The 144,179-nt window shown below is 40.7% G+C and overlaps 2 protein-coding genes and 1 long non-coding RNA gene across 5 annotated transcripts; 2 read left to right on the plus strand and 1 right to left on the minus strand.

Moving 5' to 3' along the window:
• Positions 1–26,534: 26,534 nt before the first annotated feature.
• ABCB5 (ATP binding cassette subfamily B member 5) lies at positions 26,535–61,653 on the plus strand. 3 transcript variants are annotated; one of them, XM_017823897.1, is made up of 29 exons: positions 26,535–26,628; positions 27,298–27,393; positions 28,374–28,461; positions 28,624–28,672; positions 29,687–29,831; positions 30,275–30,341; positions 30,575–30,766; positions 31,805–31,976; positions 32,923–33,047; positions 35,387–35,561; positions 36,445–36,558; positions 37,412–37,522; positions 39,858–39,983; positions 41,329–41,532; positions 42,379–42,549; positions 45,103–45,264; positions 45,730–45,951; positions 47,952–48,098; positions 48,577–48,681; positions 49,464–49,541; positions 50,590–50,673; positions 52,641–52,844; positions 53,672–53,772; positions 54,974–55,114; positions 55,604–55,760; positions 57,832–58,029; positions 58,970–59,176; positions 60,142–60,288; positions 60,783–61,653. In XM_017823897.1, exons 2-29 carry the CDS (start codon positions 27,345–27,347, stop codon positions 60,978–60,980), a joined length of 3,939 nt encoding a protein of 1,312 aa, XP_017679386.1. In that variant the 5' UTR covers positions 26,535–26,628; positions 27,298–27,344; the 3' UTR covers positions 60,981–61,653. The 3 variants fall into 3 exon arrangements, with proteins under 3 accessions (XP_017679386.1, XP_017679388.1, XP_017679387.1); XM_017823899.1 differs by lacking the exon at positions 26,535–26,628 and having other exon boundaries at positions 27,392–27,408; XM_017823898.1 differs by lacking the exons at positions 26,535–26,628; positions 27,298–27,393 and adding an exon at positions 27,623–27,640.
• A 16,894-nt stretch (positions 61,654–78,547) lies between these two features.
• On the plus strand, positions 78,548–94,176 carry LOC108501694. The gene is made up of 3 exons (XR_001876259.1): positions 78,548–78,609; positions 86,220–86,344; positions 93,562–94,176. It is a non-coding gene; the product is annotated as an uncharacterized LOC108501694 (long non-coding RNA).
• Positions 94,177–129,263: 35,087 nt separating this feature from the next.
• Positions 129,264–131,977, minus strand: SP8 (Sp8 transcription factor). The gene is made up of 2 exons (XM_017823843.1): positions 131,779–131,977; positions 129,264–130,742 (listed from the first exon to the last, which is right to left on the minus strand). Exons 1-2 carry the CDS (start codon positions 131,797–131,799, stop codon positions 129,264–129,266), a joined length of 1,500 nt encoding a protein of 499 aa, XP_017679332.1. The 5' UTR covers positions 131,800–131,977.
• Positions 131,978–144,179: the final 12,202 nt, after the last annotated feature.

Below are 144,179 nucleotides of genomic sequence, written 5' to 3' on the forward strand. Positions count from 1 at the left end.
GTCTCCTCATTTCCAAACCAAAGTCTACTGTGATCACTTCTAAGGAAGAAGGACCTCCCTGATTGCAACATTTTGTTGGTGATCCAAAAGCCTGTTTTGGGGGAAAGCCTCATTGTGCAAATTAATTTACCGTCATCTGTGCGAAGCTTGTTGTTTGGACAAATGCAACACTTGGGTGTGGAGGACCAGGCATAAGCACGTAAGCATGTTTTGTCTCAAACATTGTGACTGCTATGACAGGAAAACTGTGATTGGAAGAGAGGGTCCCACGGAGGTGTGGCAGCACTGCTCTGAGCCAGCTTCCTTTTTGGCCTTGAGGTTCATGCTCGATGTTCCTGCATCAACTCCCGCTCTCCCCCAGTTCACTTCCTGGAGGACTCCGAAGGCCTGAGTGCACATGTGTGAACAATGTGGCTGCCCACGTGCAATGAAATGGCACAAAAAATCTATTTTACATAAGATGCATGCACCAGGAAACTATAAAAGGAAGTGTATCAGTCCCGCTCATGCTTTCTCTTTTTCCTCTCTTTCTCTTACTCTCTACCCTAGATCCAGATCATCCACGTGGCAGGACTGATGCAGGGCCTAGAACTGATCTTCTTGCTTCTCTTTCTTTTCCACCTTTATTTCTCTCCTCTCTCACTTTTCCTTGTCAAAGTATGGTTATCGTATTCTACCCCACACTTAATAATGAAGTTTGTTGTGGGAGTTGGGAGCTTATTGAAGTGTGTTGTAAAAGTTAAGGGCTTGTTAGCCAACACTTTTGAGACTAAATAGTGGGCTAGTTGCTGGAGCTAATACGATTACACAATAAAGCAGAAAGGAGTCCCCTGATAAGTGGATGGATGTGTTTGTTCAGCCTGACAAGAATTTATAATGAACATCGTGCTCCCTACTCATGGGTTGTGACAGTGGGAAAGAAAAAAGTAGGCAGAAAGTGCTCAGTGGAGGCAAAAGGCAAGGAAGAGGCTCTGACAGGTATAGTGCTACACAGGTACTACAGTGTAGAAGGGAAACATCCTTATGGACTGCTCTGACACCTTTTCCTGCTCAAGTGGTTTGCCATCACCCTAAAACACTAACCTTGAACAGAGGAGTTGCACATCCCAAAGGCTGTCACTAGGAGAAAAAGTGCATCATTAAAATAGAGTGAAGGCCTCATGCTGTGGGTATGGCTCAAAAAGGGACATCTCACAGTCCCAGCATACAGGGACAGCTTCCTTCTCATACAAGAGCCCTGCACTCTCCTGACCCTGGCAGCATACTCTTTTAACAAATAGACTGTCCATTTCTTTTCACTTGAGTTTAATTGCAGGTTTCCAGCTTTCTGGGCTCTGCACGCAGTCCAGCTATGGAGTCCTTCTGGGAGCAGCATAAAACCACGCTGTAATCCCATGCAAAGCTCTCTACTTCAGGCACAGCAGCCAATCCATCCCCCATTCTGGTGTGTCCTCCCCATCTCCCTTCTCCTCTACAGTGCCAACACAGATGTGAATCCCTATAACTCAGTGTGATCCCCTGAGGATTATGTATTTCCCAACATATTTTCTTGAACACAAGCAGCAATTGCCCTATGCTAAGGAGTTCCAGGGAAATTGCCCTGCCTTTCAGGGACATGAATCACCACACACCAGTGCCATATGTACTCCACCATGCTGTGGTATCAGAGACTAGTGAAGATGCTGATAATCCTGTTGCTGCGGAGACACAGGAAGGCTCTCCCACAAGGAAAACCTTTGATCTAAGCAAAGTTGTATCTTGACCTGAAGTTTAGAAGGTGGCTACAGATTTAGAGAGTGTCTTGACTTCTAGAGGGCCAATCTAAGAGGGACTTAACTGGCAAGAATCCAGCATTTTAAGGCTTCTTAAACATGAAGCAGCAAAATCACTGGTCACTTTTGAAAATGTTGCTTGAGATGCTTTGTTCCTGATGCATATAGCTCAGGTTTACACAACAGCATTCATTCACACTGTGTCCACACACCTGGAAAGAAGATTCATACTGGTTTTTTTATTCTAGATATCACTAGCTCTTCAGAAATGAGATTATATATAATATAATATAATATTTATGCTATGCTTTACAATATAAATTCTATTGTATTTTATTATTTATAATACATACAAATCTATTCTCAGAAAAGACAGGAATAACAGCTAAATGCAGACCTTCTCTGCCAGTTGTTTGTTGTTTTTTTTTTCCTTTTCTAAAATGTTATAAAAAGCTAATGTTTAAAAAACAAACAAACTAAAAACCAACAACAAAGTCCATCATCAAGATGTCAGGAGGAATGAAGAACTAAGAGCTTCTCAAGCCACATTTTTCTTAGCTCCTCAGCTGCAAAACTCTAAGGAGGCCAAATGACAATTTTGAATCTTTGTGGTGGGGAAAAAAAAAGCCTCCTCAAGGGCAAGATCCAGCCTCCCAAGTCAGACAAATAATTCACTGCTCTGGGGCCCTTTGAAGAAGGAAATTGCTGACAGTTGTCACTATTTAACTCCCACTGCATGTATGTCTGCTGGGCAGACCTCTGCCACCCCTCCTGCATGAATTCTATTGATCCAATCCAGCTGAAATTAGGGCCAGGTGTGGGTACAGATTTGTGTAGGAGATCGGCATTGCTTCAATGACTGTGGTTCAGACAGAAGGAGAAAAAAAAACCCTCAGTTTGAGCCATCCTGAAGGAACACTATTGAATTTCTAGCAAAGAATTTTAACTGGGTGGAGGACCTAAGGTTGTGTGTAGACTGTAATCCTCATATTTGGCACCAAGAGGAAAAAACAATATTAGTGCTTTAACGTGGCTAATAGCCTGTCCATGTAGTTAATAATGAGCCAAATGAAGGGAAGTTATGGTAGGGATATTTTTTCCATTCTCACCACATGTCTAGAAGTTTTGGCACAGCTTTTTGAGTCATATCTCAGTAGCAAGGAGATAAGGCTGTGATTGTTAGCTCTCTGACTCCTAACCCCGCCCTGCTGATGCAAAGTTAGAGCAGGGCTGGACCTGCAAACAAGGAGGCAGTCACTGATCTGAACTTTCACTCCACTGGTTTATGTGTGGCTTGAATTATCTCACTGTATTCAGATTCCTGTGTGCTTGATTTTCATGATTCTCTAATTAAATCACTACACCCTTTTCCCATTCATTTTTGCCTCCCTAAGCCTGGCTGCCTATGTCAGTTCTTCTCAAGGAGCTCTTGGCTTTGCAGGCATGAACTCATGTTACGTTAAAGCTAATCTCTGATAGTTTTGATATGCCTGGGCCACCTTCCAGAGCCTGCTTTGTTAATGGACAAAAACAATGCTGAGTTTGGCTCGTCCTCTTTGGGACAGTGTATTTGCCTCATTTATGGCCTATCTATTACAGAATATAACAGCCATGCCTCTGTGACCTCTTATGAGGACACTTTTATTGGCACAGTATTGGTCATTACCACTAATCATAGAAAGCAATTTCCATGTTATCAAGTTTGTAAGGAAACTTTGTCAAAGGCAATCATCAGGCATGATTCTCTGTCTTCTTCCAGCTATGAGTTCTTCTGCAGCAGTAGTATTTCTGAGCTACTCTGACACAAATTGCTCTCGATAATTAATTTCTCTCATAGTGATCACCACCGGGGGGAGGATGCAAAACCTCTTTTTGTCCCATCTCATTAATCACAAGTAATGAGCATGTGTGCAAATTGCAACTCTGATTTCTAAAGCTTCAGGCTAGGAGTCAGCATCAGAAACAAACTACCAGAAAGCAGCAACAAGTTTACTTTTGGCTGTGCTGTTTTGTGTTCACATCCAGATATACAGCTACTTGGTAATCTGTGTTTACTCAGCTCTGGTTCAGATGTGTGCTAGCACATGGTGCTGTGTGGCACATGCAGCTGTGTGAGCTAGATTGCCAGCAGGGAGGAGAGACCCCACGCCCCACAAACTGTGTCACAACACATACAGAAAGTTAAGGCTGTGTCAGGGCAGTGGCAGAGCAACGTGAAAACTAGGCCTTTTTCTGGGTATGCTTTAAGACATTAAAGTGCTTTAATTTGGGTTAGCAAAAAACACTGAGTGCACCAGCGCTGAGAATATTCATCATCATGAATGATACAATGTGAAAATGAAGGGCAAAAAGATGAAGGTTTTCTGAGATGAGGTCAACAGAGTAGAAAGAGAAGCCGTGCACAAAGGAGCAAGGTTAGTACTAATTTTAGCTTACCTTACTGTAGGAATTCCTAAGTCAATTAGTTTTTACCAAGAATCAAGCGAATTAAGATAAATGTAATTAAGCATTGAATGAAAAGCAGACATCTTCTGTCATCACACAGATATGCAGTCTTCTCTCTTGCGATTCCCTTGCAAATCATTGGGAGCTTCTATGCCCGGATAGAGATTTCACCCTCATCCTGTAAATTGTAATTGGTCTCAGTACATTTGCTAGACCTGATCATCACACCAGTAGTGAGATGGCAGAGTAAAGCTTAAGAGCAGAGTAGCATTAAGGACTCAGTTTGTCCATGATCTCTTGGACCTGCTGTCATGTCACTAGCACAAATTATATGTGCAGGAACAGGCTGAACAAAATTTTGCTCCATGCAAATTTTGACTGCAAGTTCTGGGAGAGTTTTTAATTCAAAACTCCTTTTGTAAAATAAAATTTGCACAGAACCACTGCCAGATTTTTCTGAGATAAAATCACTGACTTAGGAACTTGCGGTGACTTAATTGGTTATTCATTTACTTTTTTATTATATTTTAACATGCTCTGTTAATTTCTTTTTAAAAACTAGAACAAAAGCTTTTGCTGAGTGTTATCTGGCGAACTGGTGACACCAGATCAAACTCTGCTCCTTAGCAGTCCAGTTGTCTTTTGCTGGAACAATGGAATTGTGTTACTAAATTGTCTTTACTTCTGTTAAAGTGGCACAAAAATGCTCTAACCGACATCCAGACTTTTCATGTCAGATGCAAAGCACAGAGCTGTATAACTAAATAAATCTGTTAACACAGGGCAGAAAAAGAAAGTGCTTAATTTTAAGGAGAGAAAATAAGGAAATTAGGGCAAGACAGCAATGGAGTTTTGAGAGGCAAGATCCAAGAGGAAACACTTGTCTAAGATCAGCTGTAGGCACATAGCTTTGCTGGCAGTGAGTAGATATGTTCCTGCCTGCCTCAGCGTGGATTAAATGCTGAGAGCAAGCAGATGTGGAGTTTATTCTCACATCGTTGCTGCTTCTTATTGCAGATATTTCTACGGTTGAAGGAGTTTTGCTTTGCAGATTTGGAAGACCTGCTGTGCAAGAAGCCTTCCTCTCCTTCCCTGATGACACTGAATTTATGAGCCTAAAAGAAAAATCCAACCATTCATACCAGACAGTACAGTCTGCTGTGCCTGTCAAAATGCACTTGCAGGTACCAGTGGCAGTGTTGAAAATGTGTCTGCTCCCAAGCATAAGGTGACATTTTCAAATGTGCATCACCCAGAAGCCATTAGTCAATGGGCACTTAAAAAAAAACAAACAAACAAACAAAAAACCCCCACCTGTTTTCATGAAAAGCTCTTCTTACTCACCAAGTGCCTTATTCAACAATCAATTGACTCTCAGCCTTGCTCTCCACAATGATTGGAAAGGTTTTTGCTAAGTTATTATGGAATGAATGCCAGCAATGGAATTCCTCTCCTTCTTTCCATTTTTGGCCAGAAGTAGATGTAGAATTTGCTAAAACCTTACAAACTGGTTTGTCCATCAAGAAGCTGCATTTTTCCATGTAAGTGGAGGGTTGCTTTCAATCTGGATCCACTCTCAGTTGTGGGAGTGGCCCCAGCCATCCCTGCCAGTAAGGGGAGCATGTGAACTGCACCTCAGTGCTCCTCTCCAGCACTGGTATCTCCAGCTGTGCCCACAGGCTACCAGTGCAGGAAGGCAGAGTCCGAAGGGCTATCCTTTGCTTCCAGCTTCTGCATTTGTATTTTAAGTTCAATCAGCAGATGAGGAGTCCAGAGCAGTGATGGAACTCCAAGACTTCAGTGCCACACAGCAAGAGTCCAAACCTGAGAGAGACAGCACAAGGCTTGGTCCTCTCGCTGCTCAGATGCACAGTTTGCTTTCTAACAAGCTTCATCAAAGAGAACAAGTCCTGTCATGGTTTTTCATGGTTTCCCAAAGCTGGAAGGCTTTGGGAAAACTCCAGGCTTCAAATGCCACAAATACTTCTTCAAGAGAAAAGTACAAAACATCGGTGTGGGTGAAAAGTTTAACTTTTGTAATCCCATTTGTATTTTCAAGTCACAGTCTCTGTTTATTGCAGTGGGCTTATTCATACAGCACTAGAAATTCTGATGGAAAATGTGTTTGTTTTCTATACTTTCCCCAATACTTGGGCTACACAATTTTCCCCTTTTAGAGTTTCCACTTTTTTTCCATGTTACTTATCCAAAAAAAGCTTGGCTATTTCGGCATATACTCTTTCAGTGAATTACTTTATCAATTTTTACAGCCCAAAATCCAATCAACATAAAAAACTAATTACTTCTGAGTTTTACACAATACTTTATCTGCCTATCTGGAGATCTTAACTCAACATGAAAAAATAAGTTTTCTATTATAGCAAACCTTCTTTTTCCCCTTTTACCTCTGGGGATCCCTTGGAGGCCTTCCAGTTAGTACTAGTCAAACTAATTTGACCAAATGATAGATTCTTTCTTTAAATATTTCCATACCGTAATGTCTAATTAAAAGCATTCTGTACTTTTTTTTCCTCATTAAGTGCTGATAAGATCAGATAACATGGAGTAAATATTATCTCAAGCTAAGCAAGGTATGAAAGCCATCAGATTACAGTATTTTCTTTTTTTTCTGTCATTTTAATAAACTTTAAAAAATGTAAAAAAAAAATCTATGATGTGTGTATTTGGAATAGCTCAAGCCACATAAAACTGATGCTAAAGCATCCTTACACAAAAAGCATCCTAAGCATACTTTGCCTGCAGTGGGAAAGGCATAACCTGACAAAACTACTCATATGAAAAGGCAGCTGGCACAGTGACCAGCTGCCACTACCCCTGAAGCTACTCGGCTCTTCTCTCTGCACACCAACAGTGCTCCATTCCTCTTTCCTTCAGCTGTAATGCCCACCTTTTCCTGGTATTAGCTCTCTACAGGATTATTGGATTACGTGGTCTGCCTTTTGAAAAAGAGCCAAAAAAATCATTTACAGAAGCATCAGTCCAAATATTACAAAGTATTTAAAAAATGTTCAGGTATGCTAATAGAATATTTTCCACCATATTAATAACCTCAGCCTCTTTTGTTAACCACATAGAGAACAGTATCCTCTAATACCTCGACTGCTATCAGCTGGACCACTCTACAGATATAAGTTCAACAATTTTTTCTCCAGTACTGTAGGAGACATTAGTATGTGGCCAAAATGTACTATGCTATGGACTTTAAGGTCTTGGACCATTTAAATTATGAAGGAAGACTTTCTTTTTTTTAAAGAATATTTTTTATTTTTCTGATCCACTACAATTAATGTCACCATAGGGATAAATCCCTCCTAAATAATATAATTACGGAATTTTACCATGAGCTGTGGTGGAAGCTGGAAAGCACTTGTAATGGGACATCATCAGGTTCCAAATGGAGGCAACACTTTTCCAAGTCAATCTTCCTTTACAGAGTTAACTGCACTCAGTGATTCAGAAACACTATAAGCATAATTTCTTCTGACAGTATTTTGGCTTTTCTACTTGCAGTCCCAGCTGGGTCCTTCAATTTTTAGATAAGCAGATACAAAAAATAAACTTTGCTAAGAACAGAGCCAACTTGAGCAAACCTCCAAAACTGCTGGATACTGAGTTTGGAATAAACCCAAATAAATTCTTTTATGTTATCCAGTTCCATTATCTAATATTTGAATAGTACATCACAAGGAAACCAGCATTTCAGTGAAGGTAACAGCAGTAAATAGTTTACTTTCAGGAAAAGTACTATTTGCTTTAATGTTTCCTGGCCATTGGTTTTGATTTGTTTGGGGTTGGGGTTTTTTTTCTCCTTTGGATATCAATGTTTTTAATTAGTTTCCTGAAAGTGTGCATTCGTCTTCAAGTTCTCTGAATTGGCCATCTCTTCTTAACATGAATTATACAGTGGAGTCTGTTTTCCATGTTTTTTATCTTCTTTCAGGTATTGAATACATAATAAATACAAAGTTAGAAAGCCTTATGATTTTTGCAGTGCCAGTGCAGTCTCACGTGATTAACCTGCCGAGTAGGGCATGAAATAGTAAGAAACAAATGTTCCACGAGACAGGAACTTCACAGAGTAAATGGAGTAAACCATGTTTTAATGGCTTTATATGAATGGTTGGTTCTGCTTTGTTTCCCTGGGGGTAAATTAATATTTTATTTCTGGTTGATATCCTGAAACTGCCGAATACACTAATGCCGATTAGTGATAGCAGCTTATGAACAAAAACTAAGTAAACTACATATTTGGGAGAGAAAAAGGCATACATTCCTGCTCTACTTGAAGTCAAATACATGCGTTTCAAGTTTAGCTAAAAAGGTAGACCTTTTTATTTCATTTACATATCAAGACCACCTCCATTAATGAAGTAAACTGCATCAGGAGGTGATTGAATCTCTGAGTAGCACTGATGTTCATACCTGTCACAGAGCATTCAATAACTACATTACAAATTATAGCTGAAGTCATAGTCTTTCACAGGAAGTTTGGAGCATAAAGATTCACCTGGAAAAGGATCTTGAAGCATGAAAAAGTTTCTGACCAGCAGGGAAGTATTCACCCAAAGTCTGCATGATGGAAAGTCAACCTTATATGAAGTCAATTTGTAATCCTGCCCTATTTAGGACAGAATTACAGTTTTGGGGAACAGCCTCCTCCACAAAGCAAAACAGATCTGAGAGAAAATGTTCACTTCCCATTAGATTTTTTTTCCTTCAGACAAAGCTTCATACTGATCCCCTTTGCTTGCCCAGTGTTTGCTTCACAATGTTTGTACAAATCTGCACTTGCTTCAGTTTGACTTGCATTTCTCCATGTATTATGCAAATAAAACAAGGAATGGCAGGTACACTGGAATGAACATATCTTCCTCCTGTAAGATATCAGTGGTCTAATCAAGAAAAGTAATTAATTTTAGAAAGATCTGTATTTTTTCCTGCTTTCCCTTTGCCAAAGTATTTACTGTATTCAAAATTCATGTAACCCTGGAGTAAAAACTGGTTCTAACTGCCTGTGAGACCTGTGCAAACCCTCTCACAACCTTCAGTTGTCTTCCTCTTCTTTAGGCCATTCATTATTACATGTTCTGTAAAAAACAAATAGTAAAGGATGTGCTCTTGAATGCCTCTGAAGAGAGATCTGAAATGAAAGTAATAGAATAATTGAAAAAAATATATATATATTTGAAATTGAATAAAGGAGATCTCAGTGGCTCATAGAAGCTTTTTGAAAACATCTAAATTCTATCAGGTAAAAATAATAAATTTACCTCTGTTGATATTTTATTTTTCAGGAAGCAGCATGCATTTCAGAAATCCTCTGTCTAGAAGCCCTGTAATTTTAAAACTGTTTTGACACAAAAGGAAACCTTACTGCCTTGGAGGTAAGATCCTGCCAACTCAGACATTGGAAATAACAAGGAAATTAGCCATGGGGATAATTGGAGAAAGGAATTAAAAGAATGTAAATGTCTTTTGGAAAACTCCAGCTGGAATGCCATCCTGATAGGAAAAATGTTTTGATTGTTATACAGCAGATGTCAAATTTGGCTGGAATCTGGTTCAGAGAAGATAGGTCACAGGGACAACTGGGAACTAATCTTTTTTTTTTTAAGGAATAGAAGATGTCATTGTGGTTCTCTTCTAAGGAAACATGAAAAAATTTCAATTTTCCTGGACATGGTTTTCTCAGGTCAGAATATGTTGAAGATATGATCATAAAGAAGTAAACAATAATCCTTATCTTTAGAGATAGTAAATTATATGACAACAACTTAACTTCCATGGCAGGTGATTTTATCAGAAATTAATTTACAATTTTCATTACATTTCTACCCAAAAAACATTCATACTCTATCACTAAGGCTGGAAATGTTCCATATTGTATGGAAATTTTTTTTTTTTTATGAAATGGGTGTCAACTTGCCAATATAATGTTTGACCTCCCTGAAAAAAAAACATTACTTTGGCAAGGAAAAAAAATGATTTTTCACTGGTAGCTTTGGAGGTTTTGTTTTATTTTGAGAAAACATACCAATTTCCAAAATTTAAAACCAAAATCTTGATCTCCCCACCTTGCAAAGCATGCTGCTTTTCCTGTTGCTGGACAAGACCATACCTATGACAGCTAAAACTGTGGTCTCCGGTGGACACAAATTTAGAAAAGTGTCTAAAAATTCTTCTTGGAAAGGAAACACTTGAGTTACAGACAAACACGTGTAAGTTTTTTATATCCCTTTGTCACCTTTTGCATCCTTTTATCACCTTGTTGTGATGTTAAAGACTCTGTTCTGCTCAGAGTGCTGTATATGTACTTCCCCTGGGCTGACTTACAATAAAGAAAACCCAATACAATGCCAAGACTGTTCTTTACTCTCTCTGTCTTCTGGTATACATCAACCTGGTACTATACAAGATCTACCGAGCTGTATCCAGCAAGGATTGTCTTCTAAATATTGTCTTGTGCACAAAGGCAACCTTCCTTCTGCATAGCAAAGCATCTGTGCAGCTTGCCCTGCCCCTCTGCCAGTGATGTTTGTTTGGATTAGTAAATTAACAGTAGAAAGAGATGTGTCCTACTCATTACAGTGTCTTGCTTTGAGTGCTCATGTGCATGGCAAAAAGCAGCTTTTCTACGCAGAAAGGTAACCTGAAATGAACCTCACTCCCTCTTTCTGTCACCTTGTATGACTGTCAGGGCCAGGTTCCTGGTTCATAACCTTTTATCACTTTGAAAATATTAAACATAAACCGCCCTCTGATAAGCAGTGATAGTGCATTTTGTAAGGCAGTTGTAAAACAGATCAGGCAGTTAAGAAAATTGACTTAAAGTTTCCCCTCTGGTTCAAGGGAATTTCCTGCTCCAAGCATACAAAATCAATCTACAGTGGAGAGAAAAACTAACCAACTGGAGGTGTGAGGTACTATGGCTCTTGAATAATTGCAAACCTAAGTGATGAGAAGTAACAGGAACTGTGTTTTTATTTCAGCATTTTCTGACTCCTCCAACAAACCAGTAGTGCTTCCCCTGTCTATTTATGGTCCCTTTGGTGGACGAAGGCATTTTATCTCTTTCTGATAGTGGTTATAACTAGTTATCTGCCTCCCACTGCATAAACTTGCGGTCTATTGCTAGTAACTTTTTACTAGGAATTTTAAGTGTAATTTTATTCTGATAACCATCACATTAAATGGAGATCAGATTTAGTAGCAAAGTTCAGACTGAAAATTGGTCAAACCGGTCACCAGTTATAGCTCATCTATAATACCCTGAAGGGCCTTGTGATGAGAAGGACACCATATCCCAGCATTTCACTTGTCTGTTTCAAATTATGTTTTTTACCACAGTCTTGTGGATATTAATGCCTGTTTTTGTAGCAGGAGCTCAGTGCTAGCGCTCCACATGTCTTGGCTAGGTTTACTTTACTATGACTAACTTAACTGATCATCTACTTGGACACTGCTTCCCATTTGTTCGATAAAAAATAAGGGAGACAGAAGGTTTTTTTTACTTCAGTAGTTTAAATCCAGTCAATATTGTAAAGCTTGCAAAACCTCTTTAGTCTCAGATGAGAGTCATTACCAAACTCAAAATATTACTAATTTAGGGATGTTAAGTAATATCAGCTCCAAGAATAAAATTGTTCACACTCTGAGGGGGTCACAGGGGTCACTAAGCATGATTAGAGATGGGACAGAAATATCTGGATTTTCCTTTGATGCCCAGGGATTTTTTGGTTTGTTCTGCAAGTTCCTATAGAGCCAAGACTGGGAGTCTGACTGCCTTTACTCACTGGTGGCACACAGTGCAGCAGCAGGGCACGTGTTCTTGGTGACCTTTCAGAGGCACGTGGCAGGGATGAGCACAGCTGAGCCTTGCCAGTAGTGCCTAAGAGGGCTGGTGAGGTCAGTGGTGGAAAAAAGGAGGAGTTATTTGAGGTCAAGGACAGAAGGGAGAAAAAACAGCCCTGGGAATTAGAGGAGGAGGTACCCTGTTTGCCACAGTACCTTTCTATAGGGTTGTTTATTACTGTACAGCACAAAACCGAGGGCATGTCTTTTATAGTGGGAGATAAACAGGAATGGCCTTAGTGCAGCAAATCAAGTTTTTAATTAGATTGCCCTTCACATTTTTATCACGTGTTTCAGCTAGAGCCCAGCCTGCAAATGCTGGCTGCTGCAGTCAGGCTGAGTGCTCTCATACGTGTGCGTGACCCTGCATACTGATAATTCACCAACTTCTTCAGCTTTTTCTCACAATGTTCCCAGCAGTGTATTCTCAAAGCTTGGGTTGTTACCAAGCTAAGAAACAGCTGCTGGGATATTTTCCTTCCTTTTAAGTAAATTATTCAACATGTGGGAGAGCAAATGAAGGATGGAAGGTGACTTTTTCCTAAAATGCAGTAGTAGCCCCTCCACAGTCTACAGCATACATGATGCTTTACAGAATGTCTGAGCTTTAAAGAAAAGGTGTGTTCTGCCGTAGCCTTCCAGATTTGCCAAGGTTTCTTGACCTGCCAGGTACAGTTCTGGGCTTCCTTAAGAAAGGTCAGCAGTTTCTTTCATGCATCATAACATTCAGCAAAATCTGAACAAGTATGACTCACAGTAATAAGTTCTCCTGCAAAATGGGAAAGTTAACCTTGACTTTAACATGTTTGCTAATACAAAAGAAATGCTAGATCCTCTCTTGTGGGTAACTGCTATTCCCACTTAAAAATTTCTATTTCTGAGCTTTAACTCACATAGTTCATCCTCTCTGAAGAAAATAAAATTTTATTAGATTTTTTTTTCCTTTGCTGCCTGATGTCTAGTATCAGGTACATATCTGACTTTTCTGTCTGTAGAACCTGGGCATTTCACCCTTTCTTTGTATTCTCACAGCACTTGTGTGGATCGGGAAAGGTTTATTTCATAAATTCCATTGCATAAATAGACAAATATTTAATAACTGCAGTAAAATCCAATTTTTTTTTAATAAATGGGAGGAGAAAATTTTCTGTCCAAGATCACACAAGTTAAAGGTAGAAGAATTAAAATATCAAACAAATCACAACTTTCTAGACCACCTCATGTCTAACAATAATTTTCTAAAAGATTGAGAGCAAAGTTCCCATAGTTATAAGCCCAGGGCAGTGATATACTTACAGGAATTAGGGATATAACATAAAGAAAGTTTTGTGTGGAGTTTCAGTTTAGTTCCCCAATTAGCTTTCTTGAATCAAGGTTGAATCAACCACATCAGTGTCTGATTTGCCTCTCTTGTGAACCCTCTGGATTCTGGTGAAAGGACTTCTATTTAGTTTAATTCAGCATATGCACATAAAAGCAAATGTTGGTAATAAAATAACACTCCTTAATTTCCATGTTCATGTCTCCTCTGTACCCAAAGTTTAAAATACTATCTTAAAGAAGGTACTTCGAACCTTTATTATGCAATATTTTTGGGAAAGCTTTTGGGGAATAGTATTTTGAAGACTATAAAAATAATCTAGCCATTTGGAAAATATTATTTTTTTAAAAAACATATATGTAAAACCACTGCCTTTTTGTAGCCATTTAAAAATTAATTTGCCCACCAAATAATTGTAAATACATTTTGAAAATTTCCCTGCATGCTGCATTTTCCTGCTGAAGTCCAAAGGAAGAGATTCCTTCTTCACAAGGTGACAACCATCAGGAAATAACCTGAACTCTATTCAATGCCATAGAAATACTGAGGCTGTAATCAGCAGCATTTTAGAAATCCTTCATGGTTTCTCCTTCCTACCATTCACCCGTGCAGAATTATAAAGTTACATCATGCTTTATACTGTCACTGTGATACTTAGAAATAAAGAAAAACATGATATACCTCTCTCCTTTGCTCTCTACTCAATTAGTAACTTTTTTTGCAGTTCCAGTGGTTAATATTATGGTATTTTGGTATAGATAAATTTAATTTTCTACTTTTCTTGTATTAAGTTCATCTTAATGGGTACAATAAGTCTTGCCTGTGATACTGCAGTCTTTTCTCCTCAACAAGGACATTTTATTGAAGACTTCAGTGGCAGCAAATTTTATCCAACACAGTAATATTCCTGGCTTTTTATAAAACAGACCATCAAAGCAAGAGAATTTAAATTTTTTTTAATTGTGTATTTTAGGTACTCTCTTTTCATATCTCTGACCATTGACACAACAAATCACATGACTTTTCTGCACGTAAATACTCAAATCACTAAGTGCAAGTCCATATTACTTACCAAAGTCACAAGTTTTTTCTTCAATGCTGTTGGTTACCTTAAACTAATATTATTATCAAAACACTTGTTGGCACGTGAAATAAAAATCATCAGAAGGAAACGCCCACAAGCACAGCTTTTTATAACGCCAAGTTTAACCAAGTCAGATGTTCTATTTTTGAAAGAGTGAGCCTTATGTACTGAGTCTCAGACAGCAAGAGGAACACTTATCTGAAGCTCAACCTAATATTTTAGTCTCCATGGGAATTTTAGTCTCCATTAGTCTTAGTAGAACTAAGACTACTGTGATTCCTCCAGTGCAACATTTCACGAGGATGCTAGACCCAAATGGATTATAGATTTGGTTTATTTAAACAAAGAGCATGCGAACTGAAATTTTTGATCATCCTTAACCATTTTCTTTACAGACTGTCCTCTAGGGAAAGATGGAATGACAAAGGAAATGCTGTGATGTATGCTTATATTCAAAGTGGGACACAGTTCTCACATTCAGATACATCATTTTAGGTGTCTACTTGTAAGATATCCAAGTCCCGTGACTGTCAATGAAGATCTAGTCTATAGAATGAGATAGAAAACTGGTCAGCTCACCATAATGTAGTTGTCTACATTACTGACTAGACCCTTGTTGGCTATAATGGGAATTTGGACATGCAGTTCATATGCAGACATCAACATGTTGTCACATAAATGTAGGTGTCTGAGGCTATCCGCTGGATCCCATTTCCAGTGTAGGTTGTAGAAGAGCCAAATGCAGACCTGTAATTTTCCCAAGATGATTTCAATCGTACCTCATTAGCAAGGAGAATTTGCTAATCATTGGGTGTCTAATCTTGCCTGTAAAACTGCTCCATGCTGTTTACCTAACTAGACAGCATTCACTGGACCAAAAGCAGGACTCAAAGTGCCCCACCAGATAACTGGATATTCCACCAGCATGATTGCATCTCCTCTCTCCTGTGACAGCAGGGCTTGTCTCCTGGCACTGGAACACCTTTTTCCTCTGGGAGACTCAGAGCCGCACCCATGACCTACATCCAGCAAAGCAGCAATTTAAATGTTGTGCATCCCACTGTATGCTGAGCTGCTGGTGGAGAAGAGCTTTTTACCCTCACTCTTGATTGTTTTTAGCCCTTCAGTAAATCTTGTTTTTGTTTTGTTCCATGGCTGAACTTTCACGTGCTTTTGGCGAGGGAGGGATTGTTCCCTGCTGGAGTCTGGTTAAGGCTGGATACATTCATGCCAGGGTCTGGGGCTGGAAAAGGGACAATAATAGCTTTCTTGATTAAATCATACATAAATCTCTGAGTTCTCAAGAAAAAATAACTGACTGAGCTTAGATTCATTTTTATCAGGTTTATAGGTAGGGCAACATTACAGAATGTTGTCTTTCATGGTATTACAAGACAAATGGCTTGGAGGTGTAAAAGTGAATGATAAATGTTCAGATTGTCTTTTTATTGGTATTGATAGCATACAATGTAAACAGAGAAAAATAATCCAATGCATTCACAGTGATACTATCTGAAAGTTCCTCCTGATTGCTTTCTTGGACATATGGTAAGAATTTACTTGCAATTCATTAAAAGCTTTTCTGAATGACATCAAAAAGGGAAACACACAGTGCATATTGACTTCAAGGATATTTAGTAATGGGTAGTGCAGCTGGGATCTTCTAATTATTTCCATAAGTATCAGATCATCAGATTGGTACAACTGGGACTTAGTGAATGACATAGACTGCTATGAGGAGGAACAGGAGGAAAAAGTCTTTTTATCCTTTTTCATTGACCTAAAAAAATTTGTATTGATTAATAAATCAAAGCAATATTTGAGTAGCAACTATTTTAAAACTGAATTTCTTCTTTTTCTTTGAATTTACTTTTGGTGAAACTGATCTCAAATAGTTACTTTTCAGAATGTCTATTTTACTATCATTCTACAATGCAGCCACAGATCTCTTAAAATGAAGTATGGCTTCTCTGCATGTAAGTTATTTTATGAGCCAGTTAATCAACTGATGCACTACCTGAATTTATTCCTGTACTAAGTTACTCATTAGGCAATTACGAGACCATTCAGGAGCTTCAAATAACTTTTGGTAGTATTGTAGAGATAATCTGACATCCTTTTGAAAAGAATAAAGAAGAATTACAAATACATGGCAGCAGTTACAATTATTTTTCAATGTTCCTACTCCTTCTCTTCTAATCACAGGCACATTAAGGAATATATTTCAAAACCTAGTCTCTGGTGGTCTAATCTTTTTTGGCAGGCTGTTGCTACCTTGAAAAGCCTAATAATTTCCTGAATCTTTAAGAGCTATCAACACATGTTCTTGTGCATACCTTGGAAGAACCAAATCCTCTTCAAAAGGAAATATCCTTCATCAGATCTTTTTGTTAGCCATGTTTATTTAGATCCAACCAGAAATTCATGTCCTTGTAATACGTTTAGAAAGAAATACAACAGAAGGAAAGTTTGGTGAAAGACTGTGCAGTGATGCATACAGAAATGTACACTTACATAACTAATTTAATATTGCAAACACAGAGCTAAAAGTTCAGCACTGCATGAAAACAGTACAGAGAGTCCTGTTCTAGAGTTTACACCAACATGACAAACCCCAGGATCTGTATTTCACTAGCCCCTTTACTTAACTAAGCACTCCCCAGTCCACATGAAGGCCTTCCTTCACCTTTGGGAGTGTACATTCTTAGATTCTTAAACATTACACTGGACAAAACTTGCTCCTAAACTCTGCTCACCTCTCAGCTGAAGGACTGGATGAGGGACTTACAGGGAAAGGATGTAGTTTTAGCTCCCAGTATGCAGAGTATGCAGATAACTAAGGTCAGTGAATACTATCACTTCTCAAAGTGGAAGGAGAAAAAAGTAGAAAAAGGAGATTGTAGTGATGACTGAGAGCCTATCTTCTCAAAAGGGAAGGAAATTTAGAAGATGCCAGTATCTTCCTCTTAAGCACTGGAGATTGACTAAATCAGCTTTGAGACATGGAGTTCTCACCCTGCCTCTCATCACAAGTTATCTATGTGACAGATGGGTGTAGTACTGTGTTCCTCACCCCAGCCCTTTCAGTCTTGTTCCCTCTGAACCAGAACTCAGTGCCATGGTAGCCATCATCAGAACTAGCCACCAGACACTGCAGTCTGAAATGCAGGAGTCACCAGTTGGCAGAAATCCTACTGCTTTTGACTGAAGTGCCAAAATATTTTCCTCAATAGAGAATACAGCCAAGTACATGTGAATGGTCTGTCATGGAAAAAAACAAACTACTCCAAGGCAAAACAATATCGTGACCACATAATGCAACTTTATGAGCTGAAGCAACATCTTCTCCAACCCAAGAGATTTGAGCCAGGTTTATAATCAGGGTAATTTATTCTGGTAATCAGTTGTTTGCACATAAGCAGTACAAGGCAGTTGCCTTCAAAAATTTCCCCCATGTCCTCTGTTCCAAGACAATTTCTCATTAACTCTAGGATACTTTTTACCATTTGTGCACTCAGGGACCATATAACTTGGAGGTGACTATGAAATGTAATGGTAGGAGACAGCTAGGATTTTCAACACTCAAGGCATGGAAAAGGTTTTGGAACTTCTAAACAAAGGAAAAATATGGGTTTGGAGTGAGGGAAGAGGTGATACCAGCTGCACAGGCAAGTGCCGCATCTCTCAGAGGAGAGGACAACCATGGTGTGGAGCTGGATGGGGGAGCAGGTGATTTAGGAGAAACTGCTCCAAACTGCATGGCATCAGCACCAGCCCAGTCCTGATATACCTATCCTCTCCATCAGGGAGGAAGTGTCCATATATTTTATTTAAATAGAAAGCCCATTTTTATTTGTCTTAAGTGTTTTATTTCAGTTAGGGTTAAATGCCCTATATATATATTTTCAAACACTGTTCTTCCGCCTCTGCTTTTCAACTTTCCTTTTTCTAGATTAAATAGGATCAGTGAAAGGTCACTGTTTGCACATACCTTTGGGAAGAAAAAAACAAACCAAATCTCCATTTTAACCATGCCTTGCTCCGGCAAGAGAAACACTCAACAATGTACTCATTAGAGTCATGAAGTGCATGCTCAGAGAGCAGAGATGTTTATGCTGGTTCCTTTAGATGAAAATGATTGCATTCCCTGACCCTTGAGAGCATATAAACAATTGATCAGAACATTGTTCAGTATTCATACTACCTGTATGAATAACACCTATTTGAATCAGTCATGTTATTTACATTATATATATGTACAAAATGTTATAGTATTTGAGGGGGGCAGGCTAGAGCAAAAAAAGAAAGAGGTCCTTCCCCTCAAGATTTGGCATTGTGTTGAGGTATACAAATATTTAAAATCATAGAATCATAGAATCATAATATCAGCTGGGTTGGAAGGGACCCCCAAGATCATCAAGTCCAACCCTTGATCCAACACCGCCATGGTTACTAGACCACGGCACTAAGTGCTACATCCAGTCTCATCTTAAAAACCTCCAGGGACAGAGAATCCACCACTTCCCAGGGCAGCCCATTCCAATGCCTGATTACCCTTTCTGTAAAGAATTTCTTCCTGATATCCAACCTAAACCTCCCCTGGCACAGCTTAAGACTGTGCCCTCTTGTCTTACTGATAGTTGCCTGGGAGAAGAGACCAACCCTCATCTGGCTACAACCTCCTTTCAGGTATTTGTAGAGAATGATGAGGTCTCCCCTGAGCCTCCTCTTCTCCAGGCTGAACAACCCCAGTTCCCTCAGCCTCTCCTCACAGGACTTGTGTTCAAGTCCCTTCACCAGCTTTTTGCTCTTCTCTGGACCTGCTCCAGCACATCAATTTCCTCAATAAAGTAGTTGTCATGTGATAATTCCTTCTGAAAGTCTGAGATTAAAAAATAAGTGAAATTAAATTCTCTGTGCTGCTCACACCCTGTCCAGCACTGTGCATCACATTCAAAATGTTATTCGGATCAAAGAAAGGAGCTTGGCTAGTGCTACCCCGATAATCAAAACATCTGATATTTTCTTCACATTTTTGTATGTGAACTGTTGGTAATTCACCATCACCTAATTTTTTGATGTGAGATAGGACTGAGTCTTTGTTCATTCCAGGGTTATGTTTGTAAAACAATATGAAATCCTACCAGTGAACAAACCATATCAGTAGCTATGTCTACACTGCTAAAAATATCTAACTCCAGAAGAGGTCCATGACCTTCATGGTTTCAAGAGCTTTTATCCCTTTTGCTTAGAGATAACCCCTCTGGATGGCCACATTTCTATGGACTACACTTCATCTGAGTTTCCTTGGCATCTCAAGGAGTTACACCCAAAACCCTAAAACATACCGTTTACTTCTTGTCTTTTAACCATCCGTAGTGCTGTGTATGAGTGCAGAGCTGTATCTTAGTGAAGTATTATGAAAAGCAAAACCACAGAGAAATATTTCTATAGACTAAAGTTCAGGATAAGTATCGCATGCTCCAGGATATGTAATGACAGTGCAGAAATGAAGGCACGAGGAAAACGTTCCAGGACAGAAGAAGGTGGAAAGAATCAAAACTGTTCTATAAAAATTGGTTCTTGGAAGAAAACTCAGAAATAAATTATTATCAAAACTAAATCCCATTTTCATCTGAAAGTGAACTCCAAAAAGAAGCCTGGAAATTAATATATATTCCATGTCAATGACTCATGCCAGGATACAGAGTAGTTTGTATAGTCATTCTGTCATTTGTCTATTTTCCCATCTTTCACCAGAAGAAACCTTCACCAAAACTGTTGCCAGCTTTTCCACAGACTCAGTTCATACCTAACCTCACGTCTTTAATCACAATACAAGACATACCACTTTTATTCCATTTTACACTTCATTATCTTTTTCACCACAACAGAGAAAATAGAGTTGATGAAGATCTCAGATGACAATTTCATCTTTCCCCAGTCTTCAAGGCAAAATCATCTACACTAAATTTTACCTTGTAGGCAATTGCTTGACTTGAAAATAAAAAAAATTAAAAAATTCAACAATTTAGATGCCAACAGTTTCATCAGTAATTTGGTGTAGTGTTTAACTATCCATAGAGTTAATGCCATTTTCCTAATATCTGGGGGTTTTGTCTTTCTTAATGTAATTCAGTACCAGAGGAGATAAGGAAGACACTGGATTATATCGGTTTTGCAGCAGTCTCTCAGACTTTACTTAAATGATTTGAACATTTTCCACTACACCAAACCCAATTCCATCTGTCTTTCCTCAGAGGTCATGTCTTTTATAGGCCTTCAATTTTGCTTTCTTCTCTAATTCCTATCACCCACATCTTTCTTGAAACAACCAAAATTAGACACAGCACTTCAGCTGAGGACTTAACAGTGCTACATAGAGAAAACGCTACTCCATGTGTTCTACATATGACTCTTCTGTCCTTTTGTGAAATATTCTTTTTTTCACTGCAGTTTGACACTGTTGGCTTCTGTTCAATTTTCCTTTCAGTATATTTCCTAGATGCTATTCTGAAGAAAAACTGCCTACGAAGTCTTTCTCAACTTTTACTTATTGAAAGATTATTCCCACACAGGGATCTTGTGCTTCTGCATGAAAGAATGATGTCTTATTTGTGTTTCAAGTCCACAACAAATTTGTATTAATTGTCAGCACTTTTTATCCCCTTTGCCCTTAGACTGCCTTTCCATGACTAACAACAATCCTATACTTTTCTCTATTCAGTTATTGATCCTCTCTTTTTTCTAAAGAATCATGAACTTCATAATGTCACTGACATTTTCATGTAGATCTTCTTCCTTGATCTCTCTGTACTTCTTAGGCTGAAATGTAGAAAAGCCCATCTCAAGTTACTTCTCTCACCTCTTGAAAGAAAATTCTTTTTCTGGCACTCTCCAAGAATTTAAGAGGCATTTTTTACCTCTTGTCCGTGTTGACCACCTAATACTCCTGGTCTGATGGACCAAAACTGCTTGGCTGTCTTTCTCCTGATACAGAGGAAAGGCCCTAGAGTTAAGAACTGGCTTACATAAGGCAGTTCCTCCACCCTTTTCCCTTCTTTCTCAATGTCTCTCTGAAACAGGTGTATAATGGCATCCAGTCCTCTAAATTATCCCTATAGGGCTTTATCAATTTTCCTGCTTAGGGTACACAAAGTGTTCAGCAGAATGACTGCCTTCTGTGCTTACTATGATCTTACTACTTCTACCACTCTATTACTTAGAAGAGGGGAAAAAAAAATGGTATTAGCTCTCTTTCATAAAAAAAATGAGCCTCATTGACTTGATCTTTTTTTTAAAGGCAAGAAGGATTATAGTAATTCTGCCAAATTCTTCACACTTATCACTTAAGTGTCTCCTAAAACAGACCCACAAACTTCATAGGACAGAATAAGATGCATTTCTTTGTTTTTGTACTTTGAGCAAATGTGTACTACAGAGACCTTGCAAAAATTTTTTGAGGCTAAAATAGTTTTACGTGTTGTTCTGGTTAGAAACTGTTATAATTAAATAGCTATCTTTGATGTCACAGTTTAGTTAAAAGAATCATATGTGTTCCTGCTCCCTAATTTCTTGGAAACCACAAATAAGGATTTTGCAACAGCATTAGGACTTCTGGACAACATAGCTCAGTCTTTCTCAGAAAGTTCAAGTATTGGGACATATTTCTTTACCTTATTTTTAATTCTTCCAGCACTTACTTCTACCCAGACCTTCTTCATTCACTTCACCAAATTCCCAATAGCTCTGCAGTTGCCAATGTCATAGTAGCATACCTAAAACATTGGTTTGGTTTTGAGAATTACAACATTTTAGTTAGCTGCCCCCTTTAATGAGCTGTTCGTTTTGTGTCCACCAAAATATGACCCAATCTACTAACTTCAAGTACTGTGCCATGACTACAGCTACTACTAGTGATTATTAATAACAGTACTGTTGAGCTTGAGTACAATGTGTATGTCCTTGAACTGTTATAGGTGTATGGGATTTGGTAACAGCTAATGGTGAGTAGCCTCCCAAACCTAAAATACCAGTTTTCCATTTTTGGGCTGATTTCTGACAAATAAATAAGAAAATGGGGCTTTCTTATATTAATGTGATTGTGCCAAGTCTTTTCAGGTTGAGTCACATATGCAGGTAGAACACATATGCAAAAATCACAAAGCAGCTAAGACTAAAGTGCAATACAGAAAGAAAAAGGTCTTTTATAGCAGCTCCACCCTGTGAATTACAACCCAGCTGCATAAAACATGTAGGTGATCAGCTGTAATTAAGGTAACTGGTCAAATACTAGCCCTGACTCCCCACGTGTGGCTTCCAGGTGCAGGCTAGGTGTCTTTCTGATGCTCTTCTGGTCTGTTGCAGAAGTCAAAAAACAGTAAGGAGCTATAACACCTGTGAAATACACACTACACCTGCTTTGTATTTGACTCTTATTCTGAGGAAACATTCCAGTAAAGTTGGGTGTCTACTGGTTTTGCATACCATGTATTGCATTCTTTTTAGGGTTAATGCTTTTCTTGGGAAATGAGTTCTCATTTCTAGCTTGCATTACGGGATTTTTATGGTAGGGTGTTTTATTTGATTTTTTTTTAATAATGTTGTGCTTATGGTTAATACGTCTTTAAAGCAGATGTGTTTTTTAATACCGTCAGTTATGGCTGGTGTTAATTAATGATACATGACTGTGTTTAATTTTGCTCTTCCTGTCCGTGACCACTTTTGGACACAGGAACCAAACACATGGAGGCATGGGGGTACATTGGTTGTTTGGAATAGGATACTTTTCAGATGCAGCTAGTATTTTCCAAAGATACAGAAATATTTTTGATAAAAGGAGAAATAGTGTTTTCTCTCCAAATTGCATTATGATATTTTATTATAAGGTGTTCCTCCCAAAATTACAAGGGCATTATTGTAAACTACAATTTTTTATGTTGTTTCTCCAACTTCTTTTATTGATGGAAGTCTTCTCTGTTTAGCACATGTGTTTTAATCCAGAATTTTTGCTTCTGCAAAAATGTCAAAATATGCTAATTTATTTTGTACTGAAGCACAGAATAGTTAGCCGTAATTAGACTACAAGACCACATTCCTCAGTAGTTTTGATGAGGAATCTTTTTCCAGGAGACAGTTTCTTACTCCTCCTTTTGTTTGTTTTCTATTTTAGTCTGTTCGTTTATAGTTTGGGTGGGATTTTTTCCCCTTTGAAGATACTCATTAACTTGTATGGAGTAGAGCATCACTTCCAAAGGAAGAAATGGAGAGAGGAGAGAAAGAAAAGACAACAAATTTCTTCTCAACACCTCACGATTCTCTTTTCTGTATGATCACAGCTCTGCTCATCTCACAAACCTTTTTTGGACAGACTTTTCTATGCAGGGGAACCCTGAGGCTCTTTCCTATCAGGCCTGTGGTGTGCAGAGCAATGGATCTGAATTGTAATTGACACTTCATAGTTACTGTGTGTGAATAACTGACAATGAAGCTTTGAAAACTGAAAGTATCTGTTTTGAAGGTACAAATCACTCCCTAAGTGCCAGTGATGCTGAGATGTGCATCTAGCAGTTCTGAAAAGTGGTCTAAGTGACTTTTTTGGTTCATGCTACCTATATTCCTCTACTTCGCTATCTGTGTGCTCTCAGTCCCACAACAGGCATTTGCTTTCTTGGTGAGATGTCCCTATGTCTTATATATTTTAAATGCAAAGATAGTTTATTTTGAAAATAACAGTTTATTGCCTTTTTTAACAAAAAACAGATGTTGTGAGGAGATATTCTCACTCTTCTTGAGATGAACAAGAAATAAAACTGTTGCCTTTGGGGAAAGAAATACTGCATACAGTTCTGAAATTTGGGGCTGGGACAATGAACTACTTTAGCTGTTCTGTCTCTTTTAAAAATCTGTAAATTCATATTCTTCTCAGCAGCAGAAGTCAAAGCCTTTCAGTAATTTTTTGGAACAGAGAACACAGATGTGTATGTGCATAATGCAGGCTTAACACTGAGTCATAGAATCATAGAACCATTTAAGTGTGAAAAAATCTAAGATCGAGTTCAACCCAGCACTCTCAAGTCCACCACTAAACCACATCCCTAAGTGCCACAGCTTAATGCCTTTTAAATGTCTTCAGGGATGGTGACATAACAACTTCCCTGGGCAGCCCGTTCCGATGCTTGGCAATGCCTGTGGTGAAGAAATTTTTCATAACATCCAGACTAAACCTCTTCTACAGCAACTTGAGGCCACTTCCTTTCATGCTATCACTTGTTACTCAGGAGAAGAGACTGACCCTCACCTGGCTACAACCTCCTTTCACATAGTTGTAAAGAGCAGTAAGAGCTCCCTTAAGCATCCTTTTCTCCAGACCAATAAAAATTACATATATATATATATATATATATATATGTAATATAAGTCAGTAATATAACCTCTGGTAATGCTAATGAGATAAGAAAGCGCTAAAAAAGTCATAGGTCTGACATGTAGGAGTTTGACTCTAAGTGAACACGTAGGGTCCCGATGGGCAGGAGACAATGATATCTAATAATGCCTTTTCTTCTGAGGTTCTTCCAGGGCATCATAACCAATGTATAAAACATATTCTCAATCCTGTGCAGAAGGCAGAAAAGGGAAGTTTAAGTTAGGCTGAGTCCTGAACTTGTTACTTGAACTAGTTACTTCAACTGAGTAACTAGTTAAATTATTTGGGACTCGGCTCTGGGATAATGTGAGTGGATGGAAAAACAACTAGGAGTTTATTTTTCATAAACATTAAAGGCATTACTGGAAGCAAATTATATACTGGAAGCAAGTTATATAGACTATAACATGTGCCAGTGGGGAAGATGAAGAACTGTTATTTTTAGGATTGTGCAGAAAATCTAGTTTGGTTACCTGATTTCTTCAGAAGAAAGAAAAAAAAAGCCAATCACCTTCTGAGCTAAACCTAAACAAGAAACAGTCTTACTTTTGATAAAATAAACCCCCACACAAATCGTGGGGAAGAGGTGGGAACTAAATGAGCAAAATATGTTGCTTAGCTTCTCTGAAAACAATAATGAATTTAGCTGGCTTTGCTCTTCATGCCATTAAGATGTAGAAAAATGAAAACACTGCTTTTAATAACTTTTCTCAGTTCAAATTCACCAGCATATCTTTATTCTTAGTTGAAATTCACCAGACGTAGTGATGCAATTCTGCAAATGAGGAATGACCTTGCAGATGGCTTTTGCAAGCCTGAATGTTTCCTTGGACAAGAGACTCATTCAAATAATCCCTCACCTCTGCTTAGCGGCAGAGTTTTCTAAACTAAAATTCTTTCAGTTCAAGTAATGATGAGACTCTGTCTCTGGTTCTGTGCTTCTAAGTACAAGAGAGACATGGAGCTCCTGGAGTGGGTCCAGCATAAGGCTATGAAGATGATGAGGGTATTGGAGCATCTCACTTACAAGGAAGGGCTAAGGAAGTTGAGCATGTTTAACCTGGAGAAGAGATGACCAAGAGTGGATCTTATCAATGTCTCTAAGTATCTGACAAGAGGGTGCAAGAGGATGGAGCCAGGCTCTTCTCAGTGGTGCCAAGCAACAGGACATGAAGAAATGGGCAGAAACTGATGCACAGGAAATTCCACTTGAACATGAGGAAGAACTTCTTTACTGTGTGGGTAATCAAGCACTGGAACAGGTTGCCCAGAGAGGTTGTGGAGTCTCCTTCCGTGGAGATATTCAAAATCCATCTGGATGGATCAAAACTGAGTAACGTGCTCTAGGAGACTGCTTGAGCAGGGAGGTTGGACTGGCTGAATTCCAGTGGTCTCTTCTAACATTAACCATTCTGCGGGACTCAGGGTGGAAGCGATGCCCCAGTAAGGGGGCCAAGCTGCTCGCCGTGCGCGGTGTGCGGGGCTGGAGGCGGCGGCCGCTTTCCGAGGGACCTGCGGAGGGCGGGAGCCGCCGGGCGGCATCTTCTTAGGGGCTCAGCCCTGCTGCGGCGCCGACCTTCACCTGAAACCCGAGTCGGAGGAGGGAGGGCGGTGCCGCCGCTATAACACCCGCCCTCCAGGGACCGGAGCAGCCGTCGGTGGCCGCAGCCACCAGCCCACCCGTGTGTGCGCAGCGTGGGCTGTGAAGGTAAGCTGAAATAACGTGAGAGAGAAAGCACAGTCAGCAGTCGAACAAAAAGGGTGTATTTATTTATTTATTTATTTTTAAAATCCGAAGTCGATTAGGCATTTTGTTATCGTTGTTACTTTAGCCTTCATCAAATTCATGTGTGGCTTTTCATTTGGGGTTTTGGAGGTTTTTGTTGTTGTTTGGTGTTTTTTAACCAGCATATTTGATAGATGAAGAAGAAAAGTCTAGAGAGACTTGCAGCACCAGTCATTTGCTGCCTCTAAATCTCTCCTAGTACCATATGGCATAATGAGTGCATGTCTTTATCATTGTAATAATGATCATATTATGACTGCTCAGTTAGTTCTAATCAAACATAAAGTAATGAAGGAAATCCTCGATTCTGTAATAGATCATCCACAATAATTTCTGTATGACCTCAGGATTTAGCAAAAAAGACTACTAAAGCAGGCTACCGAGCTAGGTCCCCTTGTAAAAGTGTGCACTGTTCCTAATATCTCATTAATAGTAGTTATTTTGTCATGCTGTTACATATTTTATTTTCTTTTTAGTTGTTGTATTTAAATAGAATAAAGTTGAGACCAAGATGTAATGAGTCATGGAAAAATCCACAGATGTGAACTCTTTAAATATTTACTAATTCTAAATGTTGATTTTTAAATGCAGGTTTTGATTAATGCAACTTCCTCGTAAGGATACAACAAAGAAGAACAATGAAGGACCATTTTGTAAATTCCACAGAAAAGGACATCTCTGATGCTGGTAGGCATGAACACTGTAAGCGTGTTTGAGGAATATAATCCACAGCTTTGAATCCAAAGGTGCACTATAAAGCTTTCCTTAATGTTATAGTGGTTTTGTAGGAGATAACGCAATGAGTTTCCACTGAACTAAAGCCACACCTGTAAAGTGTTTCTGCATGAATCATTCCATCAAGTTCAACAGAAGTCATTTATGTGATTAAAACTATTTAGGAGGGTCCTAGCCTTGTCATGAAAATGCTACTGAGGTAAGCTAAGATGGAAGCACATTGTTGTTTTTAAATGGTTGTCTAAACCAGTCATTATAGACTGACTGACATTAAAAACACTGTGTAGAAAATTCTATTCATAGTGAATCAGCACTTAAAGTTAAGGTAAATGTAAATTAAATAGGGAGTTGCTGCTGTGAGGAGCCCGTTTTTTCCCCACATTTTACAGCTGGTTCCCTACTGTGGTTGCTCATCAGTTTCTTTAGATACTTATTACATCTCATTTTATATGAATTTATAATTATAAGATTCCCAGGGTAGGACTCGTCTTTTGTGTTGGTTTCTGAAGCCTCTAGCACAAAGAAAGTTGAACATGTGGCAACTACTGCAATAGAAAGAAAAAATGATGATTATTACAGGCAAAGACATGTTTCTTCAGTTAACTTCCATCTCTTCTGTGCGGTTATAACCTTCACTCTAAGCAAATCTACTCATTTCATCAGGGCTTCTTCTCATTTGCATTCACTTCTGTAAGCATTTGAAGAATTAATTAACTCTTTCTTTTGTTTCGCCCTTGGAAATGGAAGTGGAAGCTTTTTTCTGGAGTAAAGAAGAACTGAATGGAAAGGAAGTTTCAAGAAAAATTCACCAGGCTCTTTCAAGGACATGAGGAAAACTCTTTAAATGCAAAAGTCTCAGCAGTGAAAGATGCAGGAAATCGGTGCAATAGTTAGATTATTAAGTTAAAAAAAGTCTGCTTTTTATTTAACAGAATCTGCAAGCAAGGGATATGACAATCCCTCTTTCCAACATGAAGAACATCTTGAACAAAGTGACAAATTAAAGCTCAAGAAAAAAAAGTAGGTATTATTTGAACTCAAGACGTTGGCTACTGGTAAACTTGTTTTATAGGGGCAGGGGAAGGAAAAGAAGAGTTTAGTACATCTTTACAAAACAAAACAAAAACAACAAAAAAAAACCCCAAACCCTTACCTTAATTAGTCTTTTGTCTTTTCCTCTAGGAAAGAAAATGAGAAGTCAGAAAAACGAATGGTTGGCATTTTTGAATTGGTTAGTGTCCAGTTTAATGGCCTGTTTTATTCTTTCTTTTGTTTTCTTTATTTGTCATTGTGAGTTGCTTATGAAGTGCAATTAATAGGCAATGAAAAACCTGAGAAAAAGCCTGAGACCTACTGATTCTAAATCTCTTTAAGTTTTGCACTGTTATGTCAGATTGCCCTCTTGGTGGATTGGTGGCACTGACAGCAGTTCAACCTTAGTGCTGTTGGAAGATGAAGCTCACCCCTACTGAGGCTGTTCTAGGACTGCACAGGCCCTTGCCTTACCTCTAGTTACAAATGGTTTATCCTGTGTCTGACATCTGAGGGATCTGCTCTCTGAAAACCAGTAATATAGTTTTGTGCCAGTTTTCTATACAGCAGCTATTCCCAAATAGCTCTTATATGTGGACTTGCTTATTCTGGAACAGAGAAGTTTTATTCTTTTCTGGTTTATTCCATGTCCATTTACACCTTGTTAAGAGGGTTAGGACAGTCAGGAATAAAATGCTCTGATTTCAGATTAACCACATCCTAGGATAGCTACGGCAGTTTAAATTCACATCCTTCTTTAAACCAAACAAATATTCAAGGATAGATGAACCTGAAGATACAACCTATCTCTGCTAAAATAATTTTCTACTGGTAGATGTAAGTCAAGTTCTGGTCAATAACTCACTCTTGTTTACATTGTAAAGGCATTATCTTAGTAAATATGTAACTTAATGGAACACAAAATGGTATTGTACAAAGGTCATCATCACCTACAAACATGTAGTTTTTTCTAAATGGAGAATCCATGTTCTGCCAATGTTCTCTTAGCAGTCTTACTCAGTACTGGTTTAAAGATGTGTTCAACTACTACAAGATTCTTATATTCTGAGTTTACTTTCAGTTGGAATGTTGTTACTTTAGAACATGTTGGTAGAAACAAAGCTGTTCTGTAGATGTGCTGTACTGTAGCAAATACAGTCAGGTGCAAGGTCACTCCTTTTTTTTTTTTCTCTTTTTTTTAATGCTCACGTAGTTTTGCTATGCTGACTGGATGGATGTCCTTTTGATGATAGTTGGTTTGATCGCAGCTGCTGCAAATGGTACTGGAATGCCGCTTATGATCATTATCTTTGGAGAGATGACGAACAGCTTTGTGCTAAGTGGTGTGGAATCAAACGGTAAAAAGTTAAAATTTGAATTCTCTACATATTGGTTATGTTTTGCTACAGGGGCTAAGATGCTTTTTTTCCCCCGGACTATGCACTTGTACATATCTAACAAATATATAATGAGAAACATTCATCCTGCTGGAAATAATCCAGTCATTTTAATCAATCTTTAATGACAAGGCCAGGACAGAACCAAAGCATTGGATGTGCTCTTTATTAATGAACTTCAACTTTGGTGAGATAGTAAGGACCATGACCAACTTCTGTATCATCAGTTATCAGACATTAATTGTTTAAAAGTAAATGTGTATTTGCCAAATCATTTTGTATTTTGCAAGACCCCACTTGCAAAATACAAAACATTCCCAAACTGATGACCCCATATTGCCATGAATTATCTTCTACATACAGCACTTTCACAAACATTACTAATTTTTATTTCCCCTTAACAGATACTTCAGTAAACAGTTCCAGCTGCCCATCAGTTCCAGGTGTGGATATAGAAGGTGACATGACAAAGTAAGAGTCTTTGTAGTTTTCCTGTTAGTAGAGTATCGGAGAATTTTCTTTTACTGTGTTATCTCTTTGAGCAGAAGCCAAATGTTTGCCTTCTCAAAAAGATTTCCCAATAATGCATCACAGGCTTCAGTATTTAATTTACTATGATAAATCAAGACTAGTTGTTGCTTTGTGTTCTAACTTGTCTCGCAAGATACGGTGGGGTCACATGGGCTTTTGTTCCCTTATTCCAGGTTTGCTTACTATTACGTGGGAATTGGCTTTGCTGTGTTGATCCTGAGCACCATCCAAGTATGGACGTTTTTGGTTGCTGCTACAAGGCAAACAGCAAGGATCCGGCAGAAGTTCTTTTTTGCGGTGCTCCATCAGGAGATGGCTTGGTTTGATACTACCCAGATAGGAATGCTGAACACCAGACTGACAGAGTGAGGGCTCTGCTCTTTTTTTACACATATACACACACCCCCAAGTATGACATTTAAAACAAAACTGCCATTTATCTCTGTGGAATAGCCTGCAGAGAATTAAGAAAAAAAAATAAATATCCTTTTCAGCTTCATTTGTGAAGTATCTGTGATACATGCATTGAAAGAGTTTTTGCTGTGAAATGCCTGACACTGGCTTTCTGATGTCCATGAAGTATGTGGCAGTCAGTGCTAGATAAACACCTCTGCTGCCTCCACCTAGTTTACAAACACTGAAAGCTCTGACATTTTACTGAATGAAAATGAGCTTGTACTTGCATCCAGTCAGATCTCAGGCTGAACTCTGTCCAAGCAGTTAGTCTTTGGAGCTTTTCCATAAACTTAAATAGACTTAGGGATAAGTACTGTAAGCCTCAAGATGCTATGGGACTGTATGCGTGAGCAGAATTTTTTTAATTTTTTTTTTTCTGGATTTTAAAGTAGCTTTGGACAGAGCTGTGCCCTGAAAGGTGTAAGAGAAGCATAAATGAAACCACTCTCAACTCTAGTATTTCTATGTTCTGGAAAGAGAAAATGGAAATTATGAAAAATGGAGGTTATTCCAAATAATTTTCTGATGGAATGGACGTAACCCTTCATCTGAGTCTGCAGCTAAAACTCAGAACATGAAATGCATCAGAGCTGAACAGAAGAAATCGTTTGGAGATGGTCATGTTGGATGAGGAGGCTCCTTGACTGTTTACTTGTACTGTTCCACGAATGACCTGGTGACAGGGCATAGAAACAGCAGAGAATGATGAAAAGTACAGTAAATGAAAATACAGTAAATGAGCCCTTTAAAATAGGAGGTTTCTGCTGTGTTTTGGCTACAGAAGAGCCTGATGGTACAATCCAGTAGCTGTGGTTAGAAATTTGACTGTGCCAGTTAGGAAATGGCAAAGCTTCTGACATTAGGCCACACAGCATGAAAAGGAGGGGGAGGGAGTCACAATGAAAGGCATTCCAAGCTAACAAATCTTTTTTTATTATTATTTAAAGGGACATCAACACCATCCACGAAGGCATCGGAGACAAGATCAGTATATTTTTACAGTTTTTTAGCACATTTCTGGCAGGGATTATTATAGGATTCATCTATGGGTGGAAGCTCACACTGGTGATTTTGGCAGTCAGCCCTCTTCTTGCTGCATCAGCAGGAATTTGGTCAACTGTAAGTGTGTGTGGATTAATAAACAAATACTAGAAAAACATTACAACTCTTATGCACAGGAAAGGGGGAGAGAATGGAAGAAAAGTAGTATGGTTTCTAAGTTGTGAGGTTGGCCCCACATTTACTTTATGATTTCTGTTCTTTTCGTAGCCTTTCTCTGCGTTCCCAAGCACATACTTGTAAGTTGTGTTCCTTCTGCCTGCATATTCTGTCCTTATGCCATGTTACAGGAGGGTAATGTGCATCAGAGAATCTTCCTTGCACAGGGATTTCCTCATGCAGAGCATTTGGGAAGCCCAAGCACGTGCCTGTGACCCTCACTTTTCCCTCCCAACACATACTTTTCAAGTTCTTTCAATCTGCACTTACATGTACCATGTCTCTTGCAAATGATTTACCAAGTTGCATGCTGCGTACAGAGTAGATCCTAGGACATATGTAGAGCTGCTGTAAACTGTAGTGATATAAATCAGCAAAATATCTGGAGAGGGTTCCCTTCCAGATAGGAAAACATTTTCTCATTTTGTGCTGTTGTAGCCACATTAATGGGTATGGCTCATATTCTTAAGTGGCTTATATATGATTCTGTGGGGTTTTATTTTCCTCATTAAAGCATTTCAAATAAACTAGGAAGAAGAATGTTAGAGGCTGTAAAGCGATTGACTTGCTTACTTCAATGTCTGCTGGCATGCTCCAGAGCAGCTATGGCACACCTCTCTGCTCCTACACACATCCTAGTGGAGCTCATAGGCTGGCTGTCCTCAGCTTGGGAGAAAAGTGGATCAGTCATGAAGCTCATCTGATGCTTGTGTAGCATGTGACTGTAATGAGGATACGATGATACATTGAGCTGGATTTGGGGGGAACTCAGAGGAGTTGACCTCCACTTTCCTAAAATCTCATCCTTTCAGTAGGCTGCAATAACATCTGGTTTTCAACTTTCCAGCTCCTGGCGTCCCTTACTGCTAAAGAGCTGTCTGCTTACGCCAAAGCAGGAGCTGTGGCAGAAGAAATTTTGACAGCAATCAGGACTGTTGTGGCTTTCAATGGACAGCAGAAGGCATTAGAAAAGTAAGATTTTAACTAATAAGTATATTTAAAATATGGAAAAGAAATTTGGGTTGTGAGGATTTGGTTTATTTGGGTGGATTTTTTTTATTTTTTTGGGAGAGGCAAAGGGATAACATTCTCCTTAGAATAATTTTATCTTTCTGTCAATGGACAAATGACCTGAAAACAAAGATGTGTAAGTAGACCTAGTCAGTGAATACAGGCTACTTTGTGCTATCATTGCAGCATAGATTAAAATTTCTCCTCTGATTGAGATCTGGAGTTGAACTTAATGTGAAAGTGGTGGAAGGGCTGTCTTCACCTAGTAGTCTGACATAGCAGAGCGATGATCACTTCCTTATCTTATAGAGCACGGGTGCTCTGTTCTGATATTTGAACTTATATTTAAACTACACTGGATAACAACCTTAAGTAAAATCACATTTTTGATTTTTACTGCTTTCAGGATTTGCAAATACCACTTGTAGTTGATCAGTGTTGGCCCTAGTCGTATGTAAAAGGTGAGGTGGTTGTGGCTGGCCATGAACTTATTCACATATATCTCAGACAACTCAACAAGTGTAAACAGTAACATTCAGTATACAAGTAAAGGGCATCATTGATTCCATGCAGCTGGGAAAGGCAACCCAGAAGACCTGATCCATGAAACTCTTGTGTCTTTTTCAACTCTTATGTTTGCCTTGGTCACGTGCAAAATTTCTAAAGTGATGTCAGCCCTAGCTCAGTGTCCTACAGCCTTTATTTGTCTGCTTCTAAGGACTGAGGTCTGTATCCTGCTTACTGGACATTGTCCTTAAGATGCAACACTTCCTGCTTACACAGTAAAGGCAAAAAAACCCCTTAAGATGATCTAGATTAGTTGTCCCCCCTCCTCTCCATCTTCTGCAATTACCAGTGTCTGAAAATCTAATGGTAGGAGCTGCTCCAGACTACTTTGTCTAAAGACAAAATAGCTGATACCTGAGTAACTGCATGACAGTAAGGCCTTTCCTTTATGTGGTTGACTGGTCAGCCTCTTCCAAAGCTCTACCTCCATTTAATGTAAAAACAAACAAACAAAAAAGCAAACAGAATACCCCCACCAAATCGAAAAACCCCATGGTGGCTCTACTAGGAACAGACAAACTCCTATCAGGGACTGACTAGGGCATTTTGCAGATATGGGTTTGTGACTCCTATGCTACTCTTGAATGCTGGTCTCAGAGATAGAAAAGCATCCTTTTGCTGCACAGTGCCTCTACTGACCACAAATGCTTACTCTTGCAAGGGACCTTCAGTCATCTTCTCTTTGTGGCAGTGGCTTGGCTTTTCCTCTGTAGCTGAGTGATCACATATATTTGTCACACTGCTTAAACCCAGTACCCACTTCCCTGGAAGACCTATGATGCTGCTGACTCAAAGGCAGGGCTTGGTTTGAAGAGCACAACCAAGTCAGAACATTTAAATGTATTTGGCTAAAAAATGCAGCATTGATGACATGTGAGAAACTTACATGAACAAAATTAATGCAGTTTTTAAAGATTGCTTCTCAGCTGACTGAATTGCATGTCTTCCTCGTACGGGAATATGTTGTATAGAAAATACATATTGGGGGGAAAAGTGCAAGCTGCTGAGCATGTCACTGGAAGTAAAAAAATACACAATTCCTAGGTTACACTTTCTATAATGAGCTTGAGTAAATGAAAACTACTAGCTGTAAACTATAGATTAACGAATTTGAAGTATCCTTAGAAGAAATCATTTTCACACTGAACTTGTCAGTCTTTATGTGATCTTCTGTGTCCGCTTGTTTCCTGTTTTGCCATATTAATCAGTAAACTAACCTAAGGGAAAGATGCTTGGCTTCCCAGAATGGCTAGTAAGAGAACAACTCTGGTATCAGAGGGAGCTCTCTCTCATTTACCTCCTTCCCCAGTGCCTGGGGTTGTTGGGGGGGTTTATTTTTATTTTGCCTTTTTAAAACATGGAAGACTAAACCTTTACCTCTGGTAGATAACACTGATAAAACCTTCCCAAGGTCTTCTTTCAGGATTAATGGAAACAAGTGGTTCAAGACAGGTATTGTGTCTTCCATCATGATAACAAAGTCATGATGCTCAGTTGTTTTCTTAATCTGTCTTCCATAACACATAAGTATGCCAATGTTGTCAGCATACATCAGAGTAGATTTATTCAGATGAATTATATCCCTAATAGTCCTCTGTCAAAAAAAATAATCTGTATTCTCTTTCAGATTTTAGTTTTATTATATAAATCTTTTTAATTAAGAAAAGGGCACTGGGATATAGCAATCAGAATGGCATGTAGTACCTGTCAAATTTTTCCTTATCCTCTTTCAGATACAATGCTAACTTAGAGACGGCTAAACGTGTTGGAGTGAAAAAATCCATTACCACCAACACATGTCTAGGTGTTTCACAATTTGTTATCTTCGGGTCCTATGCACTTGCATTTTGGTATGGAACCAAGCTCATTGCTGAGGATGAAAATTATGACATTGGCCGTCTCTTAATTGTAAGTACATCAATGCAGCTTTGAAAAATGTTCTGTAACTTCAGGAAAATAGTTATACAAGTGGTGTATCTATTTGCTGCCTCGTGCTTGCTAAATTAACTGTTACAGACTCACTTGGTATAAAAGAACTGGAAGCTATTCATCTTGCCTAGCTTTTGATATAACAAGCTTGAACAGGACACCTTGTATTCCCACTCTAATCAATGCAGAGGCAAAAGTATCTGCACTTTTCTCACTTGTCTTGGACTCTATTTGTAGAGTAGGATGAACAACCAAGAGCTGGTGGTTAAGAAGTGAAGAAAAGTAATCTGGATTGCCAACAAATTTCTACCTAAACAGAGATGAAATGGATCTCACTGGTGTGCTAAATGCATACGGAGAAGTTCTCAAGATCTCATTTAGCCACAATGTCTTCTGTGCATTTTGTTGTTGTTTTTAACAGTACCTTACTAATATGTCTTATGTCGGTAATGGTTTGGGGATATTTAGCTATCTTATTATCATCACAAGTTTGGCTACATGCTTAACTTTCACACTCTCCTCACAGCATGTTAAGTGAATTGTGTGTTAAGAAAATCTGGATTAAATTTTGTGAACCTCTTAACTTTGGGAACATCTGAAAAACAACAGAGAAAGATATTTGTACATAATAGAAAATGCAAGAACATCAAAAAGAAAAGTAATTCATGCCGCAAAGGCATGTGTCAGTAGTTATAATTTACTCCAGGAGAATGGAGTGTACATACAAGCAACTGTGAAATACACCTTTCACTTTTGTATTTAATTTTCCTGAAAAGGGTTAAATGCCAAAGTCTTTTGAGTGCACATGTGGGCACTGGTGACTTTGTAAACATTAAGTGTGATGCTCACTCCATCTCCACAGGTGTTCTTCTCTGTGCTTGTTGGAGCTTTCTCCCTGGGCCAGGCAGCTCCCAACCTGGAGAGTGTGGCTAAGGCACGTGGAGCTGCCTATGAAGTATATAAGATTATCAATAAGGTAAATATCTAAGTAAGTAGAATACAAGGCTTTCAACCACACTTAATTTCCCCTTCCTCTCTTTTTTTTTTCCTCTTGAGATATAACGAAAGCACTCTAAAGCCCCCAAACCATAAACTTGATAGATACCTACCACAGAAACCCATATGAAGGACACAACCTCTTTATTTGTTGTAATGAATGCTGGGAAACCTAACATGTTTATCTGAGATATATGGTTGAGGTCTTTCTCTAGTGTTAGACTTTCAGATCCAGAGGGAAAATGGTAAGGCACTGTACTAATTTTTAAAAAATGCATATGTGCAGAATTGCAGCTGAGCTGTGGTTTATTGTGGAAGGAGTTGGTGAGGAGGGGATTAGTATTGCTATTGAAAGTTACAATATTAATAATCTGTGATGCTGATGTTGGTATGAAAAAGTTTTCCACATTATCTTGGTCTTGCTGTGCTATGCAGCAATTGCATGTCTGTATATGTAAAATATTTTAAGCAAGTAGGACTAAAAAGTTCATGGAGAAATGGCTACACCATTCTTCTTGATGTGAGTATAAAATCTTCCTGTACAGATTACTGAGGGCCATTTTTTGGCTGCAAGATAATGCAGTTAAGTTCTGCAATTACAGATTTTCTGCTGTGGACTTCGTTGCATTTGAAAATCTTCTATATTTGTCAAAGTAGAATTCACAGTTACATGTTCCCCTGTAATCAGCGTCTACCGAGTAAAATGCAGCAACTCTGCAATGGTATACTGCAGTGTAAACCAGCAGCTGAGAGAGTAAACAACAATGTAGCTAGCAGAAATAAAAGTTCCAAAAGTGACATAACAGTAATAGATTTTAAAAACCTCTTTCCAGAAACGGCTCATAGACAGCAGTTCTAAGGAAGGCTACAAACCAGACAAGCTCATAGGAGAAATTGAATTCAGAAACATCCATTTCAGTTACCCAGCGAGACCTGATGTTAAAGTAAGTGTTTGGTTTAGATTGCTGTACTGAAATTCTTCAGCCTGTGTCCATATTTTTGTCTAATCTTGTTGTTCTAGAATGCCAAATGCGTTCCTGTTTGGGGGGTGGACATTATTTTTCCCTCAATAGTGCACAAAGCTCTAGATCTACTGTCACTGTCTATCTGTTCACAATTCTCTTCTGCAGGAAAATTTAAGAATATGTATTGCTCCTAGTCTGAATTTCTGTGAACAAGCACTCTGATAAATCAAAAAAGATTTTTCAGAATTAAAACTTCCAGACTTTAAACAGTTAAGTCAGGAAGTGGCTTTTTCCAGTTCCTTGGTCATTCAGAGTTGCTATGATATCCCATGTGAAAAATTATCTGTGAGGTAGGCTTTACAACAATATGTTATCAAATGGATTGAAACGTATCATCCTAAATATACATTTGGAAGTCAAAAGTTATATTGGGCAGATGTTAAAATTGCTGTTCGATAAACTGTTGTCCCTGTTCTTTGCTAGTTCAATTTCCTTTAGTGACCTATGTACATCATCTCATGGTGATTAATTACTTTTTTGGTGACACAATTATTATGACCTCTTTGCCATATTCAACAGTTTATAATCTTTTGAACACCTTGATAAAGATAAAAGAAAAAGGAATTTGCTGCTGTTATTGCTTACTTGATGAAGAAAGAGATTGGAATAGAGCTTTCAAATGCCAACAATTAAAAGCTCGATGTGCTGATTTAGTGGTGAGAATGGGGAGCTTCATATCACTGTGGCTATTTCTTTAGATGGCTCTTCCTACCTCAGTCATCTGAGGTCTGTCCCATTGGGTATCAAGTGTGTTTCCAGGACACTGGGGTAGCTGAAGGGCAGACTCAGAGCTGGCCTTCCTTCCCTAACTGTGAGTTGGTGCAATGCATCTTCTGTCCCTCTTAGGTTTGGGAAGAATTCTTACTTCCCTCTCATTTGGCATGCAGACCCATAACATAGCTTATCAGCCTGAACAGCACTTTTAGGAAGAATATGAGGACTCTGCTCTGTCACTTCATATTTCTGATCTAAGTCAGCAGCTCTCCATACTAAGAGCATCAATGTTATTTAATATATCCAAAAGGAATCAGCAAAGGTGTGTAGAAGTTATCCACAATCTCTCAAGCAATTGATGCAATACAGTATAATCTCCCCTGTCCACATTAAACTAAATCAAAGAGATCTAAGGAGTCTAGATGTTGCTAGTTTTAATCTTGGCAGCACCTTGTCTGATGAGTTAGAAATAGCCTATTATGTGGTTGTGACTATTTGCATCTGGAGATACTATGGTATCCAGAATATGGTTCTTTCTTGATAATGCAGGCACCAGGATATCAGCTTCTTGGAGATACAAACCCTGCCGGATGTAAGACAGGGAAAGGAGAGGAGTATTGCAACTGTTTTAATCTCTCATTGCAAAAACATTTGTAGGCAAAATTATAAATCAACCTGGTATAAACAAGAGGAGTTCCCATAGCAGCCAAATATTTTGGCAGCTACAGAGCATTATTTGTATATGACATGGACATCTTTTGAGGTAAAATGTTCCTTAATGTGAAAATAGCAACAAAGATACCATTAATCTGTAACTACTCCCCAGGTTGCTGAGTCTGTTAACAACAAGGAATGAGATTTACTAAGGGCTTTCCAGCAGTTATCTGGTCAAAACAGCCATTTATATTCTAAAAATAGAAGAAGTCAAGTTTGTTTCTCAGCCATCATGTTTAGCACCTGAAAAATATTTTTCTGTGATATTCGTAATTGAGTGTCATGCCATTGGCTAAGCACTGGAAAATGAAGGACAGCAGGAAAATGGAAGATCCCAAGCCTGCTATCAGATCACACAAACTGGAGAAAATGAGCTATCAAGTTTAGAGTATTGTGGCTAACTCTGTATTTGTTGATTTGAGTGTGCTGGGGAATTTTCCCAGGAACTGGAATGCAATGGTCTATGCAAGGCAACTCTTAAAATGTTTCTTGGCATGAACTTGACCTGTTCCAGTTATCAATCTTCTCAAATAATTCACAGGCTTGGTTTGGTAGCCAGAAGGATGCAGGGTTCCCAAAAGACAGATTGCATTTATCCATCCTGTTTCAAAGGCTAATATGCTTCACAAGCATAGATGCAGCCTTTTTCCTATCAGTGCTTCAAAATATTCTCAGGTACAATTAACTTATTAATATTGCCATACCTTTAGACTGTGGCCCTTACTACTGCCTTGATTATTACTGAAGTTATCTTGACAAACTGTTCTCTAACCAAACTTGTCAAACTAAGATGTGTGTGTTTGTTTGTTTGTTTGTTTATTCCCAGATCCTCAAAGGTCTAAACTTGAAAGTTCAAACTGGGAAGACCATTGCTTTAGTTGGCTCCAGTGGCTGTGGAAAAAGCACTACTGTTCAGTTGCTGCAGAGATTCTATGATCCTGACCAGGGAGAAGTGAGTGTCTGTATGTGAACTGTGAAAACTGAGAGCTATTAGGACAAGCATGAGTTTCCCGTATTGACTGAACCTCGTTTTCTATTTGTGCTGAATTAGAGCATATGTCTGCATCATCTGTATTTCCACAATTTAAATTTCAAATGAAATATCTTCTCCTGCTGACTTAACTTTGTTATTCTGCTCATTCTTACAGTACTATGCCACAAAACAGCAAATACCACAAGTCTTTTAATATATGCAAGATCTGAATTTAAAATAATTTTTATCAACAGTTGACTTCTAAAATTCTGTACGCTTTTTTAAGCAAAGCATAATCTAACAATGTCCTGCTGTATTTTGCTTCCTTTTCATTGCATGTTAACTAAAACCTGGAGAGAATTTTCCTATTTTAAATGGTTGTTTGCTTGGCTAGTTTTTTTTCCTCTATCTGCTAACCCACAGCAAAAGTTTCCATCGTTACGCTTTGTATGTATGTTTTATCACTAAACACTAAATCCAGTCAGTAAATGGTAAATACTTGTCATAAGAAATTTCCAAAGAAAAAGAAAAGGGGGAAAATAAACCATATATTTTTAAGGAAAATGTAGTTTTTATTCTAGATATTTGAGGAATGCTACTTAGTTGCTACTGCTAGTTAAAAGTAGGTAAACATTTTAAATATTAAACATTGAACTATCAGTGCATAATGTACCGGGGTGACTGTTATCGACATGTTTTTTAGTGTTTCTGTGGCTGTTGATTCCTGCCCCCATGCCTGATTTTGCTGTGCCAATGTTCATATGACCACGTTGCAAATTATCTAGGATAAAAATAACTTTCCCTTTCTTTTTAGTCAGCTTGGATTATTTCTTTGGTCTGATGTAAAGCACAGCCACAGAGGCGATTTTGTAGCCACAACTGTGAGGACAACAAACTGACACAGGGGCATGAGAACCGGGTAAAAAGCACGCAAAGAAGCTGGAAAAGTCTTAAGCCAGCTCAGATAGGGTGGTTATTGGGGGAAAACAAACAGACCAAAAAACAAACTAAAAAAAAAACCAAAAACGAAAACAAACAGACAAACAAACAAACAAAAACAAACACACCACAACAACCAAAAAAACCCCACCAAAAACCCCAATATCTTCTCTGTTTATGGTGCTACTCACCATTTCCCGGCTTGTACAGTGGATAGAAAAACTGCAGTTGTAGCTTCTCCCCCAACATAGTTTTCTACTAAAGAAAACATTTTTTTCTTTCTTGACCTTGTAGCTGATACTCAAGTCAAGTAATGGTAATTAGTTGCTTAATTACGAACACAATGCATTTCCTCAACTTCTTTGACATACTCTTTTCCTCTTAGATTACCTTAGATGGTCGGGATATTCGGACACTTAATGTAAAGTGGCTACGGGAAAATATTGGAATTGTGAGTCAGGAGCCTGTTTTGTTTGCAACCACAATAGCTGAGAACATTCGCTATGGCAGAGAAGACATTTCTGATGCTGAAATTGAGCGAGCAGCCAAGGAAGCCAATGCTTTTGACTTTATATCTAGGCTGCCTGATGTAAGTTCCTTAACTTATTTTGAGTGTAAGAATGGAAGGTCCATTTAGGCTGGTGTCCTGTTTCTGAGAAGGACAGCATGGAAATTTGTGATACACTACAGCTTCTCAAAATACTCTTATAACCTCCAGCAGCTTTCAGTTTAGGGAGTTTTTCAACTAGATATTGTACCTTTGGTTGCTCTCAAAGGACTTCTGCTGAAGTCTGGGAAAAAATGTCGATGCCTTAACTGAGGAGAAAGAGAGCTTCTCAGCTATATTGCCATCCTTAATCATCTCATGCGGCATGGGAAGAGTTGGGCTTTTAAAGAGAAGATCCAGAAATCCAAAATCCTTTGTCAGAAGCTGTCTGTACGTTCAATAGCAAATTAGTGGAGTGACTGGACTTTGAGACTTACCACTTTAGAGTAAGTGACACAGTCAGTAAGAACCAAGCAATGGCTCCAAGTGGGATGTCTCAGGTTCAGGAGGCAACTTTATAGGTCCTGGTTTGTCCCTATCATTCCAACCCTTTTGGAAAGGTAGGCAGTTCTCAGTAAATACAGAGATGTCTTTTACAGGCTCACCCGGAGAAAGCCCAGGGTTTGGAGCACTCTCTGAGTGAGCAAGAAAGATCGTGTTTTTAAAGAACCATAAGTTTAAAATTAGGCACCTAAGTGTGCAGTGGGGGTAGGAGGGTTTGGCTAAGGGCTAGCTGGATGGATATAGTTCCGTGTTTGCTCTGCCGATGCTCAAGTCACATGGATCAAGCTGCCTCCTGTCTAGAAGCTGAGTATTTACATTGCACAGAGGAGTGAGGATTTCATTTGAGATGTCCCACAACTTCTGTTTTGTTCTCTCCTTTCTCAGAAATTTAACACCATGGTAGGGGAAAGAGGGGCTCAGCTGAGTGGAGGACAGAAGCAGCGAATAGCTATTGCTCGTGCCCTAGCCAGAAATCCCAAGATTCTTCTTCTGGATGAAGCTACGTCTGCGTTAGATACTCAGAGTGAATCCATAGTACAAGCAGCTCTTGATAAGGTAGGACTCGTTACTGAAACTACCAGCTACCATGAAAAGGTGCAAGAGCACTTAAGAAAAATCAATGTTTGATTTTCAGTGCAGGTTTCCACTGGAACTGAGGACACTGGAAAATAAAATTTGGATGGACAATCAATTTCAGTGTTTTAACAGGGAGTTTGAACTATCAAAAATTTACATGGAAATCATGTTTGCTTTTTAGGATTTTTGGCTTTGCATTATTACTAATTACAAAGACACTTAGACATGTGGAACTGACTGTGGACCTCCCCTCTCTTTCTCAAATAATAGTTGTTCATTTGCTGCTCAAATATTGATGGCATCTTATCAAGGCAAGGTATGAGCACTGAACAGCCTTTTTCAGGTAGATATATAGGAATTTATATATGATATTCCTAGTATTTGTTCTTCATTGAATAGTTACTTCATAATTCTCACACAGCACTTGGGATTTAGCCATTTTCTTTCTTTTCAGAGACAGTGCAAACCACAGGACAAAAGCAGAGCCAGTTACAAATACTTGAGTCTCTGCCCCACACCTCTTTTATAAGCCCCACAGCTCTAGGGTGGGTGCTGCTGAGAGACAGAGAGAGCTGTCAGAGCTTGTACCCATGTCTCTGATAAGCACACAATACCTTCCTCACAGCCCTCTTTCATCAGCAGTTTCCAACAACATGTAGTGCAACCTAAAGGGTTTGACTGAAAAAGAACTTCACAATTGGGCTCTAGTGTTTTTTCTTTTGTTAATATTTATTTTAATGTACTTTTAAAAACTAAGTGAAAAATCCTGCTTTTCATTACAATAGTTATGCAGACAGATACAAATTACTAGTATGGCTCAAGGGAAATACAGAATTTGCCATCTTCATTGCCAGTCAATTTAAATCTGAAGTAAAATGCAGCTGTTTGTTATATTCATATGATTCTACTGATATTAATATTGAGGTAACATATAGATGCAAAAATTATATATAATTTTTATATTTGTGATATAATTGCTGCAGAATTTAACACTAAAATGATTGATGCTTCAGACATAATTTAGCTTTCTTCTGCATGCTTTTTAATTTCATGATCAAATACTTACTTTTTTTAGAAGCTCATTGCTTCATTTAATGCATAACAAAGAGGGAGGTCATTTAATTAAGTGGACTGTTCTGTATAGAATTCCTCATCCTTCAGCATGTTCCCAGAATACACCAAAATGAACCGTGCTTTATAACTTAATTATCTTTTCACAGCTTTTTGATATCCATCAGTGTAGTCCCCAAATGGAATTTCCAGATTTCAACATCCCCAAGTGGAAAAAATGATGCTAATATTGTTCATTATTTTTACAGCTGAAGAGCAGAGATATTAACCTCATGAGTGCTCACTCTTTCTGGGCGGTCATGTACACCTGTTTGTAGTCTGCTCTTTTTCAGATAACTCTGAATCTTTTAAAGCATTTTGCTTGTTCTGATCACAGCTCCCGGCTGCAGTGGTGAAGGCTCTAGGCATTAGGGCACAGGCATGAAAACTGCACTGCAGACCTCTTGTGACAGGCTTTCAGTGACTTGCATCAAATCCATGACAACTTGATGGCAGGCATAGGGGAAGAATTCAAATATCTGTGGAAGCATTCATCCACTACAGCTGCCTTCATCTTCTTCATGCCTCTGTTCCTGTGCCCATATGATGTAGCAAGTAACTTCCAGCAGGCCCCTGGACCACAGAGCATGCTTGTTGCATGAGGTCCCCTTGGATTTCTCCTCCTGCCTCCATGCCACCATCTGCTCCAGGCATCAGGGATGAGGGAAGCTGACCTCTACAGCAGTTGCAACCTGGCACGTGCTACTTTGCTGCATGAGGACTGTGTGTGCCACTGGTCTGCAGGAGGGAGCTGGAGAGGGGTGGAACATGTAACCTCCTGACTGGGACTTCAGCAGCTCTTTCTGCCAAATCCCAACAGGGTTATTGTCAAATTAGCTTATTTCAAAAGACTGGGAAAGTGCTTTATGGAGTAGCTCAAACCCATTTCTGACCCCAGTTGTGCTCCACTCCTCTGCACTTTGCTGCTAAGCCTTGTCAGAAATCATGCTGTTGTTGTACTTCCAAAAATATGCATGGGCAGTATATAAAGAAAATATCCATTCCTTATATACTTGCTATCTTAGCTTTATTTTCAGAAAGATCTAACTATTCTTACAGAATTTTCCCCCTCATCCTTACATACACATGGAAACACTTTATGAGCACTTTAACTCAAACAGTTCAAGTTTCATAAAAAGTCAAATAACCTTATAGTCTTTAATACCTGTATTGCCTGTCTAAAAAGATTAATGTGGCTTTCTCTACCTAAATTAGTCAAATGAAGGTGTCCTTAGACTGTTAAACAAGGGACATGAAACCAGGAAGAAAAATTCTTCACTTTTAGAAAAGAAAATTATTATTGAAACTTTGATTTTTATTTTATATTACAAATCACGAAAATAACTTTGTTTTAGTTCTGTGCTGTTTTCTTGCGCATTTGTACATTGATTTTTTTTATTTTTTTTTTTGTATTTCTGTAAGGCTCGGGCTGGACGTACCACCATTGTGATTGCTCACAGACTGTCTACCATCAGGACTGCTGACACTATTGCTGGTTTTGAGAAAGGCGTCGTGGTTGAACAAGGAACACACAGTGAACTCATGTTGCAGAAGGGAGTCTACTATTCTCTTGTGATGCAGCAGGTAAGGGCAAATTTATTTATTTTCTTTCTCCATTTCACAAAGCTGTCAAATGATGGTAGGTGGAGCCATTACCTCTCTCTACTTCCTGCACGTTGTCCAGCTGGCGGCTGCTCAGTCGCTCCAGTCTGGGCCCAGGCAGAGAATTGCAATTCTTGGGGGTTTTACCAATAAGTGTTTCACACTTACATAACCCAATATGTCAAAAACATAAGTGAGTTGAAGGCACAGACTACATAATTATGTACTTAACCACAGAGGTGTTAGATTCCAGATGGATTCCATAGACTGTTAAAGGAAAAGAGGAACAAAAAAATCAGGATCGAATAGTCTACTCTTGCAGACTGAAATAATGTATCCTATAGGCAACACACAATTAAAACAGCAGTATTCATGAGCAAAAAAAATTTACTTTTCCTTTTTTCTGCTCAAAATGCCTTATAATTGCACATCCTGAATTCTCACTAGGGTTGTAGCTATGATGTTCAAGATGATGGCACATCAGAAGATAGTGAAGGAGAGGCTGAAGAATATGAGGAAAATATAAATCTTATGGAAGACCTGACTCTTCAAGATCACTTTGAAGAATCTGTGATCTCTGGCAGAGGCAGCATTCGAAGAAGATCCAGCAGATATAAGAGCACATCTAAGAAGTCCTTTGGAAAAAGGAAGGAAAAAAAGGAGCTGGAGGTTGGTATTAGAATTTCAGTTTAGAATTTTAATGATAACATAAACAAAAAACTAAAAACCAACAAAACCAAAAAGCACATAACTTTGACTACTTTTAAATAGCTGGCTGCCATGTAACCTTCACTCTGGTGCTATTACAGTCAGTACACACCAGACTGAGTATTTGTCCTAGGAATCTGGGGACAAGCACTTGTGTCTTACCAAAAATCTTCCTTTTAACACTGCTGAGTTGGTGTGGAACTGGAAAAAACTTGTGCTATTGATTTGTCACGCTTCATACAATTAACTGTGTTATTTCACTATTATTGATGTTTCAGTTCTATCTAATTAAAACTAGTTGTGAGATTTCATTTGCAGGATTCTTTGCTTCCTGGTACACACAGTTGCAAATATTGGTGAATAATGCTATCCCTGGGGTGTACATACCAAAATTCAAGGCGCTTTGGAGTATCATAGTACATTTATGTCAAACTTTAAAAAAGAATCAAAACTCTAATATTTTGAACAACATTTTAAATAAAAGATCCGTTATTCTCTCTGTCTTAGTATATGCTCCAGTTCTAGAGGGTTTTTTCCAGATAAGCAGTTTAGTTGACAAATGTCATATATAAATAAAAGACATACAGGAAATTCAGGTTTTAGAAACAGAACTTTGTTTTGTCAAAGTTGAGTAAAAGATGCTCATGGCATCAATAAGAGCTGATTTCTAATAGATTCTGGATCAGACTTACGGTAAGCAGCTCAATAAACTTGATTTTGATTTTTTTCTATTTTGTGTTACTCAAACTATAGCTATTTTTTTTTTTTCATGAAATGCATTGGAAGAGTTGTTTGCTGTATTTTGGTGGGTTTGGAGGTTTTTTTAGTTTTTTGACCTGATTTCAGGACTCTTGAAGTGAAGAAATAAAATCTAAATTCCAAAGTAAAACCATGAATTCTTTTAAACCTATGGAAGTTAAGATCTCATCTGTAATACATCATCTGATTATTTAAAATATTTATGGAAGCTTTAGTATGATCTTTATCTATACATATTCCTTGTCACTAAAATATAGCTTCCAGCTAATACATATTTCAAGTAGAACGAAGGAGCTGGATACATTCCTATTATCATATAAAAAGTTATGCAACCTCAAAAGATACTTTTTGGCTCTGTATTAATACTGCTTAAGACCTCAGAGGAAGTAGTGGGTGTGTATGCTCAAGACTTCAATATTTATCACATTCAGATAAAATTAAGAAGTCAAGCATCCAGCAGTTGTAATTATTTCAAAAAGATCAGCCCACTTTTATAGTTGAGGGTTAGCCACCCTCATTCAGCATCTGAAATACGAGATAAAATAACCAGGAAGCAAGAGCAACTTGCTTGTAATCCTGACTAATATTTTGTCTCCTTTCTGATGTTTTCGCTTTTTGCTTTTCCAGAATTCCCCCTGTGGAGGCATAGGCACTTGAATAAATTTGTAAAGCAGGACAGGACATTTTTTGTACTTTCAAAGCAAATACAGGCTGACTCTTACATATGCCTCTTTCATGCTTTTGGTAATGATGCATAGGCTATAGTTTGCAAAAAAGAAAAATGACCTCTCTACCCAATTGTACCACTGCCAGCCCACTGAACTGGAGGGATCTCTGTGCTCTGAACAGTGAAACTTTTAGTTCTTTATAATGATTGCAGTGCTAGTTGCCATTCATGATGACCAGTCCTATTTGACTTTCAATTAACTATCCTGACCCTTCTCCCCTCACGACTTAGCCTTCTGTTAAGTTTTTTGCCTCCAAATTTTTACAGTGCAATTGACATTCTAGGATATGAAACAGCAAAGCAGCAGATCTCCAGCATGTTTGCTTGGTCTGAGTGCACAAAGAGGGCTTTCAGCTGCTTCCCAAGACAGTTCACTGCTCAAAACCTAATGAGCACCCACTTTCTGGGGAATTTTATGTTCTGCAACTTTCCAAGGAAAACCTGAAGTTTTTTACTGATTCTTTTCTTCTTTTAGGAAGAAAATCTCCCTGATGTGCCTTACTTAAAAATCCTGGCTCTGAACAAACCTGAGTGGCTCTATGTACTGCTGGGAGTGATTGCTGCTGCTGTCATAGGTGGGGTCCATCCTGCATTTGCTGTTATATTTGGAAAAATCATTGGGGTAAGTTTTTTGGCTGTTGTTTTTTCAGGTTTTGGGGGGGGGTTTAGGGTGTTTCAGATTTGGGGTTTGTTTGGTTTTTTTTTGTTTTTTTGGCAAATGGATGTTGCAATCCTGAGCTTCCCTGATGCTCAACCACTCAGCCAGTTCTTCCTCTGTAAGTCTCTGGATGGGCTTAACTTGTATAAATGAATCCATTGCAAAATGTTAAAGGGTTCCTCTAGAGGCACAGCGTGGTGGAACTGCATCTGACTAGCACAGGAGAGGAGGAACATTGATGGAGTGTGATGTAGGTTAAATGGAAATCTGGACTTTGTCCTGGTCCTTAAACAGAAAGTTGACTGCAAACTTATTTCGAGATCCAGAATACTTGCTAAGAGAAATGAAAGTAGACAAGCTTCTTGAGATGAAGGCTGGTTTATGTAACTGACACTCGTCTATGTACTCATTTTTGTGGTTTGTTTTTATTTTTCTTGCATAGGCTTTTCAAGAAAGAGATCCAATAAAGAGGAGTAAAAATACTTTGGTCCTTTCTTTGATGTTTCTTTTACTTGGAGTGATTATCTTAGCAGCATACATAATCCAAGTAAGTGTCACTACACCGAAATGTTAAAAGTTCTTAATCCCCCATGAGGCTGCAGATATAACTCATGTCAATGCAGTCTGAGAAGCAAAAAGCCAATCAGAGCTTAAAAAATATACAGAAGTGCCAGTTCTCTCTGAGATATGTGGGGTTTATGGTTATGTTTACTTAAAGGTATATGTCTGTATTTGCTGTTGGTTTAAATAAGCCACTGAAGGCAATGTGAACTCAGCATGATTGAAATCAAAGTTGAGGATCTGCCCTTAAAAGTCAAAGTTAATACTGACATTTCTCACTGACAGTCTATAGGTTCTTGCCAAAGTAAGTATAAAATAGACTCCTTCCATACCAGGCAGTGCTTTCCATACCATCAAGTAAACTCCATTTGCTGTCCTCTTACGACTCCTTTACAGATTTCAGGAAATACTTTGTGCCCATTGATGTCCGTATCATAAAATCCATGGTATGACTTCTGTGAGAGAATGTCTCTGGTCGTAGTCAAGAGTAGGGAGGCCAATGACTGGATTAGGTTGATTTATCTTGTAGTGCTGTTGGGGCATAGGAATAAGGTATTACAATGAAGCTCCTGCCTTCCTTGACATGTTGCTCTCTTTCTGTGGGAAAACAGAGTTTTATGTTCCAGGAACGTGAAGGATGCTTTTCCTAGATGAATGTATATTCACAGGGGGTTGTAGGATGCTTTTTGGTGTAATTGCTTTTGTTGTGCAGATTTATTAACAGAGTTACTGCACCAGATGAGAAAATATTACTCTTTGCTCCCCCAGGGATTCATGTTTGGGAAGTCTGGAGAAATGCTAACAATGAGACTGCGCTCTTTGTCCTTCAAAGCATTACTTCAGCAGGTATGAATTACGCAGCTAGGGTATAAAGAGGTGTCCTTTGAAGACTGTTATAAGGTCCACGTGTAGTCTGGAGAAAAGAAAACAAAAGCATGTCTCTTCTACCACTAGCTTGGGAAAAAGTACGACTCTCCTGGAAATGTCCTAATCCATGTGCAATTCGGCTGAATGCTGCTACTGCAAGTAGTTTAATTTTGAAGGAGTGTCATTGCAAACATGCATATTTCTGGCATGTTAATATGCACACAGTATGCAGCTGTCTGTGTGTGCAAGGATGACCAAAAAGGTTTAACTTCCCTTTGCTTGGGTGGTCATCATACAAGTATATAATATATAGATGTAAGTCTAATCCATTTAATTATTTGTATTTAGATCTACATAATGCAATCTATAGCAAATAAAAAAACCTGTTAATTTTTAATGGAAAAAAAAACAAATTTCCCTATTACCCATGAGAAGAATGAAGTTATTTATGTTAAACCCTTCCTGTTAAATTGTGCGACTTTGTTATTTGAGAATCACAGAATTCTCATTCTGTAATAATCATGTGAATATGTAACTTGGCACTCCACACACCCACTGGGGACAAGAACCTGTGTGTTCGTAAAAAAATCTGAAAGGGACTAGAAGACAATAAATTGGTGAGGAAAAAGCCACCTGCTGTAGCCTTTGGAGGTAAAAGGGTCTCATTTTCTTTCAGTATGTACAAATCCTTTTGGGTCCCTTCCAACTCAGGATATTCTATGATTCTATAGTTGATGGAATAGATAATTCATAAGAAGAAGAGTAGTTAACGTCTTCAGGCCCAAGGAATGTCTGAGTAAAAGGGATTTATAATAAAAGTTTCTAAATGGGCACACTGGAAAAAAACATCACAGCCAATAACACTTCGATTGTGAACAATTAGATGTTCTCAAAAGAGTAGTGCTTTTTAAGCTTTTTCTTTTAGTTCACTTGGAAATGCTGACTACAGAGAAAGAATATTCAGTTAGTCATCATGACTTGTACTTTCATGTAATTTTGAAACAAAACTAAGTGTCTTTTCTTACAGGATATTGGATGGTATGATGATCAGAAAAATGCTGTTGGTGTTCTGCTAACTCGTCTTGCTACAGATGCTTCCCAAGTCAAAGGGGTATGTTGATTCTTTTTTAAGGTATTTTTTTCCTTAGAAATATTAATTGTTATTGGCAAGGGACACAGGATTATTTCGGAACACAGGGTAGTAAATCTACCCTACAGACTGGCAGATGGATTTACACTGTGTGCTGCAAACATACTGGAAGGGATTTCCCAGCTGATAATTTATGAGAACTATCAAAAATCCAGCAGATGTTCATGTACCTTTCATGTCCCCCCCCCACCAGTCTTTAAGCTAAGTATGTAATAACTGTAGACCATTTCCCCATGCAAAGTGAAATCTGCATATGTGCTTGGGCCACAGTCATTGGACCCCAGGTTTTTACACTTTATGATGGGTGTCACCTGAGTGCCATAAAGAGGTTTGCACCTGCAGACGATGCAAACCCTTACTGACCTCAATGAAGAGAATTCTTTTTCCCATCCCCACAAAATGTGCTTCACAAAAACCAGACCAAACAGTAAGAAATACCCTGGCATGAATAAAGAACACCAGGGAAGGGCAGTGGTCAAGGAAGCGAATGATTAAAGGCACTGATATGGGAGAGCTGGACACTGGTAGGAGAATATGGCAAATTCTGTACAATTCCTCCAACTGCTCACCTCATCAGCAGAGCCTGACAATCTGCCAGACATCCCCGTGTATTCCCTTCTCTTTTGGGGGTGGGGACAGGATAGTGGAAATCACTGCAGGACTTGAGGGGTAAAGTTTACTAGTTTATTTTAAGATGTCTTTTTTTATTTTTTTTTCCCTTAAAATTTGTACCATAAAAAATCCTTTAATCCCTACATTTTTCAGTCTCCAGAGACTTTTGTTTCTCTCTTGTCATCCTTCATTATGGGCTTGAAGTGAGAAAAGAGCCTTTGACAAAATTTAGTAATTTTCATCTTTTAAAAGTTTGGTTTTTTCAATGGCACTGAACTACATCACCCTGTCAGGGCAGTTGAAAGGAGGGATGCACATGGTCCCCTACTACAGAAAGCACCAAAGGGCATGTACAGCTGTTGTTTTCTCTGAAGTGCTACAGAGTGTCAGTAAGTCAGTACCATGCCTCATGCTGCACTGGCTGAAGTTTCCAAATCCATCTTTATGTGCAACTCCTAGAACATATGGCAACAATTCACACTGGCATTAGTTTAGTTATTACTATTTTACATTTTATTGAACAAGAAAAGCCTTTTCAGGGCAGGAAAGTCTTTGGCAAAAGCAAGGATTCCTTTTTCTTCCCACCCAAGAATTTTTGGGTTTTTTTCCGTCATGCCAAATTTTGGAAGATGAACTATTTCCACAGGGCTGTTTGCAGAACTTTTTTCTGCAAATCAGAGCCCACCCAGATGCTGGATGCTAATCATCTCTCATCTTAAAAAGTTTTTGATGAAAAGGTTACATGGGCTGGGAGGAGATGGGAGTTCTTCAGTAGTAGTTAATCTTTCCTACTCATTATCCCACAGAGATAAAGCATTTCTGCAGTGGCCAAATTCAGATTTATTTCTTTTTCTCTGAGAACCCAACCTAAAGTGCAGCAGTTGAGAACTTGAGGATGAGTATTTTCCACCACCATTAGTGTGGTGGGTCAATGGATGGCTGTTGTTAGAATCAAACCCCCGTTGCCTAATGCTGGAGACCCAGCCACCAACTTGCCTTACTGTGACAGTGGTCACAGTGTCCCGTGCCTTGCGTAGTACATGAAGTCTCAGATACATAATTCATTAAACTACTGTTATGACCAACTCTCTAGACTACTTTAACATCCCTGGAAGGCCTGAATGCTGGCAGGTATGAAGAATGTCTAGGAATGCTTACATAAGTAGGTACATAATGTCCATGCACGCTACCACACACAGTTTTGTTTTCCAGTGGAACCTTTGGCCTTGGCTAAAAACCAATTTGAAGTGGTGATATAAGTAACAAAAGGAAAAATCTAATGACAAATACTTGGGGGGTTTCTGGGGTTTTCTTAGGCGACCGGAAGCCGACTTGCACTGATGACTATGGCTGTTTTTACCCTTGTGACTGCCATCACTATTGCATTTGTTTATGGCTGGCAGCTAACTTTGCTTATCCTGGCCTGCATTCCTTACATTATTGTTGCAAATGCTGTGAGTGCTAAGTCCATGTCTGGTCATGCCGCAAAAGATCAAAAAGCTTTGGAAGAGGCCGGAAGAGTAAGTTCTTCAATTTTAACTACAGGGTTATGGTGTGAGATCACTTTTAAGGACAATACTGTAGTTATATTATAGCTGACTCAATTGTCCAAGATAAATGAAGGGGAAAGAGGGGACAGGGGAGGGTGGGGGTCGAGGGGAATGTTTGTACATCCTCAAGAAAAGCAAAACATAGATAACACTAACCATCTGTAAATTAGGCAATAGAAATGCATTTTAAAGCCTCCACAGTGGATTTCTGAGTAGTGACAGCTGTAGCAGTAGAATCCCCAGCACTGGTGTGCCTTGTGCCTGGGGTGAGCAGTGTAGCTCTGCACTGCTCTGCTGCAACCAGAAGCATTGCAAATTTGGTACCTTTTTATTCTATCATAGAGGCAAACCATTAATGCACTCAAGAGTTTCAGAGTACTGTCTTCATTCACCTGATAGAGCTTTTCCAGAAGACAGAAGTAGTCCATGCAAAAGAGCAAGCTGTAGCCAGATGACTGATGTTGGTTCTTATTTTATTAAATTGGGTTTAATTCATCAAGGCTACAACCCATGAGTTAGAGCAGATGCTGCTGAATGCTTCCTGCATGCTGGTCCAAGGTTCTGAACTCAAATATATTGTTGGCTTCAGCCCCCACAATGTCTCACAGCTATGGAGGGAATAATTTCGTTGCTTGGGGCTTTCCTTCACCTGGGAATAGATATCAACCTCCTCCCCTAAGCAAGCACATTCTGATCTAAAATAATAAATGCTAGAGAAGAGATCAAGTGTTTAGGAGATATGTTGTAAATTGCAGTTGTAAGGGATTACGTCATATTTGTTTTATCTCCCCATTTAGATTTCAACAGAATCAGTTGAAAACATAAGAACTGTAGCTTCACTGACCAGGGAAGAAGCATTTTATGAAAAATATGTTACTAATTTGAATGGTCCATATAGGTGAGGCTCTTTTTTGTTTAATGATTCTTTCTTAGTACACTTTACACTGAATATATGTTACAGAATATTGTGTTTGCATGTGTATGCCTACAATATAGGACATGTGGTCACTCCATTTCAGTATATTGAAATGGATACATTGATACTACTTAAGTCAGGAACTGACATTTCCACCACACACTTTATAATATAAATCAGTTTTATTCCCCTCATATGACTTTGAAACCTTGAAATGAACTTCATATGTTTCCCTAGTTCGACCTGCTACATCCCACTGACTTATCTTCACTGAAATTAATTGAATCACCAGGGATGTAAGATTTTTCTAGCTCCATTTTGCTTAAACAAAATAGCCCAAAATCCACTTGTTTCTTTACTCCTCCAAATAACTAATGTAAAGAAAGGTATTGAAAAAAATGTATTTCAATCTGTTCTGAGCCAAAATGGTGTTAAAATTCAATGTCTGGTGAACTGGTAATAGCCCAGATTTGGCCAGGATGCTAGGCTGAACTGTCACAGGTCTCTGATTTACAGCTCAGACTAGAAAGATTTCCTCTTCCTCAGAGAGCGTCCTAAACAATGAGGACAGAGAGTGCTCCAGACTCTGATTCAATGCGTGTTCAACTAGTTACACAAAATGAATCTTCTCCAGAGGGATGGATTGAAAAATAGTGGCTTAGTCTGAATCCCTGTGGGGACACCCAGCAATATGGCCCCTCTCTGAATCAGGATGAGAGGTCTTTCTGCTCAGATGGGATGACCTGGCAGAAGTCTGCAGGTGGCTCTTAGGCTGAGCTGGAGCCTGCTTGTTTCCTTAATAAAATGGGTCATATGGGGTAGTTATTAATTTATTTTATTTTAACTGTTTTAGTGACCTGCCCTGCTATGAAAACAAAGGGAGGGGATTCAAATTAACAAAGCTGAGGATCAAGGATCTCATTGCTTTCTGTCCTAAGGGCAGTTCTGTGTCATGAAGAGGGGGGCACTTAGGGTCTGGCAGAGGTTGTTGTGTCTGAACACAAAGCTAAAATGTTTGAACACATACGCGTGTGAACACGCATATGTGTTATGGACTGATTTGTTGTGTTTTCAGGGGGTGAGCTGTATTGCTTGAAAACTTTAATCCAGAAGTCTGGGTATCCCCCAGTGTCTGCTGTTTCTCTTTTATGAGTTATTTATGGAAAGTGTCTTTCTTTATCAGAGATTCGCTGAAAAAAGCCCCTTTCTATGGATTTAGCTATGGAGTAGCTCAAAGCGCAGAGTACTTTATTAATGCTGCAGTCTTCAGATTTGGAGCATGGCTCATTGCTAATTGTCTGACCAACTTTGAAAATGTATTTATGTGAGTATACTTTATAAAATGTAAAAAATCCAAAATCAGTACATGGGATAGTGATTTCAATGCATGCAAATTATTTTATCAAATTACAGAGGTAAGAGGGCACAGAGATTCAGAAATTCAGTCTGGTTGAGAGTGTTCTTTGTGCATAAAGGCTGTTTTGGGGAAAGGTGAATATTTGGGCAGTGAAACAGCAAGAGTGAGCAGCAAGCTCAGCATACCTACTCTGGTGAAGCCTTTGGCCTTCGATGTTCCTTTGAGGCAGAGGGCATTACATAGAGAAGTGACGTGATACCACTGTTCATCTATAAAGTAGCTGTGGGAACAAATAGAACTACCTAATACTGGATGACATTCTGGGGGGTGAGGAACTCCAGAAATGTCATAACCTAAAGATGCTAAAAACTTTATCCTGAACATTTGTTTTACACGTGAGGAAATGAATACATTGTTCTCCCTGAAATTAATTGCGCTTTTTCTTTTGCCTTTTAGAGTCTTTTCTTCTGTCCTATTTGCAGCTATGAATGTTGGTCAATCTGCTTCTCTGGCACCAGACTATGGCAAAGCTAAAATGTCAGCCAAAAAAATCTTTCAACTTTTGGACAGAAAACCTGTAATTGACAGTTACAGTGAAGAAGGTGAAAAATTGGTAAGCACTGGGGGTATTTTGGCTTGGGGTTTTGGGGGATTTGGGGATTTTTTTGGATTTGGTGGGGGAGGTGTTTTGGGGGAGTCTTTTTTTCAGAAAAGATGTTGTAACAAACTAAATTAATGTTTTATTTTCTACAACTGTATTCATAGCTTCATAGTTTTTAGGGTGTCACAAAGGGTGACAAAGTTAGGGTGACCTAATAGTGGCCTTCTAGTACCTGAAAGGAGCCTACAAGAAAGATGGGAAGAGATTTTTTACAAGAATGAAAGGACAAGGGATAATGGCTTCAAAATGAGAGAGAGGAGATTTAAATTAGATACTAGGAAAAAATTCTTGCTGTGAGGATGGTGAGGCACTGGAACAGGTTGCCCAGAGAAATTGTAGATGCCCTGTCTCTGGAGATGTTCAAGGCCAGGCTGAGCAAGCTGTTCATGTGAAAGGTGTCCATGTCCATGGCAGGGGGATTGGAAGTAGGTGATTTTTAAGGTCCCTTCCAACCCAATCTGTTCTGTGATTCTATGAAAAGACAGATGTTATATAAGATAGTGGTATTTACTCATTATTTCTGAGCTTCAGTAAAAAAGTGTGTAGCCTATAAGGTAGTTTTTCTCTAAATAAGCAAAAAAAATACTTTTCATTCTACCAACCGACATCTTAAATGGTTTCGGGAAAACACTGATAAATGTCAATTCCAATAAAAGTTGTGTTGTCTTTGTAAGAGTTTATAGGAGAAATAAAATACAAATGCATTATTCTACTTTGTAAATGAGAGACTAGTTCCTTTAGAGACAGAAGAGTTTTGCCAGAATCCATCCTATTCAAATGGTGAAAACTCTTACAAGTAAAAATGTGCTCTTGTGAAGTCAAAGTGAACTTAATGAATAATTTGTTTTGCTATAAAGTTGTGTAGGGAATGACACAACAAGGAAAAACCAACAATAATGACAAGTAAAAAAACCAAAGCATACTCAAAAAATCCCCAAAAAGCCTCACCTTCAAACCAAAATTGTCATTAGGGAGGCTGACCTCAGCACTTGTCAAATTTCTGCATGAAATGCTTTCAATTTACATGTTCTGGAAGATTTATATTCGCACATCCAGGTTCATCTAAGTTTAAAATTAACTTCCCAGGTAGGTTTTAGATGGTAGCCTCTACTTAGGAAGCCATAATCCAGTTTCTATAACTTTAAGCTTATATACAGGATTTTCAGCCTTTAAAATTCTCAGCACACTCACATACCTTCTTGAAACAAGGTTCTCTGACAAAAACATTGAAAGACTTGGCAGAAGGTCTCCAATAAAATAAAACTTAAGTGAAAGCATTTCTAGTATAGACCAGACTCGAATAGCAGTGATGCCTGTGACGTCAGCAAAGCAAAGCTTTGAGCCTGTTAAATTAGGTCATCGCTTGCTGTGAGAGCACTGTACCAGTGATGCTGCAAGTATGTACATAGGACTGGCTCATACCTCAAAGAATAGGAGAAACAATAGCCTTAGCTTGTGCCCCCTTTCTTTCACTTGTCCTTAAATATCAGCCTGGCTAGAATGGATAGTTAACAACTATCACATCTTTTTAAAGCACAACTTGTCCTCCATGCCCATGAAATACCTACCAAAGAATTTAGCTCTGCTGTCTTAATCTCTGATTTTGACCTTGTGTTACATTCACTCAAATTGTGCTACCTCTGCAGTGTGATATCAGAAAAGCAAATGATATAGTTTATATAACAAATGGAAGAGCCTCAACTAAATGTATTAGAAATGAAAAATACAAATGTTGTTTATTTATCTATCGATATTCTTTTCAAAGGTGAAATGAAAAATAGGTACAAGACAAGCAGAAAACTCTTTCTTCATAAGGATCTAGTGACTTACATCTGCAGATCATCGTATAACTAGTACTATGTTCAGTTCAATACGCAATTTTAAAAGAACTTCAAAAGCTCTTTTGAAAAAACCCTCCCAAACTTTCTCAATTCTCTCACTTTAATAATCAAGTCTTACCAAGTGTTATAGTTAAAGCTAGTAAACACTAATATGAGCATGTGAACTCTCTCCTGCTTTTCAGAGCCATTTTGAAGGCAACATTGAATTCAGAAACATCCACTTTGTATATCCAACAAGGCCAGAAGTTCAAGTTTTGCAAGGACTCAGTGTGAAGGTTAACAAAGGACAGACTCTTGCATTAGTAGGAAGCAGCGGCTGTGGAAAAAGCACATCCATTCAGCTCTTGGAGAGATTTTATGACCCTGTGGAAGGACAAGTGGTAAAAATAGACTTGTGTGGCTATTAATAGCAATTAAATCTACAGGACTCTTTTATCTTCCAAGGTTTCCTAGGCATTCAACAATCCTGGCAGTATCTCTGTTAGGATGCCTTTTTTAGAGGTGTACATTACTGAGTCTGTGGCTCCAGTGCAGCTGTAGACAAACCCAGAACCCCTGTCATTGCCCGCCTTGTGCATTTGCCCACATGTAGCAGCTCCAGCACCCATGTTGGCACAGTGTGCAGGCTCAGGGCACAGATCTGAGACTGTATTACCTCCCCATGGTAATACAGTATTACCATTACCATGGTAGACTGCATTACCTCCCCAAAGCTGCTCACACCCTGGTGACACAGAGGCATAACATTTATGTCTCTTGCTTGTCAGTGTGTGAATTTTCTTTCTGATAGGAATTCACAAATTAGGGGCATAGATACATGCTTCAGATAACACAAATGTCATCTCATATAGATGTTACTATGTCACCATCAGAAAGTGACAATGGGCATTTTGATGCAATCCCTGTTAATGGGCATAGAAAGTCTAAAGAAGCCTCCTTGGAGGTTGTAAGATTAAGGTAAAGGCCTTCAGCTGAGAATATTATTGTTGTATTCAGCTTCTTAAGGGGCAGGCTTTCCTGTGAGCTTCCTGGTGGTCAGTAGGGCTGGAAGGACTGCAATAACAGCCTGTGATCTGCATGTTGTTTCCGTCTGCTGGGAAATGGAAGAAAAACCACACAAAATTAAAAACTAATGAAAGGAAATATTTCATTATTCTGCTGGTTCTTTTCCTCTTTGCATGCAAAAAACTGACTTGATTTCATCTGGGAATTTAACATGTAATGGGCTTCCTCTTACCATTCATGTTTCCTGTTTACAGTGTGTATCTGTGGATGAGCTCTGTAGCCAGCTTGGCATAATGTTTCTGTTGCTTTTTCTAGCTAGCAGATGGATTTGATACCAGATCACTGCATTTACAATGGCTGAGGTCCAGACTGGGTCTGGTGTCACAGGAGCCCGTTTTGTTTGACTGCAGCATTGCCGAAAACATTAGTTATGGAGACAACAGTAGGGTGGTTAGTCAGGAGGAAATTGAAGAAGCAGCTAAGGCAGCAAATATTCATACCTTCATTGAAAAACTGCCAGAGGTAAGAGACAGTGATCTTCTCTTCACAGTGTGATAACCAGATTTTTGGAATGATATGGAGAAATATATGTAGTGCCCACTTACACAGATAAATTAACAATGCACACTTTTGTTTCCCTTAATAAGAAAAAGTATAGAATTTATGTTTTAAAATGTCAGTATCTTTCAAGCTTAAAACCCTTTTTAGTTTGTTCAAAAAAAAAAAAAAAAAACCTATATTTCCAGAATGTAGTGGTAGACAAAGCAGAATATTTGGGGGGGACACCATAATTTTTTTTATATATTTTTCCTTTGACAGCAGAAACTTCTCAAGTTACTCTGAGAAAGAAATCTTATTTGTCTAAAATAATTTAGTAAACTGAAGTGGTCTATTTCTAATTGAAGGGACATGCACAGGAGCATTTCTTGATAAATTCAAAGGGGCAATAAATCAGAAGTGAATGACATGACATTTGACCTTCATGCCTGCCAAGAATTTGGCTCTAACAAGGAAAAATGCTTTGATAGTTTGTTTTCACTGTAGCTCTGTGTATCTGAAAATGATGTAATCATGCTGAAAAATATTTTGTCGTCATTGTGACTAATGATGTTTAGGATTCTTTATTCACAAGCAATGCAAGATCAAGTTCTTCATGTATATAGTAAGCATTAAATCTCCAGTTACTCTTATTACAATATGCTCTGTGGACACCTCAGTACTGTATCACTGCTAGTACCATTCAAGATATATGCCACTTTTTGGAGGAATAAATTTTCAGACTGTGTATAAATGGGTGTGGCTGTATATATAACTGCTCATACTAGAGATGTTTATAAAGTCCTAGCTTTATTAAAACCACTTGCACTAACCCTTTCTTTCAAGATGGAAATAACTAATAACTTATAGCCAAGCATAAAGTTTTACTTTTCTAATCTTCCTTCTGTAAGAGTATTCACAGGTGATCTTTTCTATTTTTCAACATCCAGAAATATAATACCCGGGTGGGTGATAAAGGAACACAGCTTTCTGGAGGTCAGAAACAAAGAATAGCAATTGCTCGTGCTCTGGTTCGTAATCCTGCCGTTCTACTTCTGGATGAAGCTACCTCTGCTCTTGACACAGAAAGTGAAAAGGTGAGTAATGATTATTTTGTAAAATATTTGTCTGTGCACATGGCTAGCTGATTTCTGTAGAATGAAGTTAATGCAAACGTGTTACAAATGCTCAACTGTGAAACAACGGGGCAGGTGTGTCATGGTAGCTTTTCCACCTGAAAGTTGAGAGCTGCACTAGGAAGTTGTGCACATCTACTAAAGTAGAAAAAACACCATGTGGAGCTGATTCTCCTCAGTTGTCTTCCTATTAGCTGTATTTGATGGTAAATATTGAATTTGTGTTCTAAGTAATGCTAGATGACCGAGAACCCACTTCTCTGTCTCATGCTTGTTGGATCAGGCTCACTGGCCCTAGTGAGACACCCTGTTGAGTTAGGGTCTCCTGTATGTGCTGACTTGTGTATCTGTGAGAGATATATTCAAGTGATAACAGAGTGAGAATCAAATGTAGTTCCCATGACAAGTTAAGACTTTCCACATGCTAACAGCATTCTCATGATATCTGTATGCAGATTGTCCAGAAAGCTTTGGATAATGCCCGACAAGGTCGAACCTGCATCGTCATTGCTCATCGCCTGTCAACCGTGCAGACAGCAGACATCATTGTGGTGATCCAGAACGGCAGGGTGGTTGAGCAGGGCACCCACAGCCAGTTACTAGCAAAGGAAGGACACTACTATGCCCTTGTAAATGCACAAGTCTCTAATTAGTGCTACTTACAGAGATTTTAAATTTATTTTTTTTTATGGGAAGACATGTAAAGCTGTGCAGAGGATTAACATTGGCTGTGCCTGTGCTGATGGAGCAGGGACTGTGTGTTGCAGCCTGGTTGTTGCATCCAGTGTAGACCTTGATCCACGCGCCCAGGGGGATGAGCAGTGCATGCTCACAGAAGGTTCACAGGGCAGTCCTAGGGGCTGAATGTGCTGAGCAGCTTGGGGTGTCATGAGATTTGGAAGGAGCCAGATCTGAATTAGTCTCACCCACACCACAGCTGAGGTGGGCACCCTGCTCTCGCTGTCCCCCCAAACCCTGGCCCATGCCAGCTGCCATGGACCAAGGCGATATCAGTGTGATAGTGATTAAACAGCAAGCTGATGCTTGTGCTTGCCCTTTTCTTCACCAGCCAGATACAGTTATGAAGTCATCTGAAGTTAAAGGTGACTGTCAATTCTTACTGACAACTGAGATTCCAAATAAAAGCATTTGTATTAAATTTAAAGAGAGGGGGGTGGATATGTGGGTTTGTGGGTTTTTTCCTTGCTTTAGGCCACATTTCTGGTATTACTGTACTTCACACATTTCTCAGAGATTCAATATTGTATTTCAGACAATAATTGTAATAGTTACAAGCTTTCCACATCAAGATAAACTGATATAAAAGATACCATTGTTTTGCTGAGTATTTTTCAAATGCTGACTCAACAAAGTTTAACTGTTCTTTGCATCCATTAGGATAATTTCAGAAGTCTTGCGGGGGGAGCTAAAATAGCTTCTTTTGGAGTGGACTCATGTCAACCATACAAATAACTTTTCTTAAAAAAAAAAAAGTGTTTTTCAATCTGCGATCTTTTATTTTGAATAGACATGGTACTTAGGGACATGATTTAGGGGTTTTTACAGTGTCAGGTTAGGAGTTGGACTTGACAATGTAAAGGGTCTCTGACAATCTAAATGATTCTGTGAATAATTTTAAAGATTGTTTGATGTGTTGGCAAAACCTGTTTACCCATGTGCTTTAATAGTTGGTTATTCCTCAGGGTGCTGCAATACATCCTTTAACAGCTGAAGAATATATACTGTGTAGTCAGAGTGACTCAGCAGCTGGGATTTTTTGGCTGGTTAAACCCAATTGCAGCATTTTAATTTTCCAAGGCTTTGCACGTGGCTTTGGGTTAGGATTTATGGCCTGGAGCAACCTGCAGTACTTTATAATTTCCAGATTGCAGCGAACAAAACTTACAGTAATTGCTATCTCCTTTCTTCATTTCTATTATTTTCCAGCATCAGGGTCTGTGAGGGGAATAAAACACTCAAAGAAAAACAAATTCTGATCTCAGGTTTGCCAAAATAAATATAGTTGCTCTCCCTCACAGTTTTTCTCAGGGACTGTTTCAAGAGGAGTTTTCATTCATTCAGGCACCCCTCTCATGTGATTTCTTCAATTTCTTATGATAGGCAGATACTACGGAACTGCTGCCCTTATAACATTCCCAATTATCTAACGTGGGCTCCAATTAAATCCCTTTTCCCTGTTTTGTTTCTGCACTGGAGTTGAAATTACAAGCAGTAGATTTTGATTCTCAGTTTTGAAAATAAAAAAGGGAAGTAACTTCAGCATACGCTGTATCCACTGCTTTCCTTAGCAGTGGGTGATTTTTGCCCAGTTCCCTCTCTCAGGCCACCTGCTGCAGCAGTGCCAAGTGGACAGGTGTCTGTGGTGGTCCTGCACCAGGGAGATGGTTCCCTTTCATGGTACCAAAATTGCTCCCTGCTCATGGTGACCTCCAGGCAGAATAAGAACTATCAAACCAGTTTACAGCTCTTAGGCACCTTGAGCATCTGTGGATTGTTCTAGGATCCTTAAGGATCAGGCTGGATGTTACTCATGGAGGTTGAGGCCCAGTAAGATCCTCGGAGTGGGGAGCTGTTTCCATTGTGTATTACTGGGAAGCACCAAAAGAATGGAAAGTGGTAATGAGAAAGAGAATAGGGCAAAAATCACCCAGGAACACACTTGTCACGTGATGGTCATGTGTTGTCCACGTGCTGGGCCCACCTGTGGCAGCAGGGCCAAGGAGATGGGCATCTGCCCTGGCCCCACAGCAGGGAGAGAGTTCTCTCACATGGTGCCAAAGATATTACCTGCTCACGGTGACCCTGAGGCAGAATGAGAACTTTTGGAGAAATAAAGTAATTTTGTACTTTTTTGGGTAATGTATATATGAATAACAAATCTTTGTAATATTGCAATTCATTATGATCTGTCACAGTAAACAAGTAAGATGAAGTAAAAAAGAAATAAATTTAAATATATAAATAGAGGAGATAAAAGTCACTAGGCTCTGTAACATAATGAGTCCTCTAATGTCAGGGGCTAGTTAATAGAGCATCTCTGTGGAAAATACTGTGTTCACATCCCTGCAGATAATGGAGACAAATCCAGAACATGCTTCCTTCCCCCCTAGTTGGAATTATTTACTAGCTCTGGGGCAAGAGGAGTGAGGAAATATGCACTATTTGACCTGGAATGCTGGAAGAGCTGCAGTATGGTCAGCCTAGAAAAATAAGTTCTGTGAACTGTGTTTCCCCCTGTTTGCCATTTCAGAGGTCAGCGTTACCTACCATGGGAAAAAAAAGTGACTACACTTGCATCACTTTTGGCATGTTCATCTCACTTGCTTACACAGAGCATTCTCATGCTGCAATAGCAGGACAGCCTCAGTGTCTGGACAGCTCTGTTATGTTAAAGATTGTTCCTCATGGAAGGGCAGGAATGGGTTTTGGCTGGAGCCAGAAGGAGCATGATGGAAGGAGCGTGCGTGCACTGCTGTGGGCTGCAGCAGTCATGTGGGGAGAGAGCTGTGCTGCAGAAATGTCCTGTGCTCGGATGTGATTAAGAAACGGAAACAGAAAACACAACTGAAGTAAATGGTGTTGATTTACCAAAGTTCACAAGTGAGGTGTTATGTAACATACAAACGTATTTTACTGATTTATCTCAATACAAACAATACTAAAAGCCACTCATATCACAGTCCTGGTAAAAAGATCAGCTGCCTACCTGAGAAAAATACCAGACAGAAACAAGTCCTGCCCAACACAACAGTGTGAACAAGGAAACAGCAAAATCCCCAATACCTGCCCTGACAGAAAAGCTTATGAGGACACATTTTAAAAGCAGAGGATTTGTTGGCCCCACCAAGTAAACACTCAGTTGTTTTCTTCCAAATGCCTCATGAATGCCTTTTCTGAAGTCTTCACTCTCTTTTCTGGGATGTCATATTTTAATAATTCCATAGGAGGCTTAGATCAGTGCTGAAATTAAGCAAATGTCTGAGCTAAGTGCTTCTTGTCTGATCACGAACGAGGTTTTTGGTGTTCCTTGGCAAGAACGGGCTAATGTGTTCTCTTCACCCCTATCCTTGTGGTAGGCATTTTAGAGGTGAGGTCCACAGCGACACCAGCAGTGACCCACCATGTTGGTGGCACATTTGGAGAACTCCAGCCCCGACTTGTGCAGGATTAAGGGAGGTTTTTAACTCTGACACCTGGGGTATATGGCAGCACAGAACAAATATTATGGCAAAAGCATGTGATTATAAACATGTCCTGGTTCCAGCCAGGACAGGGGGAATTTTTGCAGTAGCCTGGAAGGGGCATGGCCAGAATCCAGAGGTTATTCTACACCACTTCATGTCGTTGATGGGGGTGGGGGAGGGGAGTCTCTTCTGAAGAGAAGGGGTTCCTACCAGTCAAGTAAACATTAAAGGGGGAATGCACCACCACATCCTGGTTCCGAGCCAGAGGGAGCGGTTGGGTGGCAGCGATTCAGAACCAGAGGGAGTGGTCATGGTGGTGTGACTGCAGGCACGTCAGGTTGGGCTCTTCAGTGAGCATTTTGCACGTGAATCCCTCTCTCTTTTGTACACCTTCGTTATTAATATTGCTGCTGTTGCTGTTTGTTTTCTTATCTCATTGCTGTTTCCAGTAAATTGTTCTCATCTCAATCCATGATCTTTATCTTTTGTGCCTCTAATTCTGCCCTCCAGCTGGCCACAGGGGGAGGGGAAAGAGGATGGAGAGCAAGCGAGCAGCAGCGGGGTTTGGAGAGTCTCAGTGGGAGCACTAAATTGGAAAGTACCGTTTCTAAACCATGGCAAAACATTTTATCAATTTACTGTTTTCCAAACAACATTATTCCTAATTTGCCAATAAGTATTTTAAACTAGAGAAGGGCTGTTTAGTTTTAATTTGAATTTGTATAGTATTAATAACAAAACATTTAAAAAATCTTTGATAAAAAAGAAGTATTCTGGATTAAGAAAGCATCTAACTTTATTATTGACCAAGTCTAGCCTCTCCCAACAGGAGAAGAATTTCACTGATTCTTCCACTAAAAATGCTACCTAATGTGCACTTATTATTGTGAAGGAAACACGTCAGCCCATACTTGTCAAGGAACACCAAAGGCCTCGTTCATGACTAGACAAGAAGAACTTAGCCCAGACACTTGCTTTAAATTTGCCAAAGTAAATAGTTGCCCTCCTTCAGAGTCTTAACTACTTCAGTTTCTTAACCACTGAAATTAATCACTCTATTGTAGCTGGAACATAGCTGTTAAATTTGATTGAAACTGCCATTGTTACACTAGTTACAGTGTTAATTATGAATACAGACTGAAGCCCTGGAGATTGGGTAAGTAGTTGAACTGGAGTGCAGAGGACCCAATTGTCTTTATGGCCTTTGTTAATTGTCTGTTTTTATGTGCAATGAAGTGCACCAGTCCCCATGGGTGTCGATGTTTCCCACATCGTGGGAAACATGTGCTATTTCAGTTTGAAATACCTGTTGGCAATTCATGAATAATGCTGTTTGCAAAACAGTAAATTAAGATAATGCTTATCATCCCATTTTTTTCCAAAATATCTATTTAGCTTTGCGATCTATAAAATTTCAATTTATGGTAATCTAAAGCCTGCAAAGTACGCATCCTAATAAAGAGGGTATTTAATAATACTGTCTCTATGGCAAGTAGGAAAACTTTCATTAAAATTGCAATTCACAATCCTTGTACTTTTAGTAATTATCTTCTTCTTTTGAAAAGAGGGGAGAAAAGAACAATTGGAGTTTTTTAGGGTCAGCTGAAATGCCAGTACATCAATGTGTACCTGGATTAGATTTACGAGTTTCATTAAAATTTAAAGAGTTTGCAAAATTCCACGAAACAATCTATGGCAAACAATACCTACTCAGTCCTCTTTTGGCTACCATCACTGCACATTGTACTGCTGAATTTTCACTTATGAGTTTGCAAGTGGCAACTTTAATGGTTGGTGATTTCATCTAATTCGTAAGGGAAATGTTAAGAAAATATGTGGGATTGTTCAGGTCTGCTCACCTGACATTGCTGGAGGGTTGGAAGTGAAACTGTTCTGCTGGACTGGCTGTTCTAGGAAAATGGCTGCACTGTAACACCAATTAAAAAGTCTAGCCAGGTCTTGTTCTGCTAGATCCTACCATATGAATATCAGTAGGACAGATGATAATCACTAGCTGGAGTGGAGTTTGAATTTCAAAGGTTAAATATATTCTCTGGATGAGGCTTATGTCTCCCTTTCCATGAAGAAGCATTTTGTCATAGCAATGCTCCAGCTCTGCCTGCATTTAGGGCTCACCTGCTGCCTGCTACCATGGGCACTCTGTCCAGGGAACTTGTCTTTTCTAAGGAGAAACAAACAGCCTACCTAAAGGGGACCTACAAGAAAGCAGAGAGGGACTTTTTACAAGGACTGCAGTGATAGGACAAAGGTTGATGACTTTGAGCTGAAAGAGAATAGATTCAGATGAGATACTAGGGAGAAAATTACTGTGAGGGTGGTGAGGCACTGGCATGGATTGCCCAGAGAAGTTGTGGATGCCCCATCCCTGGAAGTGTTCAAGGCCAGGTTGGATGGGGCTTTGGGCAACTTGATCTGGTGGAAGGTGTCTCTGCCCATGGTAGGGAGATTGAGACTAGGTGATCTTTCAGGTTCCTTCCAACCCTAACTATTCTGTGATTCCATGAAGAGCAGAAGAGTTCATACAATTTACCTGGAGATGTGGTTTTGTCTTTCTGAAGCAGGAAATATAGTGGCAGCTTTTCCAAGCTCTTCTGTTTGAAAATGGACTTGTATAATACTGGAGAAATGTGGCTTGGCAGTCACTACAACTGTATCCAAACTGTAAATGAACTGGACAAGACAGTGGATGAAAGTCAGTACATTACTTGACCTCTTTCTGTGTATCCATGCTGCTGTATGTAGGACAAACTAAACTTCAGTAACACACATCTTCTCCATGTCTGACACATTAAGGTGTTTCTAAGAAAATCAACATAGTAAAGAAGAGAAACAGTTAGGCAACAAGGTCACAAACAGCATATATGTAGTTTCTTCTTGTAAAATGTGCTTGAGGAGCTTATTTTGTTAAGTCCTGATCCCTAGCTACTTGTAAAGGACTTGTAGTTTTCCATGCAAAGGTAGAATAATCCAGTTGCCTTGCTATTCTTTATCACCGTCCAGCTGCCCTATAACAAGCCTCTCTGCAGATTGTCCATTGCCCTGACATTTTCCAGGGTTATAGCTCTCCCTGACTGTTCTCTTCCAGTTGCCTGGACTGCTTTTCCTCCTCAAACACCTTCCCTAGCACACACAGCAGATGCTGCACCACGTGATCTGATGCAAAAGGGCTGACAGAGATGAGAAGGAAAGTGCCAAAAACAATAGCAATGCAAAAGGATTACTTCCTAAAATTATCAAAAATTTCTCAGCAGAAGACTGGTCATTGCACTCAGTAAATTAATCATTTACACTGGATTGCTTCCATCTGCCTCTGTGCTGTGCTTTGTCATCCAGACTGCAGGCAGCTCCTATCTACCCAAGACCCTAACAGTTATTTCAGCATTTATTTCCTACCTGGCTCATCAACAGTTATGTCCAGAAACTGTTTTCTGAAGCATATCTTTCCATCTGGAAATAATAATTTGCTGTGCCCTTAGGGAAGCGCACACATCCTCTGGAATTATCCCCAGCCTGCCCAGTGACATCAATATCACATGCTTCAAAGCAAACTCACTAACCCTTCCTGTAATTCTCCTGAAGATGCCAATCTTTTCTGAATGCGTTCACAGAAAGATGTTTTAAAGTCATGTTAGCTCAACAAACAGATTTTGTGGACTTCTTTGAATTGACCAATATATTTTTCCTTGCACTGCTGTTTCCATAGGAGTAACATTCTCATTTCTTTCTAATCCTTATGAACGTAATCTGTTACTACTGCCCTCTCTCTCCTACCTTGTCCAAAGCAAAACCACCTTGCAGTCAATCACCCTTTTGTTGTGGTCCTTGAGGTTTGAAAGAATGACCTGAATACGGCTATTTTTGTGGAAATTATTGTTCAAGTTCACCCATGATTACAAAAATATATCCTCAGTTGGTCCACCACAGACAGCATTCCTGGAAAATGCACATGGTATTCTACCAAGAGGGAAACAAGGGGGAAAGAAGAACTGCTGTGGGACACTTACAACTTAACTGCAGACATTTGGGTCTAAAGCAATCAATCAGATTGCTTTTAAAATGCTCTAGGACACAACTCATCTGTTTCCAAATGTCTGTCAGAGCAGAAAGTGGACTACACCAGGGAAGAGCTTATTTCTTACCATAAATTTAAATAAGAAGTCTCAGTTTCCAGTCATATTATACATTTACATTAGGTGAAAGGAGTTCCACTCTGAATATTTGATCTTTTTTTATAGAGATTGCTAGGTTAACTTATCAGTCCTGCAAATGATTTTTGGAGATCCTGACTGGAAAGGCACTGGGGAGCCCACCCTTGCAGACAAGGAGTTCTCAAGAAAGAGGAAGAGCCTATGAAGCAAAGGAGGGTGAAGTTTCTTCGTCTAGGTATTAGCAGTGCAAGTTATGGAGTGAAGGAAAAACATTAAGGAAACAGGAAATATTTATCCTGAATGTGCAAAAGAGAAAAGAAAGGTACAGATTGCATCCAAAATGGCTTACAATAATGAGTGAATTAGGAGAATCCAGTGGTTTTTTCACTCTTGTATGGTCATGAGGGGAATTTTAAACTAAGAGTTAATATCTTCAGGAATCAAAATAAATTATGTCTCTGACATTCCCATACAATGCCTGTTTTTTGTGACATCACACTAAAAATGGTAAGTAGAGTTCCCATTTTCACATCTGTTATTCATATGAACATACACCTGGCAATGCAGTGTGTGCGTTGCTTCAGAGGAAACTCAACCAAACAACTATCACTTTATGCAACACTAATATTCTTGGTTATAAAACCACTACATGTGTTTTATTTACTGTAAATGAAGTGTATATCAGCAACACTGAATATGAAAACAAAATTTTAATGGGTTACTTTTATGGTGCTAGAGCAATGTGAAGAGATATCTGTAATGTGACTTACTTCTTAATATTCAGTAACATAGTTTTAGTTGGAATAAATAGGATTCCCAATAAAGACTTAAATGTCTATTTTCTTCAATTTCTTATTTCACTTTGAGATCTGGAACAACTTTTTCCATGTATTTATGCCAATTCTTTTGGGACTCCTCCAGTGTTATGTTTTAATGCATTCTTTCTCTCTTTTTTTTTTTTTTATCTAGGGTATATCTTAGTGCCTTGCTGTAATTATTTTACACTCATAAACTTAGATGTACTGTGTGACAGTGTATTTTGATTCTGATAAATTTTTCTGCATCCACCACCAATATTTAATCTTTGCATCACTTCTTAACTGTTTCTCACAAATTAACACAGTTACAGATGTGCTTTTTCTCAGAGGAAAATGTCTAATCTGCCTCATTTATAGAACAGAGGAGAGCATAAATTTTGAATATATAAATGAGAGCATACTTAAATGGATATATACTTATATATTTATAAAATATATATTAGTGTATGTTTAGATACATTAGAGATTGCTTCATGATAAGAAGCTTGGAAAGAATCTAAGCGAAAAATTGAATGAATCATGAGAAAATTCCATTTGCTTTCAGCATTTTAGTTCCATTTTGCAGAGTCAAAAGTAGCTTTTTCTTCTGACATTCATCATGATGCAATTTCTCTTTTCAGCTTAGTCGAACACTTAAGCCCTCGCTTGACTCACAGACTGCACGTGTCCACATGATGTCAGTTACTCATACATATTTATTCTGTTTGTCAGTAGATAAACCTTTGTTAGTTTTTATGTCTAGGCCTTCTAGCCATACCTCCGGCGAAAGCCATTAAACTCCTTGCACTTGAAAAGCTCAGACAGCTCAGGCTATGAAAGCAGCAGCAGGTCTGTCTGGACCCCACAAGCTGCCCCCCGGCTTCCATAAGAGATGATGTTATGAAAAGCTACACAACTCAAACCAGCTTCTCTGAAAATGCTTACAGCAAAATTAAACCTTTCCTCATCTCACTGCTTTACCAGAGGCTTCCTTTCTTCCACAAAGTATAGTTTCTCTTTGAAGGCTTCAGATCTTCATTCTGCCCCAGCCATCCCACAGTTGCACATCATTCTCAGAAAAACAGAGGCAGTAGTGCCCCACTGCTGCTCAGGACTCCAGTCTGTATTAGGAAGTGCTCAGCACTGAAGGAGCCCAGAAGTGCCACCCACCACAGGCCAACACCCCCACAATGAGTGTCCTTAAAAACTATCTCAAACCAACTGCAGCATGGCTTATCCCACCCTAGACGTCATCACATATTTACTGCCAAGCATCAGTCAAGAGCTGTGTAATGTGGTGACATTTAAATGCATTTCACTAAAGCTCATCTTTTGCCACGACATTTTTTAGCTTCTTTTCATCTTTATGGGGAGTATAGTACATCTAAACCTGCATTTTATCCTCTTTCCTGTTAAATACACTCAAACGTAATACCACCAGCAGTGACATATTCATGTAAACATTCACACGTGTTTATATTAAACTTTGCTAACACGTCATATTTAAACTGAGTCTCAGATTTTTAATTAAAAAACCCAAAGGGAAAAGAAAACAAACTGTTATGATCAGTTTCTTTAACATTAGAGAGATGCTTCTGCCTGAAGAGACCATATACCAAAATAAATAGTACATATTTTATTTAACAGTAAATGTAAGGTAGAGAGATATAGAAAAAATAGGAAAAAGAGAGAAAGGGGGAGAGAAAAAGAGTGACAGAAAGACAGATTAAGTAGAAAAAGTATTACCACTTCATGGATTCTGACATGGATCCTCTTCATGTGGTCTTCTCAGTGATGAGAGTCCCACTCTTGTCAAAGTGATGGTTGAAGTCTGGATCTGTTGAAGGAAGCCCAGGGTAGTGAGGAAAAAAGCCAGTGGTGGTGAAGGAAGTCCCATGTGGTGAAGGAAGAAGTCTGTTTTGTGAGAGAAGTCTGCGTGATGAAGGAAGAAGCTCGTGTGTGTGAGAAAAGAAGAACATGTGACAAGTGAAGTCTGTGCCACGAGGGAAGAAGCCCAAGTGTGGCTTTCATTGGGTTTGGGCTAGGTGAGAACACCCCTGGTACCACCCCGTGGGGTGGGGAGTCTTGTAGTAGATGATGTAATACTGGATTATGGGATATTTCATGAGCCTTTGACACCTTCTGTAGGAAATAAATAAGATGGCTTTATTACAAGCAGGAGTTTTCATGGCTGCCTCGTGCTGGGGCACTTGGGAGCCATTTTATTTAAAGGATTGGAGAACTAATTTGTGGTCAAGGACTAGTGGACTACTTGTGGTTCTACTTGAAGTTGCTTATTGCCGCTACCTACTTGCTGCTACATACAGTTCTGCTTGGAGTTGCCTGTTGCTCTGCTTATAGTTCTGCCTGCTTACTGCTACTTATTGTTACTTACTGTTCTGTTTGCTTACTGTTACAGTGCCAAGGCAAGCCGGGAAGAAAGTAAGGTGGTGAGACCAGCCTGGGCTCACTGCCAGGGAACCATGCGGCCAGGGGCAGGGAAACAACCTGACAGATGGATGAGGGCAACCAATGGACTGCACCAGAAAGCAAAGATTGCCTTTTAAGGAAGAAAAGAGCGAGGCCTGGCATAGGAGGAACAAGGAAGTGGTTATGCTAATCGAAGGGTCTTAAAAGGGCTCATCCCTCCCATCCAGATGTGCTCTCGAACCAGTTCGTGCATCCAGCACCCTGTTAATCAAGTTCTTCTTTTCACTGTATTTGACCATCTTCTAAATTTTAACTAGAGATATTTCTCATACTTCTAAGATGTTACAGTGTCCACTATGGCCCGTGAGGGGAGATGAATATCTTCAGGCTATGGGTGAATTGTCCTCGATGCTTCCCTGCAGGGGAGTTATCACAGGTGAGTCATTTGGGCAGGGGCAAAGAAACACTACCCCACCTCAAAGGATTTGCCTCTTTCCTTATCTTGTTCAACACCCAGCTTGTAGCCTGAGCTGTCTGGTGTGCACACCCTCAGCACCTGGGCAATTACTTTACACATTGTCAACTTGCACTTTTATTGTCTGAGCCATTAGCATTCCAGTCTTTCACACTTGTGGATACATTCTTCTCCTGGGATATCTGAACAATAGTACCACCTTTATCTTGCCTCAAGTTCCCCTCACAGTCCAATTTACTAGGGGCAGGCTTCTGTAAGACCCAAGCTACAAGCTCACCAAAGGGTTTTACTTTAAAAATATACAAGGTTCCAGCAATATCCACCCTCCGGATTATTAGAAGAGCCTTCAGTTCTTTTAACATCTTAAGAGAGAGCGCAAAGAAGAAAAGCTGCACACATTTTCTCAGGGGGTACTTTTACTGGTAAACTTCAGAAAATAAGGGAACTTGGCAAAAGTTTAAAGGACAACATACAACCAAAATAAAGCATTCCACAAAGCATTGACTTAGCACATGCTAACACATACAATTTAGCAAAATCCAGTCCATCCAGTCCTAAATTACTCAAAATATTAAGAGATTCGGAGAAGAAGTAAAGAGAGAGAAAATGAGAAAATTATAGCTGCCACCAGAGTCCTGTGAGAGTCCAGCTTCCATGTGTCCAGGTGGTAGGGTTTGAACAAAGACTTAAAGCACATGTTTGCTGCTTTTATTTGCTTTGGCCCCCCTATGGTCACACCCCCTGCACCCAGGCAGGACTTCAGGTGGGCTAGCCAATCTGAGGCTGGGTTAGGGGCTCTGAGGTGTGGTTGGGCAGTGCTCCGGATGTCCAGTGACTGACAGCTGTCCTGGGGATGCCCCAGGACACTTGCAGGGTCTGGGGTTTGGGATAGGGCATTACCTGACCTCTGTGAAATTCGACCTGTCCCTCCTCCTCCCCCATTCCCCACCTTGAGTTGGTCCGAGCCAATAATTCATAGAATAATCCAGTGTCTCACAGCTTTGGTGAGCAGTTGCTTCTTTACACAGTTTGCTACAGTGGACAAAAGTCCTTCAGTGATTTTAACAATATTTAAACCATATATCATTTCAGTGTCTCACATAGGCTTTGATAATTTTTTTTAATGTCACTAATACAACAGGTTCTGTTATTTGATTACAAGTGATTTATAAATAGCAGTACACTGTTAAAAACTATCTATTGCATTATATATATATATATATTAGCCCAGTAATTCTGTTTTCCCCAAAATTTGGTGGAATTTCCTTCACCTCCACTATTTCTTCTCATATTGCCCCAGATTTTAGCCAATGTCTCAGTTGCAGATGCTGCAATGGAGAAAGAAACTAAGGTACCCTGGTGTTTCCATCCTTCACTAAAACTAGCAAGACCTCACTTAGTGAGACCATATTACTTGAAATAATGTTTCCCTGGAAAGAGAGGTATACAAAAAGTGGCTTGCTGTCTTTCATTTATTGAGGGGGAGAGATAAAAATGTCCAGATCAACTGTTAGAACTAGAAAGGTTTGGGAACTTTCAATATTGAGATGCAGTTACTGCGTGTAACCCTAGTTTGATGGCAAGTCAAAGTCAGATGGGGCTTCACTCTAATTGTTACCATATTTATTATTTGGACAATTGCCTCTAAAACATGCCAGCCTCTTTCTGATAAGACAAGGAGAATCCCGTTCCCAAATGAGATCAATCTAGCAAAAAATAAAACAGGAAAAACCCCCAAACCTTTAAACACTTGAAGTACATGGTTAGCTGAATATACACAAGCAAAAATGTCTCCAAATCTTTATTCAGGACTCTACACTATTTTAACCTTCAAAAAACTTGGCAACCATTAAAGGTTGAACTGAGTGATAGTTAGATGTGGGTGTTTTCTGGAAATATTTCATGAGGCTCAAAGCGTAAATTCTGTTCTACAAGGACATTAGCCATCTGTCTTTCATGTGGCCTTCCTTCTTTAAACTCATCACATTCTCTTGTCCTATCTTGCTCCAGAATAAATGGCAAACCTGTCAAGAGAGGGGGAGATATTTCCCAAAGTTGTTTATGAAATGACTAGCACCTCCAGCTTCAGTCCTGCCTGAACACTTTCAAGCACATGAAATACAATAATGTCTCAAACACATGAAAAGGGTAAGCACACTCCAGAATTGGTGAGTAATGCTACAAAAAACTACCAAAAAGCAGAGAAGTTCTGTTTGGTATGGCTGCTTTCTAGGTGATTAGTAGTAGAGATTTAAAAAGGTCCTACTTTTCTAAGAAGCCTCATTGCGCTCAATTCACAAGACGGGATTTTCTTCATCCAGCAAGAGCCAGGATAAGCAATCTACCCATCCAGTTCCAAGTTTTGAAGTAAGAGGGTCTGCCATACCACACCAAAGCTTTGAGGAGACTACAGTCTGTGTCTGCAGGAGCAGTTACTTTGTTAGATACACTGGGATCAGTGCCAGGATGTGGATCAGAAGGTTTCCAAAACTCACTCAGTGTCTTACCTGACATCATTAATTCTCCCATGGCAATTTCTTCACTAACAAATTGCAATTGCAAAGGCATTGCAAAGACATTCTCTCCCAAACTGTTTTGGGGGAAGCCAGAGTGAAAATGCAACTACTAAAAAATCATTGCATCTAAGCCAAATATTTTGAATATTTTGTTCAAGCGAAAACTGAAAGATTTATTTCTGTTTTTAAAATTCTTGATTTAAAAAAATTTATGCAAGTAAAATGTACTGGTTATTCTCTGCAGCACATTACACAGAGCCATCTCACCCCCTGAGTGAGACTGCTCTGTCCCCAGGTGTGCCTGTCTCATCGAGGGAAAAGGGCTTGGCTTAATAACGTGGGCTGGGGCCACAACATCTAAAGCTGGCAGCGGGAAGAGCTTGTGCAATTTGCAGAGCCCTTCTTGTCAGGCAGAGCCATAGAGCACCTCGCACCCTGATGATCACCCTACCTACACTTACCAAGTTGCTCAGGCAGGATGGGAAAGAAAGTTTTATGGAAAGTGGATGGACACAGATGTGTGGAAGAGGAAAGGGAGGACAATGACAGGAAGCCACAGCTTCTGGTCCCCCGTGCTTTGTCTGGTGCTGCCCTGACCTCTGGCCGTGACTGCTCACAGCCACTGCCCATCCTCAACATGCCTCTCCCAGTGCTTGCTGATTTTGTCATGATGAGGATGTGTGTGCCACTCTGCACCTGCCCAGCACAGCCAGCACCTGCACCCTCCCAGGGAATCCTTTGCAGTGCTCTCTCAAATGGGACACCCCTTCCGCTCCCTTCTCCCACAGGAGACCACTGCAGTCCAGGGCTACTGGCAGTACCCTGTGTGGGCCTTCTAAGCAAGCCTTGCCCTTCTGATGCTCTCTCTTATGGGACAAATTGGGTCTCAAGGAGGAAAAGTGTCACCTATGTTTCCATCCCTATTTGATTTGATTACCTTATCTTAACATTTTTACTATTAAAAAAAAATACAAAAGAACCACCCAACTTCCAAGTATTAAAAAAAAGCCACCTTTCCTCTTTCTTTAATATAGGCTTACAAAACTCTCAGTGTTTTTTAATGCTTCAACAGACAGTCATATATTTTTAACTCGCCATAAATTAATATGCTTTTAGCCAAAATAGGTCTTGAGTCATGTTTTCATAAGAAATTCTCTGGATCCCCAATGCAGGAAATGTGTGAGATTCCTGAAGAAGATCAGTATTAGCAGAGCAAGGTGATGATACTCAGTCTGCATCTCCAGCTTTTGTTATTGGGATGACAAAGGTTTCAAGGCAGCTTAAGTTTGAGGTATTCTGGCTTTTGATGTAAGTTTAGTAGTTCACATGCTCCAAGAATTAAATTCTAATAATTTGCCAGAAGGGTTTTTTATTTAGGGCAGAGAAAAGAGGAATTGGAAATAACAGCCCTGACTTAAATCCTCATATATTTTTTCTTGTTTTTTTTTTTTATTTTTAAGTATATACCTTGCAAGTTGCAGATATGATATGATATGATATGATATGATATGATATGATATGATATGATATGATATGCTATGATATGATATGATATGATATGATGATATGACATGATAGGGGGAGGAGAGAAAATTACAATTAAAAAAGTACAGGAGAACAAAACCTTCTCTCCCCTTGGACATTTCCATATAATTTACAAAGCAAATTCCTCAGGTCAGAGTCTCATCCATGGGGATTTTCCACTTTCCCACTCCGGAGGATCACAGAGGCAATTGCACATCAGTACACACTGACCCCCACAGAGAACAGAACTGTCAGATAAGATTGCTTTCATTCTCCTCAAGCTCCCACAAAGGTACTGAGTGCACAGACCAGTGTTTGTATTACACTGTGAAGGGAAAGATTTCAGCCAAAAGAAGCTGGCAGCCACGGCTTTTTAATGAACCGTGTGCTGACAGGCCTGGTTGTGAGCTGTTACAGATGTGCACTGGATAGTCTAATGAGATGCAGGAAATTCAAGAGGCAAAAAAACCTCTTCAGATTTTCTGGTGATGGTGGTAGGATCAAAACCTCTTGTCTTTTATCTGGCATCGCCAAGCAAGGGGTTATGCTTACTGTCCTTAATAAAAACATTACCATTTGGGGTAAAGGCACTGGTGCATGTTGATTGCCATAACAGGGAATAAAAGAGGGGATGAGTCACTAGCCAAGAATGAAAACACAGGCAGGGCAGGATCCTGCAGTGGCACATTAATTATAGTAACATTTTCTGTGATTCCCCTGCTACGTAACCACAGATGCCAGAGCACGAGTGGGGGCTGCAGTGCAAGGAGATGGCCAGGAAGAATGATCTGGCAAGGAAGGGAAAACAAACCCTTAATGAGGAAACAAAAACTCCAGAAAAATTCTCCTTGCTGCAGAGTGGAGTTTCCAGCTGATGCATCTGGTGTGGAAGAGGCACCTTTTCTCAGTGCTTTAGCAGAGGAGTGCTCTGGTATTTCTCTTAGAGCATGAGTCAGATGCAGGGGTTGCCAAAAAGCCATGCCAAGTCCTGTTCTCAGTTACATATGCCCACAACAATATGGCACATGAGCAGATAGTATCTCAGCACCAACTTGACATTGAAGCAGCTGTGGGCTGCTCTGTGCAGCTCTGCAGCTCCTCCATTTCACCTCTGTGCTCTCTCTGAAGTCTGATTAGCAACTGGATTGCAGATGGTATTACAAATTGTCAAGCCTGCAAATTCAACCAGATCAATGGTAAAGGTCTGTTTTTACTGTTATTTGACAGACTAAACTTATTTATAACTATGTAACTGATGAAGCACTAGACAGCAGATGCCCCAGTTTACTTGCTCTTTTTTCATATGGACAGGCTTAGATATAAAAAAAGCATAGACAAGAATCCATGAAATGAAACAGGACACATATACAGACCTTCTCCGTCTGCCAGAACTGTAAACTACATAAGATATGCAACACTGACATCTATTGGTACGCAAACTGTGTACTGATCCCTGTTTGTTTATTCTGTGGCAATATTTTTAGCTGTGTTCGCAATGCCCTGAGGGTGTGTGCCACGCTGTTGCGATAGCACACTGCCATCCTGGGGCACAGCTTTGTAAGCTGGCAGGGCTGCCCAGTAAAGAGCTTCTGGGATAACTTACCATTAGGACACAGAAATTTAGTCTCAACTGTGAATGGCCTATTCTCTTTGCACAATATGAACTGTGGAGACTCCATGCTTCTGCAATCCCTGCTCGCAGTGTACCCCCTCTTTTTGGTGTGTATTTTTCAGACACTTACACTTGTGTAAACATTTGTAGCAAAAATATTTTCCTGTGAAGTTGCATTGTGGAGGGAAACAGACTTTAAGAATTTCTTCTCTCTTGAAAACCCAGTGGTTCTCCAAGGATCAGAAAGTTAGAAGCAAACTGCTAGTAAAACTACTTCCTCTTTTTGGCTGTAAAGTCCTTGAGGCTCTGTGTAAGTCCAGCCCTAGGGAACTATAGTGATCTTCAACCTCCAGATTTTCCAGCCCATGAAGCAATTGCCAACTTAAGAAAGTTCTGGGTTAGTGTTTTTAGATTACCTGATTTGCCACACACATACGTTTAAATGTGACGAAATTTACACCACAGGAGTAACTTTTCTGAGGAAGAGTCACAGGGACTTTTGCAGTCAGCTCCTGTGCTCCATCTCTTTGTCAATAAGCCTGTGCGCTGAGAGGGTAAGTGAGATTTTTGTCAAGGTAATAGTTAACGTGGGCATTAGAGGCTTATCTGTTTCTCCTTGCCTGACTGTGGACAATAAGCAGGCAGTTTTATTCCCTTCCTTACTTACTATTACATTGTTCTCTCAGCTTTTCTGATTTAGAGTGGCATGTTTTAAGTGTTTGGAGGTTTGTTTCTAACTGAAGCTGCCTGCTTACTGAGGAGCCAAAATCATGATTCTAGTTGAGTATGTGGTTTAATAACTACTATTAACTCCTGATGATTTATTATTTTTTCCATAATTATACCTAAACTTCATAGTTCAATGCAAGAGGATAAACTGAGTTCCTGGAATAAGTGCGCTTGAGTATTTCAGGAGCATTGTTAAGTTAAATCCCCTATTTTTTTAGGTTTATTGTGATTTTTTAGACTTCTTAAATTATTTTCTGATTATTTCAGTTCCAAGTAATTTACCTAGCACCATGTGTCTTTGAAGAGATGGAGGGAGAAGCTTAAAGAATTATGTACTTTAACCAAGAGACATTGGTTTGCTTTCCTTTTGCCAGCAGAGAAGCCTAGGAAAAACAAGAAGAGATCCTGTATAATTGATTACAAAATGGATATTAATTTCTATTTTACCTATTTCTTGAAATAAAGTGTTGCCAAATTTTATTAAATGAATGAGTTCTAGGTTTCTCACATCTAAGTCAGCTGTCTGTAAAGAAACCTAAGCTGAGTAAGATTGCACATCATGAACTTCATGAAATCTTGTGTAACAAAAGATGAGAAGGAAGGAACTGTGAGAAGACTGGATTTCCATTGTAGACTTATTCATTGCTGTTGCCCAAGAAGTGGTAACTGATGCATTTACTGCTAATGACTAATAAAATAGAGCACAAGCAGAGACAAATGCTGCCTGTAGAAGAGAGTAGCTTTCCTATGTAGCAATGCAAGAAACCCCCACTGAGCAGTCAGGAAACCTGTAGCATCAGAGCTATCCTGGATGAACAGTTTTATGTATACAGGACACAACAATGCCCCCAGGTGAAAATTTTTTCCCTCTTACCATGAGTTATCATCCTGCTAGGTGTCATCTCACTAAGGAGTCCCTAGAACCAGAGCTGAAGGCAAAGGATAGCAAATTCCAGACATTTTCACAAAGCTTCATTCCCTTCTTCCTTTTCTTATTGAAATTAAAATATTGCTTTTATTCAAGTGTTTTCAACAGATCTCGTAACTGGTTGTATTTGTGAATCCAGACATGTGGGTTTAAAAAATACCTCCAAGCTAGAGGCCCTTGATTCTAATTGTAAACTGAATCAGTGTTTTAGAAGCTACAATGACACATATCTATTAGATGACCCACCATCATAAAGAAAACAGAAGAAGCCAGAGTCAGCAGCATACCTTGTCAATGACCTACACTTCTTTATAAAATGCCTATTAAACAGCAATGTTTTCTTCATCAGTTACACAGATAATCTTGTCCTTCAAAAGTCTCTGCAACTGTCTGGTTGCAAAGACAATATACTGGGGTTCAGAAAAACGCTTCTCGTTTCCTCCTTGCCCTCTTTCTCACACATATCCTTACTTGATAAAGCTACCCAGCACAATGCTTCTTGCAAAGCCATCAACAAAACCATCCAGTCACCAGCATAAGGATTAGGGACACCAGGCAGTGAAATACGAACATACAGACAAATGTGAGGAGGAAAAAAACTCACAGAATAAAAGGGTAGTCCAACAGCTTTTCTACTTCGCTCTAAATTTAATTTTATTTTTTTTTTCTGGGGGTATCAAAACTACTGCTCATAGAAAGACAGAATTTTTTGAGTTGGAAGGGACCCACGAGGATCATCAAGTTCAACTCTTAGTGAATGGCCCATCCAGAGATCAAACCCCCAAGCTTGTTTTCACTAGTTTGAGCTTGGACATGGGAAGAAGTCCTTGTCTGTGGTTTTGTCCCTAAAATGAAGTTTTGGCAGATACTGACATGTGACACTGGTTGCTTGAAGATGGACATTATTGCAAAGAGAGATGGACATGCAGCTTTTTGTAATTTTTTGATTCTTTAGTTTTTTCCAATATGTTTGTAAATAATGTTGTTTTATAGGATTGAGACAGAGGGTCCCCCTCTAGCAATGCTTACCCATGTGTCTTGATGAGATCGAAGCAAATTACAGGAGAAATATTCTAAATAAAAAATCTGTTCCAAAATGTATCATGTCTTTCTTTAATCCAAGTACAGCAACTTTTGTAATTATGTAGACAAAAATCTTGTAATTTAAAAATAAACTGTTACATTGTTTCAGAAAACATCTTCCTGCTCCAAGCTCCATACTGTCCTCCAGCACATTTTCCCCATAATCTTGAATTTATTATAAAGTAGGATGCTTATTTTTAGGGCACAGGGTCATAAGTTTTATATTCACTTTTGGCAGCATGGTTCATCAGAATTTTATTGTAAATTCACTAAGGCATAGGCAAAAAAAAAAAAAAAAAAAAAAAAAAAAAAAAAAAAAAAGGTGTGAATCCAGAAAAGCTTCTGTATAAAACTAAGATATCCCACTGAACTTATGCTTGGCAAACTATTGATTATATGCTCAGGTTCAAACATCTCACCAAGAAACACAAATAAGATGCTAATAGGAAAATCCTTTCAACACATCGATTAGAGAGTTGGCAGAATTTTGAAATCCTGTAGGTGTCAAGATTATTAATATTGGAGAAAGGAAAGGTCTGTGTTGAATCTGTTCAGAAAATAAATATAATTTGCTGGTATTTTAAAGGAAAAGTGTAAAAAGACAACAGTGCTCATACCATATTCTGACCCACATCTCTGCACTCTTTCTGTAGAAACACACACATACGTATATCTCCAACCACAAGAAAATAGTAATTTTATAACACATACATGAGTATAAATATAACACATGCAATGATGCATTCAATATATTTAACATACTACATGTGATAAACATATATCATAAATATGTTGTAGCATTTATTTAACTTCAAATACGTAAAAGTGGGTGAGTAGATTCATCATTTCAAACAAAAACCCCCAACTTTTTAAAGTCATTTACAGAATTTTCATAGAATTGTAAAGGTTTGAAAAGACTTTTAAGATCATCAAGTCCAACTGTCAATCTAGCATTGCCACCATGTCCACCATTAAACCATGTCCTCAAGTGTCATATCCACACATTTTTTTTAACATGTCCAGGATGGTGACTCCACCACTTCACTTCAAATAGAAACATTTTTCCAAAGAATGTACTTCCAACCATAGCTCTCTGAAACTCGGGTTGTGTGCTCTCATGTGAGTTGTGTCATCTACGAAGATATACTAATATATATGTGTAATTTATAAATTAACAGTCATAGAGGTGCTCTAATACCTGGTAAAAGGTACCAGTGAAATAGTGATTTCTGGTTTGAGCTTCTGCTTTATTTCCAAGAGTAGTGGCGTGAATCACTAGTCTTAAATGAGAACTCAATACACCATAATACACTATCTGAATTTAAAGGAGTTATAGATTTAATTCTGAGATGTCTTGTGACTGGGATATGCTGGTGGTGGTGGCCAGTCCCTGTATTATACCAGTAAAAAATTGGTTTTTTTCTGGATTACCAGATCACAGAATCACATAATCACAGAATATGCCAAGTTGGAAGGGACCCACAAGGATCATTGAGTCCAACTTTTGGCTCTGCACAGGACCATCCCCAAGAGTCACACCATGTGCCTGAGAGTATCATCCAAATGCTTCTTGAACTCTGACAGGCTTGGTGATGTGACCACTTCCCTGAGGAGCCTGTTCCACTGAGTGAAGAACCTTTTTCTAATATCCAGCCTAAACCTCTTCTGACACAACTTCAGGCCATGCCTTTGGGTCCCATCACTGGTCACCACAGAGAAGAGATCAGTGCCTGCCCCTCCTCTTCCCTTCATGAGGAAGTTGGAGACTGCAATGAGGTCTCCTCTCAGCCTCCTCTTCTCCAGGCTGAACAGACTAAGTGCCCTCAGCTGCTCCTCATGCGGCTTCCCCTTAAGGCCCTTCACCATCTTCATCGCCCTCCTTTGGATGCACTCTAATAGATTAATATCTTTCTTATATTGCTGTGCCCAAAACTGCACACAATATTCAAGGTGGGGCCACTCCAGTGCAGAGCAGAGCAGGACAATCCCTTCCCTCTACTGGCTGGCGATGCTTTGCCTGATGCCCCCCAGGACACAGTTGGCCCTCCTGGCTGCCAGGGCACTGCTGACTCATATTCAACTTGCCTTTGACGAGGACCCCCAGGTGCCTTTCCACAGCAGTGCTTTCCAACATATCATTCCCCACTCTGTACATACATCCAGGGTTGCCCCATCCCAGGTGCAGAATCCAGCACTTTTCCTTGTTGAACTCCGTATGGTTGGTGATTGCCCAGTCCTCTAATTTGATGAGGTCTTTCTGCAGGGCCTCCCTGCCTTTGAGGGAGTCAACAGCTCCTCACAGTGTCATCTAAAAACATGTTTAGTATCCCTTGCAGTCCTTTGTCCAAGTCATTCATGAAGATGTTGAAGAGCACAGGGCCTAAGATGGAGCCCTGTGGACCCCCCCTAGTGACAGGTCCCAAGTCTGATGTTACCCCATTCACTGTTACCCTCTGTGCTTGATTCATGAGCCAATTGATCACCCACCACATGATGTGTTTATCCAGTTGTGTGGTGGACGGTTTGTCCAGAAGGATCTTGTGAAAGCTTTACTGAAATCCAAAAAGATTACATCAGCTAGCTTCCCCTGATCAACTAAGTGGGTTACCTTGTCATAGAAGGAAATCAGGTTTGATAAGCAGGACTTCCCTCTCATGAAGCCCTGCTGGCTGTGATCGATGACAGTGTTGTCTTTCAGGTGTTTTACAATATCCCTGAGAATAATCTTCTCCATAAGTTTACCAGGCACTGAAGTGAGACTCATGGGCCTGTAGCTTCTGGGGTCCTCCTTCTTGCCCTTCTTGAAAATCAGGACAATGTTCACCAGCTTCCAGTCATCTGAGACCTCTCTGGATTCCCAAGACAGCTCAAAAATTATCAAGAGAGGTTTTGCAAATTACATCAACCAACTCTTTGAGGATTCTTGGATGAATCCCATCAGGCCCCATAGATTTGTAGGGAGCCAGCAGGAGCAGCAGATCCCACACAATTTCAGGGTCAGTTTGGAGCTGATCATTCTCACAGTCATGGTCCTCCAGCTCGGAGCACTGAGACCCCCTTGGTCCATCATCTGTGTTGAAGACAGAGGCAAAGAATGTGTAAAACACTTCTGCTTTTGTCTGTCCTTGTTTGTGAGGTGACCATCCTCATCCTGTAATGGGCTAATGATATTTCTATACTGCCTATTGCCATTAATGTATTTGAAAAAAAACTCTTTCTGTTGTCCCTCACATTTCTGACAGCTTCAACTCCAGTTGAATTTTGACTGCATGAATTTTCTCCCTATAGCAACAAGCAGCATCTCTGAATTCTTCCCGTGTCACTTGACCTTGCTTCCACTGGGCATACACCTTCCTTTTTGCCTTGTTTCCAATAGAAGATTCCTCTTAGCCAAGCTGGCCTTCTGCCTCACTTGCTTGACTTCCAACATTTGGGAATTGCCTGCTCCTATGCCCTTAGGAGGTGATATGCAAAAAGTGACCATCACTGATGGACACCAGCATCTGCAAAAACATTTTCCCACAAGACCTTACTTACTAATTCCCTGAGCAGCCTGAAGCCTGCTCTCCTCATGTCCAGAGCTGATGTTTTGCTGGTACTTTTTCCCTTGTCAAAAGAGATTTTAAACTCATTTGGTCCATGGTCACTGTAGCCAAGATGGGTGCCAATCTCCACTTTGCTCATGAGATCCACTCTGTTGACAAGCAGTAGATCAAGGAGGGCATCTTTGCCTTGGGACCTGTTCCATAACAATGTCATCCACATTTTTTAGGAATCTTCTGGCTCAGTTTGTACCAGCTGTGTGATGCTCCATTAATTTCTGGCGAGTAGAAGTCCCTTATAAGGACAAGGGCAGCTGACCTGGAAGTTTCCCTTAATTCCTCAAAGAATAATTCATTGGCATCATCATCCTGGCTGGGAGGTCTAAAGTAGACTTCCACGATGATATTTGCATTATTTATTTGCCCCTAGATTCTTGCCAGAGACATTGCCAACTGTGAGATCTATACATTCTAACCCTTCTATTACACACAGTGCCGCCCCTCCACCTCTTCTGCCCTGCTTGTCCATCCTGAAGAGCCTGTAACCTTCCAAGAGGGCACTCCCACCAGGACTCATCCCACGAGCCACAGGACTCATCCTACCAGGTTTCACTTATGGCAGTGAGGTCAAATCTCTGGGACTAGGCCAAAACTTCAAGCTCCTCTTCTTTGTTCTTCGTGCTGCGTGCATTGGTGTTGAAATATTTCAGGTCATATTCATTCTTGGGCTAACACAAAAAATTTCCTCCAGAAACTTTGAGCAAATACTCAGCTACATATTTAAAGGTTGTTGTTATCTAATCTGGTGATTTAAAATTCATTTTTTTCTGATGTGGGAAGAGTTCATTAAATTAAGTTACTGATTACAAATTACACTTTCCCTTGATTCCTCTCATACATATTTACTCAGTAAATTCCTCTTGCAATTTACTCAGTAAAATAAATTTAGGATTGTCTAAGCTATTCACACAATACTAAAAGATGATTGAGTCATTTTTAATCAGTTTCTTCCTATAAAAACAAATTCATAATATCTGTTTTCTGCCAAGTAAAACATTCCTCTGATGCACCCAGAACATCTCAGATTTGCTCCCTCTGGGCAGAATCACAGATGCCATTTCCTTTGCAGAACAGAGATTATCCAAGCTGAGCCCACAAGTTCCCTGACCATGGTCATTTCCATTTCTCTGCTGTCTGACCCCTTTGTGATTCTGCCTTTCCCACATACATGACATCATCAGCTTCCTGGAAAGCTGAGATAATACCTTAGTAGTTATGTAATGCCTACATTATGCAGTCATGGTGGAGGCAATTGCTGCTCCTTTCATTTTCTATCTCTTTGTCTTTTTAGAGGAATATTTGCCCTAAGACTGTTCAAATCTTGATAGCTTTTGCTCCTTCTAAACAGAAATTCAAAGAGAATTCAAATTTAATCCCTGAGCTCTATAGCCCAGTTGAATTCACTGGATATTCAATCCATCTGAATAAAAATTTATAATAAACTGTTTCAGTTAACAGTTAACATACTTATAATCCTATTGACAGGTGAACTCAATGGAGGAATGGACTATGAGGGTTGGTAAAGGATTCCATTTGTCTCTCAGTTTTAAAAGCTTATCCTATCTATTGCTAACTTCATGTTGTCAATCATCCTAAAAATTAGTTCAGGCAAATTTTTTCAAGACTATAGTCTCTACTCTCATTACGGTTCTGAAGCATCTTCAACCGCTTTTTAATCTCTGTCTTGGAGATTTCATTCCATTCCCATTTCCTACAGTAGAATTGAAAGTAAAGAGGTGTAGGTTTTTCTCACTCTGCAGTGCTTGCCATTTTTTATACTGACACCCTTCCCTTCCACCATACCTCTGGCTGTTCTTTTCAGTTCACAGGTATGTCAGCTGGGGATATCACCTGGCCTCCTAGCACAGTTTGGATAAACATACTCCGTAAAACAACAATGTAGAGTGCTGGTGTGGTTTTATTTGCTTCTAGAGGCAAAATACAGAGGTAAGAAAATGCAGATCTGAAGGTGGAAAAGGTATCAAGAGGTTGATTTCAAGGGATCCTTCAACCCTCCAATTTACAGTGTCACAGGACAGACTCATCAATGTTTGTGGGATCCCCAACTACTATCAGCAGCAAAGGTTCAGGGCCAAAGGGAGCAATTATTTCAATGTGCCTTTGTCCACCATGCACAAAGTCAGCAACTTGGCTGTAGGACTTTGATTTAAACTGGGATTTCCTGACATAGATAGCATAGCAGGTTACGTCTGCCAGAGGAGGTGGCAGGTAGATGGTCTTTCTCTATGTTTTACTTATCAATCCCTAAGACTTTACTCTCACAGTGTTTTGCACCAGTTCATTCTCTACACCTTTTGCTATGAGTTTTCTTGTAAAATAAAGGACAACAGTATTATTTCTACCTTTAGGTACAGTCTGAATAAATCCATTTTTCCAAGTTAACATTTGCTTTAATAAACTGAAGACAGTATTCCTGCAGCTATCACAACACAGTAAAGAAAGAATACCCAAGTTAAAAATAGATTCATAGTCTCCCATGGCAAAAGGCGGGAAATTGGTTGCAGTTGAACTAATATTTCTCTTGAAATGGTATGTAGCTGCCATTTGCTACACAGCTTATGCTCATCCCCAGGCAATTCCAGATGCCTTTGGAAAACCACCTGAAACTTTGTGCTGCACTGCCTATATATGGTATGATTCCTCATGCTTGTGGCTCTTTGGTACGGAAGAAATGTGTGTCTTTATAGAAGTGACATAGAAAGTGCCTATCGTTTAAGATGATTCATTTGTAGTATTTCCCCTTTTTGAGTGAAGAGTAAAGGAAGTGAATCCCAAAACGGGGAACTTGCATCCAGGCTTGTAAATTCTTCTCTCTTGGATCTTATAAATAGGTAAACAGAATCAAAATCACAAAAAAAAACCAAAAACATGCATCATACAGTACAATGTAGGCTACCATACAGACATAAGGCTTTAAACAATTTTTGGAAGTAGGTATCATATATCATTTTCAGTTATAACCAAAGCTTGATTTGCCAGTCAATGCAAGATTATAGATGAAATAATGATTTTTTACAATGTAGCCAATATAAAACTTTTGATAATAACATATACTTATGTTAAGCTGATAAATATTAGAGAATTACCTTCTTGTTCATCTGTTTCTCTACAGGAGATGAGTGACATTGAAACAATCTATTCATCAGTTTCTAACATTTTTGCCTAGAAAACATTCTTAGTTTAAGCTTCATCATTTTTACCTCTCATGTGGGCATTATTTTACCTGGCTTTAGCCATCCAGAATTTTGATGTCTAGCCTAAACCTGTCATCTACGCTTCTTTTGTGATGAATGCAGGGAAAATAAAGATGCCTAATGAAAGATGGAAAATACTGTCTTATGGGGTAACACTTATATAGGTGAATTAAGTGTAAGAAAATTAACAAATTTTAAGTCATTTGATAGGCATGTGTATTCTTCTGCAGATCAATCTGTAACACAGCAAAATACACTCAAGCCTAAGCTCTGGTGGTGGGTGCTCTTCCATGAAAATGCACAAGGGAGTTGTTCGCCCTCTGACCACTTGATACATACGAACATGTATGTGTATGTATATGTATATAATCACTTTCTAGCTGTTACCTGCAGGCATATTTGTGCACCCACCTAAAGCAGACAAACCATTACCTAAAGACTTGATTAGTCTGATATCAGGTTTCTATATCATATGTATCTGTGTGATTCAGAGATGAAAGACCATAAAATGGATGAACAAGTTGTAACTGAAACAAGACGAGAAAATATTTATGTTAACCTAATGGATCTCATGTTATGATATTCAAATATCTTTCTTCCTTGGAAATGAATTTACACAAAGATCAATATTGAAAATTGAGGGTTTTCTCATGTATGTGGTGGAGTTTTGTGTGATTATCCATAAATCAGTTTATCTCTAAAATTTAGCTTCTCTGTAAACTCAATGAAATGAAAACCAAGGGATGCGGATGCACACTGAATATAGAGAAATTAAGATCAACAGGGTAATAAGAACAAAGTCCAAAGCTACAGAGTGGCTGAGTGAATGTAAATGAAGCAGAAAAGTTAAACGGACATCAGAGATGTGAAGGGGAGTATATGCCATTCCCAAGTGGGTGGCATCTGCCTCCCTGCAAGTCCAGTGAAATACAGGGGGGAGGAGGCGTGTCAGTGAGAGTGTGTGCGCGCGCGTGTGAACTTGAACCAAACACTGATTTTCTGCAGCCACCTTGTGTCGAAAATGGATATTGCAGCTCTCAAAATCTGTTTTTGTAAATCCAGTGCCCTGCTTCAGCGAGGTGCTGCACCGAAGTGCATTGAGGCTCATAATTGTCGCTGCTGTTGCTAGGGAACCTGCTAAAGTGTGGAGAGTTATGTCGTTGGGAAAACACTCTGAATTAGGGTGAATTTTACTGATACTCAGTTTTTAGGAGAAAATGTCACATAGCAAGAAAACATTACATTTAGATCCTATTTCTTTGCAGCTTGAACTTTGCAGAATCAAAGGGGATCTTACCATTTGTCTTAAAACTCAGTTAGGTCCTATTAAATATTATTTTTTCAGAATGCAAAAAGTGCAAGGTCTTATAGTCTTCTTTTCAAAATGGGCTACCATTTTGGCTGAAAAAAGAAATCCACAGAAATCAGGGCTCAGAAACCAGAAATAGCTATTGATTGAGCTTTAGTGTGCAGTCCCAAAATTCTTTTACTAGATAACACTGCATCTGCTCCAGACACAGGCAACAAGATGCTAGCTTACATTGGACTAGGAAAAGTAAGTGTTTTGTCATTGATATAACCCTCATTTCTCTTTTCTCCAATCATGCATTTAATTTAAATTCAGAGACAAGACACAAGTGACAGTTATCATTTTCCACGACAGGTTTGTAACGAGAGCAAGAATTATTTCCCATTTAGGGCAAAAAGCTGTCTACTGTTCTTCTGTGACAATACTCTCATCTCTTCCACTTCACTACCACCGAAACAACTATTTCCCCTTGGCTCATCTAGCTGGGGGGCTAGGCTGGCACCATGTGATAGCCATCAAGGTGGAGAAGCCCTCGATGCAACAATCTGACAGTTTAACTGCTCCGAGTGTTTAACTCCCAGCAGTTCACCGGGAGGAAAACTGAGCCAGACGCATTTTAGAACAAGTTTTTTGTCTCTGCTCATAGAGACAGGCTGCAGGTACTAACCTCTATGTTTGTTTGTTCCTGGAAATTTGGGGCCTACTCTTATGTGAGGTGAATAGCTTTTCTCCATAAATTACCAAATTCTAGACTCTATATTTTTTCTGTGGCTGTGGAAGCCCAAAGCTGCCTGTTTAAGGCAAACACATTGCCTTCAGCCAGATAATACTGAGGAACATTTACCAGTGGCAAATAACTAGTGTCATGCTGCTGGAATTGGTGAGACACTGGGAGCAGATGTGTCCTTCACTAGTAAGCCAGTCTCTATAGAAATGCTCCCAACTTTGTACCTCGTGTCTGGGCTTTTCAACAACATTTTAAAAAGACATAATCCAAGAAAAGAAGAACCAGCAAAATAAGCCAAAAGAGAAAGCAGGCTCCAGCCTGCCCGGGAAAGAAGAAGGTTGTATTTTAAGTCAGTTGTGAGACAATCACGGATCATAAGGATATTCAGTAAATGAGATCAATGGGATGTAACAGCTGTATCAATATGACAAATTGGAGGAATTACTCCAAACCACCAAGCAACAGGGGACATGAATTACAGTTTGGTATTTCATTTACAGGCCAGGCGAGGTCAAACTACTATTATTATTGCTCATTGGCTTTCCACTGCTCAGACTGCAGATGTAGTAGTGGGCACAGTGGTTGAAATGGGAACACACACAGAGCTGATGGAGAAAAAGGAGCCATGTTATTCACTTGCAACCTCACAGGTACATTTATTTTCATTGCTATTATTACTTACACAAACACAGTATGCAGGATGGATGCATCATGGATCAAATCCCCACTGACCCATATTTTTTATATGGGAGCTGGAAATATGACCCTGCATAGATGCATTTGTTACTCAGCAATTTTACAAATGCTGGTTTCTTTTATGCACCACGGTGAATTTGTTTATTTCTGAATGGCTCAGATGACCTTTAAAAGACAAGTTGGCTCATGATTCATGCATAATCTGGGATGTATTTTAAAGTGACACTTAAGCACAGATGCAGACACACCAAGCGACCTAGCAGCTAGATCACGGCTGTCAGCAGAAAAACCCTTTGGTGCTCTGCTGTCAGTGCTGCCAGGTACTGAGATACATCCAAAATCAACTCACTCTCAAGTAAGGTTGCAATGTCCTGGCAACACCTGTAATCTCAATTAGAAGTGTGGGTGAAGGTTTCCACAGTTCAGAGTGGGCTGTAAAGACAAGAGCAGCAGCTGAGGCGGTAACTCTGAGCCCTACCTGTGCTGTAGGAGCCAAACTGAAAACAAAAGCAAGAGAAGGACACAAAAATCATACCAGCCAGCACCTTTTTTTTGTGCAGATATATTAACAGCTTGGACCTTTTTCCCATGCTGCTCTGCCTCCGACAGCAAAATGAAAAGTACAAATGAAAGCATAGGAAAGGCAGAGAGAGGCCAAGTATGGGCAGGTTCTCCACCACTCCATTTAATGAGGTTTGAGCAATTGCTACTTTTACAGGCAGAAAAATGCTGGCAACAGGATAGGGGGTAGAGAGGCAATGTCTTGACCCAGTACACTGTCAGTTCACATACTATTTGTAGGAGCACAACTTGAGACAATTCTGTTTAACACAAGCAAGTTAAAATGGACAATAAAAGCAGGGGACTGTATTTCCAGGGGTTACTTAAACACAGTTTAAAAGCTGTGTTTTGGAAAATTACTTTAAAACATATACTTATCTGGCCCTGCCCAGGAATGCCATGTAAGCCATTTAATAGGTTCTGCTATGGCTGACAGTGTGCTGTGGCAAGGACGTCTTTCAGGCACACTGTCTAGAATTAACTAACTTAGATATTTGGGGGAGGAGGGGGGAAAGGTTGATAGAACTAGAAGTATTCACAAAGGAAATGATTGCAAAATTTTAAGGATAAAATCTTGCTCTACTTGACCTTGATCATAGCTTCGGTAACCTGTAGACACTGACAAAGATGCACTTGCAAATTGCAGCAGCCACCAAACACATTTCCTCAAGAATTTAAGAAAACATTTAAAAAAATGAAATTAAAAGTTCCCAATGAGTGAAAGAATCTATTGTTTGCTTGCAAACTTTGTCATTTGAAGAGGTGCTAAGTAATTACATCATTGTAGTCAATGGATACCTGCAGGAACCTTTCAAAATCACACAGAATTAATCTATCTGAGGAAAAAGAAGTACAGTTTTCTTAGGGCTTGAAAAAACATGTTTGCCTTGGTTTTATACTGTAGACTTGTATGTGGATTTTCTGATAACGAAGGAAAATGTTTCTAATGTTACATAGAATCATAGAATCGTTATGGTTAGAAAAGACATCTAAGATCACTGAGTGGCATAAGCAGTAGCTTTTAGAAATAGAGCTCATTCAGTGAGATGAATAAATGTAGAACTGAATACCCGAGTACTTATGTGAAACTACAAAGAGAAACAAGTCAAATTTTGACAGCCACAGTGACCAACACAATACATTTCTGATTGATTGAATTTTTGCATGTCTTATGACATAAATTAGTTTGAATGGATGTTACTTCTTAGAGGAATTAATGATCACAGAAGATCCTAAGGGTGGACCAAGCATCAACAGATTGAAACCCAATGGAGCAAATGTGAAATCGTGCTCCATAATATGAACATGAAGTAGAAGAATCAGCCCCTCAGAAAGTAGTGATCCACACTGGCTAAAAGGTCCAGGGGTCTCACTGAACACTAAAATGAAGAGGATAAACATTTGTCAAACAGTGTAACTGTGGACTCTCCATCCTTGGAGCTGGTGAAGACTTAAGCAGTGAAGCCCCAGGCAGCTGACTCTGAGCTGACTCCACAGGGTGGACTGAATGACCTCTGGAGATTCCTTCTGATCAACAAGGTTCTGTGAATTTATGACTGCCAGTGATAGCTCCTGCATAACACTTCCCCTTTCATACTGACATCACTTCTTCAGAAAAACACATCAACAACTATTTCCGTAGTGATCAGGAGGACTGTTTCCTTTTACTAAAATTAGTGTCATTGTTACTCGTGGTCCTTGGGTAGCACTATGGATTTAATCAGGCCTGTGTCCTCACCCTTGTTCTCTGCTGCTTCAGGATTCTTTTGTTTGATTACTGCTGCGTGTGCTGAGACAACATTCAGATCGGTTTATCTTAAAAAGTAGAAATAACTGCGATTTCAAAGTATTTTTTAGTTTCTTATTTCTGAAGATTAATTAAGCGAGTATGAATGATCACTTATTGGTCTGTGAGGACCGACCACAGTTTGAAAGGTGACTGGAGTAACAGGACTATTGTTTCTTAGATTGATTCTTTATTAAATATTATTGCCATACAAGGCTCCAACAATATCCACCCTCTGGACATATTAGAAGAGCCTTTGGTTCTTTGAACACCTTAAGAGAAAGTGCATAGGAGAAAAACTGCACACATTTTCTCAGGGGGTACTTTACTGGTAAACTTTAGGAAATAAGAGAACTTGGCAAAAGTTTAAAGGGTAACATACAACCAAAACAAAGAATTCCACAAAACACTGACTTAGCACATGCTAACCCATACAACTTGGCAAAATCCAACCCATTCAGTCCCAAGTTACCCAAAATATTAAGACAGGAGATTAAAAGAAGAAGAAGGAAGAGAGAGAGAGAGAAAGCACCAGAGACTCCTGTGCAAGTCCAGAACCCAAGAGTCTTGCAGGGGCTGGAGTATGGGATAGGGTATCACCTCATCTCCATGAAATTCAATTTGTCCCTTCTCTGAGAAGGGAAAACCTCTGAAAAGAATCTGGCTCCAACTTCTCTGTATCATCCTATTACTTAGTTGTACACAACAGTCATTGTACTTCTTTTCTCCAAACTGAACAAACTGATTTCTCTCAGCATCTCAGTAGCTTCTCATGCACAGTGTTCCAGAGCCCTCTTTATCTTTGTAGCCTTCTGCAGAGCTCACTTCAGTATGCCAATCCCTTTTTTTTTTTTTTTTTTTTTTTTGCAGTGGGAAGCCCAGGATTTGACACAGTGCTCCTGACATGCTCCCAGTTTCTGAATAGAAAATAATCATGACCCTTCACCTGCTGACTGTACTCCTTCACCTTGTGCTGTTGCCTTTCTTTCCTGGAAGGGCACGCTGCTCCTCATGTCCACCATGTTGTCCAGTAGGATCCTCAGATATTATAAAATAAGGAAGACTGCTGACTCAGTTAGCGACAAGCTGAAAACTGGCAGTTAGACAGTCTCACTTAGGACAGTCAAAGCCATGGCCAAGAAACCTTACAAGTATAATAAAAAAATTATATGCATAAAAAATTTTTTTATATGACTGAAATATGTGCCTATATGTGTGTCTAAGCATATTTAAATACAAATACTCAGTGTAGATAAGCCCAAAATGTTTATGTGAGTTCTTAAGCAAAACTATGACTGCTTATTTTGAACGAAGCTACATATAATCATTGTTCCTATTGCTGTTTTTCCTATGCAAATACTCTGTGCAAACATAATCTGTTCCCAAAATCAGTATCCTAACTTCACCAGAACATCCTACTTTAATTCTCCTATCAGCAAGAGTGAACGAATTTTACTGATCAGTCTGTTAGAAAAAAAAGCCAAGTTAAGATTAGTATAAACCTAAAAAAAAATTTCCCCCATACATGCTGTACATGATCTGGAAAAGTCCTTTTCATTTCCATACTCATTCCATTTGGACTTCCTTTTTAATATTTCATCTAAATATTGATCTGTGGAAAACAATTTCCATAAAAGTACTATATATAAATGTCTAATTTAAATTGCAAGTTTCTCCATTTTTCTAAAGCAGCAAACAGCCAAATCCTATTACCCTGAACAGTTTGATATCATAAATATTTATCCAAGCCCAGTGGTTATTTATTATAGTGAGGTTAGACTACGTCTTCAACCCAAATTTATTTCCACAGTTGCAGCTGGAGCTAATGAAGTCCACATCATCGCACTGATGATATTCTTTCAAAATGCGCAGTAAAACCCAATGTCTTTTACAGAGTTTGCAACACAACTGCTTTGGAAACTTTCACACTAAGTGTTCACTCTCAGTCTGGAAATAATTTTTCTCCCTTCCCTATTCCATTGTCAAGACTGTGACTGAGAATTGTATAGAATTCATGAACTACAGCACTCTTTAGTGAGCTATTAAATCAATATTATTTTTACTTGTCTTTTTACCTTTTGTTTACAAAAAAGAATGATAATTAGGGAACTCAAAATGAACCCTTTGTCTTTTCCATTACATTGGTAATATTTTGTTAATCCTTTGAATCTTGCAGGTAATCCTTAGGTTTGACAGAATAAGGTGTCAAAGAAGCAGTTTCTATTCTGCTTGGGTTTTGGATAGATCTAGTTTCCACAGCCAAGGGATCATGATATGAGAGATAAGTGTTTGACTACGCAACTGTCTTTATCCAGTCTCTTTACATGTAATATTCTATTATTAAAGGCTATTGCAATAACTGATATAAACCCTACAAAAGCAGCTGAGTGCCTGTAACTGTAAAAGTGAAATATAGTACACACACAGTTGTTTTCTTGCAAGGATTTCATTATAGAAAAGTAGGAGAAATTCTAAGAACTTTGTTGAGGGGTATAGAAGTTAAAATCTTACTTAAATGTGTTGTTATCAGGCACACTAATGAACACAGAGCTTCTTTATTTTATTATAACAATTAATAGCAAATAGCTCTAGTCACATTTAACTCTTGTCCAGTTCAATGTTATTGTATCAACTTCTACAGAAAAAAAATAAAAGATAATTAATACTTGAAGCATTTGCCAATTACCTATCTTTTGATGTACCTATCAGTCTCAGAGGAGATCTTTCCTAAGTACACACACAACTAAATATTGTTTTCTCACACAATTTCCCTGACCAATCATGGCACTATAATCTAGTGGGAACAGAACTCAGCTTCCTTTCAATAACTGGCTCAACTAACCAAACACGATGCAGTTCGTAGGTTTATCTACAACACACACCATACGCAAATGTGCAAAGGAAGTTTGCAAGAATCTCCACTGCTTGGCCACCATCCCCATTTTGCTGATTAAGACACAAGACATTGTTTCTTATTTTTAGCAGTCGTAACTCTGCCTGCCAAGAGCAAATGATTAATAAGGTCCTTAAAATGACTTAACAGCTGTAAATCAAGTAGTAATTTTAAGAAGCAGAGCTCATGGACAAAATAGCTGTTTAGTTTGCCAGGGAGCAGAAAGATATATTTAGTCACGTCTGGATGCTAAAATTGCCTCCCATCAGATCCTTTAGAAGGTCAAGTTGATTATTCCTCAGGCCTTGTCTGCATGTTGCTCCTGAAAACATCTCACTACAGCATGCATAGATTCCCATTTTTTTTCAGGATTTCCAAGTATCACAGACACAAGTCTCTTTGAATCTGGACCTTGTTTGAGAAAATAGGAGGTGTTTCTACATATTGCTGGCTCTGTGTCCTGGATTTTGTTTTCCATGTCTCTCTGAGGGTCTTGTCACCGCTTGCTTTTCATGCTGCTCCTTGCATCCTTACTTCTGCCAAATATATTAGCTAAGATCAAGTAAGCAAATCCAGCTGAAAGTAATAAGTTTTTCCAGAATCACCTCTATCACCTACATGTCTCTCCATTTTGAATTCCTTCACTCATGATTATTCTGGAAGCAAATTTCTGGCCATTCTCAGTGCCAAGTTCAGCAGGCTTTTTCAGGGACACTTTACTTAAAACCATTTAGAAGGTATTCATGGTACACCAGTGGCATGCACTTCCCTGGGTGTGAATGACTGTGCTTACAAATGTGGCCAGGACAGCAATGTAGGCTGCTTGCTCAGAATGGTGAATGGTTGAAGCTGGAGAAGCATTCCTGTGTATCCGCTGTCCAGCAGTGTCTGCCATAACCAAATTATCTGCTACAGCTGATTCTCAAATGAGAGCTTAAATCATATTCTGGTTATTTTACAACCAACTTTTGTTTAAAAGGCCTGTTTCTTCACCCAATGTAGCCAATGGAGCATCTCTGCGGTCTTTAGAGTCAGACCAATCCTATCCCATGTAAAGAAAATTGACATTCTGTAGTTCATGAGCTCTGCAATACATCCATGCAAAGCTTTTAGTAATGATTTTGAAACTCTTTCTTTAAACACCCAGAAGACTAGAAATTTAAAAAAAAAAAAAAAAAAAAAACAAACCAGAACTAAAAGCCTATTTTTCTAAAAACCTATTTTTGAGACCAAGTTGATATCATTTGGACCACAACATTCCCTTAACAAGTGTAACATGGACTATGACACAGTGGAAGTAATCTCAGTTGAAATCAACACCTGCATCAAAATATTTTGTTCATTGTTTAGCAAATTTTATGCTGAGGAAATATTTGAAAAATTAAGCCTTTTCCAGATCTCCATTTTTCAGCTACCTTCACTCCAGCCTTGGAATCAAACTTATCTTAATGCTAATGGACCAGAAGACTATCTAGTTTCTCGTTTTATCCCATAACTGATTTTGAATTGATTGGTAACTAAAAGTCAATCTGATATATTGGACCACCCAAAGCCCTTCCATGAACATGCCATCATTTTGAAAAGGCTAATTGCTGACCTCCTTTCCTTTCAGACTGTAGGTTATAGGGCACAGTAAGATTTATAGAAGAAGCAGAGCTCATAGGAGGAAAGACAAGGTTCAGCATATAGAACTTTTAGACAATGCAAAATCCAGGCCATCATTAGAGTCAGTTACTGCCTCTACTAAGAATGCAAAAGGTCAACTTTTTTAAGCGAGTCTGTAACGGCATCTATAATTCCACCAAGAATGAAAATTGGCAGAAAAAGTACCATGGAATAATTCTGTAGCAAATATAAATCAGCATGGTTTGACTCAAGTCAGTGGAGCTATTCCAGTTTACAATAGGTTAAGATCTGGCCTCAGATGGACATTTGCATGCATAAATCAAGTAATTGCATGCACAAACTGAGAGTTATTGTGATTTGCATGTGTAAGCGTTCACATCAATTAGCAAGAGCACTATTGAAGTAATGCATGGGGTGGCTTTTTCATGTGCAAACAGATGCACTTGCAGACACTGAAGATTTTGTTAATAATAATGTGGGAAGGAGAGAAGAGGCCTCTTACACACTGAATAACCTCTTTTCTTCTCTCTCTTCCTCTGTTTCTTAAGTCTGTTCTTATATGAAAACCCTGCTTTAATAACAAAAAAAATAATACTGAAGCTCTGGGGATAAGGTTAGTCAGAGAAAGAGGAAAAAAGAATCTAACACTGTGTCTGTTTCTGGCATTTCTGTGCCAGTGTTACATTGACATTAAATATGGGTCGGTTTTAAAGGATATTAATCACATCAGACTTACTACAGGGTGCATATTTCTATAGTGAAGCATTGCAAAGCAAGCAATGAGTCACACTAGGGAGAGAAAATGGCAAGTTTTAGACCTGGGAAAGTAATCAAGTGAACCCAAAGAGTACTTTGCAAGAAATTAATGAAAAATGCATGTATATCAACCCAAACAAATTCTAATTAAGCTCAAAGGATGAAGAGGCAATTGGCATTGAGATGTGAAGTTAAGAAGTTTGCACCACAACTTTCCAAAAGGTTGAGTCTTCTCAGATCTTGGATTAAGAGGTCAGGCAAGTACAGTGAGGGATGTCAAATCCAAAGGTTCTCCAAAGTTTAAGGGTACCTGGGGGTAAGATTTCAGACTAGCCCAGCTCCAAGGAGAGCAAGGAATCAGTGAGAAGGAAGGAAACAGAATGCATGAATTAACGTATTTCAACTAAACCATTAGAGAAACTCATCACAGACAGATAACAGATTGAACAAAAAAAAATGCAAAGAGTAAATCTGCCCATACAATCACATTTCTCAAGAATCTAAGCAACTTCTTAAATTCAGCAAATAACAAGGGATAGAAAAGGGAAAAGAAGAATCTGCATAAGGTAAAACATTTTGTTTTGACATTTTCAAGATGAAACTTTTTGTTTTAAAACAGTATTTTCATTTCAAGCTGAACTTCAACTTTTCAAATATCAGTCAAGGAAGTCTGAGTATTTCAAAAAAGGGAAAGAAAGAACTTTGGATAGCATTAAACAACTTTTATAGCCATTAATTTTTTTAATCACTGAAAAATACACTGATTTTCTATTTTGGACTGATTTTGAGCTATGTTTAAATTGCTTATTTTGTGGTTAAGCTGACAGAAAAAAAAAAGCCATTATTTTCAATGTCTTTAATTCTGCATTCCAGTCTGAACTGAAGCCAGTTAATATAAAATCCTAGAATGTGTTACTTTTCACAGGCTGATGTTAAAAAGCAAAGTGGAATAGGAGAAGAGAAATTGTGTAATCTCATTGTGTCCTAACAAGGGTAATGTGATTCTGTCTTCCAAACACACTACTTCCAGCTCTGTGGGACCAGCAATTCTGTGCACACAGCCTGGGAGGGTGTTTAAAAAAAGATGGTCACTGCCTGGTTGACAGATTGTAATACACATTTCTGTCAAGGGAGGTGAGGCCATGGAGAATGACTTCTCTGACATGTTCATGGCCTCTTATTTTTTTCCTCTTCATTTCACCGCTCTCATAGTTCTTTCCATGAGCCAGATGATGAGATATTGAATTAATTTAATATTTAACACTTAATGAAAACCTATTTTTTTAATTACCTGCTTATAGCTTACTGGCACGAGACTTGGAGCTGCAATATAAAACATCTCTATCTTTGGTATTTCTGTCTTTGTCTCATATATGGATAACTGCTGGTCTTTTCCATAGCATCTATGCTTCCTGTCAAAGGAATGCTATAATTGATGGAAGTGCCACGGACAACCAGGATGAAAAGGGACTTGCAGGCATTAGGAAAGGCAACTCACTATCACTCCAGATCTTCAGAATTTAAAGGCTCTGTGCTTGTGATGTGGCCTTGTTAAGATGTGTTTTCTGTACAGCTTTTTATCTGTACAAGACTTATCACAGTGGAGTCCTATAAATGAGGCTCTTGGAGCTACCACAATGATGCATGCACAATATCACCACAGTAATAAAAATGACTCAATAACTATCAAATTTTGTGTACGTATTTTATGCAAACTTGATAATATTGTCACCCATTTGGATGGGGCGCACTTTATTTTCTATAAAGAGCACATTAAAACTCACAAAAATCACAAGATAATTAAGAGACAAGCCAAAGGTAACTTGTGTAACTCTTGGTGGATGCAGAGGCACGTTCCCTTCCTTCCCAGTCATATAACCTAAAAGAAGGCATTTCTTTTTCTGTACCTGATACAACAGCTACCAAAATACTCCAAATCATCGCTAAGAAAAAGCCAATGCAAAATGTCATTGGAAAGAATGACTGACAATCTTATTTTATTGTGTAGTTTTTGCTGTTTCACTAAAGGGAGCATGAAGTGCATTTCATTAACAAAAGAATACTTCTGAAAAAAGGAATAAAGAAAATCCACAGAGGCAATATATGTCAGAAATGATTCAAGCAATCAAGTCTTATCAATCTGAGTGATCTCAGTAATTCTTGGAAGCACTGAAGTTGTATGCATTGTTTTTCCATCCTTTTGTCAATCATCCCTTTAATCTTTTTCAATTTTGTTGACAAAATTAAATATTAAATCAATTCATAAACTACACAGAAACAAAAAGCAGAAGGGAAAGGCTACCAAAAAGCTGTATTAGTATAGATGAGCACAGAGGTTTCTTAGGGAGGAAGCAGCCTTCAATATAAACTTGAGAGTGAAAATAAAATAATACAGAAGAAATACAGAGAGTATGGCATCATACACTGTTTTTTTCTAGCCCTTTTCAGCTAGTTATAATATCTCCCGTGACCATGATTTCTCATATTAGGTGTTTCTTATGTGGGAAAGCTGGTACATTTGGCTGACCAGAGTTAAATTTTGGCCCGTTAAAAACAGTCTTGTATACGAGAGAGAGGAGTATCTTTTCCTTTGGATGCCCAAAGAAGACTGAGATCAAGTCCCTGTTGAATTCTTAGAAGCAAAACGAGAAGTGTTCAGAGTAACCGACCTCTCACTAAAACTGCTAGAATTGTACTGATAGACAGGCTTCCAAGGAGTATTGATGTTGTTAGCAATCATTGCCCAGACACCTTGCTTGAAGGATGCTGTTTTCACTAATTCCAGAAAGCTTTCCTCCTCTTTGTTCTAGTGATGGGTGGCTTTGGTGATACAAGGTCTGGACACAACCAGGGGATTACAGAATTATAGAATCATAGAATACTTTGGATTAGAAGGGACTTTTAATGGTCATCTACTCCAATTCCCATGCAACGAGCAGGGGTATCTCCAAGTAGACCATATTGCTCAGAGCCCCTTCCAACCTGACCTTGAATGTTTCCAGGAACAGGGCACCCATCACCTCTCTGGCAACCTGTTCCAGTGTTTTACCCCCTTCATCATAAAATGCTTCTTCCTCACATCTTGTCTGAATCTACCCTCTTTTAGTTAAAAAATATTCTCCACTGTCTTATTGCTACAGACTCTTCTTAAAACTTTGTCTCCATCTTTCTTGTAAGCGCCCTTTAAGTACTGAAAGGCTGCTATAAGGTCTCCCCAGAGCTTTCTCCTCTCCAGGCTGACCACCCCCAACTCTCTCAGCCTGTCCTCATAGGAAATATGTTCCGGCCTTCTGATCATTTTGGTTGCCCTCCTCTGGATCTGCTCCAATGTGTCCATGCCTTTCCTGACTGAGGGCTCCAGAGCTGAATGCAGTACTCCAGGTGGGGTTTCACAAGAGCAGAACTGTAGTGGTGGATGCTCTGTATTAAAAAAAATGTATTTTCAGGTTTTCACCAACCAGTCATTCATACCTGAATGATAATCCATCACTTCTTATACAAGTGGCCTGATAAAAGCAGTGAAAATATTAGGCAATATTATGAGTTTCCACTTGTGCGTGCAGTCTGTGTATGGTGCACCTTACTGTTCACAGGATCTTCCTGCATATATGAACCACATGTACTAGTGAAGTTGTCACATCAACAGAACTCCCTGTCTCTTCAAATGAATGATGTTGAGTTTTCACAATTGATTAATGTTTCTAAATAGTGAGTATTATAGAAACACACAGAATAGAGCTGAAATAGGTGAGTCCTGATAAGGATTCAGTCTGGATTTTCTGAATTTCCCCCACACTGAAGGACTCAGATTGAGGGTGTATCTAATTATTCATGTGAGACTGACTGTGAAGGGTGTTTTCATGCAAGTCATATAAATTAATAAACATAAATGTGTTTATTAAGAGTGTGCAGATTTACACCTCCCTTCATATCTTGGAAAATATTTCACTGTCACAAAGATAAATCACCTTCTGAGTGGAAGGAAATAAATTCTAGTTTACATCTGTGTTCTTTGAAACACCAAAGACTCTCTCAAAACACTTTAGTCCATATTTCAGCAACAGCCTTTCGCAATAAAATTGGAACTTAATTTGGCCACTGAGGTTAAAGAAAAAAATTTCTATAAATACACTGGTAGCAAAAGGAGGGCTGAGCCCATCCTTTACTGGAGGCAGAGGGTAGCATAGCATCAGGGGATGAGGAAAAGGCCTTCTTTGTCTCAATCTTTAGTACCAAAACCAGTTGTCCTCAGGATACTCAGCTCCCCAAGCCAGAAGTTAGTGACTGGGTGAAACCCCCATAATCCAGGAGGAAATGGTTAGTGACCTGCTATGCCAAATAAACACCTACAAGTCTATGAGCCCAGATGGGATGCACCCGAGAGTAATAAGGGAGCTGTCAAAAAAGCTTGCCATGCCACTTTCATTCATTTCCCAGCAGCCCTGGTTATTTGGAGAAGTCCTAATTGACTGGAAATTAGCAAATGTAGTGCCTATCTATAAGAAGGGTCAGAAGGATGATCCAGGGAACTACAGGCTTGTCAGCCTGACCTTGGTACCAAGGAAGGTCATGGAAGAGATTATCCTGAGTGCCATCACACAGCATTAGCAGGACAACTAGGGAATCAGCCCCAGTCAATATGGGCTTATGAAAGGCAGGGCCTGCTTTACCAACCTGATCTCCTCCTGTGACAGGGTGACCCACCTAGTAGATGAGGGAAAGACTGTGGATGTGGCCTATCTAGACTTTGGTAAAGCGTTTGACACCGCTTCCCGCAGCATTCTCCTGGAGAATCTGGCCGTTCGTGGCTCGGACAGGTGTAGTCTTTCCTGGGTGAAAAACTGGCTGTCTGGTTGGACCCAGTAAATGGAAATAAACACAGTTGGTAGCCAGTCACTAGTGGTGCTCCCCAGGGCTCAGTGTTGGGGCCAGTCATGTTTAATACCTTTATTGATGATTTAGCTGAGGAGATCAAGTGCATCCTCAGTAAGCTCACCTAACTCAAGTTAGGTGAGAGTATTGATCTCTCACCTAAGGCAGGAAGGCTCCCTAAAGGAGTCTTTGGCAGCCTGGATTGATAGACTGAGGGCAACTGCATGATATTCAATAAGGCAAAATTCAGGGTCCTGCACTTTGATCACAACAACCTCCCCTGCAATGTTACAGGCTTGGGGAAGAGTGGCTTGAGAGCTGCTCAACAGGAAGAGATTTCACAGTGCTGGTTACCAGCTGGCTGGATATGAGCCAGCAGTGTGTCCAGGTGGCCAAGAAAGCCACAATGGCATCCCGACCTGTGGCAGCAATAGTGTGGCCAACAGGACATGGGCAATGATTGTCCCCCTGTACTTGGCACTAGTGAGGCCACACCTCACATCCTGTATTCAGTTTTGGGCCCTTCACTACAAGAAAAACATTGAGGTGCTGGAGCATGTCCAGAGAAGGGCAGTGGAGCTGGTGAAGAGTCAGGAGCACAGGTCTTATAAGGAGCAGCTGAGAACTGGGGTTGTTTAATATGGAGAAGAGGAGGCTCAGGGGGACCTCATTGCTCTCTACAATTATCTGAAAGGAGGTTGTAGCCAGGCAGGGCTACATGTCTCTTCTGCCATGTCTCAAGTGACAGAAAAAGAGGAAATGGCCTTAGATTGCACCAGTGGAAGTTCAGATTACATATTAGAAAAAAAATTTCACTGAAAGAGTGGTTTGGTATTGGAACAAGTTGCCCAGGGAGGTAGTGACATCACCATCTCTGGAAGTGTTCAAGAGGTTTTTGGATGTGGCACTTGAGGTTATGTTTGAGGGGTGATTATGGTGGTGCTGAGCTAACAGTTGGACTTGATGATCTTGAAGGTCTCTTCCAGCCTTGGTGATTCTGTGATTCTGTGACACATGCCAAGATTTGCCACAGTGAATTTGCAAACTAAAGAACTGTTCCTAGGAATTCTCTTCTCATTTTTAATTGGAACCAGGTGTTTGTTTGTTTTTTCAAAATCTGTGAGGCTTTTTCCAGGACCTATCACAAAACTGTATTACAAGATTGAAAACCTGGAAAATGACCCTGTCTCTGATACCAAACTTCTGCCTCCAAGATCATGCACATCATGATAACGCATGACAGAGATGGCAGATAGAGAAGCAGTGTCAAGGCCTGATAGATCTTTGCAGAGTCAAACTGGCTAAAACGTTTAAACTCACTACAGTCATGATCCCTGTATATTTGCACAACCAAACCACGCCTGGAAGTGCTCTAAGAGCACATAGTGTGTCAAGCACACAAGTAAATTGGGGGCTGGAGGAAAGGATTTGAACCTTTTTCAGGAAAATATGAAGTATGCATTGCTAAGAACTTTACCGTTAAATTGAAACTACCTAAAAAAGTTTTCTCAGCTTGTCAGTGTTTATTTATCCCCTCTTCAGGCATCTGTTACCGCTTTGCATTTTGTAGTAATTAGTAAAATATGTAGAAAGATAGTTATTTTAAACTGAGAAATTAAAACTCCAGACACACTCTGCATTTTTATCCAAGGCTTTTCAGTGGATGACACATTTCTGGATCCAGTCTGATTCTGGTGTCATACTGCTGGCAATAAAATGTATTCACTCTTGTTGTGCCTAATCATACATGCTAGTAATATCTGGGAAGATATTGACAATGTAGGTGAGACAGATCTTAAGGGTAGATGATCAAAAACTTTAAATAGTTCTCCAAGAGGGGGAGTGTCTGGCAGAGAAGTTTGCTGTATGAAAAGGGTTTAAATGCTAAACACAAACATATCTTGTTCCAGACAGAGATGTCTGGAATATGACCACCCAGAGCAAGGGAAGAGAATTACATCAGTAGACAGAGAACAGGAGATCAGCTCAACACAAGAGAGAGGCCACCGGTGAGCAGGAATGTGTTTGTAGTAGCTGGTTATTAAAATGAAAGCTTTTTGTCCTCATTTGAAAGTCAGTCCACTGGTGTTTGGTATGTTGTTTTAAAAGGAGAATTTGGCTAAGAAATAATTTTGTTTCTCCTTTTTTCAATCAAAGGATGAGGCAGCATTACTAAGCCCCATGCCAGCACCAGTAACCCTGACTCTCAAGCACTCCAGTCATCTGCCACACTGGGCCGTTGTCAAGGGGGAGTCTCATCAGCACTGACCGAATCAACCCTTAGGCTTCTTGCCCATCCCCACCCCATGCTCCCCACAGATTCATGTGGCTTTCCAGGTCTCACCATCCCAGGCCCTTTCCCTGCCAGCCTGCCCACCAGCAGTGCTGATGCAGGTACAGCGTCACCAAGGTAAAATTCAGGTTGTAAACTAGTTCAGGGGAAGTTTCAGCAGCTCTCTGCCACCATGGCCATAGTCTGAAACACCTCCTGGGGCTCCCAGGCACCATGTCTTTCCCAGTTCCAGAGGCAAGGCTGCCCTTGGAGGCCTGGGGCAATAACAGGCTCTGAGCTCCTTGGCCGCTTCACTGGGGCCTCAGCCTCATGCTACTCAGCCCTTCAACACAGCAGACACAAAGAGGCCCTCATCTGACAAAAAAAATACTGTTCAGAGTGGAATCTAGTGTTGAATGCATGTCCCTGTACCTTTCCAAATTTTTATTGAAAGAGATGGATAATTGTAAAGATAGCTTTATGTTTTTTTCTTTTCTCTCTGAGAGATAATGGAGATGCTGAGAAATAGTAGTTTACCAAATGCCAGTGATGTCTACAATACAGCACTTCAGTCCAGTAACTATTGTCCCTTGTACCAGTGGCAAAAATATTTTAATCTGGACTATTCTTCGGAAACCAAAATTCTGGAAAATGTTGTTTCATCTGTCACTTGAATCTGTTTGCACTTTGCCAACATCTTTTACTATCTTTCCACTTATATATTCAGCTTTAAAATGTCACCATAACAACTAACAGGGTTTTCAGACGATGTAAAACTGGAAGAAGGATCAATATGTCGGACAATAGGGCTGCCATTCAGAGGGATCTTAACAGGCTGAAGAAATGGGCTGACAGAAACCTCATGAGGACCCCATACCTGGGACAAAGTAATGCCATGTAGCAGGACAGTTTGGCAGCTGACTGGCTGGGGACCAGCTTTGCAGAGAAGGACCTTGGAGATCCTGGCTGATGGTATGTTGGGTGGTATGACCTTTTGGTGACAAAGACTAACCACACGCTGGGCATCATTTACAATACTGCACCAGTTGAAGAAAATCTATACAGTACTTGTAAGGCCGCTCCTACAAGTGCAGTGTTTGGTTTTGGGGTCCCCATTAGCAGTTTAACATAATCATTGAATCATAGAATTATAGAATGGTTTGGGTTTGAAGGAACCTTAAGGATCATCCATTTCCAATGCCCTGCTATGGGCAGGGACACCTTCCGCTAGACCAGGTTGCTCCAAGACCCATCTAATCTGGCCTTGAACACTTCCAGGGTTGGGGCAGCCACACTTCTCTAGGCAGCCTGTTCCAGTGTCTCACTACCCTCACACTAAAGAATTTCTTCCTAACATCTAATCTAAACCTACTCTCAGTTTGAAGCCATTACCCCTTATCCTACCACTACAGTTCCTGATAAAGAGTCCCTCTCCAGATTCCTTGTAAGACTCCTTCAGATACTGGAAGGTTGCTATGAGGGGTCCACACAATCTTCTCTTCTCCAGGCGGAACAGCCGCAACTTTCTGATCCTGTCTTCGTAGGGAAGGTGCTCTAGTCCGCTTGTTAACTTTGGGGCCCTGCTCTGGACTTGCTCCAGCAGTTCCATGTCCTTCTTGTGTAGGGGGTACCAGAACTGTATGCAGCATGTTACATTAAGTGTGTTCCTGGAAAATGGGAAAATATGCAAAAACAAGGTTCAAAAGCATAAATCTGACCACTGTAGAGTGGTTTCCAAGTCAGACATTCAAACAGACTCTGAATAGAGTTCACAAACAGCATGGCACCAAGTGGTTTCTGGGAAAATGAGTAAAGGCAACAGGTTGATTTGGTAGCTATCTTGAATGGGCTTCACAAAACAGAAGGCGTGGAGGGAGAAGGGCTGCAGTGTACTGTTGTTTTCCTCTCTAGGAGGACAGCTTGGTATGCAATCTCTCTGATATCTTTAGTGCATTTAAACCTACACACTGCCAACTTCCATACAAATCAGAAGAAATCTATATATTTGATGAACTTACCTCTCTGTATGTTGTTTGAAAAAGCAAAAAGAAAAATAATCCCTTTGCCAGCTACGCCTTCAAAAACAGAAGCAAAAAAAAAGGAAAAAAGACATTTTTAAAATTTCTGTTTGCTGAATTCTCTTTAAAGGCAAGTTTTAGCAATATCATTTCATGCTTCTTTTTTAAAAAGACAGAAGTGTTTTTCACCGAAATATACTATTATATCAAAATGTGTCAGTTTCATTAAATTTTTATCAGGATACAAAAGAAATAAGTGGCACTTTAACTGGAAAATAAGGAAACTACTTGGACTGTGGAAGACTCTCTTCCCTGCTTTGACTCATTTGAAGAGTTTAGAAAGTAAAAATAAGTATTAAGGATTATTGTTTATTTCTAATCATATCTGCTTGGCTATATTTTTGGTAGAAAGGCTTGATTTTATATGCCACACAGACTAAAAATTCGATTTGTTCTGAAACTTTGGTCACCATCCCAAAACTGTTTTTCTGCTGGTCTTCTTTAGAACTCAGTGTCTCAGAGACCGAACTTAATACTTTCTTCCATTGCATCAGGTTAGTGCAGAAACAGGTCATCACTGTTGCTTCAGTCAAGAGGCAGAATTCACAGAGAAGCTGTCTGAGAGAAAAAAAATACTTGATACACAGTCATAAACCATGCAGGACAGCTCCTTTTATTTATTATTCTTGCATTATTGTGAGATGCCCTGCTTATTTCTCTATCTGCTTTTCTATCTAATCTCCCCAAGTAACTGCATTACACCTGATAATCCTTTTAAAGTAATACTGTGTTTTCCTCACATTACTGAAAGCTTTTATTTTTCTCATTGATTCTTTAATTGTAGAAAATCAGATTAAATAAAGACTGTTCCAAGGTCTGCTATCAGGCAGGACAAAAAAACCCAAACAAAAACAGTTTGCTAGAGATGTCATGAACTTTTCTATGAAGCGTCCAGTGATGAAAAATGGTGATTTTCAAGATATTTTTTTTTGTGATGTAAAAAGTGCTTTATGTTGTAGCAATCACCAACATAAAGCAGAAACAGCTTAGTCAAAAAAGACTATCCCATTGTGCCATTCGATAACCAGAAAATGTGATCTTTTTCACAGTAAGTTCATAATCTATAAAAATTAGTTCAGATCAAAGTTGACAACTCAAGTGGGTATTTTAATTACACTTACAGTACAGTACACAACCCTCCCTCATACTGTAGTTTTAATGGTGACAAGAAGACCTGATAATCCTACAATATATTAAAAGATAACACAATCACCATGTCTTGGTATGATTTTCAGGGGATCATAGAGGACAGGCACTCAGACTGTAAGTAAGCACTGTGGTATTTAAACAATAAGAGATTCAGAGACCAGAGGATGGTGTAATTTTATAATTGCAGTGTTTCTGAGTATTATAACATTTTTTAGTTTGGAAAGGACATTACACGTTCCCCTGCATGGAGGTGTATGTGGTCAAGTTTGCCATTATTTTCCGTGCAAACGCTTAACAAATTTTTTTCCTGTAAATGTTAAGAAGACAGCTTCAGACCTAAAATTAAAGACTGATTATGGTAGAATAAAACTGAAGAACAGCTAATAAGGGTTATTCAGAATAGTTAGTCACCATTACACCCACACCAGCATTTCAAGGATATTGCAGAAATCTTTTGGTTCTTGCAATACCTCAGGGCATCTGAGTATGACAGAATCACCTAAAAACATTATGCTACAATAGATTCTTAATTCAACATGAGCATTTTAAGGCAAGTATCTAAATGCAATTATTGGTTTTCAGAACATAAGTACAATGTAAGCATTGTTGATCACATCTCAAAGGACACATTTGATGGAACTTTAGAGCTCTATAACGTTACCCATTCTAGAAGGTTTGTCCCTTCAAGTTGAAGTGGGACATACTAGCAGTTGTTGACACCTGTGGATGAGGGAAAAGCCCTTCTCCTCTGTTACCTGGTAGAAGAGCACATGCTAAAACTGCAATTTGCTGTACTGATTATTTCATTATGATTTATCTAACTAATGCCACAGCTTTTGAGAAAGAACTACTGTCCAGTCTTGAGAGGTTTACAGGGATGATGATTGCCACTGTTACTTAATTACCAACATAATGAAGTTTAATGTTGCTAATCTGTAAGAAAACAGGATGTGTTTTTCCTTATCAATCTTAAAAATGAGTATCAGCAAGCTGCAGATTAAGAAGAGGAAACCTGTTATTTTGTTCTGCTTGACCATGACTCCACAGATGCCAGTTGAGCTATCCCAGTTTGCATCAGATTAGACAGATAAACTGCCATCATGTCAGTGCGAGTCCGCTTTTAATGAGGAATAATTCCAGTTGATATAAGTGGAAGTGAAATGCTACTTTCAGGCTCTGTATCAGGGAGGATGATGAAGACAGTACAGAGTAGTTCAATTTCAGCAACTGACATACCTTTGGACTTTGGTAACTCCTTCACCCCCTTGAGTTGGTCACATCCTCTTGTTCTGTGAATCCTCCTGTCCTTGCCTATGTTCCACTTCACCGGGGAATGTACCAGGACTGTTCTTGTGTTTCCTATTGCTGTTACCCAACATTGAAAATCATTTGTCACACCAGATTTGCTTGGCAGGCACATGTACAGCTGTTGTTCAACTTCCATTCTTTCCTGCCTTCTCCAAGGAAAAGCACAAAAAACCTGTGATTTTTCATTGCAAATCCCTCAGAAAAGATAAATCTTGTTGTCTTGCATAAAAATGTACAGAGTTCCCTAATAATACACAAGGAAAGGAAAAAGACAAAGACAGAGGGGTGATTTGATCCAGTGTAGATACTCTAGATGGAAACTCTAGCTTGTACCCTTGCTACAATGCAAGTACAGAATGGGTAACAACTGGTTCTCAAGTTTCCTATGTTACCCCACTGTACACAGCTATGTTAGGTTATTACCTTGGCTGCTTGTTTAGAAATTTGTTTGTCTAATATTCTGTAGTGCAAATGTAAAGTCTTTCTGCAAGTTCCATGCTTACTTCAGTTTGAAAATAGCTTTCCTGAGTTTGTTTTTCCTTTTGGTTTTTAAATGCTCATATTTTAAAATTCTGAGCTTTCTTTTAATCCTTAGTTTCTACGTTATTGTAATTTTGTGTTTAAGGTTGCCGATGTATAATTTGTCTTACACAACCAGGAAATGTTTCCCAAAATGGCAGTTCTTTACTGTCTTTCCAGCCCTCTACCAATGTCCTTGAATGGAGAGACATTACAGCCATCCTCATAAAAGCAAACCAAAGCCTGAGATATCGTTATGAACTGATGAAACTAAGTGCTCAGGAATTTTTTTTAAACCACCATAGACCTTGTTGGAGCCTGTTAACTGCCATTTTAATACAAGTAGGTATTTCACTACCTTCTTTCGCAGTAGTATTCTTTGATGTTTCAGAATTTATCTGAACACATCCACTATCCTGTGACAGTACAATAGTTCAAATAAGTCTTGGGTATAAATCATATTGTACAAACTCTTAACTCTTTTTTTTTCCCCTGAATACTTAGGGAGGATTTCTGAGCATTTGGGGATTTTTATTTGAACTAAGACAGGTATTTAAATCTTAAAAATACAGTTGAACCAATACATGTCAAAAGCCTTTAAGATTCAGCAAAAGCTGGTAAAACCAATACAGAGGAACAGACAGTCATCCATTTCTTTTGCATCAAGACGCTTTAGTTAACACCCTGAGAGCCAGATTTTTGGCCCAAGGATTTCTGACAATCATATGAACAGGTGTTACAGAGAGCAAGGTGTGCATTATCATGTGTCCCAACTATGATACTTGAAAGACTGCTCCTGGGTGGACAGCCCAGTTCTAGTCAAGATACTTAAGCCCTAAATTCCCACAGAGTAGCACTTTATTCATAGTTTCTGATGACACACAGGCCTATGTGTACTTCTTATATTTTACAAGAGAGTCTAAACAAAAAAAAAAAATTACTGTGGCTTTCAGTGAGATAGGTTGTTACCCCTAAGAATATTTTTAGAAGTAAATGGGTAATAAAACACCATTTTAATACATCTTCTGCTGTTGGTCTAAAGTTTCTCTTTCAGCACATACATAGTGTAAAAAAACACAACTGTTTCTCCAACACGCAACTAAGCTGAAGAACAGGAGTATGGGATTAGCACCAGATTCTAGTCCTCCTGCAGAAAAGGTAGAATAATTCTCAGTAGAGAACTACCTGTATTTTATCCTGCACTCCTAGCAATTTTACTACACAGTATAGACTTAGATTTTCTGGAAGGAAAAAGATTTGTGGATGTTCCTCTAAGAAGTTTTTGTTTCACAAAATTTGACCCAAGGTCACAGAGAGTCATGCTGCTCAAAGCTAAACTGAGGTTTGCAGGATGAATGAATCCTGTCACAATATTGCAGGAAAAAATACCCTCGTAACACAACTGGAGGTAGTGGTCTCTTTGACTTGTTTGTTGTCTGTGTAGGTATGGCCAAAACCCGATGAAAGTATGTATATATACTACTCCCCCAGGAGAAATATTTAATTCAGTAGTGTTTCTTGAGATGTCTGGACCTGTCTAAATAGGAAAATTTACCATCTTAACTATACCGCTGTAATTCCCCATGGGGATGGAAGGAATAAGTGTATCCATGAAGGCAGTTATACTTCTGGCAGTAAATTTCTCTGGGTAGACAAACCCTTCAGGTTTTGCCTGTAACAGGAAATTTCAGACCTGATATTCATAAGATATAATTGATGAAGTGGCAGCACTGAGACAACACAGCTGCTTAACCTTAGGGGAAAGAGCAAGGGGGCCTGTTTGTTACTTCACAGTATGTTCCATCATATAAAGGACTAATAGCACCTTGTTTGGTATTGCTTTGTGCCCTCTCAGTGCTCTGTAGACCTCAATTTTATATGGATCAGACACTGACTTTTTGAATCAAACTCAACTGATTTGGCTTGTTAGACTCAACTTCATGAAGTAGCCTGTGTTCTTCCCATCCGTGTGGTAGAAGGGTGCTGTCAATTAAATACCAGATGTTGCCAGTAGAGAGTTATCAGGTGAGAGAGGCATTATACTAAGATACTGAATATGTGCAACCTACTTAGTAAAGCAGACTCACAAAAGCACACTGTGTCCTTAGTCAATGACAGACATGGTACACAGAGATGCTTTGCAGACTCGAAGAGATAGATCCTATCAGTCTTAATTTGCCTAAATTTGCATATCCAAAGCTGCCTTTCAGGGGCTTCCAAACTCATTTCACTTCTTGCCTGCTCATGAAGACACATTATAACTTCTCTTATTTTTCTTCAGATGGAGAAACAGCCTCTCACCTTTGCCCAGAAGTTGATCACTTACCAACCATCACCAGCAACGAGCACAGTTATTCTTGTTGTTGTTACCAATGAAAAAATAATAAGAATTCACCAGCAGCAATGGCAAGACATGAAGCATATTTTAATTTAGTAAATGCACAAACACTGCCATAAAACATCAGTAGCTTGAGGTCTTCTTTGGAAATGAGCTGTCAGAAGGGGAATCAAAATAAAAAAGAGCAGTTAGTATCAAAAGGGCGTTGTCTGACCTGGTGGTTTCACAATTTTTTTTCGTGGTACATAAGTCCTATTTAGGACCAGGAGTCTTTTAACCTGGTGAGTATTTTTGCTCACATGTGGTGGTGTGAGAGGGCAGCCAAATTAATTTCTTTCTTTTCGTAATATGCTTCAAGTGCTTAAGGAATGTCATCAAGTCCTCTATCCATCCTACATGTCATCCCTTAAACTAAAAAAAAAAGAAAGAGCCAAAATATAAAAACCCCAAAGACTTCCACATGTCAAAATGCCCTCACTCTGTCAGAGACAAAGTAAGAGAAATGTCCAGGATTTCAGTTTTTCCCATGATGCCAATATTCAGCTCCACATAAAGTGGAGAATAAATACATATTTATTCTCAGAGAATAAATACATATTTTTTACATTGAGTTGAATATGAATGTGGCTGTGGACAATTTTTCAGCTTTTCACTCAAGTGCTTATTCCCTCTTTTCCTCCTCCGTAAAACATGCAACTGAGCAGACTCTGTTAGAACTAACAGTGACAGATATGATTAATTAGCTGCATAATCTTAAATTGTTGTTCTAGTTTTTATGTTAATTTTTGTAAGAGGAGGCTTAAATCATTAAACTTTACTCTTGGGGCTAAGGTCTGTAGTGATGGACCTGATTTGGAAGCTCAAATTAGCAAATTAAAATCTGTAAAATAGTTTGTTCCAGTTTCACACCGCAGCTTGGCTTAATTAAAATTTAAGTTAATATTTAGTCCTTTAACCATTTTCAGTCCCTATTTAAACTGCTACAGGTCATCGTTAGAGATTTGTGTTCTGCTCCTGAATTGTCTATCCCTGGATACACCAAATGTTTGCATTCCGTACTTCAGTTTCTCTTTGTGTAAATCTGTATTACCGCTAACTACTTCTAACTTTAAAGTACCTTCAGACCAAGTGTGAAGACTTCTAGAAAGTGTAGTACTAAAAGCAAGACCTAACAGCTGGCAACAGCAGTGGTCCCTGGCTGACAGTAACAGTGGGGCTGAAACAACAAGACACCATTTACATCAGGAAAAGAACAGGCCAAGAAGACTTTCTGCATAAAAGAAGATCCATGGATTCAAGTTTTGAAATCCTCCTTTTTCAGATGAGCTTGGACAAATCTAAAATTATTCACTAACTCATAGGTGTGAGCGAGGTGACTCTTGACTTCTTCTGGAGACAGTCACCAAGCATAAGCCTTCCTGAACCGAAGGGCTGGAAGAGACCCAAGAAGAGCACCCTGTACATCCTCAGGGCATGATCACCTACACCGGTGTCATTCATGAAAAATACTTGTTCAAATAGCTCTTTAAGATTTCCAGTGCTGACCATTTCTAACTATCAGCAATTTCTGCTTCACTCTTCTTGTTGAAAGGGCTGTTTTGTGCCCTGATATCTAACCTAAATCACCTTTGCTGTTCATTGTCATTGTTTTCTGCTGGACATTTTCCAGCTGGCACACGCCCTTCCTGAAGTCTTTTGCCCAAAGCCAAGTAGCATACTCCAGCTGAGGCATTCACAGTGCTGAGCAGAGCAGAAGGATTATTTGCCATGTTTTGTAATCTGTGTTCCTGATTAGTGTATGTCAGGAGGGTGTTTCGTAACAGCATGAATCTCTTGACTTGTATCAAGATTTAATTTAACCATAAACTCATACCTTCTTTTCCATAAAAATACCACCAAGTCAGTCATTGTGGTTAGCCCACAGCCTGTACTTGTGCAACTGGTCACACCCCGCTGAGTTTAGTTCCTAGAACATGTCCTTATTGAATATCACCCTATTTTTTCAGACAATTTATCCAGTTAGTCAAGGTAATTTTGAATTCTAATCCTGTCCTCCAGCATCCAGTCTTTCTCAACTTGACAGTTTCTGGAAATTTAATAGGCATGCTCTTTTCCCCATCTAGGTCATTAATGAAAATATTGAATATAACACAACCAGGGCAAACTCTTGCAGAATTCCTTTTATGCATCTGTTAGCATAAAGGATTTGTGGCAATGCAATCAGTAAAAGTTAGTAGGCAGATGCATTTAACTGTTAAATTATCTCTTCTTCTAAGTCAGCACACCTGGACTTGAATGCAAACAATTCAAGTTCAAACTGTATGGCTTAAAAATCCAAATATGATTGCATCTGTTCTTATCTGAGTGGTCTGTTTCAGGAGAGACCCATTTTAAAGCTCATTATAGCTAATGAATGACTCCTATAAATTTCAATGGGCTTGGAAAAAAGGCTAGACGTGATCCTCCACTGACATGAAAATAAAGTTCTGCAGAAGTCAGCATTTGATTTTAAAAATATTTCGGTTAATTAAATTAATGAGTCAGCAAAACTGGCTAAAAATTGATTTTTCTCAAACTTTGTATTTTCACCAAATGATCAAGGAAGAAATCAAACATATTTCAAATTTATTACACAAACATCTAAGAGTAAATGAATAACCCACTCAAATTTAATTACCAAAAAAATATCTCAGCATGGGATGATGGTGGGCCTCACTGGCACAGATCCACGAGTTCAGAGTCAGTCTCTTCTAGCTCTCACAGGGTTTGAAATGTTAAATACAGATTACAGTGTCCTACAGCCTCCATCAGTCAAATAATTTTGCAATTGTGTACCTAGATTCAGAGACAGTAAACTCACTGTAGGAGACTGCTGTGATTACCTCCAAAATATGCACGAGGGAGTACCTTAAACTAATTTGTGCCTAGACTACATTTTATTTCCTTTATAAAATAAAAGTGGTTAAAGAGTTAACACTAGCAAGAGTTTTACTGTAGCTTTTTTGATGAGTCCAGAAATTGATTGTTTTAATTCCAATGGCTAGTTATCCTCTCAGTTAAAGTTTTGCAGCCTGGGGTCTAAACTTGGCTCGTTTCAGCCAAGCTTGCACACAGTGAAACTCAAAGGATCACAAAAGCCTTTCCCTTTTATATTTCTGTTTTCCATACAATTACTTCAGGTGTAACCCTTTATCTCCTCTTTCACAAGGTAGAAGTCTCCTTATAGTCTTTTTTATCCAGCTCCCAGTTGTGGATCTTCACTAAATACCCCTTATTTTTTCCTGCATCATCATTCAATCATATTTCACCAGAGTCCTCTTCGAGTGCTATTGCTAGATTGCAAGATGAGTAAAACATGCAATCTATGTATCTTGAACAAGGCAGGGATTTTTAAAATAGGTTCATTTCAAATGAAGGTGGTGAAACCCTGGAAGAGGTTGCCCAGACAAGTTGTGGATGCCCCATGCCTGGAAGTGTTCAAGGCCAGGTTGGATGGGTCTTTGAACAACGTGGTCTAGTGAAGGTCCTGTCCTACCAATGACAAGAGGGTTGGAACTGGATGATCTTTGGGGTTCCTTCCAACCGAAATTCTATGATTCTATGAATTACCACTAGTGTCTGCAACATTCAAATTGAAGTCCTCTGCCCTTACACATTGGAGACAGGCATCACTACAGTTTCTTAAGACTTATCTTCTACTGTTTGGACCACCTTTACAGATTCTTTCAAGTCAGCTGCCCTTTTCTTTCTTGCCAAATTCTGGCATCTATTTCTGCACCTAATCTTCCACAGTGCCCTAAGTGTGCACTGCTCTTTGCATTTAGTGACAAAGACCTGTTGCTTTCTATTTTTGTCATCTTGTTCACACCAGGATATCAGCAAGAGAGTAGTCACTGCTGAGTGTAGGGCAACCCAGTAGAGATACTGGGCAGGAGACTGTCCCATAAAAACTTGGAGTTGTTGCAAAACACAAATTGCAAACCAGACTGTTCTTTCAAGAGGGAAATGGAAGGGAGGATGGAAGAGAGGAAAAGGAAGACTATTGATAGACAGGTTCAAATCACATCTCTGAAAAGACAGATTGTGTTTGTTAAAGATAAGCTTATTTCATCTTTGTATTTTTTACATCTAAACTTATAAATTTCATTATAATGTATTTTGCTTGACAGTAACATTTATCTTTCTCTGAATTTCAGTTACCTTGATTGTCCTCTTCAGAGTGCCTTACGTGTCAGGTCTTCTGTTCATCCATCATTTTGCTATGGGAATTGTTCCTTTTCTGTGGGTGCAGGCTGAGAATGTCGGATGATTTTGGCTGCTTCTTAGCAGAGTGCTGAATACTTTTTCTTGCGTAACACAGTTTAGTAATTTGGTGGTCTACCTGGAAATATCTCATTTGTAGTTTGAAATCTGGAAAAGCTCAAACCATGTAACAGTTGGGAACCTTCAGCTGGGACAGTCACTTACTTACCCTGGAAGTAGATATTGCTGTTCACTTGGGCCCTCCACCCTCTTGCTCTTGTTTTGACTTGTTCCAGGTGCTTTAGGAAGCAAACTGTGAATATGCCCATAGAAAAGGTGCTTGGATTTTTTGCAAATCCTCAAACAGACACTTGCTGCAATAGTGTTACTTCCACATGAGCTTTGCCGGAGAAGGGTAGTCTAGCCTATCATCCTATAAAAGTTTACTACTTATCTTTTAGTAGACAGGACCTGACCACCCAGCAGAAGACCTGCAATGCTGGCTGAAATTTTTATACACTTTTCCCATGCTAATAATAAACCTAATTGGCATTACTGGAAAGACCTCTTTTTTTGGTCAAAAACATAGGAAAAAAAGTCAATATATTGTTGTAGATTTCACTTGATTTTTAGCTAGATGCTTCAGCACCTCTTTTTTAGATTTACTTTCAGGAAGTAAACATTGACACTTTTAGCTGGGAAGAACTGTGAAAATATAAAAACCTGAAAATAGTTTTGCAAATACAGCAAAATAAGGCTTGTCTTTTTATAAAAATTATCAGGTTATTTAGTAAGTTCATAAGTTAGTAAAGACAGTTTGCTTAATTTACATTCATTTTCATTACAACAGAGTGGGAAACAACCCATTTCAGTGAAAAGGCAACATTTCATATTTTTTGAGGCAAACCAACTGAGATTTGATAGTTGCCATTCAGTCTAGGAGAGGAAGGCTTCCCAAGGCAACCATGCTGGAGTGATAATTGCCTCTGTCAGAATTGTATTACAGGCATATTTAACAATTATACAACGAGTATTTGTGACTGAGACTTCTATCCCTCCCTCAGCATGTCACATAGTTGGCTAAGGAGAGACACTTTGTGCCTGGAGGCATGACTGCAGTGCCTTTCTGGCCTCCAGCGCCACCCTGGTGCCTGCTCTCACCTGCTGCGTAGTCTCATTCACCATCACCCCACTCTCCTGTTCTAACCAACCCTCTGTTCAGATTTATTGTGAAGGTCTTAACTCCCTGTATCAGTAGTGTTCCATAGACATGAGATTTTATATGTTTAGATATATAACTTTCCTGTTAAACTTTGAAAGTACCCTGGGTATTCTTGTAGTTTATTTGAACTGTGGTATAACTTATGCACATTTCCACTTCTCTTCCACATAAATGCATACTTCATGCTGCTGCATTAAGTCTTTCAGTCTTGGAAGAGAGATCAGAGCTGCTCTTTACACAGTGGGAAAGAGTTTCTTTTAAACAGTCCTAAATCCATCCTAAATATACTGCTTTCCACTACTGCTATAGTCCAGTGATACAGAATATCTTCACAATGGAGGTTTTGTACTCCCAACTTCCTACAGGGAGGAGAGTAACTGGTCCTTGTGGCAGGTTTTGCACTATGTGAGATGCTTTCCCATCAGTTAAAAGGGAAATCTAAGGTCCTGTCTGCTCAGGGAAAATCACTGACTTAGCTTCATCAAACAAAAAGTATTCCAAAATTATTCCACATGCAGAAAACTAGGTTGTAAGGCAGTACATTTTAAGAAAAGTAATCTGAAATTCAGTAACTTCAGTTTCCAAGCCTTTTTGTAGCAGTTTCTGAGTTAAACAGTTTTTTGCTAATTAATTAGTTTATAAGTCTGAGATAAGTGTTCTCAATTCCCTTCTGAATTTCACTTATTAGAGTAATTCATCCTACAACCTCAGTTACAGAGATCAGCTTTATGTAACAGGAAACATACTCACCAAATGTAAATGCAGCATTGCATCATATCACTAGAGACTGCCTCAAGAAAACAGCCAATCGCTAGTGATATCAGGAACATATTCTTCTATTAGTCAAAAAAAGGAAAAAATGATTCTGAGTTCATTAAATAATGCTTACAAGTATGCACATATGAAGTTAAATTTGTTTGTAGTTTGAAGTGATTTCTTATGGAAACAATTCTCATATGATCAAACCACCAGTCTGCCTCTGTACCTCTCCTCACAAGATCTCTTATATCTGTTGGCTGGTTTGAGGGGCAATTATCTTCCTAAAAATTAAGAAAATAGGTAGCTAGGTAGTGGAGTTTATTACTATATTCCAATTAAAGAGAAGGCCAATCTCAAGTCATGTTACTCATTAGAGTATCTATCCAGCCCAGCAGTTTTTGTTACGGTTCCCATTGCAGAAGAAGCTTTCATCAACATTTGTATCTCAGTTAAGATACAGATCTCTTTGTTGTTTGGCACGAATCCAGGAGAAACCACATATCATTTGATCTCTGGAGCAAATGCTTAGGATTGTCAGTGTGCATTTAGCAATTAAACAGCACTCGGGGACAACATCACTGAAATTCTTCTCTCTTCTTGGCTTGGGCATCTCTGCTCTGACTACTTGGAAGTCCTACCTTGTTGGATCCCAGGCAAGTGATGAGTCACAGGAAAGGGAGATATGCTGTGTCCTTCCTCTCATCATTCATTAGAAGCAGTTTTCTGTACGTTGTGTGGGGAGTTAAATCCCAGTTGTTTATGTGGGGAATCGTCAAAGCACCTCAACAAGGTCAAGCTCACAGGGGACCTGGCAGGTTAAAACACCAAAGTGGTCATACAGATCCTGAGAGCATGTATGGAGATCCACACATAATCATGTAGGGACCTGTAAAGTAAGGTGTTTGCTGGTTTTGGCAGCAGCCAAGTGTCTATGGTCTATTTCCTATTGCTATTGTCTTCATTAGGTTTTATTTTGCTTTTGGATTTGGTTTTTTTTCAAAAAGGAGGGAATAGGCAAAGTACTTTCCCTCCTGTATTATCTCTCTGGAAACGTAGGTTATGCCTCAGAGATCAGAAAATGCCAAACTAGAGAAACCCACGCTGGCAGTGGAAGGATGACTGCAAGATCAGCCTTGAGATCTGCCCATAATCAAGACCCTTGTTTCTCTTGTGTGCTTATGTCCTCAAGCACATTATCATGTGCATAAATATTATGAAGGCATAGCATTCATAATAATTGACTTTTCAGCTCAGTCTTCACGCAGGTAAAGCCCCAATAAAATCAGTGTTTGATGAGAATGAAAATTTGTCCAACACAGACTAAACAGAGATTTTATCAGAGGAGTTATTGCAGTCAGGCTAGAGATGACAGCTTACAAAAAGAGTAAGGGAGGGATACCAGGTTTAGTGAGATCATGATGACTGCTACTAACAGGGAAGATGTGGCTAAATTATGTGCCAAAAATGTATTTAGTAGATGCAGCTATTCCCTTCTCATATCTTCTGTGCATGTAGACACAAAATAAATTATATGGAAGTATTTGTAGTAGAACTTTCTTGAGTTAAGCCTGACTTCACAAGTGCATTTTCCTCTTCTACCAAATGACAAAATCCACACATGTAATTTTAAATATATGGCAGCAGGTAAAATGTGTGCTCAGCCAACAATCAGTAAATACAATTCATCAATCATTTTACAAAAGGCTGAATTTTTTTTCTTTCATATTTAGCTATTGGACCTCTCGCTCCTTTACATGAAGAGAAGTGCTGACGTGCATGTCTTCTTGAGGTTTTGGGGATTTTTTAAACTCCCCTCAGGTCTCCCACGAGCATTTTGATAGCAAGTCAGCAATTATGGTATGAAAGAAAGATGTCCTTCTACTACCAAATTAAAAAACCAAAACAAAACAGAAAAATACTACCAGATGAAAAGAAGACTTGTTAATTAAGACCATCAACCATGGGGGTTTTTCCTGCATTTCATCTTTTATTAAGGTTCAATTGGAAGATATTGAAAGTAAGTAGTCTGTCCTGTATAATGTATATTATCTCTATCAGGCAACATGGTTTCTCCTTTTGTCTGCAACAATGTTATATATTATTACTGACAACAGGATATCATTGCCTACTGTATATTTAAGAACAAACAATCCTGAGGCAAGAGGAGGAAGATTTTTTGATCTGTATTTCAACTTGGCTGTATAAGTAAAAAGGTTTTTACAACCCACTCTCTGATATGCCATGATGCTGAACAGACTGTGCCATGGAATATTTCCCTCACATTAGGCAAAAGGGTAGAGATGTGGAAGCTTAGCACCTTGGCTAATAATTAGAAGTCCATCATCTTTCTTACCTGACTCAGTCAGAAAAAACTTCATATCTGTCACAGCAAGTGAAGATTAGCAGAGCCTGACATGAATGCTAACCAGGTTGTGATTTAACGTCTATAAAACATTACGAACTCCTACATACCATGTTTCGTGTAACTGAACTCATGTTTGGGTACACAGTAGCTCTCCAGAACAGAAACAAGATCCACAGCATGATTTTGACATCAAATAAGCCTTTTTCATTTATGAGCAGAAACAGGTCAAACTGAATTTTTGTGTCTCTGTGTCACGAAGGGAGAAGGATTAGGCAGAACTACAAACAAATATATTGCACATACTTTTTCAAGAATGTCCTCTTTGAGAGCAATTTTTTTAAATAAAGATATGCTGCTTGCATAAGTTTTCAATTCATTCATTCTTCTAAAAATTCTGTGCTTGGCAAAATGGGAGGTAAATTTAGCCTGCAGCTGTTCCCACAGGCTGTTGAGTTTAATTGAAAGTAGATGTGATCCAGTGTCAAAATGGGCATTCAAACAGAAGCCTGCTGGAAATCTTGGGCTTGGTGCATGAGACTGATAAACTCCCTAGCTGTTGGGCAAGGGCTGTGTTACTTTGTGTGTGACTGACATCAGTGCTCTGGAGGGAGGAAGTTCTGCTCTGGGCACCTCTACAAGATGAGACCTGTGTTTGTCCTAACACAGAAGATGGCTGTACAGAATTAGCAGTGTGCTGCTGCATTCAGCATAGTAAGGAATTGAAAAACGTATTTGGCAAATGTTTTTCCCGTTTGGCTTTGTCTTTTCATGTGTGTATGGATAAGCAAATTAAGCCCCATTCTTAGTGTAGTAATGATTGGACTATGCAAAGCAAAGCAAACACTCGCAGCAGATTGGGAGTGATATTAGCTCTTCCTGACATTTCAGGTAACAACTTCCTACCAGTTAGGGATTTCCTCCATGAGACAGCCTGTTTGCATGGCCTACTTAAAATCCACACCAAATCTATCATTCTTTGCTGTTCAGCAATTCCACTTTACAGGTTATTTATCTATTTGGAGAAAGCAGATATTGCCACAGACAAATAATTATGGCTTGCCTGCTTTTACCCTGATGGAAGCGAGGAGCACAGGACTCACCTGGCAACTCTGAGAAGGCAATTGGGGGGGGTGGGGGTGGTAATGTTTTTGCAATAGGTAAGATTTGCAAGGATAGGCAGCATCCTCACAGCAGGCCGATTAGTTTAATGGAGAAGAATGGATTCACTGGTCTTCAGGTATGAGCACGAAAAAAAAAAACAAAATAAACAAAAAAAAAGGTCCCCTCTGAAGACTGGAGGAGACAATTGAGGGGTTAAAAAATGCGAGAGCTGTGTAAGGAGGAATATCGGTGAAGAAGGGAAAGCCCCTGCAGTTCTGCGCATTAAAACTTCCTCCTAGTAGTTCCAAATCGGACGGCCTGCTCCTTGCAATCGGAGACAGGGAAGCAGCCCACGATAGTACTTTGACACTTCATTTGCAAACTGAAGGGGTTTGCCTTGCCGGCCACCTTTCCTTTGAGAGTACACCTTTGGTAGATGTGCCCATTCCGCTGCATTGTCCTCAGGTCGTTCCGACCCCCAAGCCCCGCAACCCCAAACCCCGGTAGCCGCTGCCGATGCTTCCCGCAGGGCCGCAGCTTGCCCGGCTCCCCCGTTAGCCCTTTCCAAACTGGGTGCCAACGGTGTTGTAAGAATTTAATAACATGCTATAACTTTGGATTAAAAAAAAAAATAAAAGCTTTCTAAGAAGACTCAGGAGCAGCGTTAATTAAATGTGAAGAAACTTTAATTGTCAGGAACACACTTTCTGCCTTTTGCAAGCACAAGTCAGTGAACGGAACACCTGAACTACCTGAGAAGCTAAGTTCAGAAAATATAGGAAAGTACTTTCAAACGTTTTCTCGGGACTGAATTTTCTCCAATATAACTAGAGGGGAGGGGGGAAAAGCAACTTGGCGTTAAACATGAATGAGTTTAGCAACTCAGCCAAAAGCCCTCGTCACCCTGTCACCTCCCCCTCCCAGCAGCTTTCAAAGAAGTCGGGGATGAAACACTTAAAATAAATCCCAAATCCTGCCCTAGTGGCTGCTTTCGCATTTCCAGCACCTCTTCATCTGCGACGACGATATCGGTCTGTCCCGGCAGGAACCTCCGGCCTCCCCATCGCCCAGCCGCCAGGTCGATGCTCGGCAGAGCGTAAGGGGCTGCAGGCACCTCCTCCATCTCAGTTATTTCCAGGCGATTTCACGGATTTTTTTTTTTTCCCGTAAAGGTGGGACGCTGCATCTCTGACCGCAGAAGGGACTTCCCGACCGTTTGCTCTGTAAATAAATAAGCCCACCCTCCTAAAGAGCATCGCGGAGTGTCACCTGGGGGGAAGAAGAGCAAGGAGAGAGGAGAGGATAGGAGAGTTCTTCTTTAGGGAGAGAGAATTGACTGTGATTTGAAGTGAAACACCCCGAGTTTGAAGGACACACTGGAACTCGGTGCGACCACCTGTGTGATGACGACAGAGGCGGCCGGGACCCTCCGGGTCAACCCTCACGCAGGTCAGCCACGAAGCTCTGTGTAGCCTGAGAGAGTTCCCACTCTGCTCATCGCCCAGGCAGTCCCGGCTGTTCAGTTCAGTCCCCCCGCGGGGGACCAGCCGCCGACGGGGCGCACACACCGGGTGGCGCTGCGAGCCCGCGGCAGGACCGGCCGCGCCGCCCCCGCACTCCCGTGTGTGTGTGTGTGTCTGTGTCCGAGTCGGGGCAGAAGAAGGGAACAGGAGGGATGGAAAGGCAGCTCCCCTCTCCTGAAAGAAGCACCAGTGCAGGAACGTGAAGCAACTCCAGCAGAGGTGCAGAGCCTCCTGCCCAGCAGCAACTGGGATGTGCGAGTGGCCGGCTTTACTGACAGCGGGAGCCTCGCTTGTAAGGTGTGAGGCAGCTGAAAGGTGCGCCGAGGGTATAGGCACACACTTACGCATCCTCCTATCTCAAGGAATGAGGACAGGCGTAAAGAGAAGGCAATAATAATAATATTTTTTTAGAAGTATTCTTTTCCTCGTCCCCGCAAAAGATATTTGCACAGCTTGACATCTCCCCAGAAGAAAAAACTGTTCAAAAGAAGCCCCCCGCCCCACCATCTCTCTTTCCGTAACCAGAGACGAACGCCCAAAAACCTCCGTTCTCCATCCCCGACCCATAGGGCTATCCCGGGGCCCCGGCCGGGAGAGAGGGCTATCCCCAGCACTGCCGCCCTGGGGCCGCCGACACTTCATCTGAGAAAGCGCTGGAGTTCCGTGTCTGCTTTTTGCACTTTGCAGAGCAATATCACTCAACCTGAAGCAGAAATCTCCAATTGCCAAGACCGAGATTGCTCCCCAGGAGGTGGGTCCATTATCCAGCCCCTTACTGGGCCTTGAAGGTGGTTATAAATACGCTTCTTGGAAAATTGTGCACTGTTCAAGGAGTAATATGGGATCCCAGTTTGTGTCGAAATCCACAAGTGTAAAAGGAAATTACTCTGTATTTAGAGTGCCCCACTAAAGCTCCTATGTACTATTGCTTGCCATTATTCCTTATTTCCCTAATCCCTTTTTTTTTAAAAAAAAGTGAATAATTCCAAGAGGCAGTTAAAAAACCACAGAATTGGAAACACAGTAACTGTACTAAATGGCGCAGTTTTTCCTCAATGTACACCTTCCTTATGTGCAATAATTTCTTCATACACTTAAGCACAAGATGGCCAGTTTGCTTAAAATGATGCCACACACGCATTAGTTGAAAAATTGGTGTTCCCCCCCTCTATTTTTTAAAACGAATATTGCAAAATGTGCATGGAACTGATAAGGAATTTATAAAATATCTGTAGGATAAAGCAATATGTAATAGAGTGAGCTGAGAAAGCAGACCACAACTTGTCCTAAGAAGCACAAGGTTATTCTGATACAGCAAAAGAGTTTTGTCCTTTAATCATAAATCTGGTGAAAGCACGAGTAACAACACACCTAATTTGTTCCACCTTTCCCCAGCTCTTTCTTCCTGAAACTAAACTAAAGATCGCTTCACAGAATGTAACTGAAGTGTGGCAGATTTTGGCAAGTGCATACTTACTTACTACCATTTGTACTGAAGGATTTGTTGGACTGCATCGAGTATACTTACTCTGCCGATTTTACAGCTGTGAAGGTGTTGACGGCAGGATTAGCCATCACATCCACAAATAAAGCACTTGAGATTTCATTTCTTGTTTTCTGCTTTCACATTCCTAGACTGGAATTGAGGAGAAGTTAACAGCCTTTGATCACTGTTTAATTTCCTCCGGCACAGGCTGAAGGTAGCGGGTAAGGCACTACAGCAGTCAGAAATGGTGTTTTAAATCACTTCAGCTCCACACATCTTCTATCACTGCTCTGTTGAAAATTTAAACTGGAAAATGACACTGAAAAGCCGAATAATGGGTAAAGCAGGACACGAAATTCGATAGACATTGCTACGAGTTTGAAGGGAAGCGACTTAAAAGGTCAGAGAGCAAACGGGAATGGCCACAATCATCTGAAGGCAGTTGGAAGGTAAGCTGATGGACACTGGTTTGACCTGTAGGTCAGCGAACTAGTTTAACTCTACCTTGATCTGCACAACGCAGAGACAAGTTCCCGGCTCCTATCAAACAACTCAATGCCCTTATCTGGAAGGGTTTAGTAAGAGTAAATCCACTACAAAGAGGAGCTATTCAGCCTTCAAGTGCTGGGTTTTGCTGTTTAAAGAAAGGAAAAAGATGTGTGTTCACACAGCCCGGATCCAAACTGGCAGCTTCCAAACGGCAGAAGCACATGTTCATTCCTGAGAGAAGGCTGCATTTTGTCTGTGCTTCTATCCCACTGCCAGACTGACCCGAGACAGAGTAACCAGTGCCCTAAACAAACCATAAAGTTCCCGGATAGCAGCATTTTGACAGCGCTCTCTTTTCAGCGGGATATCAGAGAAGCAGTATTAAAAGTTATCCACTGCTCCATTATCCTTTTTATTGGTGTTCAGCCCATTCGATCAGGACTAAAACCTCCAGGTAACATAACCACTACCTCTGACTCCCACTGGGGAAATCAGGTGCTGTTAGCCACTTCATTTACGTGGCATTAAAAAAAAAAAAATCAGAGCAAACTGTTGCATTGATTCAGTAGGAAACTTTGCAGACCTCTGATGGTTGTACTTGTAATGAAAAAAAATCAAAACGCAGCTCAGAAAAAGTCAATCAGAACAGCTCTTGTTTCCAGTGGATGTTAACAGCCCCTTGTAACTCCCACACCATGCAGAGGACCAAAATCTTGACTGCATCTGGAGTTGATTTGTCTGTGCTTTTTGCTCTGCAGTTTAATACCTGCTGTTTATGTTACTACTAACAACATGTTCTACATATATGATCTACAAAGACCTTTCTGCTGTGCAAATTCCATGCTCTATCCCTGATAGTGCATCACTGACAGTGAGCATTGCCTGTCTGTGTAACCCAAGAGGCCAAATTTCCAAATAAGAACTATGCATCCTCCACATGCCTCCTGCCTCTCAAAAAAAAAAAAAAAAAAAAAAAAGTGTTGAGAGAAAGTGTTAGCAGATTGAGGGTTTGGTGAGGGTTTGGGGTTTGTTGGGGGTTTTTTTGGTGGTGGTTTTTGGTTGGTTTGGGATTTTGGTTTTGTTTTGGGTTTTTTGTTTTTCCTACAAAATGCTAAGTAAATGCTACCAGTACAAAAGACACTCGCAATAGTGTTTTTATTTTTGTTCCAGTACAAAAGACACTCGCAATAGTGTTTTTATTTTTGTTCCAGTATAAAAGACACTCGCAATAGTGTTTTTATTTTTGTTCAGGGACAGCTTGTGGAAAAGATTTAAAGGACACAGCAAGGGCAGCGGTGCTGGACTGGTTGGCTGGCGACATACTCCAGCTCCAGAAATTGCCCAGATTCCCAGTCCGGCAGAAAAAACACTCCCAAAGGAGAAGGGAGTTTTCACACACAGCCGCGAAGTTTCTCACCCCTGAGACCTGCAGAAGTTAGCGCTACCTACAGCAATTAGCATTGTTCCTAGCCACAGCCACCTGACCCAAAAACAAAAGCGGAGGACCACTTTTTATTTTGTCTTTTAAAGAAATAATGACCCTCAGTATTTCAATATTAAATCCTTTCACAATGACTCTGACGCGACGTAAAAAATAATTCCAAGGAGGAGACATATGCAAAGCAGCTCTTCAAATACACTGGGCTTTGTAAGAGGCACTGTACTATTAGTCTGATAAAAATAATTATAAAAAAAAAGTCTTTCATTTAGTTTCCTCTACCAGTGCTTCGTAAAAGGCATGAAAGAGAGCACAAACTTATTCATTTTAATGTCTCAAAGTTGCTCTCATTGGTGCTACAATTTACATTCGTTGTATTTTCACTTTTCTGTGGAGCTCTAGGGAACGACTCATGCCCTATGAGTTCAAAGTAAATCGTTGATTGTCATGATGGACTTACAAAGAAGAAAAACAATTGTCTGACCTAAGGTAGAATGTTCTTCTGGAGTTTATTAATACCATTTAAAATATTACAGATAAAAATCAATTACATTTCATGCATTTAAAATGCAAATCTAAAATGTTCCAGCGAAGGGCTTTTCATTTCAATGTGAAATATCCAAATTATTTCAACATTACAATGAGACAATTAGTTTGCAGCATTGCAAACTGCTAATGTAGTATCAGGAGTGTTTATTAACATTTATCAATATTATTTTCAGGAAATACACATAGGCCAACGTTAGTTCAGTTTCACTTGGACAGTTTATTTAATACATGGGTCGTGGCAAACCCAGTTTATGAAATATAGGAGAACTCTCACCATAACTATACCTGAACTGCCAGCAAATGCAAATAAGTACATGCTCCATTAAATTAAATGTCATTCAACATTTATCAAATATTGTTTGCTTAATTACAGTTGTATGCCTACCTAAATTAATATTCAAGCAAAACCTATATCCTGAAGTGTGATTTGATATACGCTTCAAGGAACGAGTCCAGTAAAAGAATGCAGTGAACCAGGACTGCAAAAAGAATGTTTTTTTGTGACAGGAAAAGAAATAAAAAATAATAAAAAAAAATAAAAATAAAAAAAGCTCAAGTGTACTTCAATATATTTTCAAATATTTACTGGAAGTAATTTACAAGAAAAATACTATACAAAATCGTCTCCTGGACAACTGCACCTCACACCGATACATTGGTGGAGTTTTATTTAATTGTTAGCTAATCTAGAACGATTCCCCAGTGGTACAAACCTATAGGTTCAGACATATTTTACAAATATTTTATTTTCCTATTCCCCCCCAGCCTCCCTTTTTGGCATTGGAAATACATCTTTGCTTGAAACCCACGATGCTTTCTTCATTTGTCTGGAGTTTAAAAAAAAATATACGACTTTCAACCTAATTATTTTCAACGTATTTCGCGATTCCTGCTCAAACGAGAATTATACAAATGCGCTGGCAAACGCAGTGAAATTTGGACTCAGGGAGATAAACGATTCTCTAAAATTGAAAAAAAATAAGGGGGAACGGGAAATCAGCACGCTGCCGCTCCAGCCCCGAGGAGCAGACGGGCTTCGAGCAGTTAACGAGGCGAGGGCAGGTCTGAGTCTCAGCTCGGGGTAAGGACGGCGGCTGACTGCGCTGCCGTCGGAGGCCCCGCCGCGGGGCAGCCCCGGCCCGCACGCCCGCCCCGCCGGGGCGCCGCGGCTGTATCGGCTCTAATGGCTGAGGGAGAGGGGACGGGCCGGTTTCCAGCGGGAAAGCGAGAGGGAACGAGAAGGATGGGGGGGGGTCCTCTCTAAAAGCAACACGAGGCGGGGGCGTCTCAAGGCGAAGGGGAAGGGAGGCGGCGGCTCGGCCGCCCCACAGCGGGTCGCGGCTCCCTCCCCTTGCCCAAACGCTCCCCTGCCCCCGTCGCGGGGGTTGCGCGGCCCGGCCGCACCGCCCGGCCCGGGCGGGGCTCTGGACGGGCAGCGGAGCGGCCACGAGGCTGAGAGCGGTTCTTGCGGAGCCGCGGCGGCTACTTACGTGTCCGCGTCCCCGCCGCAGGGCTGCGCGCCCGGGGGCGCTGCGCGGCCGGGAGGGCGGCGGGCCGAGGGGCGCGACGGCCCCGCGCCTCCGCCCGTCACTCCAGGCCGTTGCGGTGGCCGGGCTCGGGGGGCGGCAGCAGCTCCGGGGAGTGACAGGGCGGGCTGCCGGCCGCGCTGTGCTCGCTGTCGGTGTCGCTGCCCTTCTTACCGCCGGGGCCGGGACCACCGCCGGGGCCGCCGCCGCCGGGGCCCCCGGCGCCTCCAGGGCCGCTATGGGTCTTGACGTGTTTGCTGAGGTGGTCGCTGCGCATGAAGCGCTTGTTGCAGACGGGGCAGGCGAAGCGCTTCTCGCCCGTGTGGGTCCGCAGGTGCCGCTGCAGCTCGTCGGAGCGGGTGAAGCGCTTGCCGCAGAAGAGCCAGTTGCAGACGAAGGGCCGCTCGCCCGTGTGCCAGCGCAGGTGCGCCTTCAGGTGCGAGGTTTTGCCATAGACCTTTCCGCAGCCGGGGATGTGGCAGCTGTGCAGCCCCTTGCGGCGCAGGCTGGCCCCCGCCGGCCCCAGCCGCTCGGCCTCCTGGCAGTTGGGGCAGTCGCAGGTGGCGCGTCCCGAGTAGCGGCGGGCGGAGGAGCGCGGCGAGGCGGCCAGCGGCGCGGCGGGGCCGCCGCCCAGCATGGAGCCCCCGGCGCCGGCCAGCGGCGAGGGGGCCGAGTCCGGGTAGGAGCCGGGCAGCACCGGCTTAAATCCATCCATGAGGTGCTGCCCGGCGGGGCTGAGGAGGTGCGGGGAGGCGCCGCTACTGAAGGCCGAGTGGCCCAGGCCAGAGTAATCCGAGTTGTAGCCGCCCAGCGGCGAGTGGAGCGAGGTCTGGAGTCCGCCGGCCGCCGGGTGCAGCGAGCCGGGCAGCGCGGCCGCCCCGTTGGGGCTCTGCACGTCGATCCAGCCGGCGCCCACGTCCCACCAGCTGGAGGCGCCCGCCGAGCCCACCTCGCCGGCACCGAGCCCCGGGTGCGACGGCTTGAACCAGGACTCGTAGGGGTGCGCCATGCCCACCCGCGGGTAGATGCCCTGCAGCCCCTCCACCGACGTGTGCACCTTGGAGATGAAGACGGGCTGGTGCGCCGCCGCCTCCTGTCCCGTCGCCCCTCCGCCGCCGCCTCCGCCGCCGCCGCCGCCGCCGGCGCTGCTCGGCGCTTGGAAGACGGAGTAGTCGTTGGCGAAGGGCGAGCTGGCGGCCGCCGCGCTGCTGGAGGTGAGAGAGAAGGCGCTGGAGCCCGGCGAGCCGCCGCAGCTGAACGAGTCCGAGACCAGGGCGGCCGCCGCTGCCGCTGCCGCCGCCGCCGCCGCTGAGGAGCCGTTTCGCGCCGCGCCCGCCACGCCGAAGCCCGGGAGGCCGGAGCCCACGGCGCCGCAGCTACTCGCCGAGGCCGAAGAGGAGGAGCGTTTCCAGGGGTGAAAGCCTTTGCCGAAGGAGGACGCGCTGTCCGAGAGGGCGGACGGCGAGGGGCTGGGGCTGCCGATCTTGTTGCAGGTCGCAGCGAGCATGGCCAGAGGCGTGGAGCCTACCCGCGGTTCCTCCTGCGAGCACAGAGGGGAGAGGGCCGCCCCACCGCGTCAGGATCGGAGCGGCCCCGCCGCCCCGCGCCCCGCGTCCCGCGCCCGGCACCGCTCCGCCGCCCGGCCCCGCTTCGCTCCGCCGGCCCCGGCCGCAAAGTTTCCCGACTCCCGCGGGAGGATCCTTTCGCTGGGGCCGGCAACGCGGTTCTGCCTCCAAACGCCTTCCCAAGCTTTTTTTCACCATCCAACTCCCCTCCCACGGAGGAGCTCGGGAAGGGTTAAAAAAGGGGGAGAAAAAAAGAGGGGGGGGAAAGTTGCGTCTGTTACCGTAGCTTTAAAGATGCCCCCGGCACGGCGGCAGCTACGTTTCAGCCTGTTCCCTTTCCCCGGGACCTGGCCAGTCCCCGTCCCACAGGTCAGTAAGGCTGTTTTCTTAAACATAGAATTGTAGGATTATCAAATTAGTCCTTTTTTAAAAAGAACTTTCCTAAAGTCAGCCTAATTTACGTACCAACGGTAATGAAATACATATCTAAATTTAACGTATGTAAATATGTATGTATACACGAGTTGAACGTACCTGCTAGACACGGTGGGCTGTGTTATTTTAAAGGGAAACAAAAAGCCACAATCTGTTGCAAATTTAAAAAATTGCACAGGAAAAATGATAGTGCTAGGTTTGGGGGTTTTTTGTTTGTTGGTTTTGTTTTTTTTTTCTTCCAGCAGTCACAAGTAAAGAAGAAAAGCCACTTCTCCAGGGGCACAGGAACAGCACAGCCCAGGCGCTGTAGGTTGTTTCTACAAATGCCCTTAAAACCTTTTTCTGCTCACTGAAAAGTGACTCTGCCCCCTTTCCCCCTCTCACTCTTTCTTTTCTCCTAAACTCAGTTGTACTTAAGTTTCAAAAAAAAAAAAAAAAAAAGAAAGGAAAAAAAAAAAAGAGCTGAATAGAGGAGACTGATAGCCCCGGTCAAGACAGGGGTTATTTTAACCCCCTCCAATCGACAATAAAAAGAAACCAATTAAACCAGCAAGAGAAAAAAATCCTTAGACTCACCCCTAGAAGTGAAGTTGCCATCACACAAAAGTGCCCTCCTCTCAGAGGATCTTTTTTATATTGATAAATCAGAGGCAGTGTTTTTTTTAGAGGTGTGCAATACAATGATCAGTTCCGCCCATTCCACCACAATTGTAGCTCCCTCGCCGGCTTTGAAGTGCCGCTGAGCCTCCGCCAACCAATCCCCGCCACCGCCGCCTCGCTCCACGGCGTGACTGCGTGAGGTCATCAGCGCCGTCGAGCCCCTCCGTCGAGCCCCGCCGGCGCTGATGACCTCACGCAGTCGCGTCGTCGGGCGACGAGCCACAGTCCCTGTCCGCAGGGACCGCTAGCCCCGGGTCGGGCTGCTTCGTCCCTGCCGCCCCTTTCCATCACCCCTCCATGCCTGTAATCTGACAATAGGTTATATTTTCTTTTTCCGCGGAGCGGTTTATATCTAAATTTTATGTCATCATCATCATCTCAGTTTTACTATGATTATCGGCAAAGATTGGCGAGCGCGGTAGCATCCCGTTTCTTCACGGGGTCTCCCCGCCCCGCTCCTCTCTGCTTAGCCCTTCCTCTCCCGTTGTCCCATCAAGGAGGGGAAACACTTCGGGCCACTGCTCTCTGCCGTCTGCTCCCTTCTCGCCCTCGCAGACCCGCGTTTTCCGGCGTGATTCTCGGAGGTGGGGTCGCAGAAGCCGGAATCCGCCCGAGCGGCACCGGCACAATCAGGGGCTGGCTGCCGGGCGGCCCCGCCGCCTCGTCCCGGAGCACCTCGAAGGTGCGCTCTTTGCTCCTCTCGGCCCCTCGTCCAGCGCTAGGTGGCTGCGGAGAAGGGCAGAGCCCGCTCCCGCTCTCGCTGGGGGAGCCGCCCGCGGGGGCTGCCCCGGCCCGGCCCCGCTCGCTCAGGTGCTCTAACCCCCGCTGTTTTTCCGCGGCTTTGCTTAGCTTCCCAGGGGCTGTTTTTCTTATTGTCTCGGCCTCGGTTTTGACCCGTTTCCGTGTCGTGGGGTATTGACTGTACATCATATCTATTGATCAAGGGGGTAACGTACATTATCATACTTTGAAGTAAGAGTGAAGTAAATTAATGAACTGCTTTCTTTCTCTGAAGGCTGACGGTTACCATAAATGTCGCGTTTCTCCCCGCGAGCTGCTCTGAATGATTTTAGCCTGTTGAGAAGGCGTGACAGGCCAGCCCAGAAGGAGGAATGGGTGGGGGAAGGAGGGAACTCCGTTTAACAAATAAAAAAGAATTAACTTCATTGCTTTGCTCTCCTTCTATAATGATATTCATTTTACAGACCTAACGCACACTTGTGTAAATTTCGGGTTTAATTTAATCAATACTATCACCCGCGAAGAGGGGAAGAACATTTCCCGGAGATACTCCCTTGTATGAATACTTATTAACTTTTAGTCTCCACTTTCTTTATCTGCTGGGGATGGAGAAGAACTATTAAGACATAGATCAGAAAGCGTAAGAGCAAAACAAGCATCGTGTGCATTACATTTTAGAGGAACACAAAATCGCATTTTGTGGTGTGCCAGGTTTGGTAAAAAGATCGACACGCATTCTTTTCAGCCCCAGAAAGTCTGAGAGACTTTACCATCCACCGGGGAAGGAGAAGACGTTAGTGATATATCTCTTTTTAGGAGAGGTTCGTCGGGTGGGTCTTCCATTTGCATACGTACTTTGTCTACACTTGTCTGCCCAGAGGAAACGTGTCTTTTCTTGGTCTTCTTCGTGTTTGTTTGTTCCGATGCTTGCCCTGACTCTTTTCATTTGAGGTCAAAAATCCTTAATTTTCAGTGTGCTTTTCCTTTAAAAGCACCGTCTTGGAAATGATGAAAAACTCGTTGTAAAAATAGTCGTGGGAGTCTTTACAAGGAAACTCAACTGAGAGGGAGGGAAAAAAATGTAAATGCATCAGACCAGAAATCACAAAACTCCTGCCAGTGGGCATCCTCCTGCTATCCTCTGACAATTTCCATGAAACTGGAAAAGCAGCAGTTTCTGAACTTTCAGAACGATGAGCTGATCTTTCCTGAATTCACCATCGAAACATCTGTAACCTTCCCCCTTTGTATACATTGCCTGCTGGGCAAAGGATTTAAGGAAGCTTACAATTTTGTTTGCATTTGCCTTATTGACCACTGCACTTAAGGGTGCAGTACATCAACATAATATGCAGGTGGGGACGGGAGGGAGGGGTGGAGGGGGAGACAAGAGAGGTTTTCCCGAAATTAATTAAAACTTTTTTTCCCCCCCATTTGAAGTTTGATGTACGGGAGTAGATAAATGTTCGTGCCGTTTCTTGAAAACCTGTGGGATCCACTCTCAATAAAGCTAAAATCTATTAGCATTCTGTATGCATCTGCAGCATAAATTTCATTTGAATTTCAAATTTAATAAACCAGGAGGTTTTTAATCATCCCTGGTTTTATTTGTTTGATATTAACATGCTTATTGACCGGGTCTGTTGACCAGTTTGATCATTACAGGACAGCAAAAAGTTAATTAAAACGACCACAGCTCCTTAATCATATCATCTGTCTCATCCATGTCGCTCCCTTTATTACAGCCTATGATGGATAGTCTCCCAGATTAATTTCTCTGTTTCTTCGATTTGGACAACAGCTTTTGGGACCTAATTTACATCCTGGGAAAAACTTGCTCAAGTCTAACTAACATCTTGTGTCTACAATGTACATTAGCAATCTCGGAACTTTAACCACAAGGATAGCTGTCACTAACCTTTCGGGGAGCGGGGTGGATTTTTCTCGGAGCAAAACCCTGACTCTACGCGCTGCTACCGGCAAGTGGACAGAGATGGATCGACCCCTGTACTAGGGGTCCTCGCCTGTCTACAGACAGCGCTACCAGGGAGTAGGGGGAGATTTCTCTCGGAGGAAACAGAGCTCTGTGCCATTTGAAAAGGCATAGCTAGAAAGATTAAACTGCACGCTGACCACGCCGTGTGTTGGATGTCCATGTTAGAGAGGGAACGCGCTTCACGCCACCCTTGCGCCAATTTAGAGGCACACGGGTGGGAGCCGCGGTCTCCCGTCGCCTTCTCGGTGGTGCAGCTGCTCTACGCTGTCTCTCAAGCGTCCAGTGAGGAGGAAGCCTCGGCTCCTCTGCGTCCAGCGGCTCCTAGCTCTGCTCCCATGGTCTCGGGGGAAAGCCCCTGGGCGGGGGCCTTGTCCTTGCCCTCCCCGAGCTCCGTGCGCTGGAAGACTTTGCGTTCCCCCCGTGTTTCCCTCATCACCCCTCACCTGCTGCCCTGGGTAGGTGAGGGCCAGGAGGTGTCCCCTTCCCCCGCCACCTTCACCTGGAATCTGTCACCTGGAAGATTTACCGAGGGGTGACAGGCGCAGGAGGGCTCGGCTTGGACGGGGAGCGGAGAAAGGGGAATAGCACGTAAATTAAACAAAACAGTCACCAGCCAGAACTGACCGTGCTGTGCCGAGCGGTCACTGAGCAAAAGGGGTGGTTAATGTCGTTCTTTAACTTCCATCCACACCTCTGCATTGCTGTGCTTTACCTGGGACGATTCCGTCACTGCCTCACTGGGCAGTTTCGTTGAGACCGGAGCTCGCTGTCGGGCACCTGGTGCAGCTCGGCGGCAGCGGACAGTGCACATACGCCGGTACCTGCATCTATTGCCACGTAGGTTACCGGCGTTATTTCTTCCATCGGTACAAATGTGTCTGGTCGAGGTACCCCCCAACCCTACCGTGGTCCCCGTCCCCCTGCCTGCTCCGCGCTCCCCAGCCTTGCGCGGCCTGGCTGCTCCCCCGCTAAGCCGGCGGGGAGGTGCCCGGCAGAACCCGGGCTTCTCGCTGAGCCACTTTGGCGAGGAAACACGCCGACCTGCCGGCTCGCAGCCGGCGCATTCGCATCAATGTCTTTCGGCGTTTATTTATTTATTTGTCTGGATGTGTGTTAAAGAAAAAAAAAAAAAGCTGGTTGCGCCTCCGAAAGGTCCCTGTAATTAGATTAGCCCAGGAAGACACCGTGCACATGTTGGTGTCTGCGTGCCTGGGGAGGGAAAGGAAGAGGCACCTTCACACCCATCCTGTTTACATCGCGGGTGTGCGCCCAGATACGATCCGCATCTCCTCCTTCTTCTCCCCGTTTTTTCTCTGCCCCCTTCCCCCCACCATCCCCCCCGCTCCCCCGGTACGTTATCGCTGTGCACGCATCGGCGGCTCCTAGGCGGTCATGTAAGTACCGGGAGACGCCGGAGGGGAGAGCGAGCGCCCGAGCTGGGCGCGCCGGCACCGGGCGGGGCAGAGCGCGGAGCCCCCGTCGCCGGTCCTGTGGTCTTACCTAGAATAGGTTTGTTTAAGCTGCTTTCTGTTTTTTCCTATTATATATCACCTTCTCCCAGGCACCACTTATAGTTAAAAACTACTAAATTCTTCTCCTCAGCGGTATTGATTTCTTTTCATTCTGCTCCGTTAGGAAAGGAGGTAATGCTTCCAGATTACCCCGCGTCTCCTCCAGACGGTTGACAATTGCAATCGCAGTTTCGGGAAGATAAATGTTACTTTGGGAATTGCGTTTAATTACAAATAATCCAGGAGCTGCTCTGAGTCCGATGGTTTAACCACACGTGTTCAAATCATAGTACAAGCTTTACAAGAGGGTGAAAAGATATAGTAAACGTTTGAGAAATAGGTGTGCAAAACAGGACGTTCCCGTTAGATAGGCTGTCTGAAGCTGGGTCATGCCCCATATAACATGCTATTTATATATAAACATATATATATATATATACATACATATATATGCACATATGCACACGCATGGGCGCCTGTGTATATGTGCGATATATAAATGTGTGTGTGCTAGACACTTGCATATACAAATCCTAATGCACCCAAAATCGTAGTCTGCAAAGAACAGAGAAGAAAGGGAAAGCTTTCCACGCATGTATGTATGTATGTATGCATGTATTTGTTCTCCCAACTGCACAAAACTGTCACTCTGGAAAAAGAAAATTAAAAAATCTTTGCTTTCTGCCGTTTGCGGAGTGGAGGAACCCCTGGTCCTCTGGGAAAGACGTACCTTCGAAGCACTATGCCAGGAAGGTTTTGCCCACATCCGTTCACGCACTCAGTGTGCACCACAGACTCCTCCTGAATGCAAAACTTCTGCGATTTGACTCGAGAGACCCAATGTTGATATATTTACTATTCCTCTTACAATGTAGCTGCCACCTTTCCCTGTCGTTATTTGCCTATATGGCAAAGCAATTAGGTCACCCCTCTCGCGCCCTTCCCCCATGCCCAGCAGCCTTATTAACTTCGAGGGGGTGGGCAGACGAACAGCGGGAGGGAGGCAAGGTGGCGAACAGGTTATTCTCTTAACCCGACCTGGCTGCAGGAGCGAGATGAGCAACACTGAACAGATGTCCCCATTTAAGCCATTCTTTTCCCACATGCCTGCTGGATGCTGCCAGGGCGCAGGAAGCTTGCTGCAGACCTGGCCCATTCCCGGCCATTATGGCCAAGTTATTCTGGACCAGTGAGCACGAACAAAATGGGCTTCAGATCGCGTGCTTGAGAATAATTCGACTCTGAGCCCTGGAAGAGCCCCATCCCCCGATTTTTTTAAGTGTTGGGGGGTGGACGGGGACGTGTTTCAGCTCTGATAGCAGAAGAAGAAGTTCTCAAAAGCCCCTTCCCCCTCCCTCTCTTCGGCAAATATGGTATAATTTACAGAGCAACTTAATAATCCGAGGGCCACCGCAAAAGCCCTTTGCGTTGTAAACCGCTTCTAATTACCTGCCAGAGCAATTAGCTGACTATCACGAAGAAATTAGATCGCTCAATGTAGCATAAATAATGCGAATAATTTTGTAAGGAGAATGGAAAGCGAGACCTGGTGTTTCTTTATAAGGAAATAACACCTCGTACTGTACGAACCCTACATGAACACATATTAATGTCTAGGCATGCACGGAAATGAATCCGAACATGAACCCTCTGGCTTAGATTCAGCACTTTCTTCATTTACATATGCGGGTGAAAGTCGGCTTCCAAGCATTTAGATACAGAGCTCTTCCAGATCACAGTAATTAACACATAGCGACTTCAATAGAAAAACCTGTTTTCCAGATGATTTTTACAATGCTGCTTTATGTCTCATTTGGCAGTTTAAATAGCTGGAGTTGTTTTCTGGCTGCATCTCCACTCTCATCTGTTGAGCATATTTTGCCTAGAATATTGACCAAAACTTTCGAACCCCTTTTTTTTTTAAAACATAGATGACTAATATACTGGGCATACCTAGAGATTTCGGGTGGTTTTTTTTCTCGTATGGGTTAGTTCCTCGAGAAAATTTTATGAATCGCCTTAAAAATTTATGCTGTTTAATAACAATTATTTTCTTCTTTCTGCTTTTCACCTTGAAAGATCTTAAACCTTTTCTCCATTCTCACTGCTTCAATATTTGATCTCAAGAGGAATTTTTTTTTTTCTAAATTAAAATTTACAGGTATTAGACAGTTTGCACGGATTTAAATGTACGTGTATACGAATAAGGTTATTAAAGAACACTTTTTGCTAAATACTTGTTCAATCTGCTGGATCTACAGCGGTTGATACAGCGGAGGAATTGAGGAAGGAGAGTGTGCCCACCAGAGGAAGGAGATTGTGCCCACCAATGGCCGGACCATCGTGTAATGAAAGTGCCTTTACAGCTGAATTCAGCTGAAGTGGATTGAATCTGTTTCCGTTGCGTTTCCCTTCACTAACACACGCACACACACACGCCCGTATTGGGAAAACTGCTAGTCATAAAACTAGACGTGAACGTGCGAGATCGTAGTGAAGATCATCCCAGCTCGAACTACAGCTGGTCATTGCTCGGAGGCAGTTCAGGATTTAATGCAACTTGTTAGGAGTGCTCCAGGCTAAGGATAAAGACAACTAATTGGGTTTATCTTTGATAAATAGGAGCAGCAGGGTATACTGTAATCCTTTAAATGCCTCCTTCGAAGGGGGCAAAAGCTGAGTGAGTATATGATCAGATCTTCCATAACTTTTCAGAGCGTTTTTTTTCTCCCTCTTCGACACTAACGCAGCAGACAGGAAGGGGCTCGTCAGACACCCTTGTGCCCAAGTTGTCTCCAGGAAGCTGAAATTTTCTCTGAACACGGTTTATAAGCTTCCCAGGTCTGAAGGGGTCTGCTCAGCTGTTCCGCAGCCCCCCTGAAGCACACACGGAATTGTACAGCATGTTTAACGATTCTTGCTAGTCGGCTAATTAGAGACGACTTTGAAGCTCCATTACCGGCAGCAAAATTATTGCGGTCAGTTTAGGCCAAATTCTGCGGTCCTTAATGGAGCGAAAATCCCACTGAAGTCAATGGGACAGAAGTCAATGGGCGTTGTGCTCTATTAAGGAGCACAGAATGTGTCCCAGTGTGATTTAGAGATTAAAAATCGGTATCGGTAAGCTGTGAGTTTAGGATGGTCACGCTCTCGAGGCAGGATCTCACCCGCGCCCAGGGAAGGGCCTGATCCCTTCCCTCCGGGCGGACTGAGCTCCGCGGCTCCCCCGGGGGTGATGCCGAGGGCAGGATCGGTGCCGGCGGTTATTAATCATCAACCAGGGACAGACAAAAGGATTTTTCTGGCGGTTCTTAAAGCAGCAAAACTTCAGTTTCCTGCCGACTTCAGCCCCGCGGAGGACTGTCAGCGCTGTGAGAGGAATTCGGTCCATCCTGTGGCCCGCCCCACGGCGCGGTGGGGGAGTCCTGGGTGCGCCCCCCCCCCCCCCCCCCCCCCGCCCCCGGCGCTCCGTCCCTCCTCTCCCCGTGGGTGATGTCCCCAGCCACTGATCAAAGAAGCTTGTCTCCCCAGCGAGGCTTTGGATGCCGAGGGTCCTGCGTGAGGACACAGTAAGCAGCCCCCTCGGAGCCCGCAAGCAGCACATACACCATTTGAAAACCAGCACAGCAGGGCTTGGGAAGTCCCGTTCCTAACCCTGACCACCCACGCGCTGCTATCGACGTGATTTGACAGCCAAATTCCGAGCTCGGGTTTAAGGTGCAGCTTTGGGCTAACCCTTGATCTCTGAAATGGAATTTGGTTGTGCATTATATAATATTTCCTTATTGTGGTGCGACATAGCACTGGAAATGCAGAAAAGTCCGTTTTACAAAACTGAAGGAAATGTTGCAGGTCACTGAAATAGGACTATAGTTCAATATCCTTTATCTTTGAGAGAGAAGAGGGGTGAGATATAACAATCTTCCTTTCTTCTTCCTGTCCTAGTGGAAAGTAAAAGCTTTCATGAAAACTTCGCAGTGTTTTTCCCTGAGCGCGGAGATGAACACGCAGCTGATTCTCTAGGAAGCTGCGCACAATTAAGACTCATTTTCTTTCTGCTGGAACAATTAATTGTACAAATGAAAGGTCAGGCGTGTGCTTTTCCGATGTTTATCAACCACAATAATGAGCCCCTTTCTATTTTTTCCCCCAGTGCATTATATTGTAATAAAGTGCTGCCGCAATGCCGTCTCCCTGGGTAAACATCTCCAAAGGCAATGCAGCGGAGCCGAGTGGTATGTATGTGTATATATGTATATATATTTAAGGACGCAATGGCCGAGGCGAACGCAAATGCGAGGTGTGAGAAGCGAAAGCTTCCCCAGCCCCGTTGTTCCCGCGTACCGGCGAAGGAAAGGCATCTCTTTCCTTGGAGCGCTCCCGGGGTGCCGCCGGCCAGGGTTGGCTTAGCCCGGAGGGATAGATAGTGCCTCCTGAGGTTTCTTTGCTCCTCGTGGTCTGGGTTACTTTTGTAGTGGGAGGGACGGATCCTGCCCCCCGTTCCCGGGGATCCAGATCACCTTGGCAAATTTTTGCCGTTTACCTCTACATCCATCAAAAATCCACCCCTGAAGAGATAGACTAGGAACATCTCCTTATCCATGACAGGTTTTTCTTTCCATCGTAGGAGACTTCTGCTCACATCTTCAAGAATACACCTAGTACCTGCCAAATCCTAAAAAATCTGAAGGGCTTCACTTTTTCATGCCAGCTTGGTACGTGTGGATTCTTTGGGTTGCGTACAGTACTCTTGGAACAGAAATATGATATTTGATGTTTTCATTAACAGTTTCACTTTTTTCCCTATTGCTTGGGGAACAGGCAAGTGACCACTGGAATTGTGCTTGAGGGGAACGCAGCTAGTGTTGGCAAAGTGTTTTTCTCCCATTTGATATCTTTCTCTGCATGCAACTGTCCAGGACATTTACCCTGTGTGATGTTCTCCTTAAGCTCAATCTGCTCATAGAGTGGATAAATTTTTCACTAATTTTATCCTTCTTGAACACAAACATCTCTGCGTTCCTGACATGTGTGAAATGATGGAAGAGAATAACCCTACTGAGAACTAAAAAGATATTTCAGGAGCTGTGCAATGAGCTGGAGAACACCTTGAGGTTTCATGTTGAAGCAGTCTAAAGCATCATGTCTGTCCTGTCCAGGTGATTGGGTCTACTATATTTTTTTTTCAGTCATGTTGGCCTGAGACACCAGACAGTTTCTCAGAAGGGTCAGCCTCCATTAGGATGCAAAACATGGGTCTGTTTCTCTTTGGGTAGGAATCTCTGCCCTATACCTTACAATTTCTTAGATTTGTAAGAGGGTGTCCTGTATACCTGGCAACTCTGGACAGGCAAGTTTGGTTTAAGCCAGCAGGAAGCTCTGAATGCCTTCAACTGACATTTGGATTCAGTGTCACTGCCATAATTAACCCAAGAAAAACATGCCTCTGGAAGTGAAGGGGAAGAGTTCTGCTGACCAAGGTGCAGTGTGGCCTCTTGAAGCGGCCGAAGTGGTGACAACAGTGCAGTCCATGAGTCCAGCTCCAAAGAGAACATGCAGACTGACATTTTAGATCCAGTGGCCACAGAGCACTGATGTCTGCACAAGGAGAAGCCAACACCTTGCTCCTGTGGTGTTTAGCTAATTGTCCAGCAACTGCTCTGTACAAAAGCTATGAGGTAATAGTTCAGAGTGACGCATCTGATAGTAAAACTCATTGCTCTTCTGAAAGGCTGTTCACTATTGTGCAAATGTAAAATTGTTCTTCAAGCACTGAGTACAGTCTCAGCTGAAGTTTACCGTAGTTGCCTGTTTCACAGGGGGGCATAAAAAATAGTAATGATGTAAGTACAGACTTTTGCCACTGTGGGGGAAAGGGTTGTCCCTGGGCTGGAAACAGCACTGAAATAAATACTTGGATCAAGCTGAAATGGCTGTACCTAAGCATGTAAAGAAGAAACATCCCTATTCCTGTCGGAGGGACTCCTCTATGTTCAGTGGGAGAGCCTTGACAGACCGCAGGCGTGACCTGCCCGACCCACAGCCTCCTCTTCCAAGTCACAGTGACGCACCTCTGTGTAAAGTCCTGACCCATCACTATGTATAAAGTGAGCACCCCTGTGTGTTCAACCCCTCCACAGCAACCTGCTGCCTGAGTCCCCAGGAGGGGCATGAGGGCATCCCGAGCCCGCGCTCACACAGACCCCGGTGCGCTGCCCCGTGCACTCACACGCACCCCCAGCAGCGACCCTCCCCCGCAATCACACCCGTCCCCGCGCTGACAGGCTGGGAGGGCGCCGCACAAAAGGCGCGGGCGGGCGCGGCCCACCCTGCCCGGCCCCCCTCCGCCCCCCGTCCCACCCCTCCGCCCGCTCCCGCCCCGCTCCGCCCTCGCCGCGGGAGCGGCGCTGGCAGAGGCGGCCGCGCTAGGAGGGACGGGGGTCGCCCTCGCCGCCAGCCCGAGCGGCGCAGAGGGGAGCGGAGCGACATTGTCGTCGCCGACAAACCCAAACCGCAATTTTTTCAAACTAAAGCAAGCAAAGTTTACACAGGTGGATTCCAGTAAATCTCATGCCTCCCCTTGTTTGGGTAGAGTTCAGCGTGATGATAGTTAATTAGAAGGAATTGGCAGTTTTAGTGACGAGGAAAGGTGTGTAATTGGACTCTACTTTGTATGTAGACTTTGTATTTTTCAGATACTGCAATTCAAAATTGACTTTTTTGCATAAACTACTTTTTTTCCTTAGATGTTCTTGGCTAATGAAAAATTGAATAGTACTGTAAAGAATGACCCTTTAACATCAATTTGTGTCATGCTATATTAAAAGTAGATAAAAGAGATATTGAATACTAATGGATTTTCTGAAATGGTTAATGTCCATTCGTTTGTAATTAGAAATCTATTTACTCTGAAGAAAAAAAATCACTCATAGCAGAAAGCTTAAAATTGTTTTTTATTAGGATGCAGTCAGTGTTTTATATGTGATAGCAGTAAGCATTAATTAGATCTTGCACAAACTTGGGGACAGCTTCAAGAATGAATTTAGGAATCTGGTATGTTCTGTAGTAAAGACACATTTCATTCCATGGGGAAAAGTGACATTATGTCTATGCTACATTTTTGTGGAATTACTGTTTCCACAGAATCATTCAACAGATAACATCATGTTAGTAGTTATTGATTTGTTCATCTACTTTATGCTACGCTAGGAATACTGCTTTCAACTGTTAAAGAAACAGCTGGCTTTTTATACAAATAAACTGGGCTCTGAGACTGTCAATCTTCTTTGTTTGACAGAGAGGAGTTCCCTCCTGCACTGAAAGAATAGCTCAACATCTGTCATTCCATTCTCTTTGATGGCCCAAAATCAGGAAGACTACAGCTGTCTTCTTCCTTTCAGATACTTCTTGGACAGAGAGGTAGGAGGACTGTGTATTTGGTCAGCATGTTCATAATGCATTAAGCAAGTCTCTACAAGCCCTTGCATGTAATTGTATTGTTTTCCCCCTGCTTGAATAGTAGAATTTGCAATGTAAAAGGTCTTTGGCATTTTGATCCTCTTATGCGCATGTTTGTTTTGTTTTGTTTTAAATATCTGATTAGTCTGCCTTTGTTAATAAAACACTTTTAATTGTAATCAAAGTGGTTACCAGTACTTTATACCTAGGCACGGGGCCCATGGGCATGTAAATTGCAGATGTACACATGAGCATAAAGCAGAAAATATTTATTCTCACAGGTTGGAAATTATACGACAACTGCTAAGTGCTGGAGGAAGGTGAAAATGAGGGATGTAAATTTGCTTATTCCTTGCAAACTCAAAAGTGGCATCTTTTGACATAAGTCTGTATGGAGCAGAGGAGAGAGGGAAGGGATGGAGGAGGAAAAGAAGGGGATGGAAGAGGCTGGGAAGAATGTGTTATCTCATAAAATAAATATTTAACTTCATTACCTTCAGTTTTATATCCATTAAATTAGTCAAACCCAAAAAATAAAGCAAACCCAGAACAGAAATTCAAGTACAGTCTTCTTCTAATAGTAGGCAAACTAGCAGTTGACAGTAGATTGT

This window comes from Lepidothrix coronata, unplaced genomic scaffold, assembly GCF_001604755.1.
Source record: "Lepidothrix coronata isolate B3197 unplaced genomic scaffold, Lepidothrix_coronata-1.0 Scaffold106, whole genome shotgun sequence".
NCBI classification, from domain to species: Eukaryota; Metazoa; Chordata; class Aves; order Passeriformes; family Pipridae; genus Lepidothrix; species Lepidothrix coronata.

What these genes read in the sequence shown, in the direction of transcription:
- ABCB5 (XM_017823897.1), top strand. Translation starts at nt 27,345, where the DNA reads ATGAAGGACCATTTTGTAAATTCCACAGAAAAGGACATCTCTGATGCT. An exon ending in ACATTGGCCGTCTCTTAATT is followed by an intron (nt 35,562 to 36,444) that starts GTAAGTACATCA and finishes CCATCTCCACAG; the next exon opens with GTGTTCTTCTCTGTGCTTGT. An exon ending in ATGCTTCCCAAGTCAAAGGG is followed by an intron (nt 50,674 to 52,640) that starts GTATGTTGATTC and finishes GGGTTTTCTTAG; the next exon opens with GCGACCGGAAGCCGACTTGC.
- SP8 (XM_017823843.1), bottom strand. Translation starts at nt 131,799, where the DNA reads ATGGCAACTTCACTTCTAGGG. An exon ending in TGGCAACTTCACTTCTAGGG is followed by an intron (nt 130,743 to 131,778) that starts GTGAGTCTAAGG and finishes CTGTGCTCGCAG; the next exon opens with GAGGAACCGCGGGTAGGCTC.